The 112612-nt window shown below is 44.0% G+C and overlaps 5 protein-coding genes across 21 annotated transcripts in view; 2 read left to right on the forward strand and 3 right to left on the reverse strand.

Moving 5' to 3' along the window:
* Positions 1–587, reverse strand: part of tm182 (Transmembrane protein 182) — a 2885-nt gene extending 2298 nt beyond the window's left edge. Inside the window, 2 exon segments of the mRNA NM_001146505.2 lie at positions 1–63; positions 202–587. The exon segment at positions 1–63 is cut by the window's left edge and continues 171 nt beyond it. Of these exon segments, the coding sequence (NP_001139977.1) occupies positions 1–63; positions 202–487 (349 nt within the window). The 5' untranslated portion in view covers positions 488–587.
* A 30873-nt stretch (positions 588–31460) lies between these two features.
* LOC106574638 (inositol polyphosphate-4-phosphatase type I A) lies at positions 31461–82389 on the forward strand. Of its 15 annotated transcripts, none has more exons than XM_045698995.1 (24): positions 31461–31609; positions 57322–57535; positions 57780–57824; positions 57912–58030; positions 59346–59462; positions 59706–59785; positions 60704–60818; positions 60956–61046; positions 61586–61733; positions 63903–64033; positions 64192–64296; positions 64380–64488; positions 65179–65196; positions 70571–70757; positions 71157–71375; positions 71679–71982; positions 72386–72418; positions 72712–72884; positions 73647–73770; positions 73892–74159; positions 74240–74337; positions 74513–74625; positions 74797–74951; positions 80134–82389. In XM_045698995.1, the coding sequence occupies exons 2-24, from the start codon at positions 57430–57432 to the stop codon at positions 80264–80266; spliced, it is 2991 nt and encodes a 996-aa protein (XP_045554951.1). In that variant the 5' UTR covers positions 31461–31609; positions 57322–57429; the 3' UTR covers positions 80267–82389. The 15 variants fall into 15 exon arrangements, with proteins under 15 accessions (XP_045554951.1, XP_045554956.1, XP_045554945.1 ...); XM_045699000.1 differs by having other exon boundaries at positions 71679–71823; XM_045698989.1 differs by lacking the exon at positions 80134–82389 and adding an exon at positions 76090–79153.
* An 807-nt stretch (positions 82390–83196) lies between these two features.
* Positions 83197–88119, forward strand: LOC106574632 (inosine-uridine preferring nucleoside hydrolase). 3 transcript variants are annotated; one of them, XM_014150626.2, is made up of 8 exons: positions 83197–83539; positions 83768–83876; positions 84030–84330; positions 85214–85413; positions 85548–85727; positions 86834–86915; positions 87107–87255; positions 87544–88119. In XM_014150626.2, exons 1-8 carry the CDS (start codon positions 83292–83294, stop codon positions 87883–87885), a joined length of 1611 nt encoding a protein of 536 aa, XP_014006101.2. In that variant the 5' UTR covers positions 83197–83291; the 3' UTR covers positions 87886–88119. The 3 variants fall into 3 exon arrangements, with proteins under 3 accessions (XP_014006101.2, XP_014006099.2, XP_014006100.2); XM_014150624.2 differs by having other exon boundaries at positions 83201–83539; positions 86834–86945; XM_014150625.2 differs by having other exon boundaries at positions 83204–83539; positions 86834–86945; positions 87107–87243.
* A 93-nt stretch (positions 88120–88212) lies between these two features.
* Positions 88213–92698, reverse strand: unc50 (unc-50 homolog (C. elegans)). The gene is made up of 6 exons (NM_001173908.2): positions 92605–92698; positions 91696–91964; positions 89993–90113; positions 89641–89780; positions 89452–89559; positions 88213–88675 (listed from the first exon to the last, which is right to left on the reverse strand). The coding sequence occupies exons 2-6, from the start codon at positions 91958–91960 to the stop codon at positions 88539–88541; spliced, it is 771 nt and encodes a 256-aa protein (NP_001167379.1). The 5' UTR covers positions 91961–91964; positions 92605–92698; the 3' UTR covers positions 88213–88538.
* Positions 92699–95090: 2392 nt separating this feature from the next.
* Positions 95091–107823, reverse strand: LOC106574634 (CRACD-like protein). The gene is made up of 11 exons (XM_014150627.2): positions 107562–107823; positions 101361–101438; positions 100991–101153; positions 100719–100854; positions 100460–100621; positions 100133–100201; positions 99808–100002; positions 98265–99666; positions 97934–97978; positions 95885–96504; positions 95091–95735 (listed from the first exon to the last, which is right to left on the reverse strand). The coding sequence occupies exons 2-11, from the start codon at positions 101407–101409 to the stop codon at positions 95583–95585; spliced, it is 2994 nt and encodes a 997-aa protein (XP_014006102.1). The 5' UTR covers positions 101410–101438; positions 107562–107823; the 3' UTR covers positions 95091–95582.
* Between the last annotated feature and the right edge of the window lie 4789 nt (positions 107824–112612).

Here is a 112612-nt window from a genome sequence, read left to right on the forward strand (position 1 = left end):
GCTCAGAAGCATAAAATTGGAAGAGGTAGGCAGGCACACAGACCTTTTGGTGTGGTTGATTGGCTTTGAGAAAAAATGTATGGTGTATTTTTTTAGTTCATTATATTACAGTTCAGGTCATTCTTGTCATTCATCAATGAATGTATTGTCTGCTACAGTATTTCTATTTCATAAACAGATGAAAAGAACTCTCCTACTTACTGATCCAGAAGTGCCACATCATGTTCTCCTCTCTCCTCCCACTGAAGGAGCACCTCCAGAAGAAGCCCTGGTGGAAGAATGTCACAGTGTCCTGATCCTCCATCTCCCCCTCCCCAGGTCTGAGGGCCCCAGCCTCCCAGGTCTCTGATGCCCCCCCAGGGCCACAGGTCTCCAAGGACAGCAGCCAGTAGTCTGTCCCAAAGGAGAGCATCAGGGACAGGGCCCCCAAGCCCCCGAAGAACCCAGCTAGGAAGAGGAGCACACTCAGCCTCTCAGCAGGAGACATGACACTAGTGAGGCCTATCTGTCTTCAGTCGGTCAGTCAATTGTGAAGGTTTGTCAGTCTATCGGTGTGTCGGGTGGTTGTTCGGTCAGTCAGTCTGTCCTTCTGCCTTTCTGCGTCACTGTTTCTCTGTTCGGATGTTTGTCTGTCCTCCAATCGGTCGATTCGTCGATCGACTTCGTCCCAACCAATAGCAGGGCAGGGAAGTAGCCAGATACTATCCTACGTACTGTAGCAGACCTATCCGCCTTGATTTCCATTAGTAAATCCTCAAATACTTTGTCATAGGGGTGTGTCCAGGGGCAGAGCAAATATAACTGTCCGATGACCATCCAATCAGAAGTATCGTGTTTGACATGGAGGCTTCTAAACAGGAGCTGGTTATTTATGCTTCATCTATTCCCAGCAACCCCCACTCACCAATCAGATGTTGTGGAGAGACCTGTGTGTGTGTGTGTGTGTGTGTGTGTGTGTGTGTGTGTGTGTGTGTGCGTGCGTGCGTGCGTGCGTGCGTGCGTGCGTGCGTGCGTGCGTGCGTGCGTGCGTGCGTGCGTGCGTGTGTGCGTGAGATGGTATAAAAAGAATCACTGTCATCATGCGTGTGACACTTCCAGGGATACTGTTGCAATGTTTTTACACACATAAAAATAGAAGTGTGTGTGCTGTAGCGTACCGTCTGGCACTCAGACCTCTGATGGAATCCTCTATCTGAGTGTCACAGCAACTGCTTTTGTCCCCAAAATTCAACAAAATGAGCAGATGTCTAATAAAGCATTTCTTTTTTTAAACAGGAGAAACAGGACACATCTACAGTACATACTGTATACACTGCCTTCGGGAAGTATTCACACCCCTTGATTTATTCCACATTTTGTTGTGTTACAGCCTGAATTAAACATTTATTAAATATATTTTTTTTCTCACACACAATTGCCCATAAGTAACATGTTTTTAAAAATTATTTAAAATGTACTGAAAATGTATTACAGAAATATCTAATTTACATAAGTATTCACACTCCTAGGTCAATACATGATAGAATCACCTTTGGCAGTGATTACAGCTGTCTTTCTGGTTAAGAATCTAAGAGCTTTGCAAACCTGGATTGTACAATATATTGTCTTTTAAAAGTATTCCAGCTCTGTCAAGTTGGTTGTTGATTATTGCTACAGATTCATTTTCAAGTCATGTCATAGATTTTCAAGACGATTTAAGTCAAAACTGTATATAGGCCACTCAGGAACATTCAATGTCATCTTGGTAAGCAACTCCAGTGTATATTTGGCTTTGTGTTTAAGGTTATTGTCCTGCTGAAAGGTGAATTTGTCTCCCAGTGTCTGTTGGAAAGCAGCACACACAGGCTTTCTTCTTTTCACTTTGTCAATTAGGTTAGTATTGTGGAGTAACTACAATATTGTTGATCCATCCTCAGTTTTCTCCTATCACAGCCATTAAACTCTGTAACTGTTTTAAAGTCACCATTGGCATCTGAGTGGTTTCCTTCCTCTCTGGCAACTGAGTTTGGAAGGACTCCTGGATCTTTGTAGTGACAGCCATTAAACTCTGTAACTGTTTTAAAGTCACCATTGGCCTCTGAGCGGTTTCCTTCCTCTCCGGCAACTGAGTTAGGAAGGACTCCTGGATCTTTGTAATGACTGGGTGTATTGATATACCATTCAAAGTGTAATTAATAAGCATTTCAAGGTAAGTTCTACACCTGTTGTATTCAGTGCAAGTGACAAATAAAATTTGATTTGATTTGATATTCAATATCTGCTTCTTTTTTTTACCCATCTACCAAAAGGTGCCCTTTGCGAGGCGTTGGAAAACCTCATTGGTCTTTGTGGTTGAATCTGTGTTTGAAATTCACTGCTCGACTGAGGGACCTTACAGATAATTGTATGTGTGGGGCACAGAGATGAGGTAGTCATTCATGTTAAACACTATTATTGCACACAGAGTGAGTCCATGCAACTTATTATGTGACTTGTTAAGCAAATATTTACTGATTAACTTAATTAGGCTTGACATAACAAAATGGGTTGAATACTTATTGACTCAAGACAACTAAAACATTTCTAAAAACCTAATTCCACTTTGACAATATTGGTTATTACAGTGACACAAAATCTCAATGTAATCCATTTTAAATTCAGGCTGTAACACAACGAAATGTGGAAAAAGTCAAGGGGTGTGATTACATTCTGAAGGCATTGTATATCTTAAATATCCAATATTTGTTGATATTATCATACCATTACACAAAAAAACAAATATTAATACAAATATATTTAGAGATGTTTCAATGTGGTTGTATAAATGAGAGGATGTTAGAGTATCATAGAGGTTCATAGTTTCTCACTCACTACGGTCCCTGATCTGTTCAGAGAGCATGTTCATCCTGCACTATAATACGATAAGTCCAGACTGTAACACCCTGCCTGGTCAGCTGGACTGCTCTTCCTTCTCCTGGCCCACATTGCCCCAGTCTTCCTCCTCCGGTTCTTTGGTTCTCACGGGGTGGGTGGACTGCGAGAGCCCCTGGAAGCCTGCCTTAGGAGGATGTTCTGTGTCGCTGCCCTTGTGGTGTCCTGATGCTCTGGGACCCAGCCTGGGAGGTGGAAGCAGAGGAGGAGTATTCACAACCTCTTAACCAGGCTCCTGGTCCCTGAGACCAGGGTCATCCTTCTCAGAGAGCCTATGAAGTGGGGCAGGGTCTGGAGCTTTCCTGGCTCTGGTGTACTGACGACCCTACCCCAGACGCCGACTTCCAGGCCCACCCTGCTCATCGATATAGTCCACCCCAGAGGAGGGGGACTGTTCTCTGGAGAGTAGAGAGGACTTGGCCACATTCTAACAGAGAGAGAAATATTTATTTATCAATAAACATCCTCATTCCATTGTTAATCTTAAAGGAAAAAGTGCACTTTTATTTGCAAATGTGTATTTTGGATGCAAATGGCATGTTATAGAAATGTCCAGACGGGTCACTCTCACTAACTGAAAATGTTAGATTAGGATCTGTATTATCTATTTCATAATTATTATTATTATGTTTATTGATCAGATGTTATGGATTTTACCACGTTTCCCACAACTACCAACGCAAAATGATCATTAACGCAACACTTTTCAAAGTCCCAAAAAGTAATAAACAAATCAACGTGTAATATTATTTTACATTGCTCACCTAATGGAAAGGCCTGAGGTAAACAAAACAATGATAATAAATACATTTGGCATAGCAATAGACAGGCAAGAGGCCTATGGTATATAAATATGGCATGTGCTCTTTCTGCAAGCAAACAAGTGAGGGGGCTGTGCTGATGTCTACCACTGCTTGGGTATCCAGCAGCTCAATGGCAATCTGCAGCTCCAGCCTCTTATACAGAGCTACAATGCTCTTTTGTCATTGATCAAAATCCCCCTCAGGAAACAGTCATTAGGGAGGGAGACAAATTATCAAAAAAACAGTAGTTCCTAAAACTTTTTTAATGTTATGATCCACATAATATACCTCAGAGAGACATAATATACTATAACTCAGAGAGACATAATATACTATAACTCAGAGAGACATAAGATACTATAACTCAGAGAGAAATAATATACTATAACTCAGAGAGAAATAATATACTAGACCTCAGAGAGACATAATATACTATAACTCAGAGAGAAATAAGATACTAGAACTCAGAGAGAAATAATATACTATAACTCAGAGAGAAATAATATACTAGACCTCAGAGAGACATAATATACTATAACTCAGAGAGACATAATATACTATAACTCAGAGAGAAATAAGATACTAGACCTCAGAGAGACATAAGATACTAGAACTAGAACTAAGAAAGGTAAGATACTAGAACTCAGAGAGACATAAGACACTAGAACTCAGAGAGACACTAGAACTAGACTTCAGAGAGACATAAAATACTAGAACTAGAACTCAGAGGGACATAAGATACTAGACCTCAGAGAGACATAAGACACTAGAACTCAGAGAGACACTAGAACTAGACTTCAGAGAGATATAAGATACTAGAACTAGAACTCAGAGAGACATAAGACACTAGAACTCAGAGAGACACTAGAACTAGACTTCAGAGAGATATAAGATACTTGAACTAGAACTCAGAGAGATATAAGATACTAGATCTAGAACTCAGAGAGACATAAGAAACGAGAACTAGACCTCAGAGAGATATAAGATACTAGATCTAGAACTCAGAGAGATATAAGATACTAGAACTAGAACTCAGAGAGATATAAGATACTTGAACTCAGAGAGACATAAGATACTAGAACTCAGAGAGATATAAGATACTTGAACTCAGAGAGATATAAGATACTTGAACTCAGAGAGACATACCATACTAGACCTCAGAGTGTCACGTCCTGACCAGTATAAGGATTATTTCTTATTGTAGTTTGGTCAGGACGTGGCAGAGGGTATTTGTTTTATGTGGTTCGGGGTGGTGGTTTATTTAGTAGGGCGTTTGATTTATTGTTTCCGGGTTTTTGGGTAATGTTCTATGTTTGTATTTCTATGTGGTCTCTGCTCTTTTGTATTTCTATGTCTGGTTTATTGGGGTTGGACTCTCAATTGGAGGCAGGTGTTTTCTCGTTGCCTCTGATTGGGAGTCCTATATATGGGTAATTGTTTGGTGTAGTGTTGTGGGAGATTGTTTCTTGTTTTGCTGAGTGTGCATGACAAGACTGTTTTGTTGTTCGTGCGTTCTTCGTTTGTTATTTTGTTGTTGAACCGAGGGAGACTGCCTGCGACCCGGAACCGAGGGAGACTGCCTGCGACCCGGAACCGAGGGAGACTGCCTGCGACCCAGAACCGAAGGAGTCTGCCTGCGACCCGGAACCGAAGGGGTCTGCCTGCGACCAGGAACCGAAGGGGTCTGCCTGCGACCCGGAACCGAAGGGGTCTGCCTGCGACCCGGAACCGAAGGGGTCTACCTGTGACCCGGAACCGAAGGGGTCTACCTGTGACCCGGAACCGGGTGAGTCTGCCTATGACCCAGAACCAAGGGAGTCCATCAGTGACCCAGAACCGGGTGAGTCTGCCTATGACCCGGAACCAAAGGAGTCTATCAGCAACCCGGAACTAAGTAAGTCAGTTGACGATCTGGAACTAAAAATGATTAACTATGTATTTAATGAGTCTGCCTACAGTGTGGAAAGGAAGAGGTCTGCCTACGGCCTGAAACTAATCAAGTCTGTCTGCATTCTGGAAGACAGTAGGCCGGAGCCAGAACCACCTCCTGTATAGGTGGGTTGGGGAGGGGGGGTGTAGCACAAGTGCCGTCGGTGACGGCAGCCACCCTCCCTTCCCTCCCTTTAGTTTAGGGGGATTTTTGTGTTGTTGTTTTTTGTATTTTTTTTATTTATGAGGTGCATCCGGGGTCTGCACCTTTGGGGGGGGTACTGTCACGTCCTGACCAGTATAAGGGTTATTTGTTATTGTTGTTTGGTCAGGATGTGGCAGAGGGTATTTGTTTTATGTGGTTCGGGGTGGTGGTTTATTTAGTAGGGCGTTTGATTTATTATTTCCGGGTTTTTGGGTAATGTTCTATGTTTGTATTTCTATGTGGTCTCTGGTCTTTTGTATTTCTATGTCTGGTTTATTGGGGTTGGACTCTCAATTGGAGGCAGGTGCTTTCTCGTTGCCTCTGATTGGGAGTCCTATATATGGGTAATTGTTTGGTGTAGTGTTGTGGGAGATTGTTTCTTGTTTTGAGTGTGCCTGACAAGTCTGTTTTGTTGTTCTTCATTTGTTATTTTGGTGTTCTCTTTTATTTATTTAGAACTAGACTTCAGAGAGACAAGACACTAGATCTAGAACGCAGAGAGACATAAGCTGCTAGAGCTCAGAGAGATATAAGATACAAGACCTCAGAGAGATATAAGATACTAGAGCTCAGAAAGATATACGATACTAGACCTCAGAGAGACATGATACTAGACCTCAGAGAGACATGATACTAGACCTCAGAGAGACATGATACTAGACCTCAGAGAGACATGATACTAGACCTCAGAGAGACATGATACTAGACCCCAGAGAGACATGATACTAGAACTCAGAGAGACATGATACTAGAACTCAGAGAGATATAAGATACTAGAACTTGATCTCAGAGAGACATACGATACTAGACCTCATACTAGAACTAGACTTCAGAAAGACATAGGATACTAGAACTCAGAGAGATAAGATACTGTACCTCAGATAAGATACTAGACCTCAGAGAGACATAAGATTCTAGAACTAGACCTCAGAGAGACATAAGATACTAGACCTCAGAGAGACATACGATACTAGACCTCATACTAGAACTAGACTTCAGAAAGACATAGGATACTAGAACTCAGAGAGATAAGATACTGTACCTCAGATAAGATACTAGACCTCAGAGAGACATAAGATACTAGATCTAGAACTCAGAGAAACATAAGATACTAGATCTAGAACTCAGAGAAACATAGGATACTAGAACTAGAACTCAGAGATAAAATACTAGACCTCAGATTGACATAAGAAACTAGAACTCAGAGATGTGAGATACTAGAACTCGGAGGCATATGATACTAGACCTCAGAGAGATATAAGATACTAGAACTGGAACTCAGAGAGACATAAGATACTTAAACTAGACCTCAGAGAGACACTAGACCTAGACCTCAGAGAGACACTAGACCTAGACCTCAGAGAGACACTAGACCTAGAACTCAGAGAGACACTAGACCTAGACCTCAGAGAGACACTAGACCTAGACCTCAGAGAGACACTAGACCTAGACCTCAGAGAGACACTAGACCTAGAACTCAGAGAGACACTAGACCTAGAACTCAGAGAGACACTAGAGCTAGACTTTAGAGAGACATAGGATACTTGAACTAGACCTCGGAGAGAAATAAGATACTAGAACTAGAACTCAGACATAAGATATTTCTAGAGAATCAGAACAGTAACGTTACACCTTACTAACAGTAGTTGTAGATTATATGAATTATAAAAAATAAAAAAATACATCAAATTTAAAAGAAAATAAAGAATCAAATCCCTTCAATTTCGAGTACCTTAGCTTCATGTAAGGTTTCTCCCTTCGGAAACTGAGTTTACAACCTTGATTCTACAAGACATACTTGCACATGTTTAATCACACAGAATAATACATTGTTGAGAAAAATACAAAGAAAACAGAACATAGCTCCCTAAGTTACAGGAGAACCCGTGTCTAAACACAGGCTTCATCACAACAGAAAGGACAGTCATCCCTCTGAGTCCAAAATCACCTTAAAATAAAATCACAAGATTTAAGAACATTCATTCACATAGAAAATACATATATTCTACATAAACCAAAAATCAAACAATAACTCATTGCATGGGGTTCCTCCACAACACTAACTCAGCCTCATTCAAACCCCCAACACATTTTCTAAACACTCTAGCAATTTGTCTGGGAAGGTTATGATACACAGTCACCTGCACGAACCCACGAAGAAAAACAAAAAATGCATACAGTTCATGAGATTCAAAGCTATATTTTCCATTGTCAGTGAAAAGCACATAATTAATGCATAATGCAGTGCATGCAACAATGGAGTTTAATAAAATAATCTTTAGTTATCTATCACACTCCAATGGATCAGCATAGTATGTTGGAAATTACTATTTCCATCCCAGAAACTAAAATTAGCATATCTTGTTGTACAAAATCCAGGTAGTGACTCCTAGTTAAAATAAAATGTATCCCCTTGGTGCCTAATGAACATGACCCAAGATAAGCATCATGATTCCACTATTTATAAGGCAATGCCTATAGATCCAATAGATTAGGATCATTTTCACTCTCCAGATCAGAGTTCACCCATGTCATTCACCATGGCATGCTTATAATAGCGTCAACATCTTTAGTTCATAACAATCAATCCCTATCACGTTAATTGTGTAACGGTCGTCGTATGTAGTTAACCTGCTGCGCCTTTGTCAAGTGCTCATTTTAACTTTTATTGAACACTTAAATAACAAAACAAGAAAACGAACCGACGCACAGTATTACAGGCTAAACCCAGCAGTGCAAAAACAACTTCCCACAAAAGACAGGTGAAAAAAGGGCTACCTAAGTATGACTCCCAATCAGCAACAACGATGTACAGCTGTTCCTGATTGAGAGCCATACCAGGCCAACAAAGAAATACACAACATAGAAAAACCATAGAAATACAAACAGAACAATACCCAAAAACCCCGGGAACACATAAAACAAACACCCCTCTTACATAAATACATATCCCAACAAACCCCGAACCACATAAAACAAACACCCCCTGCCACATCCTGACCAAACTCCAATAACAAATAACCCCTTTACTGGTCAGGACGTGACAGTACCCCCCCCAAAGGTGCAGACCCCGGATGCACCTCACACAAAAAACACAAAAATAACCCCAAAACAAAAAATTATCCCAAACTAAAGGGAGGGTGGCCAGCGTCACCAACGGTTCTTGTGCTACACCCCCCCCCAACCCACCTACTCTGGAGGTGGCTCAGGCTCCGGCCTTACTCCCCCACCTAACCTGTCCACCCCCGCTAAATAATTATTAAATGTTACCCTTCCCGAAGTCTCTGGGCAATGGTGCATCGCTGAAGACCTCGGGCTGATGTGCGTTGCTGGAGACCTCGGGCTGATGCGCGTCGCTGGAGACCTCGGGCTGAAGGGTGACTCTGGCTGTGCCGATTCCGGACTGTAGGGCGACTCTGGCTGCGCCAATTCCGGACTGTAGGGCGACTCTGGCTGCGCCAATTCTGGACTGTAGGGCGACTCTCTCGGCTCCGATTCCGGACTGTGGGCCGTCTCTGGACGGGGCACTGTCGCCCGTCTCTGGACGGGGCACTGTCGGACGCTCTGGACGGGGCACTGTCGGACGCTCTGGACGGGGCACTGTTGTCGGACGCTCTGGACGGGGCACTGTCGTCGGACGCTCTGGACGGGGCACTGTCGTCGGAAGCTCTGGACGGGGCACTATCGTCGGAAGCTCTGGATGGGGACTGCGCACTGAAGGCCTGATGCGTGGGGCTGGCTTAGGACGCGCCAGACTAAGGACACGCACCACAGGGCTAGTGCAAGGAGCAGGAGCAGGACGAGCTGGACTGGGCTGACGCACTGGAGGCCTGGTGCGTGGGGCTGGTAGTGGAGGTACCAGACTGGTGACACGCACCCCAAGGCTAGTGCGAGGAGCGGGAACAGGACGTACTAGACTGGGCTGACGCACTGGAGGCCTGGTGCGTGGTGCTGGCTTTAGAGGCGCCAGCCTAGAGACACGCACCTCAGGGCTAGTAGGAGGAGCAGGAACTGGACACACCGGGCCATGGGTAAGCACTGGAGGTCTGGAGCGCACCTCCTGCACAACCCGTCCTGGCTGGATGGTAATAGCAGCCCTGCATGAGCGGAGTGCTGGCACAGGGCGAACTGGGCTGTGCAGAGGCCTGATGGTTGCCGTGCGTAGAGCAGGCGTAGGGTAGCCTGGGCCTAGGAGGCGCACCCGTGGCCAGATGCGCTGCACAGGCATCCTCCTTCCAGGCTGGATGCCCACTCTAGCACGGCACTTGCGAGGGGCTAGGATCACTCGCACCGGACTGTGCGTGCGCATGGGCGAGATCGTGCGCACTTCCGCATACTCCGGCACTCTCCACTCCATATGCTCCCCGTAATAAGCACCTGGAGTTGGTTTAGGGCTCACCCTTGGCCCAGCCAAACTACCTGTGTGCACCCCCAAAAAAAATTCTTGGGGGTGCCTCTCGTGCTTCCCAATCGGCGCGTATAAAGCCTCATACCGGCGCCGCTCCACCTTGGCTGCCTCTATCTCCTCCGGTGGGCGACGGTATTCACCAGCCTGGTGCCATGGTCCAGCCCCATCCAGAATTTCCTCCCATGTCCATGATTACTTGTAGTCCACATAGTTCCTCTGCTGCTCCTTCCCCCGCTGCTTGGTCCGTTGGTGGTGGGAAGTTCTGTAACGGTCGTCGTATGTAGTAGACCAAGGCGCAGCGGGTTGAGTGCTCATTTTAACTTTTATTGAACACTTAAATAACAAAACAAGAACACGAACGGAATGCAGGCTAAACCCAGCAGTGCAAAAACAACTTCCCACAAAAGACAGGTGAAAAAAGGGCTACCTAAGTATGACTCCCAATCAGCAACAACGATGTACAGCTGTTCCTGATTGAGAGCCATACCAGGCCAACAAAGAAATATACAACATAGAAAAACCATAGAAATACAAAACATAGAACAATACCCAAAAACCCCGGACACATAAAACAAATATCCCAACAAACCCCGAACCACATAAAACAAACACCCCCTGCCACATCCTGACCAAACTACAATAACAAATAACCCCTTTACTGGTCAGGACGTGACAAATTGCTTCACTCATATAGATGTTAACATACTCAACTCAAATCAATCCTTCAGTTTTAAAAATCATTCAATTTCCAAATAAAATCATAATTTGTCACGTCCTGACCAGTATTTAGGTATTATTTGCATTGTAGTTTGGTCAGGACGTGACAGAGGGTATTTTGTTTATGTGTTTCGGGGTGGTGGTGTATGTAGTAGGGTGTTTGATTTATTATTTCCGGGTTTTGGTCTATGTTCTATGTTTTGTATTTCTATGTTCTTTCTGGTTTGTTGTATTTCTATGTTTAAGTTGATGGGGGGTTGGACTCGCAATTGTAGGCAGGTGCTTTCTCGTTGCCTTTGATTGAGAGTCCTATATATGGGTAATTGTTTGGTTTGGTGTTGTGGGAGATTGTTTCTTGTTTTGCCTGTGTGAGCGTGACAAGACTGTTTTGTTGTTCGTGCGTTCTTCGTTTTGTTATTTTGGTGTTCTCTTTATTTAAAATAAATAACAAGATGAGCATCCACATTCCTGCTCCGTTTTGGTCCTCTATTACCGACGACAGCCGTTACATAATTAGAACCCATTTAATTATCCAACCAAAATTTTAAAATTACATTGCTCAGTGATTCAAATTGGTCCTATCACTCAAAGTAAAAAACTCAATTTAACAAACATCAACATTAGCAGAATGTACATGTATATTAACATCCAGTATAATTATCCCATAATTCTATTAACTTTTTTATCACGATTATTATACAGATCAGTATCTCAATGCATTCTTAATCTAAATTACTATAATTTTACATGGTGTAGACCTCTACAATCAACCCGATACCCCAAAAGTCTAAACAGTTTTGGGCACAGTTGACCAACCCCCTCCTCCAGGCACTGATTCTTCTGCCGTCTTTTTCATTCTTCTTCAGATAGCTTTAAAGTTTAAAGTGGATGGCCCATGATAATGTCCCAATTTCAATGTTTCACTTTAGACGCCCATTATGTCTTGACCATTCGTCAACCAGTTGTCGTGTCTTTGGGTTACCATTAAACGGAAGATATGTTTATCAATTAGCTCCCTGTAATTATTATCACGCGATTAAACTGATTAATCGTTTAATTGTAATTAACTAGGAGATCGGGGCACCAAGGAGAATATTCAGATTACAAAGCTATAATTTTCCTAATATAACTTTCCTGTACTATAATATTATATTCTATTATAGTATAGGCAGATTATCTTCTAGTTTAATTGGTGTATTTTACCTCTAGTCCAGTCTCATCCCAAACGTCGTAAATTGTTGTATCTGCACGAACCCAGTCTTTACTAAAATCATCCATACATCAATTGTCTTAAAATCATTTATTTACTACACTAAGTAATTAACAGAAAAACATACAAACAGTCATTATCGTCACAAAGGATTGGTATCGGAATGTGCCCTACTGGCTAAACAGGCAGGTCGGCCTGTTGAACAATGGATCATAAAAGGTCGGCTGAGAAGTTACACAGGGTTCATTAATATTAACAATTGACAATTGAAGGCTCACTCATTCGGGAACAATTGCAATCAATATATATTTACGCTCAGTGTGTCGTTCTGATTCTTGTTGGAGAGTAGTTCTGTTGGGGAGTTTTGTCCGCGTTCTCTCTCTCTCTCTCTCTCGGTTAGAATGGATCTTTCAGAGCGACATTCATTAATGTCGTCATCGAATGGTTGGTTCGTTCGTCTTCGCTGTTCAATGATATAATTTACTTAGCTGCAGACTAATAATTAATATCAAAGACTTGTTCTTATTCTGTCAGTATCGATAGTCTAAAAGTTAACCACGTGGTATGGTTCACTTTCAGTAGAGGAATTGGAAGGTAAAACCTATTAGCCAACGGAGTGTAGGCCTGGTCTCAAGAAATGTAAATCCGGGGGTGTTTTATAGTGCCCATAGAACAGCTTGTCAAATGACGCCTGGTCCTGTATGGGTCCCTGGGGGCGTGCCTATGACTGAGTTAGATTTGGTTACAGAAATACAATTCTATCACATTACATCAGTACATAGCATCTCAATGTCTTACAAAAGCTTTATCCTTATTAATACATTCCATACACCCATATGATGTAAGTCTTAAACTGAGTCTATTATATAAACAGTTTTATGGTAATATGGCTATATTGTCTCTTCTGAGTATCACAAAATGGTACCAAGCGGATCAGTTCGTAGCTGGATTCTTCACCAATCTTCCATACCTTCTCCAGAACACAAAATGTCGCTTGGCTTTCCAATTCTATGAGTTGGAAGAATTTCCTGTGTCTCTCTATGGGCCATGTGGCCAGAGACTCTCCTGGAATTTTAGAGTTTTTACGACCCTTTACACACAGGGTGGATTGTGTGCAAAAGGGAGGGGTCAACTGTCCTCCCTGTACCAAAAGAGGCCAACGTCATGACACAGTATACCAGCAACATAAGAGAAGTTTAGAACAGCACCTTTCCCCATGCTCACTCCACGTGGACTCCTCTCACACTCCTGAGAGAAACATGAGAGAAAAGCAGTTGATAGCTTAGATCGGATGCTGTACACCGCTGTTTAGACTTTTGGGGTATCGGGTTGATTGTAGAGGTCTACACCATGTAAAATTATAGTAATTTAGATTAAGAATGCATTGAGATACTGATCTGTATAATAATCGTGATAAAAAAGTTAATAGTAGAATTATGGGATAATTATACTGGATGTTAATATACATGTACATTCTGCTAATGTTGATGTTTGTTAAATTGAGTTTTTTCTCTCTGTAGAAGTGGTGCGGACAGGGCCATATTCAACGCCTTTGTCACTCTTCTTCAGCCAGTTAGAGGGGGTTTGAGGTACACACACTGTTCGGTCCAATTATCTCTTCCATGCATTAAGATACCGTCTGATGTCACTTTTCATGATAACCTCGAAAGAACAGATCAGAACAACAGTTTTGTTCAGTTCATTAACTACATGATAAATTATTACTTTTACCAATTATTCTTAATAGAAATGTCTAAACATATTTCAAATAGAATAACAACACATTCTATTGAAACTATTCTTTCAAATTGGCTAATACTTCCCATCACAATTTCAACTTCATCGCAGAGCCAAAAGATCAGGAAGTTAGACCTATAACATATCGGGAATAGAACAGAACAAACAACACAACAATACACTCCTTCACATATCACTCAAGGTGTGTAAACTTCAATCCAAAACCACAAAGGACTGTATCTTCCCCCATTTTTAACACATAACTCTCCATGAGAGTAATGTATAAAAAAACACTACTACTGGTCAAAAGATAACAAAATTTCAAATAACATAATCAAATTAAAATCACTACTCTGAAAAACTCCACAAAGAAAAATTATTGTACCCATATGGTCATAGGAAAATAGACTTAAAGCAGCCTACCCTTAGTTAAAGGCAATGCCCTCTATCACATTGGTCCAAATTACAAATATGTCTAAGAACAAATATGTAAAATATATCAATTTCACGAATTACCTTGAAATCAGTATAACAAATGACCTAAAATTCTATATCCAAATGGCTGTCCAATGAGGGTGATCAAGCCCCAATGAAAAGTCATAATACGGGTCATAAGTCATACAAACCCATCAAAGAAGTGTTTCTTACCATATTAGACAAATTAAAGGGAAAAAAAAATCTGCCGCAAATGTAGTACATTTCTCAGTGTAAGGAATCAGTGATATTTAATCCCAGACATTTAATAAAAATGTAGACGTGTTCTCCTATGTCTCCTTTAACATACATACTTTAGTTGACTTCTATCCATCCCGGAGGAAAGAATCCTACTCAAACACATCAGACAATACAATGTTTAATTAAGTGAAATCAACACCAAAAATAAACAATAAACAAACCCATAACCCCTTTCCAGCAATGAAATCATTTCAACCTGTTGCATACATTTAGTAAACACAAACCTGTTGTTTAACAAATCTAAAACCTTTCAAAAGTTGGTGCTGTCTCATCAGCGTAAGAGTCAAAACTAACTTTTTTCCACTCATAATCTACAATGTTTACATTCCCCAAAGGTCAATACTGTTCAGCTCGTACATTAATGATCTTCCTTCTGTCTGTACAGGGTCTGAAGTCCCAATGTATGCAGATGATACAGTGATAAATGCATGCAAATAACAAACAACAAGCTACACAAGAACTCACTACTGTAATGGCTCAGATGACAAAGTTGCTCAGGGACTCATGTTTGTATCTCAATAAAAAAAACACAGTCTGCATGTTCCTCACAAAGAAAACAACTGATGCCCCTGAGACAGATGTCTATGTATCAGGGGAAAAGTTCCACGTGATATCTGATTTTAAGTTTCACTGCCTCAGTGGAACTTAAAATCAGCGCGTCCAGGAGCAAGCAGCGATGATCCACCATCTTGGACCGCGTGGTCCAAACCATGGACCACTGGGAGAGACTTGATTCCAACCTCTCTTTTAAAAGCAAATGAAAAAGGTAATTCAAATAACCAAATTCAACCTAGCAAATTTCCAAAACATATGAAATTGTTTTACTACAGAGGTAACAAAACTATACTTCAAATCTATGATACCCCCCCACTTAACATACTACTTTACTAGTTTGGCCCAAGCTTGCTGTACAACATTAAAACCCATTCAGTCTGTCTGCATACAGGCTCTCCTTCCACTCAGTACTTTTGTTAAACAGAAAACCCAAACCTTATGGCAGCAGAAGGTCCGCCATGAGAGATGACAGTATAGTTCCCTTAAAGGAAAAGCACCTTTAATCAATCTGCTTTCAGTGTGAGAGCTTCCCATGTCTGGAATACCCTGCCATTAGACACACACACACAACTGTAATGAATTTGCACTGTCCCTGTAAAAATAAAATTAACTCTACCTGCAATTCACTTTACTGACCTGACATTGTTCCACATAATGGAAACAGATTATAATGTTAGAATACATTAACTTCCTGTTCAAATTCACTGGAGTTACCTAAACATTCAAACCAAGAATCAATAACCAGAAACTATCACAAAATGTTTCCTTATTCATACCTGAATCCCTTACCGCCTAACATAGCCCAACATAGCCCAGCGCACATAATCAACTCTCTTCTTACCAGTAGGCCAAAATATAACCCCTACTCAAACAACATTCTGCCTTACCTCTATCGTAAGATTAAAACCAAACTTTACAACTTTCTCTTCTCTTTCGGCTTCACACTTATGAAATGTCCAAGACTTTAAAAATAACATGTAAATCGCCAAATTTATAAAATACTTCATTCAACTTTTTTAAACTAAAAACCACCTTTCGGTGGGTACAACTCTATCGCAATAACCTATCCGCTCATTATTATAATTCATTAGATTTAGGTAACTGTTTCTTCCTTGATTCAGTTATTTAAATACGACTCTGATTGTCAATATGTTATTTCAGCAGGCCATTTAGGCAACAAACAACGAATTATATAAAAAATATATCAAAAGGATTTATGTTGAATGAATTCGTCTTTCAATTTGAACCAAACAAGCTATTAAAACGTTAAGTTTATATCTTAAACAAACACTAGCGACCGTATCATTCCAGGCAAAACATATCAATAGTTGAATTACAATCAAAAACCCAGATTTTAGTCAATTAGTGCATTGGCCAGGAAACGAACCCAGACCTCCCTCGTAACAGGCGAGAATTCTACCACTGAACCACCAATGCTATTTAAATGACCAAGACTCCCCGCAAATAAACCAATTTACAATTGTCTGTAGTCGTAAAATCAGGCACGTACTACTGAGACAATTCCCAGAAAATAACCCTATTTTAAAGGTCCAAGCGTTACTCCGGCGATGATTCTCAAATGCCAAATGAATAGATTAGCAGTCAAAGAGTAAAATCGACATTCATAGACTAGGAAACAGATCTTGCGCCTTTTAATAAAAGTAGATTATGTTTTCTCATGCAACTTATTTCAATTACTTTACTACATCACATTAATCATGCAATGATCATTTGTTTGATGGATACCCTAGGCTTTGTACGGTTACTATAAGGTTACTATATGGTGACTGTTCTCTAAACCTCAATCAAAGTGGCTTTTTGTATTTACTGCTGGCTTGTTTTTTTTCAGTGTTTAAAACATCCCTCTTACTGTATGTTTGTGTTTACTGCTGGCTTGTTTTTTTGTTTCAGTGTTTAAAACATCCCTCTTACTGTATGTAAATTACGTCGAGATTACATCTTAATTCGCTCTAACTTTATGGAAAAAGTTCATTCAATAAATCCAGCAACTCCACTCATGCTGGGAGGAAAAAATAAAACATTTTCAGACCTTAAGGGCAGTTTTACTTCAACTGTTGTACCCAGACGGAGATAATCCAATAAGCATTTATAGTTACATCGTTAGGGTAAGATAACCAAAAGTGTACGCACTCCAATCAGTTTCTAGAGCACAATTTCCCAAACATTGTAGACAGTTTACTAATGCTTAAAACCTCATCTTTATCAAATTATCCATTATTAAAGATACCAACTCAAAACCTACGTACGTCTACGAATGGGTGGTTTAAATTGTATCTAATTATATTCTCAGCATTACTTTATCAAATCTCTAGTAATCAATTATACACACATACAATTTATCATATTTTCATATATTCTCAGAATCCATATAAAACGTTAGAAATTCTTAGGTACTCACACAGAACTTTAAGGATCACCCACACAGGATTGGCCAGATACTCACACAGAATTGGTCAGATGTCCACACAGAACATCAGAACATAATTGAAAGGTTACCCACACAGAGTAAACCTACCCCGCTCACACAGAACGCTCCTACAAAGATTACCTAGTGGTAACTTTAAAATACTCACAGAGTAACCCAGGGCATACCTGGCTAGCACATTTAAAATAATTGGAATTCACCACCTCTGAGGGTCACTTAGACAGTCACACAGACATTTTCAGAATGGTTCTTCTTACAATAGGGCTTCACCAAGTACCATGTTTCACACAGAACACACAGTCACCCTGGCCCCTCACCCCCACAAACCGCACCAATCCCCACTGTGATCAATTCAGTGTCGGGACGGCTCTAGGTCGCCCGCAACCGACCAGTGGCAGAGTATCTTTGAGTCCGCAAACTCTCAGATTACTCTCCTCTGACTCGGCCCTGTTTACGCCTCCAAGGTGCCCCCCTCACAAAGGAATACACACTCAGAGGTCACGTAACAGAGGCTTTTCTAAAAACTCGACTTCAAGTGTGGTTCTCTCACCTCTTTCTTTAAAAAAAAACTAAGTTTGAGATGTGGTATCCACTCGGCTCGCTGCCTCTCAGATCAAAGGTGGGTCCATCTGCTATGTTCCCGAAGTGTGGTTTCCCTGAGATCCCAAGTTTGAGGGATCCCTCGTGCACGATTTACCTAGGTCGTCAGGAGCGGTCACCAAGTGAAGATTCACATCCCATCCTCGTCGCCAAATGTGGTGGCTAATTTCTGCATTACCAAATGAGGAGAGTTACAAACTTCACACACCAGTCAGAGTTATATTTATAACTACATCTTTAATAATTAAGAGCTTTTTGCAAAAGCCCTTTGACTTTCAATGATGCGCTATCTCTAATGAACCATTGAAAAGTGATTACACAAAAGTACAAAGATCTTTTATAGCCAAGATACACCCCTCTCAACGTACATGATGAACCACAGATACATAGAATGGGTCACAAGGTTAAGTTTTGTATGAAAGATATCTATTAAACATAGCATGCAGCAATTGCTGTGTCAACAGTTTTCATTGTATAGACCAGTGTCTGGTCCTCCTACTCCAAACTGGAACTGTCTCTCCCTGGTACGGTATAGAACAGAACCATTAGCTCATCCAATGGCATGAATCAATTGACAACTCTAGATACTCCCATCTCAAGTAAACCCCCTCTTGACTCCACTCCTGGACAAGCTCACTGAGGGGAGTGAGCCTCTAGGTCATACACTATCCCAAGATCAGTGCAACATCAGAGGGGACATACAATGGTCCAGACACTGCCATACACCTCATGCCAAAGGAGGGAGTGACTTGCGCACAGACATTGTGGAGACAAGTAATTGGTTCCCCATTAATCATGCCATCCCTTCACATGGTTTAACCTCTATGGGACCGGCGGGACGAATTCGTCCCACCTACGTAACAGCCACTGCCATCCTGTGGCGCGATTTTCAAAATCTTCAAAATCATATTACTTCAATTTCTCAAACATATGACTATTTTACAGCCATTTAAAGATAAGACTCTCGTTAATCTAACCACACTGTCCGATTTCAAAAAGGCTTTACAACGAAAGCAAAACATTAGATTATGTCAGCAGAGTACCAAGCCAGAAATAATCAGACACCCATTTTTCAAGCCAGCATATAATGTCACCAAAACCCAGAAGACAGCTAAATGCAGCACTCACCTTTGATGATCTTCATCAGATGACAACCCTAGGACATTATGTTATACAATACATGCATGTTTTGTTCAATCAAGTTCATATTTATATCAAAAACCAGCTTTTTACATTAGCATGTGACGTTCAGAACTAGCATACCCCCGCAAACTTACGGGGAATTCGCTAACATTTTACTAAATTACTCACGATAAACGTTCACAAAAAGCATAACAATTATTTTAAGAATTATAGATACAGACCTCCTCTATGCACTCGATATGTCCGATTTTAAAATAGCTTTTGGTGAAAGCACATTTTGCAATATTCTAAGTACATAGCCCAGGCATCACGGGCTCGCTATTTAGACACCCGGCAAGTTTAGCACTCACCATAATCATATTTACTATTATAAAAATGTCATTACCTTTTGTTGTCTTCGTCAGAATGCACACCCAGGACGTCTACTTCAATAACAAATGTTGGTTTGGTCCAAAATAATCCATCGTTATATCCGAATAGCGGCGTTTTGTTCGTGCGTTCCAGACACTATCCGAAATAGTAAAGAAGTGTCGCGCGCTTGGCGCAATTCCTGACAATAAAATTCAAAGTATTCCATTGCCGTACGTCGAAGCATGTCAACCGCTGTTTAAAATCAATTTTTACGTCATTGACACGGCTGGATAAAAAACATACCCGATTTAATCTGGTTACCACTCCTACTCAGTAACTAGAATATGCATATACTTATTACATATGGATAGAAAACACCCTAAATTTTCTAAAACTGTTTGAATGGTGTCTGTGAGTATAACAGAACTCAAATGGCAGGTCAAAACCTGAGAGATTCCTTTACAGGAAGTGGCCTGTCTGACCATTTGTTGAACTTCTTTTCCATCTCTATCATTTACTAAGGATCTCTGCTCTAACGTGACACTTCCCACGTCGTCCATAGGCGCTCAGAGCCCGGGAAAAAACAGAATGTCGTCATTCCAGCCCCAGGCTGAAACACATTATCGCCTTTCTCAAGTGGCCCATCAAGAGACACTAGCTTATGCGCGTGACCCCGACCGCCCCCGCCTTTGGGATTTTTTCCTCTGTTTGCCGAAAAGGAGATTCCCTGTCGGAATATTATCGCTTTTCTACGAGAAAAATGTTGTAAAAATTGATTTTAAACAGCGATTGACATGCTTCGAAGTACGGTAATGGAATACTTAGAATTTTATTGTCACGAATTGCGCCATGCGCGTGACACTTCTTTACTATTTCGGATAGTGTCTGGAACGCACGAACAAAACGCCGCTATTCGGATATAACGATGGATTATTTTGGACCAAACCAACATTTGTTATTGAAGTAGCTGTCCTGGGTGTGTATTCTGACGAAGACAACAAAAGGTAATGACATTTTTATAATAGTAAATATGATGATGCCTGGGCTATGTACTTAGAATATTGCAAAATGTGCTTTCACCAAAAAGCTATTTTAAAATCGGACATATCGAGTGCATAGAGGAGGTCTGTATCTATAATTCTTAAAATAATTGTTATGCTTTTTGTGAACGTTTATCGTGAGTAATTTAGTAAAATGTTAGCGAATTCCCCGGAAGTTTGCGGGGGGTATGCTAGTTCTGAACGTCACATGCTAATGTAAAAAGCTGGTTTTTGATATAAATATGAACTTGATTGAACAAAACATGCATGTATTGTATAACATAATGTCCTAGGGTTGTCATCTGATGAAGATCATCAAAGGTGAGTGCTGCATTTAGCTGTCTTCTGGGTTTTGGTGACATTATATGCTGGCTTGAAAAATGGGTGTCTGATTATTTCTGGCTTGGTACTCTGCTGACATAATCTAATGTTTTGCTTTCGTTGTAAAGCCTTTTTGAAATCGGACAGTGTGGTTAGATTAACGAGAGTCTTATCTTTAAATGGCTGTAAAATAGTCATATGTTTGAGAAATTGAAGTAATAGGATTTTTAAGGTTTTGAAAATCGCGCCACAGGATAGCCGTGGCTGTTACGTAGGTGGGACGAATTCGTCCCGCCTAGCCTAGAGAGGTTAAGAATTATAGATACAGAACTCCTCTATGCACTCGCTATGTCCGATTTTAAAATAGCTTTTCGGTGAAAGCACATTTTGCAATATTCTAAGTAGATAGCCCGGCATCACAGGGCTAGCTATTTAGACACCCACCAAGTTTAGCCCTCACCAAAGTCAGATTTACTATAAGAAAAATGTTATTACCTTTGCTGTTCTTCGTCAGAATGCACTCCCAGGACTTCTACTTCAATAACAAATGTTGGTTTGGTTCAAAATAATCCATAGTTATGTTCAAATATCCTCTGTTTTGTTCGTGCGTTCAAGACACTATCCGAATGGTAAAGAAGGGTGACGCGCACGACGCATTTCGTGACAAAAAAATTCTCAATATTCCATTACCGTACTTCGAAGCATGTCAACCGCTGTTTAAAATCAATTTTTATGCCATTTTTCTCGTAAAAAAGCAATAATATTCCGACCGGGAAAGCGTGTTTAGGTTCAAAGAGAGAGAAAATAAAAACATGGGGTCGACTCGTGCACGCGCCTCCGTCCCATTGTCCTCTGACAGAGCACTTACCAAAAGCGCTAATGTTTTTCAGCCAGTGGCTGGAATTACATCATTCAGCTTTTTCCCACCTTAGGAAGTGTCACGTTACAGCAAAGATCCTCAGTTTTCATTAAAGAGAGCCAAGAAGAACAAGAACTTGTCAGACAGGTCACTTCCTGTAAGGAATCTTCTCAGGTTTTTGCCTGCCATATGAGTTCTGTTATACTCACAGACACCATTCAAACAGTTTTAGAAACTTTAGGGTGTTTTCTATCCAAAGCCAATAATTATATGCATATTCTAGTTTCTGGGCAGTAGTAACAACCAGATTAAATCGGGTACGTTTTTTATCCGGCCATGCAAATACTGCCCCCTACCCCCAACAGGTTAATGAAGGAATCTATAATTCCCTTTGGAGTTTAACTAAATCATTGGCCCGCCGCATGAGCACAGACATTGATCTGGCGTCATGGGACAGCCCCTTTCTACTGTTACGAATATAACCCCCACTGGAAGGATTTCCTACCAGACCAGCTTACCACAATAACCACGAGAGGGCTCAGGTTTGAGACCAGACCAGCTTACCTCGATTACCACAAGAGGGCTAAGGTTTGAGGAGAGACCATAAATCTGAGTATAAGCTAAGGGTGTAATGGTTGTTGAAACTCTGAGACTATCGATACCGACAGAATAAGAGCAAATCTTTGATACTAATTTCTAGTCTGCAGCTAGGAATTCTATACCATTGAATGCGAAGGCAGACAACTGCCGAAACATCTATTCTATAACAACATTTCTGAATGGGACTCTGAATTATCCATACTAACCACGGAAGAGAGCGTGTGGACAAACTCTCCAACAGAAACAAACTTTCCAACAGAGATCACGACGACACACTGAGCGTAAATATACATATTGATTGCAATTATTCACGAATGAGTGAGCGTTCATGTGCAAAGGGTTAGTATTTCAATTGTTATAATTATCAACTGTGTAGTGTCTTGTCTTTCGCGCCCTTCTCAGTCCCTTTGTCTACCAAGCTGCCATGCCGGTTTAGCGCAGTAGGGCACATCCCCGATCATTTCCTTGTAACCATATCTCCTTTGTTTGTTTGTGTGTGCATTTCTGTGATTATTTAGTTAGTTAATAAATAAATGATTGAGACAATTGATGTATGGATGATTCATAGTGAAGACTGGGTTCGTGCAGATAACCAACAATTTACGATGTTTGGAATGAGACTAACGTGAGGTAAAGAATAATTCATTAATTAGAAGACTAATTGATCAGATATTAAAATATTTGAAAAGTTGAATTAGGAATATTATAACTTTGTAATCTGAATATTTTCCTTGGTGCCCCAGCTTCCTAGTTAATTACATTTACCTGATTAGTTAATCACGTAATAATAATTACAGAGAATTGATTAGATTTAATGTTTAATGATGCCAAAGACACGACAACTCTGAGAGAAATAAGATACTAGAACTAGACCTCAGAGAGACATAAGATACTTGAACTAGACCTCAGAGAGACATAAGATACTTGAACTAGACCTCAGAGAGACATAAGATACTTGAACTAGACCTCAGAGAGACATAAGATACTGCCACTAGCTGAATATCCATGTCGTCATTCAGCCACGATTCCGTGAAACATAGGATAATACAGTTTTTGATGTCCCGTTGGTAGGATATTCGTGATCGTACCTCGTCTAATTCATTGTCCAATGATTGCATGTTGGCGAGTAATATTGACGATAACAGCAGCTTTCCCACTCGCCTTCTGCGGGTCCTCACGAGGCATCCCGCTCTGTGTCCCCTGTACCTGCGTTTCTTCCTCTGTCACGACTTCTACCGAAGTCGGTTCCTCTCCTTGTCCGGGCGGCGGTCGGCGGTGCCGGTCTTCTAGCCATCATTGATCCATTTTTCCATTTGTTTTGTCTTGTCTTGTCTTCTCACACACCTGGTCTCAATTCCCCTCATTACATGTTGTGTATTTAACCCTCTGTTCCCCCCATGTCTTTGTGCAGAATCGTTTGTTGTAAGTGCTTGTGCACATGTTTACTGGTGCGCGTCGGGTTTTGTACCCATGTTGGTATTTTCTGTATGCCGTTGGTTTTCGAATTAAACTGCTCCAGCGATTTCCTAGTTCCGCTCTCCTGCGTCTGACTTCACTGCCACCAGTTACGCACGCCTTTACAGAATTCCGCACCACTATATGGAGTCAGCAGGAGCAGGTGCCCCTGATATAGGGGTCGAGGAGCGCGTCCAGGAGCAAGCAGCGATGATCCACCATCTCGGCACCGTCATGGACCGCGTGGTCCAAACCATGGACCACTGGGAGAGACAGGGAGTTCCTCCAGCACCTCCCCCAGCACAACCAGGGCCTCCACTACTCGCTTCCCCTTCACCCGGTCCAAGTGGGATTCGTCTCGCCCTTCCCCGGGAGTACGACGGGACTGCTGCACGCTGCCAGGGGTTCCTATTGCAGCTAGAGCTCTACCTGGCAACCGTCCACCCGGCTCCTTCGGGCCATGAGACGGTGTCCTCCCTCGTCTCGTGCCTCTCAGGGAAAGCCCTGGAGTGGACCATTTCGAGGATTTCACCCACCGTTTCCGGGCGGTCTTTGACCACCCGACCGAGGGTAGAGCGGCGGGTGAACATCTCTACCACCTGAGGCAGGGGACGAGGAGCGTCCAGGAGTTCGCCATGGACTTTCAGACCCTGGCTGCCGGCGCGAGATGGAGCGACAGAGCCCTGATCGACCACTATCGCTGCAGTTTGCGCGAGGACGTCCGTTGGGAGTTGGCCTGCAGGGACACCACCCTCACCTTCGATCAGCTGGTGGACCTGTCTATCCGGTTGGATAACCTGCTGGCTACCCGCGGACGTCCAGATCGGGGTCTGTCGGTTCCATCCCCAAGCACCACCACTCCGATGCCCATGGAGCTGGGAGGTGCTGTGCGCAGGGAGACCGGAGGAGGTTCCGTCTCGTGCACCATCTGTGGCCGCAGAGGTCACACTGCTGGTCGGTGCAGGGTTGGTTCCTCTGTGGATCGAGGCAGTAGGCAGGGCACTCTGGTGTCACCCCAGGTGAGCCGGCACCATTCTCACCCAGAGCCCTCTGTTGCACACATGTTTTTGTATGCATGTTTTTCCCAGCATAAGGCGCTCGTCGATTCAGGCGCGGCTGGGAATTGTATAGACAAATCGTTTGTCCATAGGTTAGGGATCCCCATTGTTCCCGTGGCTGTGCCCTTCCCCGTTCACGCCTTAGATAGTCGACCATTAGGGTCAGGGTTGATTAGGGAGGCCACCGCTCCCCTGGGCATGGTGACGCAGGGGGATCACAAGGAGAGAATCAGTCTCTTCCTTATTGACTCTCCTGCATTTCCCATGGTGCTAGGCCTACCCTGGTTAGCCTGTCATGACCCCACTGTCTCGTGGCAGAGGGCTCTCACGGGGTGGTCGCGAGAGTGCTCGGGTAGATGTTAGGGGTTTCCATTGGTGCTACTACGGTGGAGTGCTTGTGCACATGTTTACTGTTGCGCGTCGGGTTTTGTACCCATGTTGGTATTTTCTGTATGCCGGTGGTTTTGGAATTAAACTACTCCGGTTATTTCCTAGTTCTGCTCTCCTGCGTCTGACTTCACTGCCACCAGTTACGCATGCCTTTACATCCTCTTGCAAATAATGGGGATGTTGGCCTTGTCGGGTGTTTGAGGAATGTGCTGTGCATCTTGCTTGATGAAGAAAAAAAATCTTTGTCTAATCCGAGGTGAGTGATCGCTGTCCTGATATCCAGAAGCTATTTTTTGCCGTAAGATACTAGAACTAGATCTCAGAGAGACATAAGATACTAGACCTCAGACCTCAGAGAGATACTAGACCTCAGAGAGACATAAGATACTAGACCTCAGAGAGACATAAGATACTAGAACTAGACCTCAGAGAGACATAAGATACTAGAACTAGACCTCAGAGAGACATAAGATACTAGAACTAGACCTCAGAGAGACATAAGATACTAGACCTCAGAGAGACATAAGATACTAGAACTCAGAGAGACATAAGATACTAGAACTAGACCTCAGAGAGACATAAGATACTAGAACTAGACCTCAGAGAGACATAAGATACTAGAACTAGACCTCAGAGAGTTTTAAAATACTAGAACTCAGAGAGACATAAGATACTAGAACTAGAACTGAGAGACATAATATACTAGAACTAGACCACAGAGAGACATAAGATACTAGAACTAGACCTCAGAGAGACATAAGATACTAGAACTAGAACTGAGAGACATAAGATACTAGAACTAGACCTCAGAGAGACATAAGATACTAGAACTAGACCTCAGAGAGACATAAGATACTAGAACTAGAACGCAGAGAGACATAAGATACTAGAACTCAGAGAGATATAAGATACTAGAACTAGAACTGAGAGACATAATATACTAGAACTCAGAGAGAAATAAGATACTAGAACTAGACCTCAGAGAGATATAAGATACTTGAACTAGACCTCAGAGAGATATAAGATACTAGAACTCAGAGAGACATAAGATACTAGAACTTGAACTGAGAGACATAAGATACTAGAACTAGACCTCAGAGAGACATAAGATACTAGACCTCAGAGAGACATAAGATACTAGAACTCAGAGATACATAAGATACTAGAACTAGACCTCAGAGAGACATAAGATACTAGAACTAGACCTCAGAGAGATATAAGATACTAGAACTAGACCTCAGAGAGACATAAGATACTAGAACTAGACCTCAGAGAGACATAAGATACTAGAACTAGACCTCAGAGAGATATAAGATACTAGAACTAGAACTCAGAGAGATATAAGATATTAGAACTCAGAGAGATACTAGAACTAAACCTCAGAGATATATAAGATACTAGACCTCAGAGAGATACTAGAACTAGACCTCAGAGAGATATAAGATGCTAGACCTCAGAGAGACATAAGAATGTAGAACTAAGATAGACATAAGATACTGGACATACATTTCAGAGAGACACAAGATACTAGAACTAGAACTCAGAGAAACATAAGATACTAGAACTAGACCTCAGAGAGACAGAAGATACTAGAACTAAAACTCAGAGAGAAATAAGATACTAGAACTAGAACTCAGAGAAACATAAGATACTAGAACTAGACCTCAGAGTGACAGAAGATACTAGAACTAGAACTCAGAGAGACAAGATACTAGAACTACAACTCAGAGAGACATAAGACACTAGAACTACAACTCAGAGAGACAAGATACTAGAACTAGAACTCAGAGAGACAAGATTTACATTTACATTTACATTTAAGTCATTTAGCAGACGCTCTTATCCAGAGCGACTTACAAAATGGTGCATTCACCTTATGATATCCAGTGGAACAACCACTTTACAATAGTGCATCTAAATATTTTAAGGGGGGGTTAGAAGGATTACTTTATCCTATCCTAGGTATTCCTTAAAGAGGTGGGGTTTCAGGTGTCTCCGGAAGGTGCTGTCCTGGCGTCGTGAGGGAGCTTGTTCCACCATTGGGGTGCCAGAGCAGCGAACAGTTTTGACTGGGCTGAGCGGGAACTGTGCTTCCTCAGAGGTAGGGGGGCCAGCAGGCCAGTGGTGGATGAACGCAGTGCCCTTGTTTGGGTGTAGGGCCTGATCAGAGCCTGAAGGTATGGAGGTGCCGTTCCCTTCACAGCTCCGTAGGCAATCACCATGGTCTTGTAGCGGATGCGAGCTTCAACTGGAAGCCAGTGGAGAGAGCGGAGGAGCGGGGTGACGTGAGAGAACTTGGGAAGGTTGAACACCAGACGGGCTGCGGCGTTCTGGATGAGTTGTAGATACTAGAACTACAACTCAGAGAGACATAAGATACTAGAACTACAACTCAGAGAGACATAAGATACTAGAACTACAACTCAGAGAGACATAAGATGCAAAATCAGAGTGACAAGATACTAGAACTGGAATTTAGAGAGACAAGATACTAGAACTAGACCTCAGAGAGATATAAGATACTAGAACAAGAACTCAGAGAGACATAAGATACTAGACCTCAGAGAGACATAAGACACTAGAACTAGACCTCAGAGAGACATAAGATACTAGAACTAGACCTCAGAGAGATATAAGATACTAGAACTAGATCTCAGAGAGACATAATATACTAGACCTCAGAGGTCCCAGTCTGAATGGGCATGGAAGGGTAGAAGATAGTTAATCAAAGGCGTTGCTATCTAAACAAAATGATTGATGGTAAATTGGTTATCCAGCTAGCTAGCGCTCTACCTTCCCTGATGTGAACCTTGACATTAATGGTGTTTATGTTGCGATTGGTCATTAGAATGTGCATTAATTCAATCAAGGGCCTAATGCCGATATCCTGTGTGAAAGGTCACAAGTCACACAACTGAAATCCTCTTCATATCATATATGCATCAACTTGTTTTTGTGCACCTCAGTGTTCTAAATGGACTAGCATTATATATGCACGGGCAGCCATACCTGGACAAATTCCATACCTGGACGAAGACAGTTAATATGATGATGGCAATGGATGCAGTAACAAATCAATTATTTTGCTGGATGTTGTCTAGCAAGCTAAAGACTAGGGCAAAGCAGATGGCCCCTCACAGGCCATGTTGAAGGGAACGGTACGAAAAGGGTTAGCGATTTGAGTCAAGACTCGCACACCTGGAAGAGAGCGAGAACACAGAAGAAGGAGTGGAGCTGTGTGTAGAGTATATGAGCGCACATGCACACACACACACACACACACACACACACACATTAACAAATGACATCAACAAGGGATCATAGCTTTCACCAGGATTGACCTGGTCAGTCTATGTGATGGAAAGAGCGAGGTGTTCATAATGTTTTGTACACTCAGTGTATATGTGTGTGTTAACACACTCCCACCATGATGCTGGAGATGGAGAACAGCTCAGCCACCAGGTAGGCCGGGTAAGTGTACATAAAGACGAAGAGCGCCTGAGGCTCTTCGCCTGAGGCTACTGAAGCTACAAGCTTAGACCACTGCGCCACTCGGGAGGCCCTAATATCTTTAGACACCGCGAACATAGCTACCGGGTCCACCACAGAGATGATGGAGGCAAACAGCAGGTTCTCCTGCAGATCGGTGTCCTTCAACCAGAATGCCTCAATCCGGCAGAGGACATAGAGAGACAGGCCAATGCCAATGCTGTTCCACAGGGTGCACACCACGGCATAGCACAACATCGTGCCCACCTTCTCTAAGAAGGTCCGGGTGGGCAGGAAGTAGCTGTTGTTAAGGACGATGGGGGCAGCATGTAGAGGAAAAAGACAACAGCTCTGAGGACCACAGGGGGAAATTATTATTTACCTTTATTTAACTTGGCAAGTCAGTGAAGAACAAATTCTTATTTTCAATGACAGCCTAGGAACAGTGTTCAGCAGAACGACAGATTTGTACCTTGTCAGGTCAGGGATTCGATCTTGTAACCTTTCGGTTACTAGTCCAACACTCTAACCACTAGGTTACACTGCCACCCAAAGGTTGGCTACTTTGAAGAACCTATGGTTACCACATGATTCCATATGTGTTATTTCATAGTTTTGATGTCATCACTATTATTCAACAATGAAGAAAATAGTAAAAATAAAGAAAACCCCTTCAATGAGTAGGTTTGTCCAAACTTACAGTACCAGTCAAAAGTTATGTCCATCCAATGGAATGTCAAAATGAAAAAAGAAATGGCATCACATAATTATGCACAGTAAAGTTGCCGTTCTAACATTATCACTGACCTGTCAAATGTTGATATAACTTTTGTCCATCCAATGTAATGTCAATATGAACAAAAAAAATTGCATGACATAACTCTGCACAATAAAGTTGCCTTTCTAACATTATTGCTGCCATGTCTGTCACTCTGTATTAAAATATGAAAGACTACAAGGTTACTTTAGGAGGTGCTCCCCAACTAAGTTTATTAGCTTTCTAGTGATGTAGGCTAGCTCAGAAAGCACAGGAGCTTGGCTGAATACAAAAACACAAATTCCTTGAGTTCATTTTACTGAAGAAAATGCTTGTACTATTCAAATCATATTGTTTGTCAGGTTTAAAGGAAAATGATTTCACCATAATACATTATTGATGTTTCAATGATAAATCACAGAAGGCTTCCAAAAGGGTTCTTTGGCTGTTCCTAGTAAAACCCTTTTTGGTTCCAGGTCGAACCCTTTTGTAAAGTGTACTACATGGAACCCAAAATGGTTCTACCTGGAACCAAAAATGGTTCTTCAAAGGGTGCTTCTATGGGGATAGCCGAAGAGCCCTTTTAGGTTCTAGATCAGTTTTCACCAAGTCTTGTACCCCCAACAGTACACATTTTCATTGTAGCCCTGAACAAACACAACTCATTCAACTCATTGAGGGCTTGATGATTAGTTAACAAGTTGAATCAGCTGTGCTTGTCCAGGGTTACAATATAAATGTGTACTGTTGGGGGTACTGGAGGACCAAGGTTGGGAAACACTGCTCTAGATGGTACATTTTCTTTTAAGAGAATAGAGACCACACAAATGTGAAAGCTGCAACTGCAAATTTTGGCCACATGATGGTAGTGCAGCTTAATCTAACTGTGAACTGAAGAAGAAGAACTCAAACTTAATCAATAAGGCCGAGGGGGTGTGATATATGTCCAATATACCACAGCTAAGGGCTGTTCTTACGCACGACGCAACATGGAGTATACTGGTATATTGGCCATATATCACAAACCCCCGAGGTTCCTTATTGCTATTATAAACGGGTTAGCAATGTAATTAGAGAAGTGAAAATACATGCTTTGTCATACCCGTGATATACCAAGGCTTTCAGCCAATCAGCATTCAGGGCTCAAACCACCCGGTTTGTAATAGTAATAACCAGTGATATGCTCAGATAATGACATATGATAACATTTGAAATGACTGTAATAATGACTGTCTATGCAGGGCAGGAACATAATGCTGGACCATGCCTTACTGGAGCCAAGATGTTGCAAGGATTTAGCCTTCCTACAGGATTTAGCCAGGATTCATCACAGGTCTGACTGAGCTCCTGTACAGCATCCCTCAACCACAAGAGAGTGAAGCCATTTTTATTTGAGACAGAAAGCTTTTATAATAATAATGATAATTATAATAATAATGTATGCCATTTAACGGACGCTTTTATCCATGTAAGTGTATTTGTATCAGTTCAATCATAGCATAGACTCATATCTTGATTATATTCTGTAGCCTGATTTTCCCAATGTCATTGACTTCTGTTTTGAATCTAAATATAGTTCTTCATCATGCCTTTTATTGGTCATTCCAAAATCGAATTCGATTTTTCCCAGGACACTGTGCAAAGATGGAGCCTATCACGATTTAATGAAAATAGATTTGTCTTCAATAAAGTTGTGTCCTCCTGAATGTGCCTCAGACTCAAGTAGGGGGAGGTTCCTTTAATGAAGTTGCAACGTCACATGATACAGAGGCGAGGCGAGATCACACTGCGGAGTGCACAGACAGGCTGGAAACAAATGTAACAAGCGAGCGTCAACACCAACCGCTGTCTCTTTCCCACCAAATTAATTGTCATCAAACGTCGTAGAAAGGTTTGTGTCTTCATCTTGAAATGCAGTTATCTGGTTAGTTGGAGAGGCAGGAGAAGTCGCCATGAGAAGGTTAGCATAATAGCTAATTTGCTCATTAATTGTTTACACCTTGCAAAAAAAGCTTCAACTTAAGTTGTATTCTTCTCTGTATAGTCAGTTATCACCCATATGCTTTTTATTTATTGCGGTCTACAGCTAGTTATTGCCTATGATACGTTTAGGTATGAACACCACCTGCAACTTAGGCTAGTCGTCTTATTTTCATGTAATGTTTTCATATGGGAAGAGGAGAGCGAGCAGAGGATGCGCACTCTGCCTCCAATGACCAAGACATACGGGGCTTTTAATGTGGATGGACATTGTATTCTTTCCTAGGCATCCTATGTATTCTTTCCTAGTATTTTATGACTATCTGCAGTCAGGCTGTGAAATTATATCCGTAGCCCACTGAGTGCCTGCCTCCTTGTTCATCCACTTAAACACTCTTGGTCCATGATAAACCATATTCTAGTATTTTATTGAATAATCTATTACCATGAAATTCTCTCAGCTAACATTCATTGTCATCATGACGGGTTCTTGGCATTGCCAGGGCAGCATTGTACGTTCAAATCTATGACGACTGTGTTTTGTGTTGGCTGATCTTGAATGGTGGAGTTAAGGGGTTTCTAGTTACTGAAAGTGGAAGTGGTGGGTTATATAAGCCTGTTGGGAGAGTGGTGGTGTGGTTGACAGGCCTTTCCTACAAGCCTCAGTTAGTTCCACATGGCTAAAATGAAAACAAGCGGTGCCATGTGTCAGCTTTACAGACCAGATGGGTGCATTATTGAACACTCTCTCAGCATCATCACCACCACCTCCTGTGCAGTCTTTTACCAACGCGATAACTGTAACTCTGTTTTCTTGTAAGATTACTATTTGATTTATTTGAAACATTTGTGTGTGCGTTATCAGTATCAACACAGCCACTGTAATTGTATTGTAAATCATCCCGTTGTGACACAGGCTGAAGTGGACAGACAGTGAGCGACCAGAGGAGTTCGTTATGAACCGGTTAAACCTCATCCATGTGATTTATCACCATTCATCCTCAGCAGTGTTATCTCTGACCTGGATCTGACAGTGTTTTTTATTTATTTCTTTTCTTTCACCTTTATTTAACCAGGTAGGCTAGTTGAGAACAAGTTCTCATTTGCAACTGCGACCTGGCCAAGATAAAGCGTAGCAATTCGACACATACAACAACACAGAGTTACACATGGAATAAACAAAACATACAGTCAATAATACAGTAGAAAAAAAGAAAACAAAAAGTCTATATACAGTGAGTGCAAATGAGGTAAGTTAAGGCAATAAATAGGCCATGGTGGTGAAGTAATTACAATATAGCAATTAAACACTGGAATGGTAGATGTGCAGAAGATGAATGTGCAAGTAGAGCTACTGGGGTGCAAAGGAGCAAGATAAATAAATACAGTATGGGGAGGAGGTAGGTAGATGGGCTGTTTACAGATGGGCTATGTACCGGTGCAGTGATCTGTGAGCTGCTCTGACAGCTGGTGCTTAAAGCTAGTGAGGGAGATGAGTGTTTCCAGCTTCAGAGATTTTTGCAGTTCGTTCCAGTCATTGGCAGCAGAGAACTGGAAGGAAAGGTGGCCAAAGGAGGAATTGGCTTTGGGGGTGACCAGTGAGATATACCTGCTGGAGCGCATGCTACGAGTGGGTGCTGCTAAGGTGACCAGTGAGCTGAGATAAGGCTGGGCTTTACCTAGCAGAGACTTGTAGATAACCTGTAGCCAGTGGGTTTGGCGACGAGTATGAAGCGGGGGCCAACCAACGAGAGCGTACAGGTCGCAATGGTGGGTAGCGTATGGGGCTTTGGTGAAAAAACAGATGGCACTGTGATAGACTGCATCCAGTTTGTTGAGTAGAGTGTTGGAGGCTATTTTATAGATGACATCACCGAAGTCGAGGATCGGTAGGATGGTCAGTTTTACGAGGGTGTGTTTGGCAGCATGAGTGAAGGATGCTTTGTTGTGATATAGGAAGCCGATTGGAGATGCTTAATGTGAGTCTGGAAGGAGAGTTTACAGTCTAACCAGACACCCAGGTATTTGTAGTTGTCCACGTATTCTAAGTCAGGTGCGGGCAGTGATTGATTGAATAGCATGCATTTAGTTTTACCTGCGTTTAAGAGCAGTTAGAGGCCACGGAAGGAGAGTTGTATGGCATTGAAGCTTGTCTGGAGGTTAGTTAACACAGTGTCCAAAGAGGGGTCAGAAGTATACAGAATGGTGTCGTCTGCGTAGAGGTGGATCAGAGAATCACCAGCAGCAAGAGCAACATCATTGATGTATACAGAGAAGAGAGTTGGCCCGAGAATTGAACCCTGTGGCACACCCATAGACTGCCAGAGGTCCGGACAACAGGCCCTCCGATTTGACACACTGAACTCTATCAGAGAAGTAGTTGGTAAACCAGGCGAGGCAATCATTTGAGAAACCAAGGCTGTTGAGTCTGCCAATAAGAATGTGGTGATTGACAGAGTCAAAAGCCTTGGCCAGGTCGATGAATACGGCTGCACAGTAATGTCTCTTATCGATGGCGGTTATGATGTCGTTTAGGACCTTGAGCGTGGCTGAGGTGCACCCATGACCAGCTCTGAAACCAGATTGCATAGCGGAGAAGGTACGGTGGGATTCAAAATGGTCGGTAATCTGTTTGTTAACTTGGCTTTCGAAGACTTTAGAAAGACAGGGTAGGATAGATATAGGTCTGTAGCAGTTTTGGTCGAGTGTCACCCCCTTTGAAGAGGGGGATGACCGCGGCAGCTTTCCAATCTTTGGGAATCTCAGACGATACGAAAGAGAGGTTGAACAGGCTAGTAATAGGGGTTGCAACAATTTCGGTAAATCATTTTAGAGTGTCCAGATTGTCTAGCCTGGCTGATTTGTATGGGTCCAGATTTTGCAGCTCTTTCAGAACATCAGCTATCTGGATTTGGGTGAAGGAGAAATGGTGGGGGCTTTGGCGGGTTGCTGTGGAGGGTGCTGGGCAGTTGACCGGGGTAGGGGTAGCCAGGTGGATCGCATGGCCAGCCGTAGAGAATTGCTTATTGAAATTCTCAATTATAGTGGATTTATCGGTGGTAACAGTGTTTCCTAGCCTCAGAGCAGTGGGCAGCTGGGAGGAGGTGCTCTTATTCTCCATGGACTTTACATTGTCCCAGAACTTTTTTGAGTTAGTACTACAGGATGCAAATTTCTGTTTGAAAAAGCTAGCCTTAGCTTTATTAACCGCCTGTCTATATTTGTTCCTAATTTCCTGAAAAGTTGCATATCATGGGGGCTATTCGATGCTAATGCACAACGCCACAGGATATTTTTGTGCTGGTCAAGGGCAGACAGGTCTGGAGTGGACCAAGGACTATATCTATTCCTAGTTCTACATTTTTTGAGTGGGGCATGCTTATTTAAGATGGTGAGGAATGCACTTTTAAAGAATAGCCAGGCATCATCTACTGACCGGATGAGGTCAATGTCATTCCAGGATACCCCGGCCAGGTCGATTAGAAAGGCCTGCTCGCAGAAGTGTTTTAGGGAGCTTTTGACAGTGATGAGGGGAGGTCGTTTGGTCGCAGACCCATTACGGATGCAGGCAATGAGGCAGTGATCGCTGAGATCTTGATTGAAAACAGCAGAGGTGTATTTGGAGGGCGAGTTAGTTAGGATGACATCTGAGGGTGCCCGTGTTCATGGATTTGGGGTTGTACCTGGTAGGTTCATTGATAATTTGTCTGAGATTGAGGGCGTCAAGCTTGTAAATTGTGTATATGCATGGCTCCTTTGTAAAAGAGACCTTGGTCTCAGTGGGACTCAGCAACAGGCCTACCTACCTACACAGCCTGTTGAAATCCCTGAGAATGCCAGGAAGTTGGTTCCACCTTCATTGGGGAGGATGGGCTCATAGTAATGGCTGGAACAGGATCAATGGAATGGTATCAAATTCATCGTTTGATACCAGTCAATTGTCTCCATTCCAGCCATTATGAGCCATCCTCCCCTCAGTAGCCTCCTGTGCTGAGAACCCAGTGTCTCTGTCCCATCACATCACATCACTCAACTGTCTGTCACATTCAAATTGGCACAGTATACCCTAGTATATTTTGCACAACTCTTGACCAGAGCCCATAGTACACTATATATAGGGAATAGGGTGCATTTTGGTTCACTAGGGAATAGGGTGTCGTTTTGGACACAGCCTTTGTACTGCTGGATTAGCTCTGTCGCACATGGACCAAAGTGGAGATAATGTGTGTTTGTGGCGATGCGATAAGAACAACTGATGAACAAGAACATAACCAAGTGAAAAATGACATCAGTTTGAGGCATACAGTGCCTGGCCAGAGGTGACGGCCCTTAGCTGCCTTTGCTGAGTGCTAGTTTGCGTACATAATCACATTAGCATGATTTACTAATAATTAATTCAACTTTTGTAGCGCTATTTATTCCATAACGATTCTCAAAGAGCTTTAAAGAAAAAAAGACACCAGTCATGAGATGGACAGTCATTAGAGGGTTGATACAGTCCATGGCTTGAGTGGTTATCTGAATTGATGACCACTACAAATCACGCGAGTGGAGTGAGGTCGTAAAGGCAGACTCAGTCAGTGGTTTCCTGGTAGGAGCCATCAGAGCCAAGGTCAAGGGGAGGGGACATGCTTATTGATTGAGAGGAAGCTTACGAGTTACGACCAGGCATCTGGAAAGACCAGGAGATGTTTCTGAGACTACTCCCAGTTGGCTTGACTAGGCTGTTGCTCAGTACTACATTGTACTAAGTTGGGCACTGTAGTTTTGCGATTCAATATAGTAGCTAGCTACCTCTCGCACACGTGCGCATACAGACCCTGAGGCCACTGTGTATGTAAATATGTATGGGGGAGTGCTGTGACTCAGCGATGGGATTTTTTTCCCACTGGGCTCAGAGGGCAAACAGGAGACTGTTCTCTCGCTCTCTGAAAAACATTGTGTCAATATTGCCAAAGCAACAATGTATACATTGTAATATAAAATGGTAGAATGTAATAAATATAAAAATCTATATATGGAAAATGAATCTATAACTAAATCTCTCTCTCTGAGAAGACACTCTTAAGATTCATATGTGTTAAACACAGTGAATCGGACACACACAGCCAGTTGAATGCTCTGCCTACTCTGTTGCTCTTATAAGCCAATAATAGCTTCCCACATAAACACACACTCAATCAGGCTCATGCATGTTACGTCATCATACGATGCTCCTGCAACACACTACACTCAACTCCTCTGCACTCTCATGTCGTCATACTCTTCTCCAACACACACACATTGACACACTTTCTACGGTTGCTGTCTTACTAATTACTCTGCTATAATCTTTTTTCCTTTGTCATAAAAGTCTGCTTGTTAAACTCTCCTTTCTCTTTCAGTAATTTACTTATGAGCGACATTGTACATCCTGCTACTTGGTGGATAGCCGGTGCCTCAGACGGCAATAGCTACTCTGCCTCGCTGCATTGCCTTGCCCGTCTTTGCTGTTTTACACTGAAATCCATTAGACCTGAACCAAAGTTGTTGTTTTGGGGATGTGTGCTGACAGGTCTGTAGTCAAGTAGTGCCGGGTGCTATCCCGAGTCCACTGTCTCTGGCTGGGTCTCAAATAACACCCTGTACCTTAAGATGTGCACTACTTTTGAACAGTGCCCATAATGCTCTGGTCAAAAGTTGTGCACTTTATAGGGAATAGGGTACTGTTTGGGACATAAACCTCTGCGTTTCCCTCTTATGCAACAGACTGAATTATTGATGATGGCAGGCTAAATGGAGACCATAAATCCACATGTGTAGAGAAGTGAAACCTGCCGTTGGTCAGTCGGTGCCCTACACTAAACGATACTAAGCATAGGACCCCGGGAGAGAGGGAGGCGTGACTGCAAACGTGACACAGTGCAGGGAGCAGGGAAGTGTTCTCCCGCCACCACAGTTGATTATTTATTGGTCTGGGAATCAACAACATGTAACAGGCCTACAGCATACAGCTCTTTCACAGTTTTCTTCCTGGACGTTTCCCAAATCACTGAGGAGGTTCTGGAGCGGGGTTTAAGATGTGAACAGTGACACCTCTCCCGTTCATTTCCTTCCTCGGCTGGACAAAGCCCGTCTGGGTCCTGTCAGCCCAGTTTGTCACTGAGCATCCACAGTCCCATCTGTCCCTTCCTGTCCCTCTCCCTGTGTATTTCTGCTGGAGAACAGTGTCAGCCAGAGAGAAGACATTACCTTATCAGTCTGCTTCTCTTAGCTACTGCAGGAATAAGGAGAGGGAGAGAAATGGAGAGGGACAGATGGGGAGAGGGAGGGCGAAGGAGGCAGGCAGAAAGTACGAGAGCAAGCGAGGAAGGGATGAAGAAAGTGGGAGGCAGAGAGATGGGGAGAGTGTAAGCAGTGATAATGACGCTGCTGCTGCGTGTGGGTTTGTTTACATGCTGCTCTGCTGTGAGGAGACCGCATCCACAGCCGGGCCCTTCACTCGCTACGCAGACTGTCATCTTACCCTATAGACGAGGAACCAAGCTCAGCTGTTAGGAGCAGAGATGTACTAGTCTGTCTGTACAGCTGTAGCATGCAGCCGGATATGGATTAGCCCTTCTACAGGCCTGCACTGTGCTGTGTCACTCGCCACCATGCTGCTTCATTCACTAGCTGCTATGCTAATGCTACTATCTACAGGCTGCCTGTAGCATTCACTGGATAAAGGTATGGATTTTTGGGGAGATTTTAAATATAATCTATGTATTGTATCTGATTTATGTGCTGACTGGACTGAAGCCATTTTGCGAAGACTACTACTTAGCATCCCTTCTTATGCTCAGTCTGTAGAATTAGGCACTACTCTAACCCCCTATGGTGGTTTTGGCTGGGGTGATGCTCTCAGATGGGCCGTTGACAGGGAATAAATAATACCCAGAGTCCTCTGCATGCTGTTCTAAACGGCCGCCCTCGTCGGCCATAATGAGCGAGTCCTCTTCAGACTGCCTATGAAGGAGGAATCTAATGGCAGAAACATGCATTTATCATAGTGTGAGTTTATCTATTGATTAAATAGGAAAACAGCTCCTTGCTGCTCTGTGGCAATGTTTATCTAGTCTTTGTTGTAGTGTTCAGTGTTTGTCTGTTAAGTCCCACTGGTGAGATTATAGGCCTAGCTTCTCGGCTACGCCAACATTGGGTTGAATCGGATGGGTTAGCGCTGAACAGTAACAAAAGCCTTCACTCACTGGGTCCCCACGACCAGGCTTGAAGAACATTGGTCAATGTCAACATTCAATAACGTGACTAATGCCAGTGATCTGAAGACATTTTTAGACTGTCAGTTAAATTGGGAATGTTTCTTCCTTAAAGTAGACTCAGCGAAATGACATTGCCACAAGCAGAACCGGAGATATTGAGATGAGTGAGATGTAACACTTCACTATCACACAGTCACACACTGTATCTTCGAATGTGCATGAGTTTGCTTCACGCTGTGAACAGTGTGGTAGCCAGGGGACCCAAAACAGTGGAGAAGTTGAGCCTCGCACTTCAATGCTCTAGGTTTTTGCAGAAATGTACCCACTCTGCTGTACACTTTCTGCATATACAGTTGCAAGAAAAAGTATGTGAACCCTGTGGAATTACCTGGATTCATGCATAAATTGGTCCAAAAATGTGATCTGATCTTCCTTTGTCACAGCAATAGACTGTGTGCTTAAATTAATAACACACAAATTATTGTATTGTTCTTGTCTATATTGATACATAATTTAAACATTCACTGTGCAGGTTGGGGGAAAGTATGTGAACCCCGAGGCTAATGACTTCTCCAAAAGATAATTGGAGTCAGGAGTCAGCTAACCTGGAATCCAATCAATGAGACGAGGTTGGAGATGTTGGTTAGAGCTGCCCTGCAATATAAAAAAAACTCAGAAAATGTGAGTTTGCTACTCACATGAAGCATTGCCTGATGTGAACCATGCCTCGAACAAAAGAGATCTCAGAAAACCTAAGATTAAGAATTGTTGATTTGCATAAAGCAAGGGTTACAAAAGTATCTCTAAAAGCCTTGATGTTCATCAGTCCACGGTAAGACAAATTGTCTATAAATGGAGAAAGTTCAGCACTGTTGCGACTCTCCCTAGGAGTGGCCGTCCTGCAAAGATGACTGCAAGAGCACAGCACAGAATGCTCAATGAGGTTAAGAATAATCCTAGTGTCAGCTAAAAACTTACAGAAATCTCTGGAACATGCTAACATCTCTTGACGAGTCTACAATAGGTAAAACACTAAACAAGAATGGTGTTCATGGAAGGACACACGGAAGAAGCCACTGCTGTCCAAAACAACATTGCTGCATGTCTGAAGTTCGCAAAAGAGCAGCTGGATGTTCCACTACTATTCTGTGGATAGATTAAACTAAAGTTGTTTGGAAGGAACACGCAACATCATGTGTGTAGAAAAAAAGGCACAGCACACCAACATCAACACCTCATGCCAACTGTAAAGTATGGTGGAGAGACATTATGGTTTGGGCTGCTTTTCTGCCTCAGGGCCTGGACAGCTTGCTATCATTGACGGAAAAATGAATTCCCATTTTGCAGGAAAATGTAAGGCTGCCTGCCAATTGAAGTTCAACAGAAGTTGGGAGATGCAGCAGGACAACGAAGTAAATCAACAACAGAATGACTTGAACAGAAGAAAATACGCCTTCTGGAGTGGCCTAGTCAGAGTCCTGACCGCAACCCAATTGAGATGCTGTGGCATGACCTTGAGTGGTTCACACCAGACGTCCTCAAGAATATTGCTGAACTGAAACAGTTTTGTAAAGAGGAATGGTCCAAAATTCCTCCTGACCGTTGTACAGGTCTGATCCGCAACTACAGAAAACGTTTGGTTGTTATTGCTGCTAAAGGAGGATCAACCAGTTATTAAATCCTAGGGATCACATACCTTTCCCACCCTGCACTGTGAATGTTTACACGGTGTGTTCAATAAAGACATAAAAATGTATAATTGTATATGTTATTAGATTAAGCAGACTGTGTTTGTCTATTGTTGTGACTTAGATGAAGATCAGATCAAATTTTATGACCAATTTATGCAGAAATCCATGTAATTCCAAATGGTTCACATACTTTTTCTTGTCATTTTGTTACGTTACAGCCTTATTCTAAATTGGATTAAATGTTTTTTTTGTACTGGGCTGTACACACTACCCTCTGTAGCGCCATACGAACGATCAGATGCCGAGCAGTTGCCATACCAGGCGGTGATGCAACCGGTCAGGATGCTCTCGATGGTGCAACTGTAGAACTTTTTGAGTATCTGGGGACCCATGCCAAATATTTTCAGTCTCCTGAAGGGGAAAAGATGTTGTCGTGGCCTCTTCACGACTGTCTTGGTATGTTTGGACCATAATAGTTCCTTGATGTGGACACCAAGGAACTTGAAACTCTCGACCCGCTCCACTTCAGCCCCGTTGATGTTAATGCATCCTGTTCGGCCTGTCTTTTCCTGTAGTCCTCGATCAGCTCCTTTGTCTAGCTCACATTGAGGGAGAGGTTGTTGTTGTTGTCCTGGCACCACACTGCCAGGTATCTGACCTCCTCCCTATAGGCTGTCTCATCGTTGTCGATGATCAGGCCTACCACTGTTGTGTCGTCAGCAAACCTAATGATGGTGTAGGAGTCATGCTTGGCCACACAGTCGTGAGTGTACAGGTGGGGGCTAAGCACGCACCAATGAGGGGTCCCAGTGTTGAGGATCAGCATGCCAGATGTGTTGTTGCCTACCTTTACCACCTGGGGCGGCCCATCAGGAAGTCCAGGATCCAGTTGCAGAGGGAGGTGTTTAGTCACAGGGTCCTTAGCGTAGTGATGAGCTTTGTGGGCACTATGGTGTTGAATGCTGAGCTGTAGTCAATGAATAGCATTCTCACATACAGTTGAAGTTTACATTAACCTTAGCCAAATACATTTAAACTCAGTTTTTCACAATTCCTGACATTTAATCCTAGTAACAATTCCCTGTCTTAGGTCAGTTAGGATCACCACTTTATTTTAAGAATGTGAAATGTCAGAATAATAGTAGAATGATTTATTTCAGCTTTTCTTTCTTCATCACATTCCCAATGGGTCAGAAGTTTACATGCACTCAATTAGTATTTGGTAGCATTGCCTTTAAATTGTTTAACTTGGGTCAAACGTTTTGAGTAACCTTCCACAAGCTTCCCACAATAAGTAGGATGAATTTTGGCCTTTTCCTCCTGACAGAGCTGGTGTAACTGAGTCGGGTTTGTAGGCCTCCTTGCTCGCACACGCTTTCTCAGTTCTGCCCACAAATGTTCTATAGGATTGAGGTCAGGCCTTTGTGATGGCCACTCCAATACCTTGACTTTGTTGTCCTTAAGCCATTTTTTTCACAACTTTGGAAGTATGCTTGGGGTCATTGTCCATTTGGAAGACCCATTTGCGACCAAGCTTTCCTGACTGATGTCTTGATGTTGCATCAACATATCCACATAATTTTCCTTAATGATGCCATCTATTTTGTGAAGTGCACCAGTCCGTCCTGCAGCAAAGCACCCCCACAACATGATGCTGCCACCCCCGTGCTTCACGGTTGGAATGGTGTTCTTTGGCTTGCAAGCGTCCCCCTTTTTCCTCTGAACATAACGATGGTCATTATTGCCAAACAGTTCTATTTTTGTTTCATCAGACCAGAGGACATTTCTCCAAAAAGTACAATAGTGTGGTCTACAGCTTATCATGAGGTATTCAACCTCAGGCGAGCAATACCTTGACAGTTTAATGTCCCGTTGGTAGGATAGTCTTAATCGTAGATCATCCAGTTTGTTTTCCAATGATTGCACATTGGCCAATAATACGGAGGGAGGTGGTGGTTTACCTACTCGTCTGCGAATTCTTACAAGGCACTCCGCCGCCCTCCCCCTTTTCCTCAATCTTTTCTTCACACTGATGATGGGGATTTGGGCCTTGTCTTGACAAAGCAGTTTATCCTTCGCGTCAAACTCATTTGAAGAAAAATCTTTGTCCAGTTCAAGGTGAGTAATCGCTATTCTGATGTCCAGAAGCTCTTTTCATTCATAAGAGACAGTATCAGCAACATTATGTACAAAATGACTTACAAACAATGTGAAAAAATGAACCAAATAGCACAGTTGGTTAGGAGCCTGTAAAAGCCACCCCCTCCGGTGCCATTATATTACTCTACCGTAAAGGCCTGATTGGTGAGGTGCTGCAGAGATGACTGTCCTTCTGGAAGGTTCTCCCATTTCCACAGAGGAACTCTGGAGCTCTGTCAGAGTGACCATCGGGTTCTCGGTCACCCCCTGACCAAGGCCCTTCTCCCCCTATTGCTCTGTTTGGCCGGGCAGCCAGCTCTAGGAAGAGTCTTGGTGGTTCCTAACTTCTTCCATTTAAGAATGATGGAGGCCACTGTTCTTGGGGACCTTAAATGCTGCAGACATTTTTTGGTACCCTTCCCCAGATCTGTGCCTGGACACAATCCTGTCTCAGAGCTCTACAAACAATTCCTTCTACCTCAACTTGGTTTTTGTTCTGACATGCACTGTCAACTGTGGGACCTTTTTATATAGACAGATGTGTCTTTCCAAATCATGTCCAATCAATTGAATTTACTGCAGGTGGACTCCAAGTTGTAGAAACATCTCAAGGATGATAAATGGAAACAGGATGCACCAGAACTCATTTTTGAGTCTCATAGCAAAGGGTCTGAATACTTATGTAAATAAGGTATTTCATTTATAAAAATAAAAATACATTTAAAAAATAATAATAAAAACCAGTTTTGACTTTGTCATTATAGGGTATTGCGTGTAGATTGAAGGGGGGAATAATTTTATTCATTTTAGAATAAGGCTATAACGTAACAATGTGGGAAAAGTCGAGGGGTCTGAATACTTTCCGAATGCACTGTAATATTCACTGAGCTCCCATCCGTATACAATAACGGTTGTTCTTGTGTTTCAGTTTGTAAATGTTTGTCACGTCCAGCTCACCCCATTGAGTTAGGCATTCAGGATGAAATCAGAAGAGACAGACGTTTAATCATAATAGTTCAGAGCATTTCCATAGTAATGGATTTACGCAGAAAACATGTATACCAAACAAAAACCATTGATTTCAACATTTTAACAAACATTAGAATTGTATGCACAAAGACTACTTTTTAACAATTAACACAGAACATTTTACAACACATTTACAGGATGAACTGTGCAGGTACAAAGCTTGGTAACAGAATAAAACTGAGGGAGATTTTACTGTAATTCTGTTACCAAACCTTGCATCTGCTGTTTTAATTTTATTCATTTATTTACTGTGTAAATTTTTCAAAGTAGTCATTGTGCATAGATTTGTGTAGTTTGTTAAACTTTGAAATCAATGTTTTTTGTTTGGCATACATTTTAAAGTGAAAAATTGGGGTCCCACCGTGGAATTGTCCTTCACTGCTTTTGATTCTCTCTGACTTCCCTCTTTTGGGTTCCTATGTAATCTTGAAGTCTTCTTAATCTGAACCAAGGACCTGTCTGACGACTTCCCTGTGAGATGAGGACATTGATGCATTTATCCTCAATGTGAACATTTCCTGATTGCAGTTCAGGAAGTGAGGTACACCAGAGGAAATACGCAATACTGTACATCTTACCCAGCTAGACACTGAACGTGAAAAAGCTGTTGATGTTCAAAGCTCAGTCAAACATCACACAACAGGTACATAATGTATCCCATAGGGACTTCAGGGTTTAAAAAAATAAGACAAATAATGGCAAAAGAAAGCATAAGAGAATTCTGTCCAACTCCGGGGCTCTTCCTCAGTTGTGTTGATGTGTGAGAACAGTAACAGCACTGACAAGCGTGCATCAAACACTGAGCACAATCCGTAATCTCAGTCTTTCTCAACCTAGAATAGTAATGATATTAGGCCAGCCACGTAATTTGGATAAAGCGTGGCTGAGTCTTATGCTTACCTGACTTGACTGATGTGGAAGTGGGGGCTAGATGTGTGGGTAGACTACAGTAGTGCAGATGGCAAGTGTTGCTCTCCTCACTGGTTATGTCATCATGATAGTTAGCCAATCAGCCTGCTAGTTGGTCGTGGCTCCACATGGTTGCAGACAGTGCTGACTCTCACAGGTATACTAATGATGCTACTGCATATCATCACATGCACTAGATTGATTTGTCAGAGCACAGTAGCTGCTTGCATGGCGTTGTCTCTACACTTTGAAGATCTGTACCAAAGTAATGGCATCTGTCTAGCAGAGTGCACAGTGTATGATGGAAGATGACAAGCAGTTATTTTGAGATATTACTCCCGTGTTTTAGGCTTGATGCACTGTTAGTTACACGTATAGAATGAGTCACATGGACTGTGATTTAGATTTCCCCTCGGGCTGGACTGTGTGTGAGCTTGTGAGAGCGACACACACACACACACACATACACACACACACACACACACACAGAAGAAGCAACAGGTTATTCAGGATAGTGCATGAATCATTTCTTTAGAAGTTCAGAGCAGCTCTAACCCTTTCAGGTGAAAATTAGCATCTCCCATCCCCCTACATGTTTTAACTGACACATGCATATACACACTCACACATGCATATACAGTGAGGGGCAAAAAGTATTTGATCCCCTGCTGATTTTGTATGTTTGCCCACTGAAAAAGAAATGATCAGTCTATTATTTTAATGGTAGGTTTATTTGAACAGTGAGAGACAGAATAACAACACAAAAATCTTGATAAACGCATGTCAAAAATGTTATAAATTGATTTGCATTTTAATGAGGGAAATAAGTATTTGACACCCTCTCAATCAGAGATTTCTTTGACATGCGTTTTTCTGGATTTTTGTTGTTGTTATTCTGTCTCTCACTGTTCAAATAAACCTACTATTAAAATTATAGACTGATCATTTCTTTGTCAGTGGGCGAACGTACAAAATCAGCAGAGGATCAAATACTTTATCTATCACTGACCCCAATTAGTTGATTGTTTGATCGTTAGGTTGTTGGTGGACCGAGATTGTTTTTGTTTGTTTTAGTGGAGCCTAAACGAGCTCCGCATTGCCATGCAACTCCCAAATGTTTCAACAATGCGGGGGGCTCTGTAGAGCTCTGCAATGACATGATTGGTTGACGGTAGGTGGGGGCGGTACATCCTGTAGAAAACAAACTCACTTCCTTGACAACAGCTCTGCACTGCTCCCCGAAGCGCAAGAGGTATGATGCTCTGACTTCTGCTGAGGCCGTATCACTGTAAATACTACATGACCAATGCAGACGTGGTATTGACCATGCGCCCAGATGCACAATGCACATCTCTCTCCAGAATGTGCTCTCTCCCGCCAATTTGTGCACATTCATTGTTTCATAACTTCATTGTGAATTGTTTTCATTTTGTTAGTGTATATCAATTCCCCATTACATACATCACCAGTAGGACATTTACCGTTAATTCCTATCATTTCTAATCTACAATGTTGTTACTTTCTTTATGGTAATTTATGTTAATGCATGCAATATTATTCCAGTCTTCCAGTTATCATTGTCGGAGTGGACACATTGTTTGCGGAGTGCACAACTTATGCTACACTTGTGAGAAACAAGTTTTAGTTTATTTCAAGAGTTTTGTCAATTTAGTCATTGTCTGTTGTTTGGAGTGCTCCTGTCAATGTTGAGTAAGGACACATATGCATAGAAGTAGGCCTATAGGCTACCTGGCCTGCGCCCAAATGTAGGCATATAAATGTGTCCCTTTGTGGATCTGATTGGCTTAACCCACCACCACTAATGAACTGTGGAGCTTCTCAAAGTAATGTTTACTTCACCAAACAGAAAGCCATCAAAGTCTGTTTTTACATCCATTGAGAATTACAATCGTTCCTCAATGTAATTGAAAAATCTTTTCCAGCCCTCTCCCTTTCGGTAACCGCTCAGCGTGAAAGGGAAAAATGTCTGGCTCTGATCCAGTGGAAACGTCATGAAATAGACCTGATTACTTCTTATCAGTGCATGACTTGGACTGAAATACGTTCAGTAACTCATTTTGGGTTCTGGTACTGTTCATATTTAGGTGCAGGAGCTCCACAATACTTTAGAGCTAATATTCTATAAGAGGAACAGGAGCTCAAGCAGTAGACCATTTGAGGTGCTGGTACTCAGCTTCGGTGAGCTTTTGCCCTGCTTCTTATGCCTTGCTCAAGTAGCCTACAGCTGTGTCTGTCCCAAGCTCACTGGTTGGGGAAACTCTGAATGTCCAGAATATTACATACAATGTTGCTAGCAGCGCAAGCTTCGGGCTAGACCCAAGTTAATAGTTGATACAATGTTTCAAGTTCGTTGCAGACGTTGTAGCCAATGTGATTTATAGGATATTTAGTTTTTATCAGGATATTTTCTACCTGCAGGCTGCAAAGTTTTTATTTGTTGGCTTAATGTAGACTATTTTTACATAGATGGCAATAGAAGTAACTTTTTCGGCTTTTTATTTAGATTTGGATAGAATTTTTGATTAACCAAATGATAATGACTTTGAGATTTGAAGATGTTATTCAGTTGGTTGAAAGAACAGACGACTTTTGGTCGACGAAGATTTGTATATTTTTTTCGGGGACAGCCCCAACACACAATGTGACAACACACACACACACACACACACAGAGGGTGGTCCAGTGGCTCCAGTCCATTGATCAGTGTCTCTGACTGATGATGCAGGGACTATCTGGATTGAGTATATGCAGGACTGCTTCTGAAATAGGAAGCACACACAGCACTGCCTCAGTAGAGCTTCAAACTAACACACACACACACACATACGTGCACACTGGCAGGCACACACATACCTTCAAAAAGCGAGTTATCACTTTGAAGAGTGGTGTGTGTGTGTGTGTGTGTGTGGGGGGGGGGGATGGGCAGGCCATGGCAGAGACAGAATATCAGATGTGAAGGTTAAATTGTGAAAATGTCTCCTCTTCTGGTTAGCATCATGTTACACGCCTCACTACCTCTGACTGTGACTTGGCAGTCCTGTAGCCTCGGTCACTGTCAAACTCAATGCACAGATACAGATCATAGCTACGCTGCTGTATACTCTGCTATATACAGCTAGGGGAAGTGGAGCAAATACTGAAATATCCTTCCTTTTAGTTTTTCTGACATGTCTCCTCTGGTCAGATCCAGTCTGTTGCTCCTCTCTGACAGGATCAGCTGGCTTCCCCTCCCTCTGGGAAAGGAAAGGGGATACCTAGTCAGTTGCACAACTGAATGCATTCAACCCAAATGTTAATTCCACATTTAATCCAACCTCTGGTTGTGTGTGTGTGGGGGGGGGGAGCAGTTGTTGTTTAACTGCCTTGCTCGAGGGCAGAACAGAAAATTTTTTTCACTTTGCTGTCTCAGGGACTCGAACCAGCAACCTTTCAGTTACTGCCCCAGCGCTCTTAACCACAAGGCTACCTGCCACTCTCTGCCTTCACCACTGACAGTAAGTACACCTGCACACATCTCAGGCACTTTGTTATGGTGTATATGAGGATGCTGTTAGGATGTGGCATCCTAACATGACCCTGAGAGAAAGCTGGTGACTGGAGAGCGAGAGAGATGGGTAGGGCAGGTACACCCTGAGCTGTTGAACAGTCCCTCCCTCTCCCTGACATGAACAAGGTCTTGATTTGTAAGGCAGACAGAGCCTACTGTAGGAACTAGGCAGCTAGTCTGGAGGGCTGCTCTCACTACTGTAGGAACTAGGCAGCTAGTCTGAAGGGCTGCTCTCACTACTGTAGGAACTAGGCAGCCAGTCTAGTCTGGAGGGCTGCTCTCACTACTGTAGGAACTAGGCAGCTAGTCTGGAGGGCTGCTCTCACTACTGTAGGAACTAGGCAGCTAGTCTGGAGGGCTGCTCTCACTACTGTAGGAACTAGGCAGCTAGTCTGGAGGGCTGCTCTCACTACTGTAGGAACTAGGCAGCTAGTCTGGAGGGCTGCTCTCACTACTGTAGGAACTAGGCAGCCAGTCTAGTCTGGAGGGCTGCTCTCACTACTGTAGGAACTAGGCAGCTAGTCTGAAGGGCTGCTCTCACTACTGTAGGAACTAGGCAGCCAGTCTAGTCTGGAGGGCTGCTCTCACTACTGTAGGAACTAGGCAGCTAGTCTGGAGGGCTGCTCTCACTACTGTAGGAACTAGGCAGCTAGTCTGGAGGGCTGCTCTCACTACTGTAGGAACTAGGCAGCTAGTCTGGAGGGCTGCTCTCACTACTGTAGGAACTAGGCAGCTAGTCTGGAGGGCTGCTCTCACTACTGTAGGAACTAGGCAGCCAGTCTAGTCTGGAGGGCTGCTCTCACTACTGTAGGAACTAGGCAGCCAGTCTAGTCTGGAGGGCTGCTCTCACTACTGTAGGAACTAGGCAGCCAGTCTAGTCTGGAGGGCTGCTCTCACTACTGTAGGAACTAGGCAGCCAGTCTAGTCTGGAGGGCTGCTCTCACTACTGTAGGAACTAGGCAGCTAGTCTAGTCTGGAGGGCTGCTCTCACTACTGTAGGAACTAGGCAGCCAGTCTAGTCTGGAGGGCTGCTCTCACTACTGTAGGAACTAGGCAGCCAGTCTAGTCTGGAGTAGAGGTCCACCGATTATGATTTTTCAACGCGATACCGATTAATCGGCCTATTTTTATATATATATTTGTAATAATGACAATTACAAAAATACTGAATGAACACTTATTTTAACTTAATATAATACATAAATTAAATAAATGTAGTCTTAAATAAATGAAACTTTTTCAATTTGGTTTAAATAATGAAAAAACAGTGTTGGAGAAGAAGTAAAAGTGCAATATGTGCCATGTAAAAAAGCTAATGTTTAAGTTCCTTGCTCAGAACATGAGAACATATGAAAGCTGGTGGTTCCTTTTAACATGAGTCTTCAATATTCCCAGGTAAGAAGTTTTAGGTGGTAGTTATTATAGGACTATTTCTCTCTATACCATTTGTATTTCATATACCTTTGACTATTGGATGTTCTTATAGGCACTAGTATTGCCAGCCTAATCTCGGGAGTTGATAGGCTTGAAGTCATAAACAGCGCAATGCTTGAAGCACAGCGAATAGCTGCTGGCAAATGCAGGAAAGTGCTGTTTGAATGAATGCTTACGAGCCTGCTGCTGCCTACCACCGCTCAGTCAGACTGCTCTATCAAATCAGACTTAATTCTAATATAATAAACACACAGAAATACGAGCCGTAGGTCATTAATATGGTTAAATCCGGAAACTAACGTTTATTCTTTCAGTGAAATACGGAACCGTTCCGTATTTTATCTAACGGATGGCATCCCTAAGTCTAAATATTGCTGTTACATTGCACAACCTTCAATGTTATGTCATAATTATGTACAATTCTGGCAAATTAATTACGGTCTTTGTTAGGAAGAAATGGTCTTCACACAGTTCGCAACGAGCCAGGCGGCCCAAACTGCTGCACATACCCTGACTCTGCTTGCACAGAACGCAAGAGAAGTGACACAATTTCCCTAGTTATAAGAAATTCATGTTAGCAGGTAATATTAACTAAATATGCAGGTTTAAAAATATATACTTGTGTATTGATTTTAAAGAAAGGCATTGATGTTTATGGTTAGGTACATAGCTTTTTTTTCGCGAATGCGCTTGTTAAATCATCACCCGTTTGGTGAAGTAGGATGTGATTCAATGATTAATTAAACAGGCACCGCATCGATATTATGCAACGCAGGACAAGCTAGATAACTACACATGGTTGATGATATTACTAGGTTAACTAGTGATTATGTTAAGATTGATTGTTTATTTTATAAGATAAGTTTAATGCTAGCTAGCAACTTACCTTGGCTCCTTGCTGCACTCGCGTAACAGGTAGTCAGCCTGCCACGCAGTCTCCTTGTGGAGGGCGATGTAATCGGCCATAATCGGCGTCCAAAAATGCCGATTGCCGATTTTGTTATGAAACTTGAAATCGGCCCTAATTAATCGTCCATTCCGATTAATCGGTCGACCTCTAGTCTGGAGGGCAACACTAACTACTGTAGGAACTAGGTAGCCAGTCTAGTCTGGAGGGCAGCTCTAACTACTCTACATCATACAAATGAAGGTGAAGAATATGTAAGACTTTCTGCACCTACAAATTCATCTGGATATTTATTCAGGAAATGAAAATGGCAGAAAAGTCTAAGATTTTGGAGATAGAGACTCAAACTATTAAATTCTATCAAAATAATGAGTCCAGTGCTATTTGACCCTGATACAGGGCTTACTCATAGCACCTCATTTAGACAGATAAAATAAGCATTGTTAGTGTCAAAAGTGATACAATTTTAATTATGAATGTACTCTGTTTGCTCTCCAGCAGTGTTTACCTTCTCCATAGTCATTATGACACAGATACTGGTGTGGTGCAGAGTTGAAATCTGTTTAGACAAGGCTGGGGCTATAAAAATAACTAATGTGGGCTGGGAGTGCAGGAGGACAACAGTAAGATGGAAACTAGAGACATGGAGGGAGAGCCGTTATCCTGTCTTCTGTATAGGTGTGTTTGATAAGGGAGAGATGGGAAGTAAAGATCGAAGGAAACTCTGAAACGGTATGCTTTTAGCTCGTTGTCGTTTGTGTGCGTTCATGTATGATGCCTGGCCTGGAGAGTCAGAACCTTGGCAGTCAGTCAACACAAAGTTTTTTTGCCTTTTAAGGGCAACAGGTCTGAGCTCTCCTCCACACTGCCCTTCTCAGGCTTGGAGACTGTCTGAGACTGAGAGCAGAGAAACCCTTGATACAAACACATCCTCATTTAAAGTTGTGATTGGACAAGACCCCTCTGTGATAGTGTCAATCCCACTCAGAGGAGCTCCGGAGGAAGGGTCCTGAAACCAGCACAGTGGGAAGAAACACCGAGCCTTGAGGTGCTTTCACAGCCAAGGCAAGCTGAGGTTTTTAGATTGAAGACAAATTAAAGAATGATCTTGTCGCTTGGCTGGTAATTCTGATGGAGTCACTGAGTCACACGGCTGAATTAACGGTGGAATTAGCAGGATTGGAGTCTGCTGGGAGGGAGGGAGGGAGGGAGGGAGGGAGGGGGAGTGAACAGGGAGAGAAAGGAGAAATCTGATTTCAGGCAGTACCGTGGACGCCTCACAGGGTCCTCAATGTCACAAACGCTCACTCACTCACTCACTCACTCACTCACTCACTCACTCGGTTCCTTCATAGAGAGCTTGCCGGTTGCATGCAGCATTAAACTTAACATAACAGCAGAAGTGAAATCCACTAAACCCTGCCAGTCAGATCGGACGCCAGTAAGACTAGCTGTCGCCGTTGGTGTCACTTCCCCCCCTTTTTAAGTTAAATCAGGTAGAAACATATGCATCGCATTGTAAGTCCTTAGCTTCTCTGGTGAGGACAATGTCCCAAGTGTCAATGTCTCTGTTTACTTATCTGGTTAACCTACAGTACCAGGTGCCCAGGGTAAAACGAAGACACTGAGAATTCATCAAACCCGTATTCGCAAACCTAGAAACCGCTTTGAACTGAGTCTGGTCCCGGCCCAGTCTGTGCGGTATTCTCCAGTTGTTACTGGGTGTGAGAAACTACGTCAGAAACCCAGCAAGGATTTGTTAACCGAGCCGTGGAAGCTCCAGAAGCCCATGTGTCCCAGTTCATGTGAGTTACTAATCATCAGGGTCTCCTCACTCTCGCGCTATAAATCAAATGTTATTTGTCACATGCTTCATAAACAACAGGTGTAGACTAACAGTGAAATGCTTACTTACTGGCCCTTCACAACAATGCAGAGAAAAATATAGAAAAAATGTGTAAAACAAGGAATACACAATGAGTAACAACATGGCTATATATACGGGGTACCAGTACTGAGTCGATGTGCAGGGGTACGAGGTAATTGAGGTATATATGTACATATAGGTAGGGGTAAAGTGACTGGGCAACTGGATAGATAATAAACGGTAGCAGAAGCGTATGTGATGCGTCAAAAGATTTTGGGCAAGGGGGTCAATGCTGATAGTCTAGGTAGCCATTTGGTTAACTATTTAGTAGTCTTCTGGCTTGTGGGTAGAAGCTGTTCAGGGTCCTGTTGGTTCCAGACTTGGTGCATCGGTACAGCTTGTCGTGTGGTAGCAGAGAGAACAGTCTGACTTGGGTGGCTGGAGTCTTTGACAATTTTTAGGGCCTTCCTCTGACACCGCCTGGTATAGAGGTCCTGGATGGCAGGAAGCTTGGCCCCAGTGATGTACTGGGCCGTACGCACTACCCTCTGTAGCACCTTACGGTCAGATGCCAAGCAGTTGCCATACCAGGCGGTGATGCAGCCAGTCAAGATGCTCTCAATGGTGCAGCTGTAGAACTTTTTGAGGATCTGAGGGCCCATGTCAAATCTTTTCAGCCTCCTGTGGAAGAAGAGGTGTTGTCTTGACTGTGTAGTGTGTGAGGACCATGTTACTTCCTTAGTGATGAGGACACAGAGGAACTTGACTCTCAACCCGCTCCCTTACAGCCCTGTGGATGGGGGTGTGCTTGGCCCTCCCTTTACTGTAGTCCACGATCCTGGCACCATTGTCGTTGATCAGGCCTACCACCATCTGCTACCGTTTGGCTCTTACCGATGTGGCCCATATTCCCAGGCAATTACAGAACAGTTGTAGATAGTAGCCAAAGAACCTGACAATGAATTCAATCAATGTTGATCCATTGTACAGAGAGCACATACAAGACATTTGGATTCATTCCCTGAAGTGCACCCTTTTGCCTATATAGTGCACTTTATTTGACCAGAGCCACATGTGCACTGGCCGGGCAGAAGAGGATCTGTGATGAGTGTGCTAACCAGACCTGTATCTGCTGAGCTTTTCACCACCAGCAGCATCCGCTTGCTATCGATGGGCTCTCCTCCAGCATTTCTGCCTGAGTAGACAAGACAGGCCTCCAGCACCTTGTACTCCTGCCAGGAAAGCCCCCAGCCCAGCCTCTGTGGAATGATGCCTAACTGACGGCACTCCGAGGATGTGTGTCTCTCCGACAGGGTTTCCCCTATGAATGCTTAGGTGGGACGCCCACCCCCCCCTTCCCTAGCTCTGTTGCACACCCCTGCCTAAACACAGCCTCAAATATTTTGGTCTATGCAGTCCGGGTATTTAGTTCTGTTCCTTTCTTTTGATGTAACCTAGGAGAAACACTGGCCTGCAGGGGAAGTTTACCTACTTGATCAGAGCAGACATCATTAAGCTAGCAGGATGTCCTTGATGTAACCTAGGAGAAACACTGGCCTGCAGGAGAGTTTACCTACTTGATCAAAGCAGACATCATTAAGCTAGCAGGATGTCCTTGATGTAACCTAGGAGAAACACTGGCCTGCAGGAGAGTTTACCTACTTGATCAAAGCAGACATCATTAAGCTAGCAGGATGTCCTTGATGTAACCTAGGAGAAACACTGGCCTGCAGGGGAGTTTACCTACTTGATCAAAGCAGACATCATTAAGCTAGCAAGATGTCCTTGATGTAACCTAGGAGAAACACTGGCCTGCAGGGGAAGTTTACCTACTTGATCAGAGCAGACATCATTAAGCTAGCAGGATGTCCTCATCCTTCTGCTCCTACTCTTCATCATAACACACAGTAATATGCCTTCCAGTCAAGCTGATGACTAACCCTTCTGTCATGTCTATGTCCTTACAGTCCAACTAAATAAGCAAACCTTTTTCTTCAGGAAACCTAGTTAGTGTTTCATTGAGCAAGGCCTAGAGTGATACTTTGAAGAGCGCACTGTTGTTACCATGGAGACAATCGGGGCAGATGGAGTGGTTCCATCAGAATCCCTAGAACAACATCCTGCTGTTTGTATTATCTCGCCACAGCTGAATCTCTGGGATAGTCCACATGAACGCTTGAAAGGCTCTCTGCATGAAGGAGGCCCTACATATCAGCCCAACACTTGTTATTTAACCCAGCAGTGGACCTGTGGTATCAGAGGAACAAAGCGTTCAACGGAACCTTGATAAGTGGTTTTGTTTATACGGTACATCCAGGCAGTGTTGATCATCTTAACTAACCTGGGTATTGTCAATAGATGTATGTGAAAGCAAGCAGCTCTGAGTTTTTCCTCCTTGCCTGACCTAGTCTCTCTGAGGTGTTCTAGCCCTGGTGCTGTGGGCTGTTGCTAGCTACTATACTCCAGCTGTTAGCAGTGACAGAAATAGTGTGGATCTCTACTGAAGCTGTTAAGTAGACCAGGGCTGGTCTATTACCCACAGCCTCTAGCCTCAGTGTAAATGGGCTAATTGTTCCTGTTTGAGGAGAGGCCTGGTTTCTGGGCTAAATGGCCAATGGCTGAGGGCCTTCCCTGGATGAACTATGTCCCCTGAGGGGGAGGTGTGGGAAGAGGATGAGGAGTGGGAGGGACATTGGAGGGTTTTGTGATGAAGAGGGAGAGCAGAAATGCACTCTATATTTGGAATACACATCACTAATATGAAAGTATCAGTTCAACGTTGAGAAAAACATCTGTCACCACTCATTGTTTTTTTGTGTGAAGGGCACCTGTTGCTCCGTTTATGCCTATCTAGACCCTTCAGTTGATGCCAGCTTATACAGTGCATTCGCTGCACAGCTTTTGTCAGGTCTCGCCAGAAATGTTCGATTGGGTTGAAGTCCAGGCTCTGGCTGGGCCACTCACGTACATTCAGAGATTTGTCTCGAAGCCACTCCTGCGTTGTCTTGGCTGTGTGCTTATGGTCATTGTCCTGTTGGAAGGTGAACCTTTGCCCCAGTCTGAGGTCCTGAGCGTGCTGGAGCATGTTTTCATCAAGGATATCTCAGTACTTTGCTCCGTTCATCTTTCCCTCGATCCTGTCTAGTCTCCCAGTCCCTGCCGCTGAAGAACATCCCCACAGCATGATGCTGCCACCACCATGCTTCCCCGTAGGTATGGCGCCACGTTTCTTCCAGACCTGATGCTTGGCATTCAGGCCAAAGAGTTCAGTCTTGGTTTCATCAGACCAGAAAATCCTTTAAGAGTCCTTTAAGTGCCTTTGGCAAACTCCAAGTGGGCTGTCATGTTCCTTTTTACTGAGGAGTGGCTTCTGTCTGGCCACTACCATAAAGGCCTGATTTTGAAGGAGTGCTGCGTAGATGGTTGTCCTTCTGGAAGGTTCTCCCATCTCCACTGAGGAACTGTGGAGCTCTGTAAGAGTGACAAATAGGGTTCTTGGTCACCTCCCTGACCACGGCCCGTCTCCCCCGATTGCTCAGTTTGGCCCGGCGGCCAGGTCTAGGAAGAGTCTTGGTGGTTCCAAACTTCTTCCATTTAAGAATGATGGAGGCCACTGGGTTCTTTGGGACCTTCAATGTTACAGAAATGTTTTGGTACCCTTCCCCAGATCTGTGCCTCGACACAATCCTCTCTCAGAGCTCTACGGACAATTCCTTCGACCTCATGGCTTGGTTTTGCTCTGACCTGCCATGTCAACTGTGGGACCTTACATAGACAGGTGTGTGCCTTTCCACATATATTTATTATTTATTTATTTATTTATTTATTTTAGAAAAATCAAAACCTTTTCACTTTGTCATTATGGGATGTTGTGTGTAGATTGATGGGACTAAAATATTGTATACATTTTAGAATAAGGCTGTTGCGTAACAACAATGTGGAAAAAGTCAAGGGGTCTGAATACTTTCTGAAGGCACTGTATGCTGCCATTATTTAAGATCATACGTTTTATAACTCTGTTCCTCTATGCTATCAATTAACTGATGACACAAGGGTTGAAATATGTGTGATTTGACACCTACTTCTCTCTGAATTAATGTGATAAAGTGCCCCTTGAAATAATAGTGTGAAATTGTAAGCAACAGTTATGAAATAACGGGAGACCATTGTGTAAACAGGACGAATAACTTTGTCGTATTCAGAGCTTGTTCCTGTCTGCTGGCAGGCTAAAGGACAGTGTTTACTTCATGTTGAACACTTTGTGCCCAAACAAAGACAATGCATCCACTGTATCAAAACTCTGAAATCTATGGATAATTTAGGACTCCATGGACGAAAGCCTTGCCAGGCAGTCAGACTCCAGTACACATAGACGCACACTGAGGGACAGACGGACGCGTGTGCGCACACACACAAATAAGCTCATTTGTCAGATGCGGTTGAGAGCAGATTGTGCAGCAGAGAGATGGATGCAGTGCCCTCGGGATGCTGCTGAAGCAGAGTAATGATATCTAACTGCATGTTCACAGACACGTGCAGCTCTCTCTGTCGATGTCCCTCCATCCCTGTCTCTCTCTCTATATTTCCGTCCGTCTCTCTCTCTCTTTGTATGTGGACTAGCCTCTCCTCTGGGAGTCCAGCCACCTCCACAGCCTGCAGTGCTCCTGCACCAAAAGCAAAACGTGAGCGGTGAAGGGGAGGTACAGAGAGGGAAAAGAAAGAGAGAGAGAGGGAAGAGAGAGAGCGAGAGAGAAACAATGGTCAGAGTGGAGATGTGAATGGACGTATAATTGGTGTGTATCATTGTCCCTCTTTCTCCCTCTCTCTCCTTCTCTCAGCTCGTAGAGGAAGGCCCAGGCGGGGCCGTGGAGTGGCTCAGTACAAGGGTGTGTGTGTTCTCACCACCACCACCCGTGCCTCTCCTCCCCCCGGAGAAGGCCATCAGGATGTCGGAGGCTAGAGAGCGTAGCCCCCGCCACCAGAGACCCTGGTCAGTGTACCGGGCCAACACCTTTGACCTCTCCTCTGAGATGATCGGCCTGGCGCTCGCAGGTGAGAATGGGAAAGGGTTGCTTGTTGTGTGTTGGACACAGACAATATCAAGGAAACAAACAATATGAGAGACCATGTGATGAACAATTGGTAATGGAATTACTTCCTGTCTTGTACACATCCTGTTTATCCAGTCTGTATATCAAGGTACACCATGTTTTTATCACTGTTGTCCTTTCATTTCTGCCAACTGAATTAGTGGAAAATGACTTGTATGAGTTAATGATACTTTGCTGTTCTGTAGGGAACAGCCAGGATCCAGATGAGCCTGTTCTAGAGTTCAGTGTGGGTGAGTACAGTAAATGAACTTCTATAGGAATTTGTCTTTCATTTCTTGTTCCATGCGTTCCAACGTGTTGTGTCCCTCCCTCCCCAGCCTGTAATGAGTTGGTGACCCCAGCTCTGGAGCGGAAACCCAACAGCTTTGTGGCAGTGAGCTGCACCACCCCTCCCCAGGCCTTCTGGACCAAACACGCCCAGACTGAGATCATTGAGGTGAGACAGACCATCATCCCTCTGCCCCCTGGGGCCGTCGCCCCTCTGCCCCCTGGGGCCGTCGCCTCTCTGCCCCCTGCTGGCCGTCGTCCCTCTGCCCCCTGCTGGCCGTCGTCCCTCTGCCCCCTGCTGGCCGTCGTCCCTCTGCCCCCTGCTGGCCGTCGTCCCTCTGCCCCCTGCTGGCCGTCGTCCCTCTGCCCCCTGCTGGCCGTCGTCCCTCTGCCCCCTATTGCAGTCGCCCCTCTGCCCCCCTATTGCAGTCGCCCCCTGCCCTCTGCTGGCCGTCGTCCCTCTGCCCCCTACTGCAGTCGTCCCTCTACTGGCCGTCGTCCCTCTGCCCCCTACTGCAGTCGTCCCTCTGCTGGCCGTCGTCCCTCTGCCGTCGTCCCTCTGCCCTCTACTGCCGTCGCCCCTCTGCCCTCTACTGCCGTCGCCCCTCTGCCCCCTACTGCCGTCGCCCCTCTGCCCTCTACTGCCGTCGCCCCTCTGCCCTCTGCTGGCCGTCGTCCCCCTGCCCTCTGCTGGCCGTCGTCCCCCTGCCCTCTGCTGGCCGTCGTCCCTCTGCCCCCTACTGCCGTCGTCCCTCTGCTGGCCGTCGTCCCTCTGCCCCCTGCTGGCCGTCGTCCCTCTGCCCCCTGTTGGCCGTCGTCCCTCTGCCCCCTGTTGGCCGTCGTCCCTCTGCCCCCTGTTGGCCGTCGTCCCTCTGCCCCCTGTTGGCCGTCGTCCCTCTGCCCCCTGTTGGCCGTCGTCCCTCTGCCCCCTGTTGGCCGTCGTCCCTCTGCCCCCTGTTGGCCGTCGTCCCTCTGCCCCCTGTTGGCCGTCGTCCCTCTGCCCCCTGTTGGCCGTCGTCCCTCTGCCCCCTGTTGGCCGTCGTCCCTCTGCCCCCTGTTGGCCGTCGTCCCTCTGCCCCCTGTTGGCCGTCGTCCCTCTGCCCCCTACTGCCGTCGTCCCTCTGCCCCCTTGGGCCGTCCATTGCACTGCACTGTTGTGTTCCTATATGATTGTAGGATGTTGTTATTCGGCAGGTAGCCTAGTGGTTCAAAGTTTGAACCAGGAACTGAAAGGTCACTGGTTGGAATACCCGAGCTGACAAGGTGAAGAATCTGTCAATGTGCCTTTAAGCAAGGCACTTAACCCTAATTTGCTCCAGGGGCGCCGTACTACTATGGCTGACCCTGTAAAACAACACAACAGATGGGTGCATGTGACAATAAAACAGGATTTTAGAATGTTGTTAACTAATATCTTTCTGTATGTGTACAGTTTAGATGAAGCAACAATGAGAGCTTCATGGATTGATTGCTTCCCCCTACAGGGCACCAATAACCCTATATTCCTGAGCAGCATAGCCTTCTTCCTGGACTCTCTGATCAACCAGCAGACGCAGGTCAAGCTGTCTGTGTACGACGTCAAGGACCGCTCTCAGGGCACGGTGAGTAGAGTGATATTAGATAAGATTAAAACAACAAGCAATATGTCCTGGTCCCATCAGATAATAAACTACTAGGTCAGTCCCATTCCTTTCATCATCTCCCTTCCCTCACCAGCCACCTTGGGAGTGTTGTTTTCTTAGACGTCTGTCTCTGTATCCTTTCTTTCTCTCTCGCTCACTCCCTCCCTCGCCCTCGCTTTCTCTCTCTTTATTCTCTCGCCTTCTCTCTTTCTCCTGACCTAGATGTATTTATTGGGCTCAGCTCTGTTTCCTGTGAAGGAGTTGCTGCAGGAGAAGAACCATAGGTTACACCTGACCCTGAGGTATGAGAGACACACAGACAGGTTACACCTGAGGTATGAGAGACACACAGACAGGTTACACCTGAGGTATGAGAGACACACACAGGTTACACCTGACCCTGACAGTCACGTGTCTACCATAAACACCTCTCTGATCAGTCCCAACAATGGAATTGAATCAGACAGGATTCGTATGTCATTAGAATTATCTTCATATTGCTCCCGAGTGGCGCAGTGGTCTGCATCCCTATTACTGCATCTCAGTGCTAGGGGTGTCACTACAGACACCCTGGTTCGAATCCAGGCTCTTTCACAATAGGCCGTGATTGGGAGTCCCATAGGGTGGAGCACAATTGGCCCGGTGTCGCCAGGGTAGGCCGTCATTGTAAAATAAGAATTTGTTCTTAACTGACTTTAAAGGTTAAATAAAACATGCCTTTGGTAAGGCAGCAGGTAGCCTAGCGGTTGGATCACTGTGCCAGTAACCTGAGCCGGCAAGGTAAAACAAAATCTATGTGCCCTTGAGCAAGGCACTTAACCCTAATTGTTTCAGGGTTGATGTTGTATCAGGTGTGTCCTGCTTGCTGCCAACGCTCACTAATTCTGTTTCATTCTTTAATTATCCAAGGCTGACCCTGGCCGTGACCCCACTCTGTGAGGGGGTCTCAGGAGGAGTCTAATCTAATTCACACGTGTATAATATATACTTGTACATTTGTGAAATAGGACAAATATAAGCACCCAAATTATTATTGTCTTATAACCGACGAGGATGCTTAAATGTATGACTCCATAGTAATGTAAATATGAAGCCTATACATTTTTCAGCTAGATTGTTTTGGGTCTGTCATAGTTTTTTGCTGTTTGATTGTTGCTGCTTGACTGTGTGATCCTGGGGGATGCCGTTGACAGCCCTATTGATGTGTTATTGATGAACAGATCTGCAGAGAACAAGCACGTGGGGAACATCACCATCATGGCCTGGCAGATAGAGGAGAAGAGGGACCAGAGGACTCTGCCTGTTGCCAGGTTACCAGACACCATCAGCGGCAGGGTGAGCTTCCTAGACTTCCGCCGGATCCCTACCGCTGACACCAAATGTCAGACACCCGTGACCTGTGAGACCGTGGCCAGGGTCGTGTGTGTGTGTGTATCCTGCATGTGTGACTCTTCTATCCCTGTGTGCCACAGACCGTGCTTCCGGTGGATGAGAGCCTGACAGAATCCATGGGTGTCAGAGCCAAATATGCATCTTTATGCAAAGACACCCTGCTGACATCAGGTAGGAGGGACATCTGGGTCTGTCCCATTATCTCAGCCCACTGGCACCACCTCTACCAAATCCCACTAGAAGAGTCTGTCTCCCCACTGAGACGCTTTGTAAGCAGGCGCCAATGTTTCATAAGTGTCACCTGAGACAAATGCAGTTCGGTATCATCCTCCGTAACATTTCACCTAATGTGATTCTGTTGTAAAAAATGATTTCTGCGCCTCTTGGCTGGATGTTAGCAGGTTTCACTGAGTAATGTCATTACCCGTATGCTCAGTGAGAGAGTGTTGCTTTTCTTAGTCACCGCTCTCAGGTTGTGTGTGTGTGTGTGTGTGTGTGGACAGACATCTGTATACAGTGGAATGGCTTATTGTCCTCTGGGAAGGAAATACTTTTTCTACGCGCTCCTCTTACACTTTAAATCATCACCGAGACAAAATAGGACCTTTTGAAATATGCAGGTCCTTTATCATTTATTACTCAACTGTGGAGCAAAAGAAATGATTCAGAGATTGTGTTAGATGACGTTGAGCATTTTCCGTGTGTGTCAGTGTTTGGAGGAACCATGTCCAGAATGTACCGTTTCCCCACCACGGACGGTCACCACCTGCGGGTGCTTGAACAGATGGCTGAAAGTGTGTTGTCTCTCAACATCCCCAGACAGTATGTCAAACTGCTGCTGGAGGAGGACGCTGTCAGGTACACTACTACACACACACAGATATATATATATATATACATACACACACACACACACACACACACACACACACACACACACACACACACACACACACACACACACACACACACTGATCAAAAAAATAAAGGGAACACTTAAACAACACAATGTAACTCCAAGTCAATCACACTTCTGTGAAATCAAACGGTCCACTTAGGAAGCAACACTGATTGACAATAAATTTCACATGCTGTTGTGCAAATGGAATATAGGCAATTCCCTGTAGCTCAGTTGGTAGAGCATGGTGTTTGCAACGCCAGGGTTGTGGGTTCGATTCCCACGGGGGGCCAGCACAGGAAAAAAAATGTATGAAATGTATGCATTCACTACTGTAAGTCGCTCTGGATAAGAGCGTCTGCTAAATGACTAGAATGTAAATGTAAAATTAGCAAGACACCCCCAATAAAGGAGTGGTTCTGCAGGTGGGGACCACAGACCACTTCTCAGTTCCTATGTTTCCTGGCTGATGTTTTGGTCACTTTTGAATGCTGGCGGTGCTTTCACTCTAGTGGTAGCATGAGACTGAGTCTACAACCCACACAAGTGGCTCAGGTAGTGCAGCTCATCCAGGATGGCACATCAATGCGAGCTGTGGCAAGAAGGTTTGCTGTGTCTGTCAGTGTAGTGTCCAGAGCATGGAGGCGCTACCAGGAGACAGGCCAGTACATCAGGAGACGTGGAGGAGGCCAACAACCCAGCAGCAGGACCGCTACCTCCGCCTTTGTGCAAGGAGGAGCAGGAGAAGCACTGCCAGAGCCCTGCAAAATGACCTCCAGCAGGCCACAAATGTGCATGTGTCTGCTCAAACGGTCAGAAACAGGCTCCATGAGGGTGGTATGAGGGCCCGACGTCCACAGGTGGGGGTTGTGCTTACAGCCCAACACCGTGCAGGACGTTTGGCATTTGCCAGAGAACACCAAGATTGGCAAATTTGCCACTGGCGCCCTGTGATCTTCACAGATGAAAGCAAGTTCACACTGAGCACGTGACAGACGTGACAGAGTCTGGAGACGCCGTGGAGAACGTTCTGCTGCCTGCAACATCCTCCAGCATGACCGGTTTGGCGGTGGGTCAGTCATGGTGTGGGGTGGCATTTCTTTGGGGGGCCGCACAGCCCTCCATGTGCTCGCCAGAGGTAGCCTGACAGCCATTAGGTACCGAGATGAGATCCTCAGACCCCTTGTGAGACCATATGGGTTCCTCCTAATGCAAGACAATGCTAGACCTCATGTGGCTGGAGTGTGTCAGCAGTTCCTGCAAGAGGAAGGCATTGATGCTATGGACTGGCCCGCCCGTTCCCCAGACCTGAATCCAATTGAGCACATCTGGGACATCATGTCTCGCTCCATCCACCAACGCCACGTTGCACCACAGACTGTCCAGGAGTTGGCGGATGCTTTAGTCCAGGTCTGGGAGGAGATCCCTCAGGAGACCATCCGCCACCTCATCAGGAGCATGCCCAGGCGTTGTAGGGAGGTCATACAGGCACGTGGAGGCCACACACACTACTGAGCCTCATTTTGACTTGTTTTAAGGACATTACATCAAAGTTGGATCAGCCTGTAGTGTGGTTTTCCACTTTAATTTTGAGTGTGACTCCAAATCCAGACCTCCATGGGTTGATAAATTGGATTTCCATTGATTATTTTTGTGATTTTGTTGTCAGCACATTCAACTATGTAAAGAAAAAAGTATTTAATAAGATTATTTCTTTCATTCAGATCTAGGATGTGTTGTTTAAGTGTTCCCTTTATTTTTTTGAGCTATATATATATATATATACACACACACACAGATGTATGTGTATATATATATATATGTGTGTGTGTGTGTGTGTGTGTGTGTGTGTGTGTGTGTGTGTATACACACACACACATAGACATATATATACACACACACACACACACACACACACACACACACACACACACACACACACACACACACACACACACACACACACACAGAGATAGATATATATATATATATATATACACACACACACATAGACATATACACACACACACACAGACATGCACATTTATGACCGTGTCCAGAGATTTTTTTTATTGAGTGTGCATTAATAAAATGTCACTTAATGCCAAAGTGTGTGTGTCTGTGTTCAGGGTTTGTGAGCTGGAGGAGCTGGGAGAGTTGTCACCATGCTGGGAGAACCTTCGACGACAGATAGTCACTCAGTACCAGAACATCATCCTCGCCTACCAGGAGACTCTCTCTGACCTCACCAACTACAAGGGTTAGTACTGTACGCACACACGCACGACTACAAGTAACACACTCACTAACTTATTTAAGCCTCGGATAACAATGTCTAAGGTGCTTGTTTTGTTGTGGTTTAACATGATAATCCTACTGTCTATTCCACCTCTCTCTTTTCTCTGATCTTTCCTTCAGGTCCATCGTTCAAGGCCAGTAACCTGAAGGCAGAGAGGAAGCTGGAGTTCATACCCACCAACCTTCATGTCCAGAGGATGAGGGTGCAGGATGAGTCTGGCTTTGGTGAGCTGAGCCCCATTCCATTTTTCCCCTCCTGGCTGTTCATGCAGCTCTCCACTTTGGCCATAATATTTATGTTCCCTCAGACCACACGTATGACGTGGTGACTATCGGGGCTCCCGCCGCCCACTGCCAGGGCTTCAAGAACAGCGGCCTGCGCAAGCAAATCACCAAGTTCGAGGAGGCTAAGAAACAGTGAGTACAGAACCTCACAAAGAGGTGGAACCCAGGTGGAACTGTGGTAGAACCTTGGTTAGACCTTTTTATTAGGCTTATCCTTCTTGCTGCCAATGCTCACTAATCTTATCACATTTTTTCAGCTAACAACCCTACTGACTGACTATCTGGCTGGGAATGGGCTTGGCTTTTTAAGTCTCTTGTTTTTAACGGACACATTTCTAATCAAGTGAATCCTAAGTCTGTTTTTGGTAGAGAAACACCCTTGTACCTCTCCCCATCCTTTTTAAAATGTCGAAACATGTTTACGGTGTTTTAACAGGTTTTAACCATTAGGCAGAATGAATACCAGCATTAAACACGAACCACTGCTTTCGTCTAAACATAAACATCATTATATAGTTGAGAATCAGGTCTTGAGAATGATATTATTTCTGTGGTTAATGAATGATACCCCACAACATACTGTCAAATGCAATGCTTCATTTATCAAATCCATGTACGTCTGTTTTCCCTTGTTCCTGTGCTACTGCATGATCCGTATTTTGACTGCCGACTTCCTGTTTTTGTCATTTTCTCATTGTACACTACATGCTATGCTGCTTTTAGCCCTGGCGTTTCCCGTTAATTATATTATATATTTCTAAGATGATTTTCAGTTTTCTGGCTTTTAAATTTTTTCCAATTGCATCTTTATTTTCTAATCAGCGTTTATGAGGAAGAATGGTGAGTTCCTATGTACTCTGATTCTTTTCTTTAGTCATTTTATTCTCCCCACTGTTTGTTTGGTTCTTTCTGCACGGAAATAATTGTTTGTTCGCCGTCACTGACTTTGTTGTTTAGCTGTAAGGCTGAGTCGCTCAGTCACCTACCTGTGTTTCACCACTGACTTTGTTGTTTAGCTGTAAGGCTGAGTCGCTCAGTCACCTACCTGTGTTTCACCACTGAGTTTGTTGTTTAGCTGTAAGGCTGAGTCGCTCAGTCACCTACCTGTGTTTCACCACTGAGTTTGTTGTTTAGCTGTAAGGCTGAGTCGCTCAGTCACCTACCTGTGTTTCACCACTGAGTTTGTTGTTTAGCTGTAAGGCTGAGTCGCTCAGTCACCTACCTGTGTTTCACCACTGAGTTTGTTGTTTAGCTGTAAGGCTGAGTCGCTCAGTCACCTACCTGTGTTTCACCACTGAGTTTGTTGTTTAGCTGTAAGGCTGAGTCGCTCAGTCACCTACCTGTGTTTCACCACTGAGTTTGTTGTTTAGCTGTAAGGCTGAGTCGCTCAGTCACCTACCTGTGTTTCACCACTGAGTTTGTTGTTTAGCTGTAAGGCTGAGTCGCTCAGTCACCTACCTGTGTTTCACCACTGACTTTGTTGTTTAGCTGTAAGGCTGAGTCGCTCAGTCACCTACCTGTGTTTCACCACTGACTTTGTTGTTTAGCTGTAAGGCTGAGTCGCTCAGTCACCTACCTGTGTTTCACCACTGTATGAGAATCCACAATGGCCGCCTGTGAATACCATCGTAAGCTACTGTATATGGACAGAGGGTGATCTACAGTAGAGTTCTTGCTATGGGGTTTCAGAGGCATAGAACTACAGAGACCGACAGATCCATAACAACGGCATTCTACATCTTAAACAGTCTGCCTCACTCTGAACATCTGTGGTTCTATGTTGTCTGTGTTCCAGGTGAGGAACAGGCTTGTGCATGCAGATGTGGATGCTCACCTCAGTCCCAGACCTGCAGAGTAGAATATTCTAACAGAGTTGAATTATTCACATATGTATTGTCTGTAGCCAGCTGTGTAATCTGTCAAGCAGTGTGAGAGAATGTTGCAGAAGTACAATCTCCTTCAGTTCCCAGAATGCAGTGCACATTCAGTCTCACGTTCCTGTGTGTGCTCTTACCATCTTTGTCTACACGTCTGGGTCTAGTGTCTGGGTCTAGTGTCTGGGTCTAGTGTCTGGGTCTAGTGTCTGGGTCTAGTGTCTGGGTCTAGTGTCTGGGTCTAGTGTCTGGGTCTAGTGTCTGGGTCTAGTGTCTGGGTCTAGTGTCTGGGTCTAGTGTCTGGGTCTAGTGTCTGGGTCTACTGTCTGGGTCTACTGTCTGGGTCTACTGTCTGGGTCTACTGTCTACTGTCTGGGTCTAGGGTCTACTGTCTCTGTCTGGGTCTACTGTCTCTGTCTGGGTCTACTGTCTCTGTCTGCGTCTACTGTCTCTGTCTCTGTACGTGTCTGCGTCTACTGTCTCTGTGACTCTCTGTGATAGAGGTCGACCGATTATGATTTTTCGATGCCGATTATTAGAGGACCCAGAAAAAGCCGATACCGATTAAACGGCTGTTTTTATTTTTTATTTTTTTTGTAATAATGACAATTACAACAATACTGTATGAACACTTATTTTAACTTCATGTAATACATCAATAAAATCAATTTAGCTTCAAATAATGAAACATGTTCAATTTGGTTTAAATAATGCAAAAACAAAGTGTTGGCGAAGAAAGTAAAAGTGCATTATGTGCCATGTAAGAAAGCTAACGTTTAAGTTCCTTGCTCAGAACATGAGAACATATGAAAGCTGGTGGTTTCTTTTAACATGAGTCTTCAATATTCCCAGGTAAAAAGTTTTAGGTTGTAGTTATTATAGGACTATTTCTCTCTGTACGATTTGTATTTCATATACCTTTGACTATTGGATGTTCTCATAGGCACTTTAGCATTGCCAGTGTAACAGTATAGCTTCCGTCCCTCTCCTCGCTTCTACCTGGGCTCGAACCAGGAACACATCGACAACAGCCACCCTCGAAGCAGCGTTACCCATGCAGAGCAAGGGGAACAACTGCTCCAAGTCTCAGAGCGAGTGACGTTTCAAACGCTATTAGCTCGCACCCCACTAACTAGCTAGCCATTTCATATCGGTTACACCAGCCTAATCTTGGGAGTTGACAGGCTTGAAGTCATAAACAGCGCAATGCATTCCGAAGGGCTGCTGGCAAAATGCACGAAAGTGCTATTTTGAATGAATGCTTACAAGCCTGCTGCTGCCTACCACCGCTCAGACTGCTCTATCAAATCATAGACTTAATTATAACATAATAACACACAGAAACACGAGCCTTAGGTCATTAATATGGTAGAATCCGGAAACTATCACGTTTATTCTTTCAGTGAAATACGGAACCGTTACGTATTTTACCTAACGGGTGGCATCCGTGAGTCTAAATGTTCCTGTTATGTTATGTCATAATTCCGTAATGTTCTGGCAAATTAGTTCGCAACGAGCCAGGCGGCCCAAACTGCTGCATATACCCTGACTCTGCGTGCAATGAACGCAAGAGAAATGACACAATTTCACTTGGTTAATATTGCATGTTAACCTGGATTTCTTTTAGCTAAATATGCAGGTTTAAAAATATATACTTCTGTGTATTGATTTTAAGAAAGGCATTGATGTTTATGGTTAGGTACACGTCGGAGCAAAGACAGTCCTTTTTCGCGAATGCGCACCACATCGATTATATGCAACGCAGTTCTGGCTAGATAAACTAGTAATATCATCAACCATGTGTAGTTAACTAGTGATTATGATTGATTGTTTTTTATAAGATAAGTTTAATGCTAGCTAGCAACTTACCGTGGCTTCTTACTGCATTCGCGTAACAGGCAGGCTCCTCGTGGAGTGCAATGTAAAGCAGGTGGTTAGAGCGTTGGACTAGTTAACCATAAGATTGCATCCCCAAGCTGACAAGGTTCTGCCCCTGAACAAGGCAGTTAACCCACCGTTCCTAGGCCGTCATTGAAAATAAGAATGTGTTAACTGACTTGCCTAGTTAAATAAAGGTAAAAAAAAAAATAATAATCGGCAAATCGGTGGCCAAAAATACCGATTGTTATGAAAACTTGAAATCGGCCCTAATTAATCTGCCATTCTGATTAATCGGTCGACCTCTAGTCTGTGACTACTGTCTCTGTGACTACTGTCTCTGTGACTACTGTCTCTGTGACTACTGTCTCTGTGACTACTGTCTCTGTGACTACGGGACTGTGACTACGGGACTGTGTCTACGGGACTGTGTCTACGGGACTGTGTCTACGGGACTGTGTCTACGGGACTGTGTCTACGGGACTGTGTGACTACTGTCTACGGGACTGTGTGACTACTGTCTACGTGTCTGTCACGACTGTCTACGTGACTGTCACGACTGTCTACGTGACTGTCTACGTGTCTGTCTGTCTGTGTGACTACTGTCTACGTGACTGTCACTACTGTCTGTGTCACTACTGTCTACGTGACTGTCACTACTGTCTGTGACTGTGACTACTGTCTGTGTCACTACTGTCTGTGTGTGACTACTGTCTGTGTGTCCCTGTATCCACTAGAGGTTGACCGATTATGATTTTTCAACGCGGATACCGATTATTGGAGGGCCACCAAAAGTCGATACCGATTAATCTGCCGTTTTTTTTACTTGTTTTTGTATTTTTTTACTTTATTTGTGATGACAATTACAACAATTCTGAATGAACACTTTTTTTAACTTAATATAATACCTCAATAAAATCAATTTAGCCTCAAATAAATAATGAAACATGTTCAATTTGGTTTAAATAATGCAAAAACAAAGTGTTGGAGAAGAAAGTAAAAGTGCATTATGTGCCATGTAAGAAAGCTAACGTTTAAGTTCCTTGCTCAGAACATGAGAACCTATGAAAGTTGGTGGTTCCTTTTAACATGAGTCTTCAATATTCCCAGGTAAAAAGTTTTAGGTGGTAGTTATTATAGGACTTTCTCTCTGTACGATTTGTATTTCATATACCTTTGACTATTGGATGTTCTTATAGGCACTTTAGTATTTCCAGTGTAACAGTATAGCTTCCGTCCCTCTCCTCGCTCCTACCTGGGCTCGAACCAGGAACACATCGACAACAGCCACCCTCGAAGCAGCGTTACCCATGCAGAGCAAGGGGAACAACTACTCCAAGTCTCAGAGCGAGTGACGTTTGAAACGCTATTAGCTCGCACCCCACTAACTAGCTAGCCATTTCACATTGGTTACACCAGCCTAATCTTGGGAGTTGATAGGCTTGAAGTCATTGCACGACTCTGCATGCAATGAACGCAAGAGAAGTGACACAATTTCACCTGGTTAATATTGCCTGCTAACCTGGATTTCTTTTAGCTAAATATGCAGGTTTAAAAATATATACTTCTGTGTATTGATTTTAAGAAAGGCATTGATGTTTATGGTTAGGTACAGTCATGCAATGATTGTTTTTTTTTCGCAAAATGCGCTTTTTTAAATCATGCCGTGTTTGGCGAAGTTGGCTGTCTTTGTTAGGAAGAAATAGTCTTCACACAGTTCGCAACGAGCCAGGCGGCCCAAACTGCTGCATATACCCTGACTCTGTTGCAAGAGGTGACACATTTTCCCTAGGTAAAATAAATTCATGTTAGCAGGCAATATTAACTAAATATGCAGGTTTAAAAATATATACTTGCGTATTGATTTTAAGAAAGACATTGATGTTTATGGTTAGGTACGTTGGAGCAACGACAGTCCTTTTTCGCGAATATGCACCGCATCGATTATATGCAGGACAGGCTAGATAAACTAGTAATATCATCAACCATGTGTAGTTAACTAGTGATTATGATTGATTGATTGTTTTTTATAAGGTAAGTTTAATGCGTGCTAGCAACTTACCTTGGCTTCTTACTGCATTCGCGTAACAGGCAGGCTCCTCGTGGAGTGCAATGTAAAGCAGGTGGTTAGAGCGTTGGACTAGTTAACCGTAACGTTGCAAGATTGAATCCCCGAGCTGACAAGGTAAAAATCTGTTGTTCTGCCCCTGAACAAGGCAGTTAACCCACCGTTCCTAGGCCGTCATTGAAAATAAGAATGTGTTCTTAACTGACTTGCCTAGTTAAATAAAGGTGTGTAAAAAAAAAAAAAAATAAAGATTTCCGATTGTTATGAAAACTTGAAATCGTCCCTAATTAATCGGCCATTCCGATTTAATCGGTCGACCTCTAGTATCTACTGTATGAGTGACTCAGGGTAAATGCTGTGTTCTCTTAACACCCCACCCTGTCCGTCCCTGCAGCAGTGCCCTGTCCAGCTGTCAGTCTATAGTGTACATCCCCCAGGACATTGTCCGGGCCAAGGAGATCATCTCCCACATCAACACCCTGAAGACCCAGGTCAGCTACTATGCTGAGAGGCTGTCCCGCGCCGCCAAGGACCGCTCTGCCAACGGTCTGGAGAGGACCCTCGCCATCCTGGCTGATAAGGTGAGGGAGAGCCCCTGGCCTGGTACCAGGTCTGTTGGGGAGGGAGAGCCCCTGGCCTGGTACCAGGTCTGTTGGGGAGGGAGAGCCCCTGGCCTGGTACCAGGTCTGTTGGGGAGGGAGAGCCCCTGGCCTGGTACCAGGTCTGTTGGGGAGGGAGAGCCCCTGGCCTGGTACCAGGTCTGTTGGGGAGGGAGAGCCCCTGGCCTGGTACCAGGTCTGTTTGTGCTGTTTTACTGACCTTTGTGGGGTGTGTATTTTGTCTTCAGTCATAAACCCAAAGAGATTGATATATTATTTGACCAATTTAATTTGTCATCATGTGGACGGAAGAGAATACAGAATGGCGCCTCTTGCTTGGCTCAATTCCCGCTGTGTGGTTCGTGTGACCTTTACCCTCAGACTCGCCAGCTGGTGACGGAGTGCGACTGCAAACTGCTGGCCTCGGCCATCCAGGCGCTGAACGCGGCGCGCCCCGAGTACATCGCCTCCAAGGTGTCACCTTCCGCCGATGCCACCGATCAAGTAGTCCTGCGCAACGACCAGGACACGCTGCTGGCCAAGTGGAGCGGATGCAACAGCCGCTCCTCGCTGCACGTCGACTGGCACGAGGAGGAGTGGGTAAGGCAAGGGGTCACCAGGACTCAGGGGTTCACAGGTCAACTCCAGTTTAGCCTGTGTGGTTTAGGAGCACTTAAATACAGTTCCAGTATGTAAGGAAGAAAGCAGTGTGTTTACTGAGGGATTTGTTGTGTTTGGTTTGTTGGTCATCAGATGTCTTGACTGGAACTCTAGATTTTATTGGCTTTTGTTTATTCTCTTCTCTCGTCTCTCCTCACTTCTCCTCTCTTCCACACTTCTCTCCCTTCCCCTACACTGTTCTTCTCTTTTCTATTCCTCCTCCTCTTCATTCCCTCCCCCCAGGAGAAGGTGTGGGTAAATGTAGACAAGAGTCTGGAGTGTATCATCCAGCGGGTGGACAAACTCCTTCAGAAGTACCGTCTGCCTGGCGACAGCAGCCAGGGGGACACTACCCCAGGCCACCAGCAGGGCGGCAGCAGTAAAAAAGGTAACCAGAGTACCAGGGCATTTTGGATCAACCCCGAATGCATGACCCAGGAGGAGCCTTCATCACCATCACTACCTTCCTCACCATCATCCTCCCTCCTGCCTCCTCTCACCCTGAATCTGACTCATGCATGCCCACCCAGCCCTGACAAAACCCCATGTAGGTTTCTTTCTTTCTTCACTTCACTTGCTTTTTTGCTTTGTCATGCACATTTGTCCTATCATCATACTGCTATCATATTCATCATATCTCAACCTATTAGAATTGGCCTACCTTGTTTTTGTGCAATATTTTTTCTTAAACATTCCAATGATGTATATTTCCTATTTGTGGTTAATCTTTCTCTGTGTTAGGTAGATCTGTCAGTGCTTGTTGTATTCTGGAGGCCAGCCAAAGTCCCGTTGCTGTGGCCTCCTATGTGCCAGCTCAGCCTATGTACCAGCTCAGCCTATGTACTGTAGCCAGCTAGCTTATTATGTGCTTTTACTGTACTGTGTGTGCTGTCTGCCATGTTGCTGATGGCGCTCCCTAACCATGCATGTGGCACCTCCACCCCTTCCAGATGGCAGCCCCAGTGGCGAGGAGGCTTTCCCAGGTAAGAGCTCTGTCCTCTCCCCTGCTTCTGTCCCGTCTCTCTGACTGCTTCTAGCTGCAGCCCAGCTCAGTGCTACTGCTTCGTCTAGCTCTATATATGACATCTGTTTCAAGTACCTTATCAGAAATGGACTTAAAGTCCAATGTGTTTTCACATGTTATTGTCTCACATTATATGAAGGAGTTGCAGCAGCAGTTCAAGGGTCTCTCAGGATGCTTTCAATGCAGAAGAGTACATAGTGTGTGTGTTACTGTGTGTGTGTTACTGTTTTTGTTTGTGTGTGTGTGGCCCAGGGGAGTGGAGCGAGGCGCTGTACCCTCTCCTCACCACGCTGACAGAGTGTGTGGCTATGATGAGTGACAAGGCTAAGAGCTCCATGGTGTTCCTGTTGATGCAGGACAGTGCTCCTACCATCGCCATGGACCTGTCCCTGCAGTACAGAAGAGACGTGGTATTCTGCCAGACGGTCAGCACAGAACACATGGACACATACTGATGTGCGCGCAGATGCATGTGCACGGACACCCATTAGCAAACACACGTGCGCATACATACACACACACACACACACACACACACACACACACACACACAAGCAGTGAGGTAGAATGTGTGTAAATAGATTTTTTTTTTTATGTGATGTTGAAGTGAATGTTGAGTGTTAATATACACTGAGTATACCAAAATTAGGAACAATTCCTAATATTGAGTTGCCCCCCCCCCCCCTTTTGCCCTCATAACAGCCTCAATTCGTCAGGGCATGGACTACAAGGTGTCAAAAGCGTTCCACAGGGATGCTGGCTCATGTTGACTCCAATACTTCCCACAGCTGTCTTGTTGGCTGTATGGCCATTGGGTGGTGGACCATTCTTGATACACACAGGAAACTGTTGAACGTGAAAAATACTGCAGCGTTGCAGTTCTTGACACACTCAAACTGGTGCACCTGACACCTACTACCATACCCCGTTAAAAGGCACTTAAATCTTTTGTCTGGCCCATCCACCCTCTGAATGGCACACGTACACAATCCATGTCTCAAGGCTTAAAAATCCTTCTTTAACCTGTCGTATCCTCTTCATCTACACTGATTTGAAGTGGATTTAACAAGTGACATCAATAAGGGATCATAGCTTTCACCTGGATTCACCTGGTCAGTCTGTCATGGAAAGAACAGGTGTTCTTAATGTTTTGTATACTCAGTGTTAATGTTAATATCTGTCTCCAGCTCACTGCCCTCATCTGTGGCTTCATCATCAAGCTGAGGAACTGTCTCCGTGACGATGGCTTCCTCAGGCAGCTCTACACCATCGGCCTACTGGCCCAGTTTGAGTCTCTGCTCAGCACCTACGGTAAAGTACACACTCGCCTCTCTCGTTCTCGTTCTTTCTCGTTCTCGTTCTTTCTCTCGTTTTCTATCTCTCTCATTCTCTCTCTGTTTAGTAATTGTTCACTCTCTCACATACCTCCCAGGTGAGGAGCTGTCCATGTTGGAGGACATGTCGGTTGGCATCATGGACCTACGGAACGTCACCTTCAAGGTGACCCAGGCAACCTCCAGCTCCTCCCCCGACATGCTGCCGGTCATCACCGGCAACCGGGATGGCTTCAACGTCCGCATCCCGTTGCCGGAGACCATGTTTGACGCGTTGCCGCGGGAGATCCAGAACGGCATGCTGCTGCGCGTCCAGCCGGTGCTCTTCAACGTGGGAATCAACGAACAGCAGACGCTGGCAGAGAAGTGAGCGGGGGGAAGGAATGATAGAGGGATGCAGAGTGGTGATGTCCCTGTATTGTTGACATGTCATCTGTTTGTGACAGGTTTGGAGACACGTCTCTGCAGGAGATCATTAACCTAGAGAGTCTGGCCAGACTCAACTCCTACTATCAACAGTTCAAGGAGGTCCTACCTGAGGACTGTAAGTCACCATAAAGTAAATGGCCCTATATGGTCCTACCTGAGGACTGTAAGTCACCATAAAGTAAATGGCCCTATATGGTCCTACCTGAGGACTGTAAGTCACCATAAAGTAAATGGGCCTATATGGAGAATATTGTTAAGATGTAGCCTGTAACATCCCCCGCTGGTCTCAGGCCTGCCCAGGTCTCGTTCCCAGACGTGTCTACCAGAGCTGCTGAGGTTCCTGGGACAGAACGTCCACGCCAGGAAGAACAAGAACGTGGACATCCTGTGGCAGGCAGCAGAGGTAAGCCCATTTTTCGCTGCAGGGCCATGAATGAATTGTTGGAGATTATCCTTTTGAGTCCAGTCCATTTCATACTGTATGGATGTTACTAATGAGGATCCAGAGCAGGGCTGAAGAATCATTTTGTAGTGAGCAGCCTGCTGTCTATTTCCTGGTATCTCTCCTCCCCAGATCTGTCGTCGTCTGAACGGCGTACGTTTCACCAGCTGTAAGAGTGCTAAGGACCGCACGGCCATGTCCGTCACCCTGGAGCAGTGTCTGATCCTACAGCACGAACATGGCATGGCCCCACAGGTCTTCTCCCAGGCCCTCGACTGCATGCGCAGGTAGGTGTCCAGCCCACTGCCTGAACTAAAAAGAAACACACACACATTGCTCGCTCCATATGCTGGGACAGTGCCAACTACAGGGTCCCCTCTCCGCCATTTAAAAAATAATAAAATATAGAAGTTGTATTTTAATTCTGTAATTAGCATTGGTTCCTCACGCAGCATCTGCTTGTCAGTCTGTCCAGCCAGTTTGTGGAGAATGCTCCCCCATGACGACAGAGCTCGCTATCCATACCCCCACATCATCCCCCTATCCAGCTCTCCTCCAACCCCATCCCCCTGTTCTCTGACACTGCTTGCTGAGAAGATAAGAAGGGCTAGACGAAGTGAAGGAGGGTAGAAGGAACAGAAACCTTGTGTAAGGATGTGACGACTCCCAGAACGGAAGCCCTGTAGAGTACAGTAGGTTATGTGAAAGATCTGTTGGGTAGTAATGTAATGCTGTCCTGCAGCTTCCTGCATGGTCTCTCGCTCCTCTCTTCACCTGCCCACTTCCTGTTCCTATTTGGTATGGGGAATTTTAAGTGCATGGCTTGAGGCTGGCATACCCCCCCACCCCACCTGCTATTCAGGAAGTGAATCCAAATTCAATGACTTGACTGAAATGAAATGGATTGGAGCACAACCCCCCCCCCCCCCATATCTGTTGTCTGTGGTATGAACATGGAGAATCATCACTGTCTTCTCTTCTTACCTCTTGATCTTTCCTTTCCTAAAGATGCAGAACATTTCTCTTAATTTTCTCCTTTCTCTCTTTCTCTTCCTCTTTTATGACAATGTCTATCATTTCTCATGTTTTGGTTGGAATTATTTCCTTTATCCGTTTTTAATTTGGGGTGTTTCTTATCCTTGTTTGGGTTCATTACTGGCTGAATGGGTCTTCTTTTCCCGTTCCATTCCACTGGCTGTGGCCCTAACCGTAATGTTATCACACCCCACCTGCACCATCACTGGTATCTCTCTTTGTTATCCATGGCTGATCATGGCCACCACATATCATTCATATCGTGTATTACCGTCTCCTCCACTCTTATTGGCCACTTCATCCCTGTCCTATCCATCCATCCATCCATCCATCCATGCCACCTGTACTTTTTGGCCCCGGCTTCTCCTCCCTCCCTCCCCCTCTCCGCAGCATTGGGACCAGGGAGGGGGTCACCCAGAAGAACCTGAGTGGCCTGTTGCCTGTGCGTGATTTCAGGCTGGACCCCAGCCTGCTGTACTCCCTGCCCCTGCTGGCCCTCAGCCCCAACCTGCTGGTCGTCTGGCTGTTCCTCAGCGTCGCCTACTTCCTGGCCAAGCTCCGCTGCAGCTGAAGGCACAGCCCCTCTGCCACCCAGCCCCACCTACTCTCAACCTCTACTCACCTCTTCTCTCTGCCCGTTCCCCCCAGTGTGTCCATCAGTCAGTCAGGAAGAAAGGCAAAAAGTTAGTTTGTCAGTCAAGGAGGAAGACAGGGAGTCAGTCAGTCGCTCTATGTCAGTCTGTCTGGAGCTCAGCCGGGAGAACCCTCTGATTGGTCGAGGACAGACAGTGTGACTGGACTTTATGTGCATCACTCGGCTAAACTACCAGCTGTTCCACCCAATGGGCAGCCAGCACTCCTCCCGCCCTGCTCTCGGTCCTAACCAATCCAGTCAGAGCAGGAGGCTGGTCTAAAGGTCTATGTGCAGTACTATATGAGACTGTTACTGTCAGTGTTCTGACATATTACTCAGTTTAACACCCATTGTTTTACAACAATCAAATACAAACAGAGTATGGAGAGAAACTTTGAAATATAGCCGGTAAGAAGTTTTAGCTGAATTTAATGGAAGTTTTGTCCCAGTTGTCCTTGAGTATTTATAGTGCAGCTTCCCAACTCATGACATGATTATAACCATGCTATTATGATAATATGATGTCATGGATCCTTTGGTTTTGCACAGAGCTTATTTTCAGTCATGCAAATGTTCTGGCTTGCTTGACGTTTACGTCTTCCATAAGGTTTGCATACAGCATAAGCCAAGGGATGGCTTGGCCATGCAATATCAAGCTGATGTGGTTTTGATCTGGCGGCCATTTTGTTGTTCCTCAGGCCTTCCTACTCTTACAGCAGGAGAGACTTGTGTCCGCTTTCACTTTAAACCAATGCACTTTTTATCAACGTTGTCATCTTAATGAAGGTTGTTAGCTTGTCTTGCCAATTGACACAGTTTCATCTTGGTCGGAGCAATTTGAATTGGCTAAATCTGGGAATGTATGATATTTCAGGGGAGCTTTGTTGGCTGCTTTGATTATGCAGTGTAGTTTTTTTCTGAAGTATTTATTTTTTAGTTTATCAGATTTCATGTCTGTACCAAGTTTCCTATTTACTATAGAGTTTGTATCTATGAATAGGTTCTTTGTTTGAGAACCTATAAGGGTTGCAGTTCTAGGGAAATGACAGAGAAGAGAATGTACATGGGCAAACCTCAAATGGCTCCCTACCACCAGATGATGCACTACCTCTGACCAGTAGTGCACTAAATATAGGGGATAGGGGATGATTTGAGACACAGCCCATGCTTGTTGTGCCAAATGTTTTAGCCAGGTCTCAGATGGTAGTTAAAGGTCTTGGATGTTTATTCCAGGTCAAAGTGTTACTTCCAGCAGCCCAAATCCATCCCGCTTCCACAGAGAAGCGCCCTATAAAGGGAGATTTGATAGCAGACTCTTTGGGTTACTTCCAAGCCTTGCACTCTGGACTTCCTGGTCTCTGCCGAGAGAGTCCATCCACCATTATCATATACAGTAGTTGCTATCTAGTCCCATAAAAACATGATTAGCCATCTAATGGTATATGCACTCATTAATATGTAGACTAGTGGTATTATTGTTTTTCAGCCCCATAGCCTCTCTCTCCATTTTAATCAGTATAATACCTGTCTTCAGTGCTGTGTTACGTCCCAAGACGGCCACACTCAATCCAATCTAAAGTGACCTACTAAAGAAATGGACCATCCGTCCCAAAATAGCCTCCTCTGTGAGACTGTCACGCTTGTCTTACATCCCCTCCACCCCCCATTTCCAACTCCTAGACCCCCACAATGGAAAGCTGGAGGCATTCTTTTGTCCTTGTTGGTTGAGCTATATGCAAGCTTGTTAGGCCTCTCACCTGTGTGACTGGTATGAGAGCTAGGCTGGGTTTAATAGTGTATTTAGGGTAGTTCAATTATTTGGTTTTGAATATTCAGATGTTTTATTTTTACCGATTTTTGTGCAATGTTTTACAATATCGACAAATACGTAAGTACATGCAGTATTTCTTTCTCAGTATTCTACAGTATTTACTTTTTCAATCTTATATATCCATATTGTAAATAATAGAAATGTATAAAATCAGATCATCTATTGATAAGTATGCTAGTGTAGAACTAACCTCTATTGTCCCATGAAAACACCATCTGAGTGTCAGCCAGGGGAGCGAGCTGAGTGTCAGCCAGGGGAGCGAGCTGAGTGTCAGCCAGGGGAGCGAGCTGAGTGTCAGCCAGGGGAGCGAGCTGAGTGTCAGCCAGGGGAGCGAGCTGAGTGTCAGCCAGGGGAGCGAGCTGAGTGTCAGCCAGGGAGGCGAGCTGAGTGTCAGCCAGGGGAGCGAGCTGAGTGTCAGCCAGGGGAGCGAGCTGAGTGTCAGCCAGGGGAGCGAGCTGAGGTCAGCCAGGGAGCGAGCTGAGTGTCAGCCAGGGGAGCGAGCTGAGTGTCAGCCAGGGGAGCGAGCTGAGTGTCAGCCAGGGGAGCGGCACACAAATTATGTCGCAAATGGCACACTATTCCCTACATAGTGCACTAATTTTCTAATTTTGACCAGAGCCCTATAGGTCCTGGTCAAAGTAGTGTACTATATAGGGAATAGGGCGCTATTTAGGATGCAACCCCAGTATGTACAATATTAGGATGACGTTTGCTTCAACCAAATGTGAAATAGCTTGTCCTGCTGGTTGGTAATGATACTACAGAAGCTTGTCACCCAGTAGGTCCTATGAAAAGAGTTGGATTGCTCCGTTCTGGGGATACACGCAATTAGGAGACCATTCTAAAGTTGTAGAGAACTGCAGAATGTGCTGGTGACAGTTTGTTCTGCTGGTGTATTTAATTCTGATGAAGAAACCCACTGTGTTAAACATGTTGTAACCATAGTGATGCTAAATCCTGGAATATTCCAACTAAAACCAAGTTCCTGACTCAATTCTCAAGTGTTATTTTTCTGTTTCTCTTGAATTCCTTAGCGCTTTTGACTATAGAGAATATATTTATATTGCTTTGCATTATATTTTCATGCTTGTATGTCTAAATGCTCACGTTTGCTAAATATATTTATTCTTATGGAGAGTTTGATGTGATTACATCATCGTCATGCAGGTGTCACTTTATAATGAGAGGGAGACATTGTAGTTGCTGTTCCAGATATCTTTGTATTAACCCTTGTCTGGTATTTTGCCAAGTTCCAACCCAATATCAGGATTGCTTGGATAACCATTTATGAATATGCTCTGAAATAGTATACTTTTCTCCCTTTCTCTCTAATGCTTCTCTCTGAAATAGTATACTTTTCTCCCTTTCTCTCTAATGCTTCTCTCTGAAATAGTATACTTTTCTCCCTTTCTCTCTGAAATACAATGCATTTCTCCCTTTCTCTCTAATGCTTCTCTCTGGAAAGTGCAATAGCAGTCAATTAGTCAGCAGCCCAAAGAATCAGTTTTAATGTTATATAATAAACGTCATGCCAAATGTATCAGAGGAGAAGGTGTATACTTCACTATAGAGTATCTGAATAGTGCAGTTCTGTTTGTTTTCCCTGGAATGGAACTGTTGCATTGAACTTAGAATGTAGAACTTTTAAGTTTGTGCGTTTGCTATTGCTCTTGTTTCACTTTATCTGGGGTGCTCGTAACTCTATCTAGAAAGCACGTCTTCTGTACACAGTATTAGTGTTCTGTTCCCCTCCCTCCAACAACATCCCGATATTCCCCATTTCCCGGGACAATCCGACCGTTCGCTTTAGCTGTTGCCCCCATGTTTCTTTGTGGCGTCAATGTGTTGGTTGGGTTTTTGGGTTCCTCATTGTCTTTTAACACGAGCCCTTTTTTTGTTTTGTTTTCTTCACTTTGCTGTCATCCTCTCTATCTGTGCTTGCCCTCCCTCCCTCCCTCCTTTTTCCCAGTGAGGGCTGCAGACGGGAGAATACCATGAAGAACGTGGGATGTCGCAAGTATGCTTTTAACTGTCTGCAGCTCAAGGCCTTCCCCAAACATTACAGGCCCCCCGACGGAACGTTTGGGAAGGTTGAGACTTGATTTGGATCATATTCTATTGTAATAGGGACAGCAACAACAACGGCAGCATAAAAAAATGAATCATTGGTTAGATGGTCTTCAACCTACGGTAGTTGGGGAAGTCCTGTGGTAAATAGCTGTGCACTGAATCGATGCATATTTTCCATTTCAAAGACGAATATCAAGAACTATGGAATGGGGAAAATGCCAAACCACTACTGGTTGAGAAACGATATACAATTTATTCAGACCTCACATACCTTTCTAGATTGTTCTGAAGTTTTAGATAATACAGGTGGGACTAGTAACAACACTGTCTGGTTATATCACGTTTTTAGGGTAGTCAAGATACAGCAAGGAGGTCGTTTTCCTGAAAAGACAGTCACTGATTCTTTACCGCTATACACAGTGAGGACTTTGTTCTTTTCAGAGCCTCAGGCAATCTATAGGTCACCAAACGTTTATCCTGGGATGATGCTACTTCATGCTGACTATGTTCAAAGTTGTGTCTCTCAACCCATAGTTAACATGTAAACTGGGATTTGTACATTTGGTTGGCGTCATTGGCCAGAGCCTATACATTTCAGAGTTCGTATTTAGGGAGTGTTACACATAGACTACACATTAATGTGGAAGTCAAGCCAGTCTGATGGACTTGATGAAGGATTCCTTCCCCACGTGGATTTAGCAGTACTCTAATCCTGTAGAGTAGGGGTTCTTTCAACGTTTTCAGCTCCAGAACTAAATAAGAAATTAACCATCCTCCTGTGACCCAAATGGTTCACCAGCGACCCAAAGGAAGACGAAATAGTGCGTGATTAGAGATGTATTCTCATAACTCACGACCCACCTCTTGCATGGCCAGGGCCCACTTTGGGACCCGACCCATAGTTTAAGAAACCCTGCAAAGAGACGTCCCACCGACTGCAATGGCAACCCAAGACCAACCAGAGCTTTCAGTGTCTGATGCGTACCTCACCTATGTACTGTTTCCCTTTTCATATCTGTAAAGCCTGTGTTCAACTTCTTTGCCAAATGAAGGGTTGTGATTGTGAATGGATTTAGCTGTGTGGCATTATCTGGCAGCTCACTGTGAAGTCTTAGCACTGTCTTAAAGGGATAGTTTGGGATTTTGGCACGAGTTCACCTGGGAGTCGGGTGAAGTTAGAGGTAGTTTCGCGAGCCAATGCTAACAAGCTTAGCACAAAGAGGGCCTCATTGCCAAAATCCTGAACTATTCCTTAAAGACTTAAAGAGGAATATTAAAAAGCTATTAATGTTATAGAAAGATCCACTTCCCTCTTTTACCAAGTTCATTTCTGGAAAAAGTTTGGTTTGAGGGTAGCAAATGAAACATAATACATTATATAACATTGGCTTGTAAAGGAAATCGAGTAGATTATTTTCTGTTCTAATATTGAACCATGTAAAGGCCAGTAGTAAACCATTTAAACACCCAAGAGGCACTTTTCTTTCAGATCATTTTCTGCATTTGTTGCACTGTTATTTTAGGATTGTCTTGTTGGCAGGTGTTGTTGACCAGGGTAAAAATGGTCAGTAAAATTGTTATCGGTATGGGAGTTAAATTGTACGTTAATCTGGAAACTGTGCTGCTCAACAACATATTTGTCATGTCTATTTTCACCACCAAGCGGCAATGTCGACTTTCTGTTTTGCAACATTTAATGAGATTGCAATTTGACACACAATTGAGCCAGAGGAGACTTGACCCTACAAATGAGGTGTGTGTGTGTGTGTGTGTGTGTATCTATCAAAGCTTCACATATTATGTTTGCTTTTCAACAGGCACCTCTGTACTGCACACGACAGGATTTACCCATTAAAATCAACTGTGAGATGCAGTTTGTGTACATTTAGTGTATTGTTTACTGTAGTTTCTTTCATGCTCATAAATATTTGTAGTATTATTGGAAACATATTTTGCTGTCTGCAGACTTTATTTTGCATTTATGTACTATACTATAGGGTATAATTCAATAAGTGTTGGGATTGGATTTGTATTTCTTTCTATTGTAATGAGCGCATATCTTGTATCCTGCACAAAGAGGATATCTGTATAGGCCTGACTGTTGCTTTAGATGAAGCTTTCATCAATATCTGACGCTAATAAAAGAATGTTCGTCTTTGTTTTGTCTTTGTAATGGAAGACTTGAAAGTTTACATCAAGGTGTTGGAATGTTCCATTCTTTTCCAGAATCTTATCTGGATGACTCTAGCTAGAGTGAAATGTCATCCAGCCAGGCCACAGTAAAACAAAAGACCTTGTCTGGCTACTAGGATTTTTTTGTTCTCTGCAAGATGCCACTTGTTGTACAGTAGCAAAGCTGTAGAGATATGAAGCCAGTTATAATGTCTGTAGAGCGATCCAAAGACTTACTCATAGTCACAACTAGAAAGAAACAAAGTGCAACACATTTTGATTCCTAAAATACAGTGCTACTTGAAGACAATGGCAGCACCATTGGCATACGGCACACTATGGACATCAGCGGCTCATTTCCAGAGGTGGAGGTAATTGGGTTTATTTTTCACTTCTCTTTTTACAAAGAAGTACCGGGTTGAATTCCTAGGACAACTGTCAGGCCCATAGTGGTCACGCACAGTGAATGACAACTGTCAGGACCATAGTGGTCACGCACAGTGAAGGCAAATCTACTCAGCTTTTAGCCCCATTTGTAACCCTGCATTTTTATTTGATCATTAATATTGGACACTTTATTTTTGACTAAAACATCTCTGGAATATATAGATCATATTTTCTTCCACTGCTCAGGATACGTCCAAAGATTGGTATTTTAATATGTTTGAGAGAACTACAGTCTGCTAAGAATACAACCTTGGCCGACAAGCAGTCCACTTTCATGTGGTCTATTACTCTCAATCACACTCCAGTCCAGACGGTGGCAGTAATGCACTCAACATCTGGTTTGCACACTAAAGAACTAACAAAAAGGGGGGAATAAGAAGCAGTCGCTGGTAGTGGCTGCGGTTCCGTGAAAGGACGTCTTTTGTTTCGTGCAGAGGAATGGCTTCTCTTAATGTTGGGTCGACATACTCAAATTATACAGACTTTAATAATGCGGTCACCGCATTCGAAAATGAGAATTTTGTCCAGTTTTATCGCCGCGACGCAAGAACAATTGAAAAAGTCAAACGATTAAATCCAAGGCACCATTACAATCCTGAGTTGAAGTATGTGAACATACATCTGACTTGTATACACGGTGGCAGAAATTTCTTATCACATTCTAAAGGAGTGCGTCCGAAGACGAGGTAGCTAACTTCCATTTCTAGATGACTTTTTTTTGCTTGTATCCATGGTCATGTAGCCTACATATCTGCTAGATCTCCTGACAGGGGGCACTGTTTTGCAGCCACCGTCCGTCATAATAAAGAGTATTTCAATGTAATGTTTTCCAGGACAAGAGAGCATATAAATTAGAAATGTATTTCGTTTTACATTTTTCAAACAATGTTAAAGCAGGCTCATTGTCTCTACAGTACCTGCAGGGTTGGATGCCCAGCTTTAATCAAAGTCAAAACTACAGAGGATGGAGAGAGATTAGTTGTAAAGGAAATGGTCAAAATACACAACCATGAAGTCAGTGAGGTGAGTGGTCAACATAATGGTTCAATTCCAGATGGCAATACCATGATGCATTTTATAGTCTTACTGTTATGATAAAATACAGTAGGACTATCGCATAACAATTACTGGTTGATGGTGGTTCACACATGTATATAAATGAATGTTCTTGTACAGGCTGCGTTCAAGCACTACCCCAAGAGGAGACAACTATGTCCGGCTGAACGCGCCAAGTGTTCCGAATTGCTGACAAAGTACGATGGCAACAAAAGATTGGTGATTGAAGAGCTCACCAAAGTAACTGGAAAAGTCATCCTACCGAAGGACATTCACAACATTGCAGCAACAATGAACTGTCCTCCAAAATGTGAGCGAAAGAAACAAGAGAAGAAACAAGAGGTGACCAAAGGGATTCGAATGGTGATGGACACTGACACAAAGCTAAGAGAACAGGCAAGAAAAAGGCGGCCTGGATGTGGTTAGTATTTCTGACATAATACGGGATATTATGTTAAGGACGGCGCATTGCCATTACGTTGCGGATGTTACACCCTCACATGTAGTGGTGGTGTTTTGATTTTTTTTTACCTGACCTTCGAACAACCACCCGGAAGTCTCGCGAGCTTACACTCCGGTTCGCTACCTCCAGTGGTAATAACAGGCTACAGTTTACCGACCTTTTGACCTGTGACATGCCGGCAAACTCTGGTTATCCACCTACGTGTGCAGGACATTTGTCCATGGGTTTCACGTAGCACAGAACCATTAGAAATATAATTATATATTAATAATAATAAATTATATTTCTATGCACAGAACGTTAGCCCGGTCAATTTTAAAAATTTACATTTACATTTTAGTCATTTAGCAGACACTCTTATCCAGAGCGACTTACAGTAGTGAATGCATCCATTTCATAATTTTTTCCCCCCGTACTGGTCCCCCGTGGGAATCGAACCCACAACCCTGGCGTTGCAAACACCATGCTCTACCAACTGAGCCACACGGGACCTATTGAGAAGCCAGTTCCAACACCAAAATGTATAGCTGGCAGGGTTACACATGGTTTCCATATAGGAAATATCAGATATTCTTTACGGCTGCTCTACTCAGCCTGATAACTTCTGATTCAATTCCTATACTGTGTGTCTTCTCCATGCATTCCGATATAAATGTGCATGACAAGGTGTAGCAGACATGCTTTAGTCTTTCAAAGAAGACGCGTCCGCAACGACAGTCTAACTATCGTCAAGCACAATCTTGCGGGTAAAGAAATTGTTCACAATCTTAGATTTTGGAGTGTAATGTCCCATTTTTAATGTTACTGCTGTTCTGAATATGTCGTTGAATGCACCTCTAAGCGTTCAAGGATCCAAGGAGGTCCGAGAAGAAACTGGTGCTTGACGTGGACACGGGGGTGGATGACGCCCAGGCCATCATGATGGCTCTCGCAGCCCCCAACGTGGAGGTCCTGGGGATCACCTGCGTAAGCGGCAACACCTCCCTGGAAAACTCCTGCAGGAACACACTGCGCGTCCTCAAGGTCTGCCAGAGACTTGAGGTAGGCCTGGCGGAAACACTGCTCACTACATTAAACAACGATTTGATTTGTAACAATCATACAATTTTGGTGGTAAACTTATGCTCTATTATAGACTAATATCAGTGTGTATTATATCTGCTGTGTTGCGTTAGATCCCAGTGTTCGGTGGAGCTGCGGAGCCTCTGATGGGCCACCCCCTGTCGGCAGGCCCCTTCCACGGGCAGGATGGGCTGGGGGACACCCCTGACCCAGATGCCCCGGGCCTGGAGCTGCTGCAGACAGAAGGGGCTGTGGAAGCCATCATCAGGCTGGTCAATGAGAACCCTGGAGAGGTCAGTAACAAAAGGGTTAGGTTCTTAAGCTAAAACCAAACCCCAGCACCCCTAGATCTATGAGAAATGTCTTTGCATTGGGGCTTGGAATCCAAACAAGAAGGTATTTTATTAGGATCCCCATTAGCTGTTGCGAAAGCAGCAGCTACTCTTCCTGGGGTCCACACAAAACATGAAGCATAATACAGAATGACATAATACAGAACATCATTAGACAAGAACAGCTCAAGGACAGAACTACATACATTTTTAAAAAGGCACACGTAGCCTACATATCAATACATACACACCAACTATCTAGGTCAAATAGGGGAGAGGTGCTGTGCTGTGAGGTGTTGCTTTATTTTTTTTAAACCAGGTTTTCTGTTTATTTGAGCAATATGAGATGGAAGGAAGTTCCATGCAATAATGGCTCTATATAATACTGTACGTTTTGGGGAATTTGTTCTGGATTTGGGGACTATGATAAGTGTGTGTGTGTGTCAGAGCTGTGTGTAAGTTGACTATGCTAACAATTTGGGATTTTCAACATGTTAATGTTTCTTTAAAAATAAGTGATGCAGTCAGTCTCTCCTCAACTCTTAGCCAAGAGAGACTGACATGCATAGTATTAACATTATCCCTCTGATTACAATGAAGAGCAAAACGTGCCGCTCTGTTCTGGGCCAGCTGCAGCTTAACTAGGTCTTTCCATGCAGCACTGGACCACACGACTGGACAATAATCAAGATTAGACAAAACTAGAGCCTGCAGAACTTGCTTTTTGGAGTGTGGTGTCAAAACAGCAGAGCAACTCTTTATTACAGCTAGACCTCTCCCCATCTGCAACCATTGAATCTATATGTTTTGACCATGACAGTTTACAATCTAAGGTAACGCCAAGTAATTTAGTCTCCTCAACTTGTTCAACAGCCACACCATTCATTACCAGATTCAGCTGAGGTCTAGAACTTAATGATTTGTACCAAACACAATGCTCTTAGTTTGAGATGTTCAGCACCAGTTTATAACAAGAAGGTCTAGTGCTTCGTTGCCAAGACGTTAAGTGTTTCTTTTCCCTTCCATAGTAGATGTCTGGATTGACTCAGTGTTGTTTCTCTGTCTAGGTGTGTCTGGTAGCTCTGGCCCCGTTGACCAACCTGGCCCTTGCAGTGAAAATTGACCCCACCCTCCCTCAGAAACTCAAAGGTCTCTTCATCATGGGAGGCAACACTGACTGTAAGGGCTTTATGTCTATAATGCCATTTACATAGGCCTAGTGACTTATCAACATACTTTGTCATACAGTCAATTGACCTGGTAGGATGTTATGAAATGATATAAATAATGACCTAATAATAACGTATTTGTTTCTTGGATATTGTTATTTGTGTTTGCAGCGAGGGGGAACACCACAGTGTGTGCAGAGTTCAACTTTGCTGCCGACCCGGAGGCTGCTTACATCGTCCTGAACCGCTTCTTCTGTCCAACCTACATCGCTACCTGGGAGTTCTGCTGTGAGAACAAGCTACCATGGGTAAGAGCACAGGTACTGGTCATCTACCTATACAGACTAAATAAAGGCTCACACACTACCAGGTGTATTGTAAGCACTGGTCCAGCTCTCACATCAGAGCAGATGGGAGGAAATGAGACAAGGAGGTGGCCTCTTTCAATTATTGAGATGCATCCACTGGCTTACTTAGTAATGAATTGTGTATCAAAATATCTCCTGCGGTCTTTTTACAAGTATTTTACATACATTTTGTTTGAGCAAGTTGATTTGTCTTTTCTCCAAACCCACTTGTCCCATCCATCTCTAATCTGCACCCTGCAGTCGTTCTGTGACAACTGGCTGGCCCAGGACTCAGACAAGGCCCGCTTCATGAAGAGCATCTTCAAACACACCGTGGCCACTTGCGCTCGCTACCAACGGGAGATGACGGCTGGCCCGGGTTTCGTGTCGTGCGACTCGTACGCCATGGCGGCGGCCATCGATGACGGTTTCGTGTGGGTGTCTGAGCCGGTGGCGGTTACCGTGGAGCTTCAGGGGACCTACACCCGGGGCATGATGGTCCTGGACAAGCTGGGAGTCCTGGAGAAGGAGCACCAAGTTGTCATCATGAGGACAGTGGACCTGGAGTGCTTCAAGGGGATGTTGATGGACTCCCTGAAGTAATAAGCGCTGGGCTGGGAACTACACCTTACTGCTGTCCCATATTGTTTATTTTTACCAAATTATTTGGGAGGGCTCCAATTCCACTCTTCGTAATGCGTTTCGTACAGATAGATCTTGATAAGAGGGAGACAGTTTGAGGTGATGGATATGTCTCTAGTGTCTGACTTGCCATTATGTTCTGAATCACCATCAATCATTTTACTTTATCAGGAAATAAATATTCTACAATGTTAATTTTCTGATATTGTTTTACTATATTACATGAGGTCAGGAGCAACTGTCACGTGTTTTAGATTGCATTTCTTTCCTGTTAATGAAGAAGGGGATGAAGTAAAACCTCTTTATTGAAAGTGCTCAGGAATGTACACTCAGAGAAACGCCCCTTAGTCCAATTGAAATACAAATTCACCACTTTTCTTTACTTCTTTCTCTTCAATAAACAAGATTTTCAGTGCGTCATATTTAAAAAAAGAAAGAAAACAAACCGAGATATCTTAAAAACAATCCACGATTTGTGTATCTTACAACCAAAGTATTATTTACAAAGTATACAAAACTGCATCACCCCATCCAATCACATTCCAGAATGAAAGCATTGTCCATGAGTCCTCAGAGCCACCTGTCTGTGGGCTCTGGTCCTGACTCCAGAGTGTCTACTGGACGCGGTACTTGTAGAACCAGCAGAGGCCCTTGGTGAAGTTCCATCCCAGGGAGAGAGAGAGGATGTAGAGGAGAACTAGCAGGGCGAAGGGGTAGAGCAGAACCACTGTGTTCTGCAGTTGGGGCAATGCTGAGGGACAGCGAGAGAGGAACTGGAGTAAATATACAGTTGGTAGACCTAACCATTGTTAGAGGGTCTGATAGTTTCACCCCCAGTGAACTATCCCTTTAAGGGTGAATAAAACCACAGAACAAATATATAAATGTGAAGCATCCGCTTGTCGTTTCCACTCACTACCAAATATGGCAGTGAGAGGAAGCGGCAGGTAGCCTAGTGGTTAAGAGCATTGGGCCAGTAACCGAAAGGGTCCTGGTTTGAATCCCTGAGCCGACTAGGTGGGGGAAATCTGTCTATGCCCTTGAGCAAGGCACTTAACCCTGATTGCCCCTGTAATCGCTGTGGATAATAGCATCTGCTAAATGACTGAAATGTAAAATGAAGCTCAGTGGCCAGCAGAGGAAGGATGACTGACATTCTGCATGTTTTGAAACATTTGATCTCAATACAGTTTTCTGTTCCCAAAACTAGAATCTGTTATGAACAGAGTGGACTAAGTCTTGTAGACTTTGCCAAAGTTGTAAAACATCACATTGTTTAGAAGGAGTGCAAAGGCAAATTGAGTTATAGCACATGGGCACTCAACAGAGAAGGTGTTCTCTAACGGAAATATGCAGATGCAGGCTAGAACGGGCCAATGGGATCTCGCTGGCTCGTGCTTGGCTCTACCCACCTCCTTGCATGTTCTGCCCACTATGACTCATTTGTTCCCATTGGAAACGACAGGCTGTGGTCTATCTTGGTTAAGTTATTAAAAAAATCTTTGATAAAACTTAAAGGGGCCTCACCGTTGTATCCCAGGAATGTAATGTATAGATAGTAGCCGATGGCTGTCAGCCACAGACTGTTCCCTACAAAGTACCCCAGGAACCAGTCTGAGTTTATCACTACGATATCTGAAACAAACAGCAGAGATCAGACAGCGTTACAACAAATAACACCTTGTTAGAAATGTGTAATAACATGTCTGCACTCACGGTTTATAAAGAAGAGCTGTAGGAAGTGCAGGATGACAAGCAGGGGGTAGAAGGCATTGAGATGCACATCGAATGCGTAGCCCCACTCTACATCATAGTCCTTACTGGGCGGCTTCAGCAGGTACTTATTGGTGATGAACCTGGGGATACAGACAGGAAAGGGCCTTTAGAGCATGGGGAAGGACCAGCATTTAAACATTTGCACAGCCCGAAGGCAAACCTCTAGACTGTATCTGAAGGGACCAGATAGACATACACACACTATGATGCTTCTTGCTCCATCTGGCCTCAAGCTTCCAGCCATTCCATACACCTTACGTCCATCTAGCTCTTTCTGTAAATCTCTACTCACCACATGAGTGTGGAGATGAGCAGGCCCACGCCGATGCAGTCTATGAACACCACCCACAGCAACAGCTTCAGAGTCTCCACAAAGCCCATGTCCAGCACCAGCCCAAAGCCCACTGTGGACACTACACACAGAGGATGAGAGACAGGTGTCACAGCCACAGGAAAAAAGCATAAAGATGATAATATTGTAATTTGCAATATATTTGTTATTTATTAGGATCCCCATTAGCTGCTGGAAAACCATCAGCTATGTGGACCCCATCACCATTCCTGGGGTCCACATGAAACATGACAATGCATAGTACAGAACATTTTTAATAAAGCACTGAAATACATACATTTACAACATCACACATAGCCTACATATCAGTACATACAATATCTAGGTCTAATATATAGTAAGTAGTACAGTGCAAATTACAATACAATATCAAATGGCTGTCTCTCTTCACAGTCCCCTTTGTGCAGTAAGGTGTGCTATTATCTGTTTTTTTTAAACTGGTTTTATTTCTAGCTTGAGTTACCTGGGGTGGCAGAGTTCCATGTAGTCATGGCTCTATTTAATACTGTGTTTCCCAGCCTCTGTTCTGGACCTGGGGACTGTGAAGAGACCTCTGGTTGCATATCTTGTGTTGTACCGGTTAGTGTCTGAACTGTGTACCAACTGCTTGAACAGACAGTTTGGTACCTTCATCACATCAATACCTCACACAAAGACCAATAGTGATGCAGTCAATCTCTCCTCAACTTTGAGAAAGGAGAGACTGACATGCATGTTACTGACATTTTCCCTCCATGTACATCTAAGTGAGATACGGGCTGCTTTGTTCTAGACCAACTGCAATTTTACCCATGTCCTCCTTTGCCGCACATGACCACACAACTGGGCAGTAGTCCAGGTGCAGCAAAACTAGGGCCTGTAGGAACTGTCTGGACAACAGATGTCAAAAAGGCTGAGCAACGCCCGATCACGGACAAACCTCTTCCCATTTAAGCAACCATTGAGTCTATATGTTTTGACCATGACAGCTGCTATCTAGGGTGACACCCAGCAGTTTAGTCTCCTCAGCTTGCTCAATAGCCACATTATTCAATAATAGATCTAAACGAGGTTTAGCATTGAGCGAGTGATTTGTCCCAAAAATGATGCTTTTCGGTTGTGATATTTAGCACCAGCATGTTGCTAGTTACCCATTGTAAAACTGACTGGAGCTCTGTGTCTCAGTTATTTATTTTACTGTATAAGTCTAACAAAACGGGCTCCCACAATCATCTTACTATCAATTTCTTTCAGTCATTTGTCAGACTCTTTATGTCTCTGATCTGTTTTAATCACATGTGAGATGAGACCAGGTCAATGGAAAGAGGGTCCCATAACCAGGCATTAATACTCCAAATGATACATTCATTCCTGTTTGATTGCTGGTTACATCCGATACAGAAAGCCTTATTGCATCCTATTTTGAGTTGGTTAATGATTTGTTACTGCTTCATTTCTAATCAAAACTTTAATATGATGCTTTAAAGGTGCTTTGTTTTTTGTTGGTTGTGCATATTTATACTCTCTAAATTGCAAAAAGTTATTCTAGTAGTCAAACTATTGCTACACAGTTCCCACTCCTTGTTTTTAGAAAGCACACTTGTTCAGAAAGGGCAGGTGATTGTTATAGATCGACTGCTGTGAAAAACACCCAAGATACTGACCACAGAGCCAGATGCTGAGTAACACCAGGAAGGCAGGGTCGTCTCTGGCCCACTGGTCCTTGGTCTGCTTCCTGTAGTGGAAGTTACGATAGACTCTCTGTGGGGAGGTGAACAAGTAGAGCATCTGCCACACGGCAAACTCAAAGTCCATGGCTTTGAAGTGCAGCAGCCTCCTCAGGTATTTGTAGCGCTTGGCGCCCGCTGTGTGGCGTGCCGCATCGCGGGCGCTCAGGCTTCCGTTCTGCGGCGAGGTGGTCGGCAACATAGTGCTGGGAAACACAGGAAGCATCACGAAGACCAAATCAGAGCCATAGATAAACTGAATTTGATTTACAGTGGAGGTGCAGTCTTCCCTTTCTCCCTGCATAGGCCTCACCTGGTGACACAGTACTCTCAGCTTATGTCAACATCCAAGAACCTGCACAATATTGACTTTTACCATGAAATTACATTAAGTCATTGCAACAGTCACATTGATTGTTTCCTAAATGACCTCCTTGTCCATCCTGTCAGTCTGTCTGCGGTAGTTTAGTTTAGACATCTTACTAGCTATCTGATATGTCTGTAACAGACTCTCCAGCAGTCACGACAGTGTGATATACTGTGCTCAGATCTTTGTTGACATGCCAGGCTAACAGACTAGTAGTAACTAGCTAGATGGCTCTTGAAAGCTAACGTCAGCTGGCAAACTGTGGTTTTCCCTGCCAACAATATTGTTTAAACTAAAGTAATTTGTGCCAGCGAGTGTCAAAAGACAAACGTTAGACTAAACAATGTAGCTAGCTGACGTTAGGTCCGTAGCATAGACCCTTTGATGGAACTGGCTGGCCTTAGTAGCACGTTAGCCAAGACTACAACTGAATGTATGGTTTAGTTGCAGACTGAGATAAGAATGTTGGATAAACGTACCTACTGAACCTCCTATTTTGAGAAGAAAGTTCCTTTTCCTCAGTAAAAAAATAGCTCTTCCTGACAACTGAACACGTAGAAACTTCCGGTAAGTGACCAAGAGGCGCTTCGACATTGCATCTTGGGAATTGTAGTCAGAAAGAAATTAAACAAGCTTTGTTGTAGTACAATCTATCATAACATCACCACTCCCCTCTGACATAGCCAAAATAAAAGTATGGATTTTTGCATGTGTTTTTAGATGAAACGGAGAGTATAATTAATATGCGTGTGAAAGCAGTATAGCATAGGTGATTGAGTGTTTATTAGTCACATGTACAGGGTTGCAGGTGTGAGTGAAAATCTTCGGCTTCAAGCTGCAGCATGCAGGAAATGTCGATGGGTGGAGTAACGGGGGGCGGGGCGAATGTCCATAGGTGGAGTAGCAGGGGGGAGGGGGGAGCGGGGTGCAGGTAGCTGCCTAGTGGGTGGCTATTCAGCAGTCTGGTGGTCTGAGGGTAGAAACTATTGGCCAGTCTTTCAGTTTTTGCCATGATTCTCCTGTTCTGCCCACTTCTGAGTGATTGAAGCAGGGAGAACAGGGCATGGCTTGGGTGGCTGGGTTCCCTGATGATCTTCTTGGCATTTCTACGACACCTGTTCTTGTAAACTCAGCAACAACAAAAAAAGTCCCTTTTTCAGGACCCTGTCTTTCAAAGATAATTCGTAAAAATCCCATAACTTCACAGATCTTCATTGTAAAGGGTTTTAACACTGTTTCCCATGCTTGTTCGATGAACCATAAACAATTAATGAACAAACAATTAATGAACATGCACCTGTGGAACGGTCATTAAGATTGCCTACCTTACAGATGGTAGGCAATTAAGGTCACAGTTATGAAAACTTAGGACACTAAAGAGGCCTTTCTACTGACTCTGAAAAACACCAAAAGAAAGATGGCCAGGGTCCCTGCTCATCTGCGTGAACGTGCTTTAGGCATGCTTCAAGGAGTCATGAGGACTGCAGATGTGGCCAGGGCAATAAATTGCAATGTCCGTACTGTGAAACGCCTAAGACAGCGCTACAGGGAGACAGGACGGGCAGCTGATCGTCCTCGCAGTGGCAGACCACATGTAACAACACCTGCACAGGATCGGTACATCCGAACATCACACCTGCGGGACAGGTACAGGATGGCAACAACAACTGCCCGAGTTACACCAGGACCGCACAATCCCTCCATCAGGGCTCAGACTGTCCGCAATAGGCTAAGAGAGGCTGGACTGAGGGCTTGTAGGGCTGTTGTAAGGCAGGTCCTCACCAGACATTACCGTCAACAACGTCACCTATGGGCACAAACCCACCATCGCTGGACCAGACAGGACTGGCAAAAAGTGCTCTTCACTGATGAGTCGCGGTTTTGTTTCACCAGGGGTGATGGTCGGATTCACGTTTAGCGTGTCGAAGGAATGAACGTTACACCGAGGCCTGTACTCTGGAGCGGGATCGATTTGGAGGGTCCATCATGGTCTGGGGCAGTGCGTCACAGCATCATCAGACTGAGCTTGTTGTCGTTGCAGGAAATCTCAACGCTGTACTTTACAGGGAAGACATCCTCCTCCCTCATGTGGTACCCTTCCTGCAGGCTCATACTGACATGACCCTCCGGCATGAAAATGCCACCAGCCATACTGCTCGTTCTGTGCATGACTTCCTGTTGGATTGGACCTGTTGGATTGGAGGGTGAGGGCTAGGGCCATTCCCCCCAGAAATGTCCGGGAACTTGCAGGTGCCTTGGTGGAACAGTGGGGTAACATCTCACAGCAAGAACGGGCAAATCTGGTGCAGTCCATGAGGAGGAGACGCACTGCATTACTTAATGCAGCTGGTGGCCACACCAGATACTGACTGTTACTTTTGATTTTGACCCCCACTTTGTTCTGGGACACATTATTCCATTTCTGTTAGTCACGTCTGTAGAACTTGTTCAGTTTATGTCTCAGTTGTTGAATCTTGTTATGTTCATACAAATATTTACACGTTAATTTTGCTGAAAATAAACGCAGTTGACAGGGAGAGGAAGTTTCTTATTTTGCTGAGTTTAGGTGCTCTGTAGAGCATGCAGTGTGCACCCAATGGTGCATTCGGCTGCACGTATCAACCTATGAAGAGTCTTGCGGTCCGCGGCGGTGGAGTTGCCGTACCAGGCTGTGATGCAGCCCGACAGTATGCTCTCGATGGTGCTTCTGTAGAACACTGTGAGGGCCCTCGGGGACAGGCCGGATTTCTTCAGGACTTCTGAAGTTGAAGAATCTCTGTCGTGCCTTCTTCAGTATGGTGTTCATGTGGTTAGACCATTTCAGATTCTCTGAGATGTGTACGCCAAGGAATTTGAAGTTATTGACCATTTCCACAGTGGCCCCATTGATGAGGCAGCCCCATTGTGGTTGATAATAGCTTATTGATGGTTGATTGAGCCCACACAATTCAAACTAGTCAGAATATAATTTACAGTATATTTATTCCAGACAACAGGGATCTAGCAGGGAGTGATATGTCAAAAGCAGTGAAAAAACTGAAGCGGAGTTTGAACCAGCAACCAACAAGAGTATGCCCTCTTGTGCCATAAAAGTCCAGACCTCTTGGTTTAGTGTTGTTATATACAGTAGCTTAGCATCAGTCTGGCCAATGTGAAATATAAGTATTTTTTAAAATGTAATGGTTAGAAGAGTAAGGCACAGTAATGGGAAAGGGGTTTTAAACTCATACTCTGAATCCAGTAGGTTCAAATAATACAGTCAGCAACAAATCATTATTTTATTTCAGTCTTCTTCTTACTCTCTTTAGGAACCCCTTTACCTACACACACACACACACACACACACACACACACACACACACACACACACACACACACACACACACACACACACACACACATACACACACACACACACACACACACACACAGAGAGAGACACCCACGTGCATTTCTCTTAGTCCATAGTCTTGTCACTCCAGGCCAGAGATTTCCTCTTGGCAAGTTCCATCCAGGTTGGCTGACCCCAGTGTGACGATGATGATGATGATGAAGAAGCTATCTCAGGCTTTGCGATGTGAATCTCAGTTTGACCATTGCTAGATTCCTCCTAAGATAAAATACAGAGATGACATATTACTAACTGAAGTGGCCACATTACATGAAGACTTACTCTGATTGAGTCAGTTGTTTTTCCTCACCACGTGGACTGATCAGGAAAAACGTCTGACCCTGGTGGGGTCACAGTCCAATATTTACCATTGTCCCAGTCGGGAGCGCTCTTTCTGTCCATTTCTCCACAGGCATCTTCTCCGCTCTTTTCAGAGACGTGGAGGATCTCTCAGACGCTCCTCGTAGAGTTGGTCTGGTTGGCATGTGAGGTTGGGAGGACGGTTGTGTCAGCTGTTGAGCTGTTCCTTGTGGTGTCGGTTGTGATGCTGTTTGTGTGTTAGGCTGATCTGAAGGCAATGTTTTGAGTTTAGCTGTCAGTTGCATTCCCCGTAGGATTGGTCTACCGCTTGGTATTGGTGGAGATGGTGGTTGTACCACTGCGGGTGATGTTTGTTTTTGCGAGGAGGTTTTTGTGCTTGGCTGTGATTGTGATGGAGGTTGTGTTGATGGCTGAGCTGTTGGTTGTAATCTAGGCTGTGGGGCTGGGGTTGGAGCTGGCCGTGGTGATGGGGTGTACTGGGGCGTTGTTGTCCCCCCTGTCCCCCATGTCCCAGGCTCTGTCTCTGGACTGAGATGCTGTTGGAGACTCCTGGTCTTTTCCCGGGCCATGGACATCCAGACAGGCTCCGATCCAGCTAACCCATTAGACCCAGGGGTCTCAGCCCCTCTTGGGAGCCCCAGAGCAGGTCTGGAGGATGGGCCTTTGTCTAAGGAACAATGGGTGACATTATTGAAATCAAATCAAACTTTATTTAAAGTGTATTTAAAAGATACTGTGGTGTTTGAGGACTGGAGTTGTGAATCCATTATTTAATCAGATCATCTTAATTTATTCTGTGGTTCATTTGGTTTGGTCAATATTGGCAATATTATGATTGAGGTGAAACAGAGATCTTATTACAAACAGTGCCCCCTGTAATTATTTGGACAGTGAAGCATGTTTTCTTCTTTTGGCTCTATACTCCAAAAGTTTGGATTTGAAATATGATAGACTATGAGGTTAAAGTACAGACTGTGAGCTTTAATGTGAGGGTATTTTCATCCATATCGGGTGAACCGTTTAGAGATTACAGCAGTTTTTGTACATATTCCCCCATTTTAGGTGAGCAAAAGTATTGGGACAAATTCACCTATGTGTATTAAAGTAGTAAAAAGTTAAGTATTTGGTCCCATATTCATAGCACGCAATGACTACATCAAGCTTGTGTCTCTACACATTTGTACATTTTCTGTTTGTTTTGGTTGTGTTTCAGATTATTTTGTGCCCAATAGAAATGAATGCTAAATAATGAATTGTGTCATTTTGGAGTGACTTTTATTGTAAATAAGAATAGAATATGTTTCTAAACACTTCTTCATGAATGTGGATGCTACCATGACTATGGATAATGCTGAATGAATCGTCAATAATGATGAGTGAATAAGTTACAGATGCACAAATATCATACGACCAAAAATATTTATGGTGAGAGGTAAGCATGTCTTGGGGGTATGATATTTGTGCATCTGTAACTTCTTACTTATTCACGATTAATTCAGGATTATCCATAGTCATGGTAGCATCCAAATTCATGTAGAAGTGTTTAGAAACATATTCTATTCTTATTTATAATAAAGTGGCTGAAGAATGACACAATACATTATTTACCATTCAATTCCATTGGGCACAAAATAATCTGAAACACAACCAAAATAAACAGCAAATGTATGCATCCAGCAAATTTGTAGAATCACAAAATGTATGTAGTCATTGAATGCTAGGAATATGGGACCAAATACTAAACGTTTTACTACTTTAATAAACATATAAGTGAATTTGTCCCAAAATGGGAGGACTATGAACAAAAAGTGCTGTAATTTCTAAATTGTTCACCTGTAATGGATGCTGAAAGTCTGCACTTTAACCTCATAATCATTGTATCATTTAAAATCCAAACTTTTGGAGTATAGAGCCAAAGGAAGAAAAATGCTTCACTGTCCCAATAATTACAAAGGGCACGTATTATTATACGGATCTGGATCCAGTTTTGATTGGAGGGGAAATTGCCCACTCTGATTCAGAATTGCTCATTATACTGTAACTACTATTGTATGATTAATGGAGAAGTGTTCAGTGGTTCAGTAGATATATGTTACCTGGGTCTAAAAAGGCATCTACTTCCAGGTCAGTATCATCATCATCTAAGGATAGAACCAAGACAGTGCCTAGAGGTGAGTACATGCTATTGAAACAAGTCCCTCAGTAGACTGACATAGCTGCAGCCGTGTGAGCTGGAACACCTTGTTAGTGTAAAGTTAGTTAGTGCATAGTCCAAGTTAATAGTTATTCAATATAGACTCAGCGACATGACGGAGATTCAGAAAGTAAACAGCATAGTGGGTCAATTTCCGCAACAACTCAGAGTGTTGAACGCGAGGCTCAACTTCTCCGCTGAACTATCGACGATGTTCTAGAGGACATACGTACCTTGGTTCTCGTTGAGTCTGTTTCTGTCAGGGGAGTATGAGGGGGGGCAGTCAGACACTTGTGACGGGCCCTTCCTCAAAGCCTTATTTGCCAAGTCACCCCTGACCTTTGAACTTGTGCCAATTTCGCCTTTGACTGGTTCTGCAGTTGTTGAGACAATATGACACTTAACCCTGAATTCTTGGTCCCTTTCCAAGCGATACTTCAGAGACTGAGAAATGGTGCGCAGCTTCACTCCGAAAGTACTCTTCCTCTCCTGCTCCTTCTCCTCATTTCCCTCGCTCTGCCCATCCCTTTTCTCTCCTCCCTTCAGTCCTGTCTCCTCCACTACTTCTAACTCTGTTTGTACTTTTCTCTCCTGAGGAGAGGCTTGTGGTTGGTTTTCCTTCAGGTCTTTAAATGTGGCCTGCTCTGGTTTTACCTCTTGCCTTCTGACAGACTCCTGATGAGGGTTCTTGGCCACCAAACCCTCCCCTCCTTTTCCTTCTGCATTCATCTCCTTGTTTCTCATCCCTGTGTGGGCACTGCCAGTGGCGCTCTTGGAACACTGTCTCGAGGAGGAGGTGGAGAAACTGTTTGCTCTAGGCAGTGTGTCTTCATGGCCAGTAGGTAGCCCTGTAGTCCTCTGCACCAGGTCCAATTTGGAGGTTTCTTCATTAACGCCCGACAGTGGGTCTGCTGTAGTCTCTCTGACAGACTCTCTCTCAGAAGCAGGTCTCTGTGCTTGTCTTATAACGCGAGGGGCAGGGGTAGGTAGAGCAGAGTGGTGTGTAGAGCTGCTGGTGTCTGCTAGGCTCACACCCTGTGTGTTTCTGCTCAACCTGTCTCCCTTGTTAGAGGTGGCTGGGGTCATATTCTCTTCTGGCTTCTCTTTTGAGGGCAGTTGATTTGTAGTGGAATTGACATTATCTGATCCATAGACAGGGCTGAAAGGCCTGGAGAGGGTCTTTTCAGATGTAGACCCAGGCCGACTTCCCTGGTCTGAATTATCCTGGATGAGAGTTCTTGGGCGTTTGACCCGGATAGGTTCCGGGGGCTTCTGTGGCTCCTCCACTGCTGCTGAAGGGGGAGTGGGCAGGCTCTGGGTCTTCAGGATGGAGGTCTTGGTCATGGGTTCTGGTAGAGGAGAGGTCATAGCCTGGAGGTAGAGAGGGTTGGTGGTGACTCGTCCCTCTGTCTCAGAGGACTCTTGTCTCTGCAATACCTCTTTCTGACCACCAGGGGGTACTGACTGCCAGGGCTTCTCCTCAGAGTCTTTTGGAGATGAAGAGAACGGTCGCTCCCTCTCCTCCTCTTCCTCTCTGTCCTCGTCCTCTGTTCCATCCTGCTCTTCCTCCCTCTCAGAGAGGGGCTGGTCTGGGTCCAGGTCACTCAGGCTCTCTGAGCCAAGTCGGCTTGCTCTCTAGTAATGACAGAGACAAGATAAACAGCCCGTTAAACCATGGTCTTATATTTACACTGTAATCAAGGTATTAGAGATTGAAATGCTGCCCAGTACCCACTATGTGGTGTTTTGATGTTACACTATACAGTGAGATCTTACCAAGGGACCTTTCCTTCCCTTGGCACTGGCCCTCTGGTTCCTGGGTTTGACAGACATGCGGTGACGGGCAGCAGAGCTGTCCAGGCTAGGAGTGTACTGGGCTGGGCTGGTGAAGTCCACTACAGGGGAGGGCTCTGGATCACAGGGGGAAGCAGGATTTGGGGAGAGAGAACGGGAGGAGGGCTGGGAGAGGCACTGAGGAGAAAGTAGAAAAGCACATTAACAACTGAAATGGACCCAACAAACATGTTTTCGGTGAATGTTGTTAGGATGATCAGTATGTGAATGTGGGATGTGGTGTAATGCAGACAGGAAGTTGCATCACCTGCTCCTCCTCCTCACTTCCTGTCCCTGCTAAACTCAGAGAGCTATGGTGCCTGTGAGTGTCAGGGAACTGGGGATGGAATGGAGGGAAAGGTGTCAATCAGTCAGTCACACAAGGTGGTGGAAGAGTAATGAAGAATGATGATGATAATGATAATGGTGATGATTACATTGTGTTTTGTTTGCAAGTGTACCAACAGACTCTACTGACTACAGCAAGGTTTGTTCTCTAAAAATAGATGTTATCTCAATGAGACTATCCTGGATAAATACAAGTTAGATCAATTGTATCTATGTGTGTGCAGTATATGTGATCAGCCCCATTCACCTTGTAGGAAGGCCCCTGTGCTGTTCTGTCATGGAACAAGATCTCTGGAGGGCTCTGGGGTAAACCATCATCCTCAGAGGTGGCTCCGGAATCTTCTATTCTCTTTCCAGGGATCAGCAAGGGGGGAGGGCCCAGACACATGTTCTGCCGCTGCAGTTTCAGCTGCCCAATCAGAAGCAGTGCATGTGTGATGAGCACACTCCAGGACCAATCACAACAGTAGATTAGACTATAATGACCCTCCCACCTACGGATTCACCTGCAGTTCTCGTATCCTGCCGTGTACGTTCTCCTGAGACAGAACCCTCGTCGGCTCAGAGGAGCTCTGTGATTGGTCAGCCAGGAAGATGCTGTCATGTGACAGAGCTCTGGACCCCAGTGTATTTGGACCGCCCCTGTAAGTGACACAGGTCAAAAATATATTTACTACATACATACAGTATTTCCCAGTGGACATGCTACTTAAACTTGATAATTTGATCAACTTGATATGCTACTATTTCCAGTGAGTGAAAGAGGTCAGACACTTACAAACAGTCATCCTCTGAGTCGTCGTCCCTCAGAGCTACGACATCAGCAGTGACATCACTGGCGGACTGGCTCTGCTTCATCAGTCCTTCAGTCTCCTTCCTCTTCAGACGGCCAAACAGACGACTCTTCAGCAGCTTGAACCGAGACTTCTTCCTCCCTGAAACTACCACAAAGTTACTGTCCTACATTTGGTTTGTTTGCTGAGTCAGACATGAGACGTTTTTGCTGTGAAGTTCATTCCTGTTTGCATTGCATAATGCACTGTGTATGAATGGTGTGCTGGGAATGAATGATTTGCTAGCTACGTATGTCTGTTTACATTGGTTTAGGCATGTCAATCATTTAAAAAGAAAGAAGACAGGTGTTCTACCTGTAAGCTCTTCTCCTGAGTCCTCCACTTCCCCAGCGTTAGTATCCATGACAGGAGACTGAAGTTAGCTGCTCTTACCTAGGAAGAGAGACAGGGCAAGACAAAAACCATTCAACGACATCGTATTAAGCAATGCCAGAGGGTTGTGTTTGAACAATGGCTATTCCTGTGCCATTCAGGAGCCTGTAGACTGCAGGTTACAGCTCACCTCTATCACACCACTCCCTCCCTGGACAAAGTGTGCTTTCAGGACTGGCCTCAGACTTACTGCCTGAGTATTGGTACTGTACACACACTGCCAAATATACCTCTCTATGGCCCCTGGCGATGTGGGTTCGAGCCCTGTCTCAGCCACTCTGTCTATGGCCCCCTGGCGATGTGGGTTGGAGCTCTGTCTCAGCCACTCTGTCTATGGCCCCCTGGCGATGTGGGTTGGAGCTCTGTCTCAGCCACCCTCTGTCTATGTCCCCCTGGCGATGTGGGTTAGAGCCCTGTCTCAGCCACCCTCTGTCTATGGCCCCCTGGCGATGTGGGTTAGAGCCCTGTCTCAGCCACCCTCTGTCTATGGCCCCTGGCGATGTGGGTTCGAGCCCTGTCTCAGCCACTCTGTCTATGGCCTCTGGCGATGTGGGTTAGAGCCCTGTCTCAGCCAGCCTCTGTCTATGGCCCCTGGCGATGTGGGTTCGAGCCCTGTCTCAGCCACTCTGTCTATGGCCCCTCTGGCGATGTGGGTTAGAGCCCTGTCTCAGCCACCCTCTGTCTATGGCCCCCTGGCGATGTGGGTTGGAGCTCTGTCTCAGCCACTCTCTGTCTATGGCCCCCTGGCGATGTGGGTTAGAGCCCTGTCTCAGCCACCCTCTGTCTATGTCCCCCTGGCGATGTGGGTTAGAGCCCTGTCTCAGCCAGCCTCTGTCTATGGCCCCTGGCGATGTGGGTTCGAGCCCTGTCTCAGCCACTCTGTCTATGGCCCCCTGGCGATGTGGGTTGGAGCCCTGTCTCAGCCACCCTCTGTCTATGGCCCCCTGGCGATGTGGGTTCGAGCCCTGTCTCAGCCACTCTGTCTATGCCCCTCTGGCGATGTGGGTTAGAGCCCTGTCTCAGCCACTCTCTGTCTATGCTCTTACAAGCTGTGTACCTCTACATTTCCTGCACTTCTGTCAAAAATACTAAAAACCATTAAATACATTGTCTGTCAACAGATTTTGGAGTTGTCGTATTTGAATAACATGTATTTATTTATTTAATATTTAATAATAGCACATTTGATTATCCAGCCGACATACCAGTAAATGACTTTCTCTTTCCAGAGACAAAGACCCTTCATTGATAATAAATAGTTTCACACACTCTTTTCCTTGAACGAGCTGATAACACCTCTAAACAAAGGCAACGTTTATGAAACCGAACAAACCTGATAAATGGTCTACTTTTTATCAGGCGTTAGATATTAGCTTTGCTATTGTCATTGTTCTAGCTATTTATAGTTAATAAATCAGCGCTTTTCATTTGATGTAACATTTTCTCAAGTCAAGTTTGCCAGTTCAGCAGTTCCAATTAGTTTCAACAGTATTTCTCTTTCAGCAGATATTATGGAGCGTTTGATTAGAACAAGCGGACCAGACGAGGCTTTCAGCTCCTGTGTTGACTCTGTGCCTGGACCTGAATAGGAGTTGCCTAGCAGTCCACTGATGACGTGACATGACATTAAATAACAAGGAGACAAATTAAAGACGACCTGAGTTCCCCTTTCCCAATACAGCAACCCAGTCTAATACAGAAACCCTTTCCCAATACAGCAACCCTTTCCCAATACAGCAACCCAGTCTAATACAGAAACCCTGTCTAATACAGCAACCCTTTCCCAATACAGCAACCCAGTCTAATACAGAAACCCTGTCTAATACAGCAACCCTTTCCCAATACAGCAACCCAGTCTAATACAGAAACCCTGTCTAATACAGCAACCCAGTCTAATACAGCAACCCTGTCTAATACAGCAACCCTTTCTAATACAGCAACCCTGTCTAATACAGCAACCCAGTCTAATACAGCAACCCAGTCTAATACAGCAACCCTGTCTAATACAGCAACCCAGTCTAATACAGCAACCCAGTCTAATACAGAAACCCTGTCTAATACAGCAACCCTTTCTAATACAGCAACCCTGTCTAATACAGCAACCCAGTCTAATACAGAAACCCTGTCTAATACAGCAACCCTTTCTAATACAGCAACCCTGTCTAATACAGCAACCCTGTCTAATACAGCAACCCTGTCTAATACAGCAACCCAGTCTAATACAGCAACCCAGTCTAATACAGCAACCCAGTCTAATACAGAAACCCTGTCTAATACAACAACCCTTTCTAATACAGCAACCCTGTCTAATACAGCAACCCTGTCTAATACAGCAACCCTGTCTAATACAGCAACCCTGTCTAATACAGAAACCCTGTCTAATACAGCAACCCATTCCCAATACAGCAACCCAGTCTAATACAGAAACCCTGTCTAATACAGCAACCCTTTCCCAATACAGCAGTCTAATACAGAAACCCTGTCTAATACAGCAACCCAGTCTAATACAGAAACCCTGTCTAATACAGCAACCCTGTCTAATACAGAAACCCAGTCTAATACAGCAACCCTTTCTAATACAGCAACCCTGTCTAATACAGCAACCCAGTCTAATACAGAAACCCTGTCTAATACAGCAACCCTTTCTAATACAGCAACCCTTTCTAATACAGCAACCCTGTCTAATACAGCAACCCTGTCTAATACAGCAACCCAGTCTAATACAGCAACCCTGTCTAATACAGCAACCCTTTCTAATACAGCAACCCTTTCTAATACAGCAACCCTGTCTAATACAGCAACCCTGTCTAATACAGCAACCCTGTCTAATACAGCAACCCTTTCTAATACAACAACCCAGTCTAATACAGAAACCCTGTCTAATACAGCAACCCAGTCTAATACAGCAACCCAGTCTAATACAGCAACCCTGTCTAATACAGCAACCCTGTCTAATACAGCAACCCTTTCTAATACAGCAACCGTGTCTAATACAGTAGCCCTGTCTAATATAGCAACCCTGTCTAATACAGCAACCCAGTCTAATACAGCAACCCTGTCTAATACAGCAACCCTGTCTAATACAGCAACCCTGTCTAATACAGTAACCCTGTCTAATACAGCAACCCTGTCTAATACAGCAACCCAGTCTAATACAGCAACCCTTTCTAATACAACAACCCAGTCTAATACAGAAACCCTGTCTAATACAGCAACCCAGTCTAATACAGCAACCCTGTCTAATACAGCAACCCTGTCTAATACAGCAACCCAGTCTAATACAGCAACCCAGTCTAATACAGCAACCCAGTCTAATACAGCAACCCTGTCTAATACAGCAACCCTTTCTAATACAGCAACCGTGTCTAATACAGTAACCCTGTCTAATATAGCAACCCTGTCTAATACAGCGACCCAGTGTAATACAGCGACCCTGTCTAATACAGCAACCCTGTCTAATACAGCAACCCTGTCTAATACAGCAACCCTGTCTAATACAGCAACCCAGTCTAATACAGCAACCCAGTCTAATACAACAACCCTTTCTAATACAGCAACCCTGTCTAATACAGCAACCCGGTCTAATACAGCAACCCGGTCTAATACAGCAACCCGGTCTAATACAGCAACCCTGTCTAATACAGCAACCCGGTCTAATACAGCAACCCTGTCTAATACAGCAACCTTGTCTAATACAGCAACCCGGTCTAATACAGCAACCCAGTCTAATACAGCAACCCTGGTCTAATACAGCAACCCAGTCTAATACAGCAACCCAGTCTAATACAGCAACCCTGTCTAATACAGCAACCCGGTCTAATACAGCAACCCTGTCTAATACAGCAACCCTGTCTAATACAGTAATCCTGCTCTGCATCTAGCTGTCAACTGGAACATAATCTCCCTGCAGAGTAGAAGACTAAAGGTCGGTGCAGCTCACTGAGCAACCCAACTACTGAACCACACTCAGCAACCAGGCCTTGAACCCTGGTGCCCAGCAGAATGGATATCTGCAGAGAACAAGCCCAACAATAGGGAATACTGTCTCTAGTGAAATCCTATCCTGCAGCTACAGGATATTACTGAAGCTGGCTGGCCAGTCCTGATCCAGCTGGCTACAAACAGCACAGTACAGATGCCATATCTTAATTTAATTTCCACTTTAAAATGTCAGTCTCGATTTGCCCTAATGATAAATGTATCAACCCCTACAAAACATGTCCATTAATTATAATCCACATAACAATTCACATTTCCTGTTGCTGCAGGATTATGTTCATGCTGTTTGAACTGGCTCAAATTAAGATACGGCATCTGTATACTACGTATGCACTCTGTGGTAGAAGAGCCTTTAAGAGCTATAGAGTTCAGCTAACTATCCTCCTTGTTGGCACCAAACGTTCCATGATTAAAACATTCTAATTTGCATTGTAACCAGAAGTGTCAATGTCTCAGGTGTAACTTTTAGTGTCAACATGGTGTCTACTGAGATTCTAAATCAAGCCAAGAGACTGTATATGATGGCTGGCTATCCATGGTTCTGTCTATCTGTGGATCTGGCGAGGATAAGCCTGTGTATTACTGTTTAATGAGATGATGAACTTGTGTAACCTTTTAGACCTCACACACACACACCTGCGGCTGCGACACCTCAGGTGCTCGAGTGCCTGTAGGGACGTCAGCTTGGTTCCCCCCAAGGCTATAACGGAACCCCACAGCTGAGCTACTGTATAGATAAGAGGAAACCATCTACTTTTTACAGCGCCACGCATACAATAAAACAATCTGATTAAATGCTTCCGGAGTGTAAATGAATCGGGCCATTTGAATAGAAATAGATTTCAGCTGTAAGCAATGAGTGAATTATTAACTGGAAATGGCTGTGAAATACATCTGAACGTCTAAAGAACAATAAACAAAGAAAATACATACAGTTATGTAAATCATTTAAAATGTTCAAAGTATAGAAGATCTTAACATCGTATGACCTGCTTACCACAGGAGGCTGGTGGCACCTTACCTGGGGAGGACGAGATTGTGGTAATGGCTGGAGGGGAATGGGTGCAATGGTATCAAATACACCAAACACATGGTTTCTATGTGTTTGATACCATTCCATTTGCTCCGTTACAGCCATTATTATGAGCTGTCCTCCCCTCAGCAGCTCCCACTGCTGCTTACTTACCATGTAAGTAAATAGAAACCAGGTAACCTACATGGTCCCTCCCTGGAAAAAGCCTCTAAAAAGGAAGCGTGACTGATAAGTCCTACGTAACAGCACTGCACAATGAGAGCCAAGGGACTCCTCAGTGAGCCAAATTACACAAGCCCAGGGGACCTGACACTTTCAGCAAGTCTCCACACACCACAGCAGTGCAGTGAACACATGGAATATTACCTGTTGATAATGGAGGGACAAAGGTAGAGAGCTACCCCCTATAATCTATCTCTGGGTACTAGACTAAAGAAATATGAACCAGAACTCAATGGTTTTGTGCTCTCCCTTTAATAAAGGTATTTTAACCAAACAGCCATTCTGAAATCTGATTGTCCAGTGAATGATCAGCGATTACTCTGATCCTGTTCACAACCAGCATGATGCTTTATATACAGAGCAGTGTTGTTTACCAAAGGCAGTTTTATTACATGACAATGAAGGATAACTTAGGAAAGACAAACACTGTATTGGCAATCATCCTTCTTGCTGGATGAGTGCATGGTGGATTATTACAGAAACAGGTTGAAGCCTCTCTGTAGGCTTCTGTTTTGGCAGTGGAATAATCACACAGAATCTGGAGTTTTCAAAACCCTAGCACGTCCTCTTTTACCCGGAAAAAACTCCCGAGATCATAACAGTTGTTATTGTTTAGGTCGTCAGACACCATTTGATTCTTATCAGTTAATCCCATTTAGGAATGCAGAACTCGTGCTCAACACATTGTAGTTCAAAGTTCAAAGGTTATGAAACAAGAAACAGTTGAAATACTGTACAACAGCATGGAAGATCACATGTTGCAAATGATCTTATCAATGATCATTTTTATCAACAGATACAACTGTTTGTAGGTGGTTTCTAGTTCATTTACAGTAAGAGTCAAGTTCAGCCGGGTGGATTTGTCTTACCCTGTTACTGAAGAACAGCTGCTTCTTCTTCCTCTCTCTCTTTCTCTGTTTTCTCTTTCTCTCCAAGGGGAGGATGTGTCCTTCCACGCATACTAGTCCTCAGTCACCTCACTCCACCGCCATCTGCAAATGAAGGGAACGAGAGAAGGAGAGGTGATAGGAGAGAGGTGATAGGACAGAAAGGGAGAGAGGGAGTGGAGAGAGAGAGAGAGTGGCGCTGCAAGGGTAGTGTTCATAGGATCAGTGACAGGAGTGAGAAAGCTGTCTTAAATGAACTGTGTACAGAGAACAAATGTGTTGTGTAGTCCTGCATCATTTATCCCCTCTATACCTTTTAGGGTCTTCGGCAAATGTCTAAACTTAAAGACATTTCCTAACTACTCCCATTCAAAAGTATTTAAATGTCTGCATGCAGTTACGTATCTCAGTATGTGTTCATAAAGAGTTAATAATTAGAGTGAATAAGTAACTTTTCTGCTAAGTTGTAATTAGTGACCCGTTGTAAGCATTGGGTCTACCTTATAGCCTCCTGGGCTTACCAGGTTTCTATAGGCTTGAAAGACAAGACCCTACAAACAGTGATGTTTTCACCCCTCTGTGTACTTTACTGTTTAATCCTGTGTTCTGTGTGTTATCTAACATTATTCTGACTACTCCAATTCAAGTACACTGTTACCTGAGTGAAACATTAGCCCCGGGCCTTACAAAAGCAGCTCGGGCAGTCCCACCCACCAAATCAACGGTTAGGAGTCAGACAGCTTCCCTTTATGACACCACTACCTCCACTCCCTCCCTCCCTGGACAAAGTGTACTTTCAGGACTTCTGAAAATCATTGTAAAATACAAACATATAATAATATCTCTAAGAGTGTGGCCTTATGTTGCCTGTACAGGCAAAGGAGGAACCTGCACACCTCAGCCCAGAACACATTGGCTAACAGAGTTAGAAATGTCCAATGTCTTGAGTGTTGCTCCCCAACAAAGAAGGCTTGTGTAAACATTAACCTCGCTGTCATGGTTTCCAGATGAGTGGTGTGGCAAGGGAGAGACTAGCTAGCATCTGTTCGATTAACTATCCTTACTGAGACCCACTTCTTTCATATTTATGAAGAATATGGGGTGAATTCCAAATTAAGGTATTGCAAGGTACAGTATCTTCCCCTTTCAAAGCTTTTCACATTCATCCCTCAGAGTTCAGTGCATTTCTCAGTGTTCTTCACATACATGGAACAATTAATGGCAACTTCTGTTGATCCACTATAATGGGAACACCACTGTCATTTTTACATGTTACATTTTAATCATTTAGCAGATGTTCTTATCCAGAGCGACTTCCAGTTAGTGCATTCATCTTAAGATAGCTAGTTGAGACAACCAGATATCACAGCCGTAGCAAGTAAATTTTTCCTCAATAAAGTAGCTATCAGCAAAGTCAGAGCTAGTAAGAGGGAAAAAGTAAAGTGTAGTGTTAGTTCACGATGGGGTGGGATTATTTAAGATACTCTTTGAAGAGGTGTAGTTTTAGATGTTTTCAGAAGATGGGCAGGGACTCTGCTGCCCTGGCTTCAGGGGGAAGCTGGTTCCACCATTGCTGTGCCAGGACAGAGAAGAGCTTGGACTGGGCTGAGCGGGAGCTGCCCTCCTGTAGGAGTGGGAGAACGGAGTGCTTAGGTTGGGGTGTAGGGTTTGAGCATAGCCTGACGGTAGGGAGGGGCAGTTCCTCTTACTGCTCGGTAGGCCAGTACCATGGTCTTGTAGTGGAAAAAAATCCCATTGATATCCATTCTACTCTTTCTACTCGGGACGATTGTTTCTTGAGCGGATGGTCAGGGGGCCAGAACATAATTACAATTCATTTGTAGACTGCAGATTATCCGCAAGAAGCCCAAACATATCTAATATTTGACAAAAAATAATATTTTCAACCCTTGTTTACATGTCTATAGGATCACATACACTGTGTATCTCTAGCATGCATAGGAATGTTTTGTAACAGATTTCCAAATGAACAATAAAATGAAATACATTTTTTTTTAAATGCTCAGAAAACTTGGGAGGACTAGAAACTCGGCTCTCCTGCATCCTGTAGTCAGGCAGCAGCCTGGCAGCAACCTTTGTATAGTCATTACCTTGGGCAGGATGCAGACATTCAGCCTACCCAATCTACTTCTGAGACAGAACAGGAGTGTTATGACACACCTGGCACACTGCTAGTCACACCATGAAACTACACACACACACACACACACACACACACACACACACACACACACACACACACACACACACACACACACACACACACACACCAATACTAATTTCTACAGAACACCCTCCACAAGTATAACTTGCTGGTACCCCCCACTGTGTCTTTACCGCTCTCTCTCTCTCTGTCTCTCTCTCTTTCCGTTCTCCTTCACTCTTCAGGGCTTTCCTATTTTAAGGCTGAAGGTGACCTTGTTCTCACGTCTTTCCTGGTTATTAGTCTTATTATTGGTCTTATTTCATCTCTCAGAAGCACATCTTTCCACGCCCAATGAACCATAATATTACACAATGTCATAAAATAATGCTGGATAGAGACAGTGCAAGCTTCTTTTAGTTGTTGTTGATTGATGTGTGATGTGAGAGTGTCTGTTCATGCCGTAGATACTGTATATTCAAATAGATTGTCGCTTGTGTTTCACAAACCCGTGCCATTATCTTTCCTAATGATTGTAAATGCTGTTTCTCATGTTGGGTGTACTGTGCCTGTCCTATCGATTTACTTTATTGCTGGATTATCATGTTTCTGTCTAGTCATACAGTAAACATGGTGATCGGTCATAGCACTTATAACCTACTGTAACTTCCTTCTGTTGAGTTAGAGTAGGGATGGGCAACTTTGATTGGGGGGTGGGCCGGGAAAAGACTGAACTCATCATGTAGCTAGCAGGTCTGCATACTGAACATATGCAGTCAGAGCCGGCCATAGCACTTTGGGGGCCCTTGCGAGCAAAACATTTTAGTGGCAGCAGAGAGAAAACATTTATGGTTTAGTTAATTTCCTGCAGTTCTACACATTTTGCCATGGGGCGTAGAGAAAATGTTGCAGTTTTAAATCAAGTTTGAGGCAATTATAAACATTTTGCCATTGGGCTGAGAGAAGATTTAGAAATTGTATATTTTATTTAAAAAATGAATTTAACCTTTATTTAACTAGGCAAGTCAGTTAAGAACAAATTCTTATTTACAATGAAGGCCTACCGGGGAACAGTGGGTTAACTGCCTTGTTCAGGGGCAGAATGGCAGATTTTTACCTTGTCAGCTCGGGGATTCGATCCAGCAACCTTTCGGTTACTGGCCCAACGCTCTAACCACTAGGCTAATTTCATGCACTTCTACTCATTATGCAATGGGGCAGAGAAAAATTTGCAGCTAATTTCCTGCAATTCTATGAATTTTGCCATAGGTTGGAGAGAAATCATTTCAGTTTTTAATATGATATGTGAGTGAGAGTGAATAACAATATCAATGGGGGCCCCCAGTCGGTAATTTGACCATGATTACTATAAGTTTAGATGTGTCATGACGTTGGCCTCTTTGAGTACAGGGAGGACAGTTGACCCCCTCCCCCCTTGCACCATCCCCCAACCTACCTTCCCCCACCCAGGCCCTGTGTGAAAGGGTTGTAAAAACTCTAAGAGGAGAATCTCTTGCCACATGGCCCATAGAGAGACACAGGAAATTCTTCCAACTCACAGAATTGGGGAGCCAAGCGACATTTGTGTTCTGGAGAAGGTATGAAAGATTGGTGAAGAATCCAGCTACGAACTGGTCCGCTTGGTACAATTTTGTGATACTCAGAAGAGACAATATAGCCATATTACCATAAAACTGTTTATATAATAGCCTCAGCGATGAGACTTGCATCCACATGGTTGTATAGAATGTATTAATAAGGATAAAGCTATTTGTAATACATTGAGATGCTATGTACTGATGTTAATGTGATAGAATTATATTTCTGTACCAAGCTTAACTCAGTCATCGGCACGCCCCCAGGGACACAAACAGGACCAGGCGTCATGTGACATGTTCACTATAAAACTATACCCTGATTTACATTTCTCCAGACCCGGCCTCCACTCCATTGCGAGTTGGCCAATAGGTTTGACCATCCAAGTACTCTACTGAAAGTGAACTATACCACGTGGTTAACTTTTAGACTATCGATACCGACAGAATAAGAACAAGTCTTTGATATTAATTATTAGTCTGCAGCTAAGTAAATTATATCATTGAACGCGAAGACCAACGAAACATCCATTCTATGACGACATTAATGAATGTCGCTTTGAGAGAGAGAGAGAGAGAGAGAGAGAGAGAGAGAGAGAGAGAGAGAGAGAGAGAGAGAGAGAACTCTCCAACAGAACGACGCTCCAACAAGGATCCCGACGACACACTGAGCGTAAATATATATTGATAGCAATTGTTCTCAAATGAGTGAGCGTTCATGTGCAATTGATTAGCATGTCAATGGTTAATATTAATGAACTCTGTGTACCTCCTCAGCTGAACATTTTATGACCCATTGTTCTACAAGACACCAGCCATGCCTGTTAGCCACTAGGGCACATTACTCTACCAATTCTTTGTGATGATAATTACTGTTTGTATACTTTATGTGAATTACTTAGTTTAGTAAATAAATGATTTTAAGACAATTGATGTATGGATGACTCTTAGTAAAGACTGGGTTCGTGCAGATACAACAATTTACGACGTTTGGAATGAGACTGGACGCGAGGTAAAATACACCATTTAAACCAGAAGATAATCGGCCTATACTATAATAGAATATAATATATAATGTTATAATATAGGAAAGTTATATTAGGAAAATTATAACTTTGTAATCTGAATATTTTCCTTGGTGCCCCGATCTCCTAGTTAATTACAATTAAACGATTAATCAGTTTAATCGCGTGATAATAATTACAGGGAGTTAATTGATAAACATGTCTTCAGTTTAATGGTACCCCAAAGACACGACAGATGGCTCGACTAAT

This window comes from Salmo salar, chromosome ssa17 (assembly GCF_905237065.1).
Source record: "Salmo salar chromosome ssa17, Ssal_v3.1, whole genome shotgun sequence".
In the NCBI taxonomy this organism is placed as follows: Eukaryota; Metazoa; Chordata; class Actinopteri; order Salmoniformes; family Salmonidae; genus Salmo; species Salmo salar.

What these genes read in the sequence shown, in the direction of transcription:
- LOC106574638 (XM_045698989.1), top strand. Translation starts at nt 57,430, where the DNA reads ATGTCGGAGGCTAGAGAGCGTAGCCCCCGCCACCAGAGACCCTGGTCA. An exon ending in CCCAGACTGAGATCATTGAG is followed by an intron (nt 58,031 to 59,345) that starts GTGAGACAGACC and finishes TTCCCCCTACAG; the next exon opens with GGCACCAATAACCCTATATT. An exon ending in AGGACCGCTCTCAGGGCACG is followed by an intron (nt 59,463 to 59,705) that starts GTGAGTAGAGTG and finishes CTCCTGACCTAG; the next exon opens with ATGTATTTATTGGGCTCAGC.
- unc50 (NM_001173908.2), bottom strand. Translation starts at nt 91,960, where the DNA reads ATGTTGCCGACCACCTCGCCGCAGAACGGAAGCCTGAGCGCCCGCGAT. An exon ending in CTCATCTCCACACTCATGTG is followed by an intron (nt 89,781 to 89,992) that starts GTGAGTAGAGAT and finishes CTGTATCCCCAG; the next exon opens with GTTCATCACCAATAAGTACC. An exon ending in TACATTCCTGGGATACAACG is followed by an intron (nt 88,676 to 89,451) that starts GTGAGGCCCCTT and finishes GCTGTCCCTCAG; the next exon opens with CATTGCCCCAACTGCAGAAC.
- LOC106574632 (XM_014150624.2), top strand. Translation starts at nt 83,292, where the DNA reads ATGGCTTCTCTTAATGTTGGGTCGACATACTCAAATTATACAGACTTT. An exon ending in GGAGTGCGTCCGAAGACGAG is followed by an intron (nt 83,540 to 83,767) that starts GTAGCTAACTTC and finishes TTGTCTCTACAG; the next exon opens with TACCTGCAGGGTTGGATGCC. An exon ending in TCAATGAGAACCCTGGAGAG is followed by an intron (nt 85,728 to 86,833) that starts GTCAGTAACAAA and finishes TTCTCTGTCTAG; the next exon opens with GTGTGTCTGGTAGCTCTGGC.
- LOC106574634 (XM_014150627.2), bottom strand. Translation starts at nt 101,409, where the DNA reads ATGGATACTAACGCTGGGGAAGTGGAGGACTCAGGAGAAGAGCTTACA. An exon ending in CTCAGGAGAAGAGCTTACAG is followed by an intron (nt 101,154 to 101,360) that starts GTAGAACACCTG and finishes ACTTTGTGGTAG; the next exon opens with TTTCAGGGAGGAAGAAGTCT. An exon ending in GCAGGATACGAGAACTGCAG is followed by an intron (nt 100,622 to 100,718) that starts GTGAATCCGTAG and finishes CTGATTGGGCAG; the next exon opens with CTGAAACTGCAGCGGCAGAA.